A 114,314-nucleotide genomic window follows, 5' to 3' on the forward strand; every position below is an offset into this window, starting at 1 on the left:
CCTTCTGGAAATGGAAGTCACAGTAGAAACGCTTTCGTTAGGTTACTGTAAGCCCGGAAAGGGTCATACCTGAGGGTGCCTAGTACATAGTTAATCTAAGCTCAGTCAATCAAAGCTCAGTTAATCTGAGCTCGATCAGTCTAAGCTGAGTTAATCTAAGCTATAGGCTTCCCTGATGGCTCAATTGGTAAAGAACCTGCCTGCAGTGTAGGAGACCTGGGTTCGTTCCCTGGGTGGGGAAGATCCCCTGCAGAAGGAAATGGCAACCCACTCCAGTAATCTTGCCTGGGAAATCCCATGGACAGAGGAGCCCAGCGGGCTACAGTCCCCAGGGTCGCAAGAGTGGGACACAACTTAGCGACTAAACCACCACCAATCTAAGCTATGGTTGTTTTTATTTTCTGACAGAGTCCCTGACCTTGATGGGAAGTGGCTGGGCAATCAGGGACCCCATCTTAGGACTCCCCCAGAGGTTGCCTCACACAAACCACCACACATGTTTTGAACCCACAGTCCTGGAATTTATTGTCCCTGGAAATGACACCAAAAGACAAACTGTTCTTTCCAGCTTCAGTTTCCTCATTTGGGACTGAGAGGGTTAATCTGCCCTGGAGGCTCTTGTGGGATAAAGGAAAAGGTCAGAGGGGTCTGACTCCCATCTGTGGGGGGTTGAGCTGTGGGGAGGGAGGATTTACTGTTGAAAAAGTTGAAGAAATTCCAAAACAGGACCACAACAATATTACAGTACGTTTTTAAGCTTTTAATTGAACAGGTTAATGTTACTGTCACACACCCCAAAATATAAGGCAATGGACTTGTGCCAATAGCAAAAGAATTAGAAACTTTTTTAAGAAATGCTAACTTATTGTGTGATAATTGGTCTGGCTGGGAAACCATGCTTAATTAAATTTTCTGAAGTTTTTTTTTTTTTTTTTGGCTGCGCTCAGTCTTCATTGCCTCATCCAGACTTTCTCTGTGCGATGTGCGGGCTCAATAGTTGCAGAACACAGGCTTAGTTGCCCAGAGGCATGTGAGATCTTAGTTGCCCCACCAGGGATCCAACTGGTCTACCCTGCATCGGAAGGCAGATTCTTAACCACTGGACCACTGGGGAAGTCCCCTATTGAGTCTTTCTTCAATCCTGATGGGAAACTGTGCAAGGGGAAAGCCTCCTTGGGTCTAGATTAGAGATCCTTAGGCAATTTGAAGCAGCTTTCAAAGGGCCACTTCAAGCCCCATCTCGAGGTTCCCCAGCAGGACAAGTGTCTGACATCTCACATTTGGTTTCGTTTTGAAATTCTATGACTAATCAAGACTTTCATCTCCCAAGCAAGAGATTCTTTGTGGGGCTGGCAAGGGGCCAGGAAGGTGTCCATGTGAACTGAGGTCCCACATAAAAGGGGAGGAGAGGGGGTCTGGCTGCTGCAGAGGGGGTCTGTGCAGGGCCCACCACCAGCAGGAACAGTGATGCCTGCCTGTCCCGTGGCCATCTGGGAGACAGAAAAACCCAAAGGCTCTCCCAGAATCGACAGTCCAGGTAGAGGCTGGAGAGGTGTGTTTCTGCTGTTTGCTGAGCCCTCACGATGTGCTACGAACTCTATCATGAACATGACACAACCAGCCCATAAAGAAACTGAGGTTCAGAAGAGCTACCTAAGTAACTCACCCAAAGGCCCTATCCGAGAGATGGAGTGTGAATTTGAACCCACTCTGACTGTTGCAAACCTCACTCTCCTCCTCCCACTATATCGCTACTTACAAAACATGCACCATGATTTCCGCCATATCCACAGACCAGCTGAACCAGTATTCACTTAATATTGTTCTTTCAATCAATTCTGTTTATCTAACTATGTTTATTTTTAAAAAGGAAGCCCTATATCATATGGTAAACAGGAAACCAATGCCCAGCTACCAAAAATAGAAGACAAACTTGCAAATATAAACACTACCCAGAGAAAACAGTGTTAGTACCTCTAACCAGATACTGTTGCCCAAAAGAATCTATGAGCCTGAGGTTTAGGATCTGTTAAAAAGGGAGATCAGCAAGTGTCAGACAGGCGGTAGAGTCAAGCTAGCTCAGGAGACTTTGTCTTGTCATCAGAACTACCGCAAGATCATTGGCAAAGGGGATACGTTCTCACTCCGTGACTCAAAGCTGGACAATGCCGCCTCCTCCTGTCACCAAAAAACACCTCCTGTTTGCCTGCCCGCGGGGCATGCCCACGCAGGGAAGAACCTGGCCAGACACCAAGATGCTTCTCTAGGACCAGAGAAAGGAATGATGGGCTGCATCTCTAACTTGTTTCCAAACCTTCTCCAGAGCCCCATCTGCCTGAGCAATTTACGTGCTGCTTGCACCTCTTAGTTTTTTCTGTCTTTAAATATACACCTGGGGACTTCCCTGGCAGTCCAGTGGTTAAGAATCCACCTTCCAACACGGGGCACGCCGGTTGGATCCCCGGTTGGGGAATTAAGATCCCATGTGCCGTGAGGCAACTCAGCCTGCACACCACAACTAGAGAATAGAGAAGCCCACGCTCCGCAACAAAGAGCCCGCAGGCTGCAACGAAGACCCAGCACCACCAAAATGATATGAAAAAGTAAATATTAAATAAACACACACCTGTCTCTCCAGGAAAAGCGGAGGCCAAAACCTACGTTATACCCACTGTATCTCCATTCCTGGTGTTTCAGTAGTAAGTCTGAAACTTCAGCATGGTGTGTGGGGGGGAGTAAGAGTGTGTTTGATTGGGTTCTGGGTCCCATTGCTTCACCCTACTATGGAGCAGTGTATCCACACTGCAGCTGTAATCTCCTGACTAGAAGAGCGTTCTAACTCCCTTGGCCTTGAGTTAAGCCACGTGACCGGCCCTGGCCACTGAGATATTAGCAGACCCAACACAGGCAAAGGCTGGGAACGTGTTTGAGCGGTAGGGCTTGCCCTCCTGTGCTTTTGCCATTTGCTTGAGCAGAATAAACCTCCAGTAGTCCATTGGCCTCAGAAAAATGTACATGGGAGCAGAGGCTCCCCACGTGACCTGCAGAACTTCCATGTGGGATGCAGAAGTGCTCCAGCCAAGCTGCGGACGTGTGAATGAGAAATGATGTCTGTTCTTGCACGTCACTGGGGCATCACGGTTGTCAGTTTCCCAGCTGTAGCCGGCTGATAAAAAGATCATCTCATGTTGGGAGAGAGAAATGTAAGGAAGGTATCTGAAGGCATGAAAGAACATGGAGAAGGCTGGGGTGTTGGTTCAGGGCTGGAGATAGAAAGTAGTTGAAAACTTAGTGACCTCTTGCGTGTCTTTTCTGGCTCGAGTGTTTTCAGGTTCTGCTACCCATTTTTTAAATATTGATTTATTTATTTTTATTTATTTGGCGGTGCTGGGTCTTAGTTGCAGCATGCAGGATCTTTAGTTGCAGCATGCAAACTCTTTAGTTGTAGCATGTGGGATCTAGTTCCCTGACCAGGGATCGAACCTGCGTTCCCTGCATTGGGAGCATGGAGTGTTACCCACTGAACCACCAATGATGTGCAAAGTATTGATATATCTTGGTCATAATATATGTCTGTTCTGGATTGATTTTGACTCTGAATCCATATCATCTTTACTTCCAGAGGCAGGCGGATGGAACAGCCTCTGTATGGACCGTTGCTGGTCTCAGGGAATTGGGAAGAAAAGATGATGAACCACTCACTGGCTATTAAAAGCTTCTACATGCTCACATTTCATTGGCAAAGCAAGTCATGAAGCCAAACAGCAAAAACATCTCCCACTAACTGTGTTGTCTTGGCAAGTCATTCACCCCTCAGGGTCCAACTCTATCTTTGCATTCGGCTTACAGTGCTAAATGCTTCTCAGTGTAGGAATATAACAAGCACATCCAAAGGCCTAGCAAGCAACATTTTCTCTTGGCTCCTCTTCCAGATATGGAGTAGGATCCTGCAAACCAAATCCTGCCATCAGCACTTCTAGACAGGGCTTGGTTGCCTGCCCTTCTTGCCACAGAGAGACATCTGGGAAAAGCCCTTTCATGCCTGCTGTCTAGAGATTCAGGAAGTCTGAATTCCCAGAGTATGCAGCTGAGAAATACACTCTCTGGAGACCATTTCCTCCCTGTCGCCCACCTCCACAGACAGGGTCGTGGGCAGGATGGAGACAATGGTTTCCTGCAGAGAAACAAGCTCTCATGTCCTCCCACTTAAACCGTGGAGCTCTGGGTCCCACCCCTTCTCTTTATCATCAAATTTCCTGCCAGCGCAAGAATTCACAAGACAAATACTGTCCGTTTGACTGATAGCTGATCACCAAAGACAAGAGCCATAGAATCTCCAAACCCCTGGAAATGTTACCCATGCCATGATGTTGGGCTTCCCAGGTGGCTCAGTGGTAAAGAATCTGCCTGCCAATGCCGGAGGCACAGGTTCGATCCCTGGGTAGGGAAGATCTCCTGGAGCAGGAAATGGCCTCACACTCCAGTATTCTTGCCTGGAAAATTCCATGGATGGAGGAGCCTGGCGGGCTACAGTCCATTTGGTCTCAAAGGGTCGGATACAACTTAGCGACTGAGCACACCCATGCCGTTTGGGACTTGCACATCTTTCTTTTTTCCACCATGTAATGAACACAGATGTACTGTAAGCAGAACCTGAGGGCTGAGTCTGAGTTTACCCCATTATAGAAATGTTTGGCACCGAGACCCAAAAACATCTGGCTGCTTGACCGCACTTCTAAGTTTGCACCAGGAGTCTTGGCACCACAGGGAGAGAGCTTCAGACTGCTCCCAGGTTTGAATTTGCCTGAAATACAGTCAGAGAGAGTAACAGGAAGTGTGAGAGTTTGCTCCCACCACCCATGCCTTCACCACCCAAGCGTCTGGAGTCCAGGATGGCCCAGGGGATGATGTTCTGGGCAAATTCGAAAGCAAGTCCCCATGTGTCTCCCAACACACAAAGCGCGTAGAGGCCAGTTCTCTTGGCCCATCTTCTGGAAAGGCAGAGTACAGTTGGGCACCGAGAAGGAAAAGGAGAAGAAAAAAGTTCCTGTTGTTAATCGTGTTCCAGGGTGTGCTCTTGTTTTCCTGGGATCTTAAGTACAATCATAAATATTATTCCTGCAGTCTATGAGAGCATCCTTTGTACTTTTCTAAATATTTTTAATTTAAAAAAAAAAAATCCTTTCCTTCCTTTCTGCCAAGCAATTGCTCAGGAAAACAATATTTTTCCAATCATTTGCTTAAAGTGTACTGACTGTGACTCTTCAGTATGGCAGGCACCGGGAAGACAGCAGGGAACAAGCTGGTCAAAAAACCTTTCTTTGCTCCCTGAAACTTACGAACCAGCCCTAGTCAGCTGCACTCACTATCATGCTTGACATTGATAGGAGTTCTTTTTGCTTTGCTTTCTAAGATTCCTGGGTATGTTTGTGTATGTGGGTTGTCTCTTAGGCTGTAAAACCATGGATGCATTCCCCTCAGCTGAGTGACTGTCAACCCAGCCAGGCAACTCCAGCCTCAGGACTGAAGCTGGGCTTACAAGTCCTTAGGAATCTTCGGGTATAGATAAATCGGGATGTCTTCTATTTCCAACGGAAGGTACACCCCCACTCGTACATAGGCATACACTTGCACACCACACTCACGGTCCAGCAGTTCAAAATTCAAAGAGTGACAGGACAGGAGGAGACCCAAAAATTCTTGTCCATTCAATACTTCCGGGCAGGAAGGTATTTAAACCATTCTGGGCACTTCTTGATCGTCAAGTTCTTATACCTGAATAGTCTGGAATTCCCTCCTTACCTGGGATAGGAATCCTTTTGGACACAGCCCATTTCTGCTTGCTCCCCTGCATGACCGCCCCCGAGAGGTTGTAGCCCTGGATGAGGCAGCCTGGTGTCCAGCCTCTGCCTCCTGTAACCAGCACAGAGGAGCTGCTCAGAGACAGGACTTTTCTCCCCTCACGCTGTTTATAATCTGTAATTGTATTTGTTAATTTTTTATTCATGTGCTTTCTCACTCATTGTCTTCACTCCCCGATAGAACACGAGGTCCCCAAGAGCAGAGGCCACCTCTTGTCTTGCCCGTGGCTTTTTCATTCATGTCTGACACGCCGCAGATGATCAGTCAGGGTCTCTGCTAGTCTTTACAGCACGTTTATGAAAATCAGAAAAAGGTCCCCTTCCAACCTGATGATTTAGAAAAAAGGCATCCTTTTGGCACATACAGTTTGGTATAAAGAGGGCCATAGTGTATATGTTAATTGCTCAGTTGGTACCGACTTTGCAACCCCATGGATTCTAGCCCACCAGGCTCCTCTGTTCATGGAGTTAGGCAAGAATACTGGAGTGGGTAGCCATTCCCTTCTCCAGGGGATCTTCCGGGTCTGGGGATCAAACCCAAATCTCCCGCTTTGCAGGTAGATTCTTTGCTGTCTGAGCTACCACAGAAGCCCATAAAGAGGTCACCTTTATACAAAGGGGAAAAAAATGCTCCTGCCTCCAAGGAGACACAACTCCAAGCCAGGCATGTGGCTTAGCGAACAGTCTAGATTTCACCTCTTACCTTTCAGCTAGGAACTCTTGTGCCCAAACTACTGACAAGAGGCAGGAGCACCGGAATCAATAAATATTTGATAAATGAATTAGTGAATGAAATTCAAGTCTTTGGGGATATGTGGGGGTTTTAAGACTTGCCTGCAAATTTTTTAAAATACTCAGTCCATTGAGAGTTCAGCCTCATCTATTCAACCAACAGAACATGGTGGGAGTGATGCTATGTCACTATCAAGGGTAGGTCATCAATAGCCATGCAGGCTCGGCCTGGTTCTCTTGAGTGCAAGGATGAGCAGTGTCCTCATGGAGTTTACAGTCTGGTGGGGTGGGCTGTCATGGGGACAGCCATATAATTGATCATCTGAAGCAAGACACTTTTAAGAGTGAAAAAAAGAGTTAGTTGCTCAGTCATGTCCAACTCTTTGCAACCCCATGGACTGTGGCCAGACAGGCTCCTCTGTCCATGGGAATTCTCCAGGCAAGAATACTGGAGTGGGTTGCCATTTCCTTCTCCAGGGGATCTTCCCAACCCAGGGATCGAACCCAGGTCTCCTGCATTGCAGGCAGATTCTTTACCATTTGAGCCACCAGGGAAGACCCTTAAGAGTGAAAGGGATGCTATTTTTTAATTTTTAATTTTATGTTGGAGTATAGCCGATTAACAATGACTTGTGATAGTTTCAGATGAATAGCAAAGGGGCTCAACCATACATATACATGTATCCATTCTCCCTCAAACTCCCCTCCCATCCAGGTTGCCACATAACATTAAGCAGAGTTCCCTGTGTTATACAATAGGTCCTTGTTGGTTATCCATCTTAAATATGGTAGTGGTTACATGTCCATCCCAAACTCCCTAACTAGAAAGGGATGCTATTGATAATTCCAGTGGGACAATAGTCATAAAAAAGAACTTTCCTAGGGAAACTGGGGTGCACAAGCACCCTTACTACAGTGAATTAATGAATTAACTAATCACTCAAACAAATTCGATGTGTGCTATGAAGGACAAGGAAGATGGTGCTCTTTGAGCCTGCAGTAACGGGATTTGACCCAGACAGAAATATCAGGGAGGGCTTCCCCAAGGAGGTGGTGTTAAAGGGTAGTTAGGAGTTGGCTGGGCAAAAGGGGAGGGAGGAAGCAGCATAATCAAAGGCCCTGTGGGTGGGAATGTAGTAGGTAGGAGGGTCTGAAAGAAGCCAGTGTGGCTGGGAAGGGGGGATGTGAGGATGAGGTTGGAAAAGACAGTTGGTTTAAGGTAGTTTGAGGACTTCATTCTAGGAATGATAAGAATAGTTGGAGGTTTTAAGGCAGTAGTGACATGGTATGATTGTTTTTATTTTTTAAGGTTTGTTTATTTAATTAATTATTTGGCCATGGTGGGTCTTCATTGCTGCACGCAGGCTTTCTCTAGTTGCAGTGAACAGGGGCTGCTCTTTGTTGCAGCACAGGGGCTTCTTATTGTGGTGGCTTCTCTTGCAGAGGCTGTTGGGTGCACAGGCTTCAATAGTTGCATCACATGGACTCAGGAGTTGTGGCTCATGGGCTCTAAAGCACCGGCTCAGTCGTCACGGCACACAGACTTAGCTGCTCTGAGGCATGTGGGATCTTCCTGGACCAGGGATCAAACCGGTGTCCCTTGCATTGGCAGGCAGATTCTTTACCACTGAACCAGGAAAGCCCTGGTTGACTGTTGTGGGGAGAAGGTAGGGGGTTGGTGAGAGTGGGCTCACGCAGAGAAATTACAAGGTGAGAAATGATAGAACTTGTAACCCAAGATTCTACTCCTACTTTAGAATGATGCTGGGTCTGGGAGAAGAATAACCCAAACAAGACTCATAAGTCCCTTCAGGAAGCTGTAAAAGGTAACCTTACATAGAAGTCTGAGGGGTCTGGGGCTCACTTGTAACGTGTACTTCTCTTGAGCCAGTGTGAAGGGCTTGGCTTGGTCCATTGGCATGTCCAAGAGTGCAGATGTTTCCTGAAGAGCTGAAGATGATTCCTAAAGACACAGGGACCAGTTGGCTCAATTCAGGTATAAAGGAAGGCTCATTGGGCAGCTTCGGTGTGAGCTTCGCTTTGATGGTAGATTCACTGTCAAGAAGAGCATCAAAGGGGCAGGGCTGGTTCCCTGGGACACCTGGTCACATTTGAAGCCTTGTGTATTTACTCTACTATCTAACTTCTAAAGCGATTTAAGGCAGCTGATGATAAAAGACACAATAGAACTGACACAAAAGGAAATAAAAACTACACAGACTGAGAAGGAAGCAGATATATGAGCCCATTGAGTTTGAAAGGAGACAGTACAAATGAATCACCTGGGAGAATCTATGAACCATGAAAATTCCACACCCCCAACTCCCCCTTCTAGAAGTGCTGGAATAGTAGGTCAGATGGTGAAACCCCAAAATCTGCATATTTAACAAGGTCTTTTGTCAATCCCCAACTACAAAATGTTTCTGATGCTGGTGATGTGTGGACCACAGTTTGAGAAACTCTGTATTAGTCCTTTAACCAAATGTGGTCATAGTCACTGAGCGTCAAATTGAACTTTGGGTTTCCCAACACCCTAGTCATGTGTGAGTTGACATCCTTTTGAGAAAGGTTTTCTTGGCCAATGGAAGGTCACCTTACCTTCCCACAGAGGTGGGTCCCAGGAGAGCTGCCCATCTCTCTACTGCTAGAGAGCACTGTGTGTGAGTGATTTGGTGGGTGGGGGACAGATTGTCACCAAGGCAATGTGGAACACCCACCACTGAAATATCCAGGTCAGATGTGTCATCCTGCTAGGACGTACATGGTGAACTTAGCATTGAGAGTGGAGACAAGCTGGTGAGGCAAGGATTAGGCTTTTCAGCCCTGAAACAGCCTAGCTCCTTGCTGGGAGCGATCCTGGGACCATCCTTGTCCATCTCTCCCAGGTCTAGACAATCCAGGTCATGTAAGCTGCCAGCCTGGTGTGCTACGCTCAGCTAAGCTTCTGCACCATCATTAATCCTGAGCTCCTTGGAATTTCTCCTACTTCATTATTAATCCTCCCTGGGTTTCAGTAGCCCCTTTCTTGCTTCTGAGACCTCTCCTCGGGAACTGAGCAATGAGGAAAGGGAAGTGGATGGTGGGCTGGATGGCTGATGAGGACAGACTTTCGCTGGGTCGTTGCTACTTAGGGCATGGTCTACAGACCGGCAGCCTGAGCAGCCTCTGGGAACCTGCGAGAAGTGCAGGCTCTCGGGACTTCCCTGGTGGTCCAGTGGTTAAGAATCTGCCTGCCAATGCAGGGGACAGGGCTCAATCCCTGGTCCGAGAAGATCCCACATGCCTTGGGGCATCTAAGCCCCTGGGCCACAACTACTGAGCCTGTGATCTAGAGCCAGTGCTCTGCGACAAGAGAAGCCGCCACAATGAGAAGCCCACTCACTGCAACTACAGTAGCCTCCACTCACCACAACTAGCAAAAGCCCTCTTGCATCAACGAAGACACAGAGCAGTCAAAAAAAAAAAAAAAAAAAAAAAAATGCAGACTCTTAGGCCCCAACCAGACTGGTTGAATCAGAATCTGCATTTTAACAAAATCCCCAGATGAATCATATGTATGTTAAAGTTCAGAAGTGATGGTATCCTTATTTCTTCATCCAACAGCTATTTATCTAGGGCTTCTCAAGGGCCAGGCTCCATACAGTGCTGGGAGACGGACGATATGGATGGATGAAAATGACATGGTCCTCAACCCAGTAGAAGGTACAATTTGGTGGAGGAGCCATGAGATAAATAAATAAAGAAACAAACATGTAATTTCAAGGTGTGGCAATTGCTATGAAGGAAGTGAAAAAAAAATTAGTGATCACAGTATAAAAAAATTGTAAGACAGTCTAACAACAGACCAGGGGAAGGAGTTGTATCAGACAGAATAGTCATGGGGGTCTAAGAAAGGAAGGCCTCTCTGAAGAGGTGTCTTTTGATCCTGGAAAGTGGGTGATCCTTGAGGAAGGAGTTGGAAGATTCTGGAATGAATGCTCAAATCTTGTCTGGGATGAATTGAGTGTGGAGTGTCAGAACTCAGAGTGTAAGATTCTCAGAGAAGGAGAAGGCATTGAGCACTCATCAGTATTGGTTCATCCTCTCCCCACACAGCTATAGGGGCCTCCCCAGCTCACCTCAATTCTGCATCACTCGAAGAGCTTAAGCCAAGGCTCCCAGTCTTACTCTTGGCTTCAGGAGTATGAAAATCTACTAGACCCTGCTCCAATGGCTTAGAACCAGCCAACTCCAGGACCTCTTTCATGGCAGATCCCAGATTTGGGGGCCAGAAAACTTGCAAATGAGCCCTTTGGTAGATTAAGTAAGGAAATGTTTTGGTTTTTTCTGAAAATGATTTCTAAACTTTCCTACTCCCAGGAGGAGTAACCTTCTCTCCAACCACTGGCTTCTGGTGCGTGGAGGGGACCCACAGCATCTGTTGAAGTCTTCACATGAGCCCAGATCCTGAGTCACCCTCCCTCCCTGCCAACAGCATCAGCATCACCTGGGAGCTTGTCAGAGATGTGGCATCTCAGGACCCGCCCAGACCGAACTGAAGCAGGATCTCCAGAAGATGCACGTTAGACGGAGAAGCCTTGCCCCCTCCATGAGGGGCTGGTTCACGCGGTGGGATCCCAGAGAGAGACGGCTTTTGGTGGTCTAGTTCACACAGATCAGTAGAGCTAAGTGCTGGTCTGGAGAATCTGGAGATGCTCAGCTATCCTGCAAAAGCCTGAGAGAGCCGACCACTGGGGAACTGGGGCCTGGGGGTTGTCAGGGACCCAGGCTGGTCCTAACCGGTCCAGTTTATACTTCCCAAAGTGAGATCCATACACCCTGGCAGTCCTGGTGATGGTTTCTTTCATGAGATACATAGGAATGCAATTAGTAACACTAAATCATTCATTAAGAATGTTGTTCTCGGGGACTTTCCTGGTGGTCCAGTGGTTAAGAATCTGCCTCCCAAGGCAGGGTACGCGGGTTCAGCTCCTGGAAGGGAGACTAAGATCCCACATGCTATGGGGCAACCAAGCACATGTGCCATGGTTAGAGAGCTCCTGTGCCACAATTAGAGAAAGCCTGTACACTGAGATGAAGACCCAGTGTGCAGCCAAAATAAAATAAATAAGAATTTTTAAAAAGAAGAAGAATGGTGTTCTCTTTCTAAGTCCCATTCAGTCTCTCTGATGACCACAAGGAGAGAGGCTTTGTTGGGTGCTAGGATGCCTCCAGCACCTATGGAGAGAGCTTGGTGGTTACGACAGACACTCCAAGCTGCCTGGATCCACATCCAGGCGCTGCATCTCTGTGTCAGACTGTTTGGACTGAGGAACAAAGGAACACAGATGGGCGGCTCATGCAACAGAAACTGTCTCACAATTCTGGAGGCTGGAAGTCCCAAGATCAAGGTGTCAGCGGGGTGAGTCTCTTCTGAGGCTTTCTCCTTGGATTCTTGAGGGACATCTCCTTGTGTCATGTCACACATACGCAACTGTATATGTGTCCTAACCTCCTCTTCTTCTAGGAAAACCTAATGAGCTCATTTTTACTTTAATTACTCCTCTTAAGACCCAAGGTCCAACAGTCACATTCTGAGGGGTTAAGACTTCAATGAAACCTGGATGAATTTGGGGAGAATACAACTTAGCTAGCGGTGGAACGTTCACAATTTTTTCAACCTCTAGTTGTGGAACTTTCCCAAATTTCTCAGCTTCTCTGTACCTCAGTATGCCCATAAAAGGAGAAGACGGTATCCACATCATAGGCTGTAAAGGGAGCCGAACAAATTAGTTCATATGAGATGCTTAAAACAATAGTTGGCACCATGTAGGTCCCCCAAGGGCAACAGCCACTATCAGGCATGATACTGGGTTGGCCAAAACCGTTTGTTTGGGTTTTTCCATAAGATGTTATGGAACACATAGGAGATATTCAACAAGCATCTGTTGCATGTATGTGTCAGGGAGGAGGAAATTTTTCTCTATCCTTTTAGGTTCTTTTTGCTGGTCTAAGAATTAAACTGACATGAGACAGATTAACAGGAGAAAATCAAACAAAAGTAAAAAGTAAAAAAAAAAAATGTGTATTTGGGAGAGACCCAGGAAAACTGAGTTATTCCCCCAAATGGCCAAACCCTCACCTTTAATACCATCTTCATGGGTGTGCGTGCTTAGTTGCTCAGTCATGTCCAACTCTTTGCGACCCTATGGGCTATAGCCTGCCAGGCTCCTCTGTCCGTGGGATTCTCCAGGCAAGCATACTGGAGTGGGTTGCCATTGCCTCCTCCAAGGGGTCTTCCGTGGGACTGAACCTGCAGCGATGTCCTGGGATCTCCTGCGTCTCCCACATTGACAGGAGATTTCTTTAACACTGGGAAAGAAAGAGCCACCTGGGAAACCCAAGGTGACCAAAAGCCTCACCTAAATTCTTTGTTCAGCTAAAGACAAAAGCGGATGTTGAGGGTGGGAAAGTCATTTCTGGGAGGTGACCAGGAAATGCACAGTAAACAAAGGTAAGTTCGTTATGCAAATTCAAGCCCTTGCTTTCTCCCCAGCTAAGAGCTTCTAGAGGTTTGGTCAGCCTCCTGCTCCAGGTGCAGAGAGAGACACCCTTGCAAATGGAGATTCCCCTTCCTAACGTAAATGTTTCTGACAAAAGGGTAAACCCCTACTCGGTTTTCAGAGTTTTCCAGAAAATAACCAGCTTAAAATAATTAATATGTCAAAGAGACATATTTTAGGGCGGCAAATTCTTATTGTTGTTGTTTAGTCGATAAGTTCTGTCTGACTCTTTTGTGATCCCATGGACTGTAGCCCACCAGGCTCCTCTGTCCATGGGATTCTCCAGGCAAGAATACTGGAGTGGGTTGCCATTCCTTTCACCAGGGGATCTTCCCGACCCAGGGATCAAACTCAAGTCTCCTGCATTGGCAGGTGAGTTCTTTACCACTGAGCCACCAGGGAAACCCAGAAAATTCTACCCCCTACAAATGGCAGTATCGTCTGGGCCAGCAGCTTCCGGGATCCTGGGAAGATGCCAGGGAATCTCAGGGCTTCTTGAGTTAAGGGTCCTAAACCCAGAGTCAGCGCTGATGGGGCTGGAGACGAGCTGTCTTCCTACAGAGCCTGCCCATCTCTAGGGTGGGGGTGTCGCAGTTCACTGGCTGGCACCCTTGCCAGCCCACGCCCTATCCTCACCCAACCAGTCGGACCACACCACCCACATGCCAGCCGATGCGTTTGGACGGGCACGGGGCAGGACCCAGCCTGTCGGCCGCCTGTCTTCCCATCCTCCCGCTTCCCAGGTGCCTGCAGTCCAGGTGTTCAAAGTTCCTCGGGCCACACGTGTTTCTGGCAAAGAAGAGAAGCAAAGACTCAGTCCTGGAAGCTCAGGGAGAAGAGAAAGAGAGGCTTACAGATGGGGATTCCCTACCCTTGGGGAGACTGCTCACAATTGTGGGAAGTGACCCCAAAGCCCAAGCAAGGCTGTAAAACTCTGCTCCCCCAGGGAAGGAAGAGCAGGTTGAATGAGTCCTGAGGTGGTCACCTCTTCTCATGCTGGGCACCAGGTTTCCTGGTCAAAGATAGGACAAAGAATTCCCTCACCCTCTCACTCCTCGAAGTATTACTCCCTATGAGGATTCCCTGGGGTTAGACTTAATGCACTGTCCCATTCATTCAAATGTTATTTATTTGTAAACTTCTAAAATTTTAATTGGATTTTTGAAATTTATTTTTGATTTTTACAGTAGTGTGTTGGCTTCTGCTATATAACGACGTGAATCAGCCATAAGTATATATACATATGCCCCCTTCGTCTTGAACCACCCCACTACCCCTGACCCTATCCCACCCTTCTAAGTTGTCACGAGACACCGCTTTGAGTTGCCTGTGTTATACGGCAACTTCCCATTACGGTATACATACGGTAATGTATATGTCTCAATGCTACTCTCTCATTTCATCCCACCCTCTCCTTCCCCTGCAGCATCCAAAGTCTGCTTTCTACGTCTGCATCTCTATTCCTACCCTGTAAATAGGTTCATCATTTTTCCAGCTTCTGTATATATGCGGTAAGAGTGTTAGTCACTCAGTTGTGTCTGACTCTGCAACCCCATGGACTGTAGCTCTACAGGCTCCTCTGTCCATGAGATTCTCCAGGCAAGAACACTGGAATGGATTGCCATTTCCTTCTCTAGGGGATCTTCCTGACCCAGGGATGAAACCCAGGTCTCCTACATTGCAGGCAGATTCTTTGCCATCTGAGCCACCAGGAGAGCGTTAATATTTATTTATTGAGCACCAACCAAGTGCCCGGAGCCCTGTCAAGCCCGGGGAGGTGGTGGAAGTGAGATACTCAGAGAAGGGCTCTCAGGGCGCTGACATCAAATGAGGGGAAGCAGAGAGAAATAAGCCAACAAGTAAATCAGTGAAACAACCTGAGCTGTGATAATGGATGCATGAAGAAACACAATCAGAGGATGCAGTTGACACTGGCCAGCTGCGTGGGTCGGGGCTCAGCGGGAGATCTTGGCAGGCCTCTCTGAGGACACCTCTGATGGAGGCTGAAATGATGAGAAGAAGCCAGTCGTGCAAAGGAAGGTCTGGAACTGAAGGTTCCAAGTGGAGGGAACAGCAAGCCACAAATGTCCTGGGGTGGGAAGAAGCTTGCCTGGTGTGGGGAATAGAGAGGTGATGGTGTTGCAGGAAAGTGGCAAGTGATGGGGAAGTGGTAAGAAATGAGGTCAGGTGGGGAGGCAAAGATTCCTGAGGACAGTGAGTGTGGCGGGAGGCTCCCCAGCTAGGAGGATGCACACGCTTTGGGCAGAGCCTGGAAAGGGTATGCCTTCCCTCTTGCTCCCCCAAGCTGGGACTCCCCCAGTTTGGAGAGAGGATTCCATTGGCTTCAGTTGGGTCACACGCCCACCAGGCAGCCAGGGAGAGGCAGAGCACATTGTTGGACAGCCCCCTCCCCCACCCCACCAGGGTGGGCCTCCCAAAAGAGAATGGGTGCTCCCTGCAGAAGAAGGGGACCAGGACACCAGGCAAGCAGAAACCGCAGGTGTGCACGGCACTCCACCTCTGGGTTCTGACCTAGATCCTCAGGCCTAGCCCTGCTGCCTGCATCCCACTCACTGTCATCTCCACCCCCCTACCACCATCGTCTTTGCACTTTGGAAATGGGGAAGCTGAGTCTGGGGTGGCAGGAAACACAGGGGCTTCTGAGCCGCTGCACCCTAGGAGTCTGCTGCTTCTTTTAGGGGATCCATTATTCCCTTGCCTCCTGCTATCTGCAGCTTGATTACACCCATGTGGGAGTTTGCTCAGTAGCTAAGTTGTGCTGACTCTTTGCGACCCCATGGACTGCAGCACACGAGGTTTCCCTGCCCTTCAGTGAGAGTGGCCACATGCCACAAAATGGACTTTCTCTGTCTTGTGCAACCTATCTAAGCAATTTGCATCACACCTCATGTTTCCCCATAGATAAGACAGCATAGAGAGCTGGCTATGCCTGGGTTTGACAGCCATGTGACCTCGGGCATGTCACTTAATCTGTCTGTGCCTTCATTGTCTCATCTATAAAATGTGAATAATACTGCAACTGCCTACTTCATAGAGTTGTTGAAAGATTGGGTTCACACACCAAAGCATGTAGAACAACATACATCCTTGGCATGTATTCCATTTGGGATGGTGATGCATTCTTTCTAAACCCCTATGCACTGTGGAAATCTGCATTAATTTCTTTCATTCGTTCATTCAGCCAACACTTACTGAGTACTTGCCAGGCCCAGAAACTCAGAGTAAACAGGCCAGACAAGGTTCCTGTCCTGGAGGAACTTAACTTTCTGGGGGTAGAGATAGACCATGAAGGAAAAAACCAAATCAATAAAGAAGACTTATTTTAATAGTGATACATGTTGGAAAGAAATGAAACAGGGTGAGAGACACAGCGGTGCGAGGGATGTTTTAAGCAGGCTGATCTGGGAAGGCCTCTCTGAAGGGTGACAGGTGGAAGAGAAGAACCACGAGAATAAAGAGCAAGTGAAGAGGCCCTGGGGAGGAAAAGCAGAGGTGTTGGGACCGGAATGAGCAAGGGTGGGGATGGCGGGTGGAGAGATCAGAGAGCTGGGGACCGCAGTGAGCAGCTCTCACGGGTCGTGGTAGGAGTTTACTTGTTAATGGTGGTAATTTTGTCGCTAAGTCATGTCCAACTCTTGGGACCCTATGGACTGTAGCCCGCCAAGCTCCTCTGTCCATGGGATTTCCCAGGCAAGAAAACTGGAGTGGATTTGCCATTTCCTTCTCCAGGGGATCTTCCCAACCCAGGAATCAAACCCAGGTCTCCTGCATTGCAGGCAGATTCTTTACCGACTGAGTTGGGGCAACATGAAACCCATGAAAAGTTTCAGCAGGGGAATGATAGATCCCACCCATGTTTTCTGAAGACCACTGTAGCCCCCTGCCAGGAAAACAAAATGAAGGGGGCTTGGTTGGAAGAGGAGGCTTCCCAGGTGGCGCTAGTGGCAAAGAATCTGCCTGTCAGTGCAGGAGAGGTAAGAGATGCAGGTTCGATCCCTGGGTTGGGAAGATCCTCTGGAGGAAGGCATGGCAACCCTCTTCAGTATTCTTGCCTGGAGAACCCAGGGACAGAGGAGCCTGGCAGGCTACAGTCCATAGGGTCTCAAAGAGTCAGACAAAATTGAAGGGACTTAGTACGCACGCAAGGGTTGGAAGAGGAGAGAGTAGTTGTGGATCTTTTGATGAGGACCCATCCCCAGGTCCCTGCAGAGTGGTTAGATGGTTACCTGGGCAACCGCCATCCCAGAGCGCCGCTCACCAGCCAGCAGTCTGGTCCTTGTTTGCAAGACTGCGGTATTCCAAGACTGAAAGAGAACTTCCTGCGTCCTGGGTGCCCTGGGCAGACAGCGAGCACCACGGCAGCCCTGCCTGCATCTCCAGTCCAGGATCAGCCCAGGTCCGTCACTCCTGCCAGCGCCACATCCTCCGGTCCTTCCCACCTCCGGGGAGTGCCCCGGGCAGAAATCCGGCCCTGCCCACCCTGGACATGCTCTGATAACCTCCCCAAAGGGGAAGCTGTTTGTTTGGAAGGAAATGGTGCAGAAAGAGGCAGTGGCCACCTTTAAAATAGGGCTGGGGCCTGCTTCAGGGCCAAGCTGGAGCATGAGGGCTGAGATTCCAGTGGCTGAGGAATCGGGGGGTAGGGGGGCCTTCCTGGGGCCAAGGAGGTCTGGCGCAGCCAGGCACCTGCTCCTCTTTGCCCCAGCGAGCCCCCGAGAGTTTTTGTTATTGCCATTTTTGGAATAACTGAGTCCAGCAACCAGAGACATGATGGCTTTTTTAAAAAACTAATTTATTTTTTAATTGGAGGATAATTGCTTTACAATACTGTGTTGGTTTCCTGCCAAACGTCAACATGAATCAGCCACAGGCATACATATATCCCCTCCCTCCCACCTCCCACCCCACCCCACCCCACCCCTCTAGGTTGTCAGAGCCCCAGTTTGAGCTCCAAAAGTCATATAGCAAATTCCCACTGCCTATCTATTTTACAACTTTTTTGTTGTTATTCAGTAGCTAAAAAGTGTAAAGTGTTAGCTGCTCAGTCACGTCCGACTCTTGGTGATCCAGCAGACAAAGCCCACCAGGCTCCTCTTGCCAGGATTCTCCAGGCAAGAATACCGCAGAGGAGGTTGCCATGCCCTTCTCCAGGGGATCTTTCCCGACCCGGGGATGGAACCCCAGCCTCTTGGGTCTCCTGCACTGGCAGGCAGGTTCTTTACCACTAGCACCACCTGGGAAGGTATTCAGTAGCTAAGTTGTGTCCAGCTCTTTGTGACCCCATGAGCTGCAGCACACCAGGCTTCCCTGTCCCACGCTACCTCCCGGAGTTTGCTCAAACTCATGTGTTTTGAGTCAGTCATGCCATCGAACCATCTCATCCTCTGTCACATACGATCGTGTATGTTTCCATGCTACTGTCTCCATTTGTCCCGCTCTCTCCTTCTCCCTGTGTCCCCAAGTCTGTCGTCTATGTCTGCGTCTCCACTGATGCCCTGCAAATAGATTCATCGGTACCATCTTTCTAGATTCCATATACATGGTCAATGTATGATATTTGTTTTTCTCTTTCTGACTTACTTCACTCTATAATACACCCTAGGTTCATCCACCTCGTTAGAACTGACTCAAGTCATGACGGCTTTTTAATCCTCGATCCTGTGAAGGGGGTTCAGGAGGAAGGTCATGACCCCAGGGAGGGGAGGGGTCTTTGGGGCTGACCCAGAACTCAGGTTTCCCCCTCCCTCTCCCTGATTCCTCCTTCAATCTGACATTATCTCGTCTCTATCCCATCTGGTGGAAAAGGGGAAGAAGACAGGAAGTTGGAAATTAAAATCGCCTGCTTGCACTAGGCAACCCCTGACCTGGGGTGATTTTAAAAGATGCCACTGGTTGGATCCTGCTTCCAACCAATTCAGCTAAGGCCCCCCCTTTAAAAGCTAAAGGGGTCTTTTAGGGGAAAAAATAATATCCCCAGGGGATTCTAATGTGCTGCCATGGTTGAGAACCTCCATTTTAGTAAGTTTCTGATTCTGTGTTTCTCAGCACTGGCTAATCCTCTCAATCTCCTGGGCAAGTTTTCTAATAAACCTGTGTCTGGGTCCCAACCCAGACTCATTAAGTGAAGTTCAAGCAGGACAGGGAGCAGGCACTATATTTTTTTAAAAGCTTCTCCAGGGGACTTGAAAGGGCAGTGAGGGTGGAGAGCCTCTGATAGCCCAGTCTCCCTGGTGTACAGACAGGGGGACCAAGGACCAGAGAAAGATGACTGGTCCAAGGTCACACAGTCATGCTCAGTTGTTCAGTCGTGTCAGACTCTTTGTGACCCCATGGACTGTAACCCACCAGACTCCTCTGTCTATGGAATTTTCCAAGCAAGAATACTGGAATGGTCTGCCATGTCCTACTCCAAGGGATCTTCCCAACCAAAGGATCGAACCCACATCTCTTGCATCTCCTGCACTGGCGGGCGGATTCTTTACCACTAGCGCCATCAGGCAAAGGCAGAGCTCAAAATCAAGTCTGTGGTCCCCGGGCTAGCCTGGCATAACTGGGCACGGAAGTCTCAGATGAGTTCTACGTGGTACACCCGCAACTAGATGCTGGTGGAGGTAAGCAGAACTGAAAGAATAGCCCCCAGGGACCCTCGCCCTGGTATAATCCCCCCACTTTAGGTGTGTGGGAACCTGTGAATATCACGGTTCTGTTACCTTGTTTAGTTGCTAAGACATGTCCGACCCTTTTGCAACCCCATGGACTGTAGCCTGCCAGGCTCTTCTGTCCATGGGATTTCCCAGGCAAGAATACTCGAGTGGGTTGCCATTTCCTTCTCCAGATCTTCCCAACTCAGGAACTGAACCCGACTCTCCTGCATCAGCAGGTGGATTCTTTATTGCTGAGTCACCAGAGAAGCCCTCTTGTTGCTAAGTCACTTCAGTCGTGTCCGACTCTGTGCAACCCCATAGACAGCAGCCCACCAGGCTCTGCCGTCCCTGGGATTCTCCAGGCAAGAACACTGGAGTGGGTTGCCATTTCTTTCTCCAATGCATGAAAATGAAAAGTGAAAGTGAAGTCGCTCAGTCATGTCTGACTCTTTGAGACCCCATGGACTGCAGCCTACCATGCTCCTCCATCCATGGGGTTTTCCAGGCAAGAGTATTGGAGTGGGTTGCCATTGCCTTCTCCAAGAAGCCCTCTATTACCTTTCAAAAGGAATTTATCAGTGGACCTTGAGTTTCTCAAAAGGTTGATTACCCAGGTGGGATTAATCTCATCACACCAGCCCTTTAAAAGCTGGGAGTTTGGCCCGTGGCAGAGGAGGGAATCAAGATTCCAAAAGGACCCAGTATACTGTTGCTGGTTTTGAAAATGGGGTCACGTGAGCAGGAATGTGGGGGATGGGGGGTCTCTAGGAGCAGCATATGAGCCGTCCTGCTGACTGTCGAGCTTTCAGGCAACCATCACGAGGAACTGAATCTTGCCAACAACCAAAACAAGCTGGAGAGCAGTCTGCCCTAGGGCCTCCACTCAAAAGCTGACACCCCCGATTTCGGCCTCGCCGGCACCAGAGCAGGGAAGCCAGCCCCGCCCTGCCTGGATTTCTGACCTGCAGAACTGGGAGCTAAGACGTGCGTGGTTACTGCTTCAAAGTTTGTGGGAACGTGTCATGCCAAGGGAGAAGCCAATTCACTCGCTCCAGCTGAAGAAGGAGCTGTGGAGTCCTGACACTCACAACCAGGCTCCCCCAAAGGCCCTGTTAACTCTGAGAAGAGCGTGAGGAGGAGGTGGGAAGTCTGTGTCCCAAAACGCCAGGCAGACAGAGGGGCCAGGGCGACGGCGCCACAGGTGCGCAGGGAGTATGCGCAGTCCTGCCGCTGCCCCGCCCAGGCTCAGCGCATCCCAGAACTCACGGTGGCACGTGCTGGGAGACGACGCTCACAAACGCCTGATCTGCAGGTACGAGGGGCTGGCATGGGGGTTGGGACAGATCAGTGTTGTTGCATAGATCCCACCCCAGGCCTGCGCAAGACCTGGGGGCCCTGGGAATGTAACCCGTTCAGGTAAGATCTCGCCTCCTCTTGCACTTTGAAGGTGGGAGACGGTAGGAGGGGGATGCTCCTTAGCCCTGCCTGCAGTCCTCCGGACAGTGGAGGCTCGCCCCCCACCCCGGCTGTGCGCAAGCAGAGGCCAGGCTGACCTTGAACGGGGCAGGGCCAAGCCTCCAGCACTCAGCCCCTCCTTCCTCTCCTCCGCTCTGTCCTTCTCTTTTTCCTTGAGGGTTTCTAGGATGACTCCTTGTGCCTGTTTTAAGCTGTCTACAATCCTACTACCTGTGAGTGGCGTATTGGCTCTCATTTAATATACTGCACCCCCAAACTCGCCTCATTCGCTCCCTATCACCTCGTCCTGTTTTATTTCCACCTGAAATGGCCTGGTTCATCTACTGGTTGGTTCATTGTCAGTGGCGCCCACATCTCCTGCAGCTGTGAGGGCTGGAGGCATGTCCGTCTGGTCCCTAAAGCAGCACCTGGGGAAGACCTGTGGGACTGGTTGATGGTGTTATAGTGAGAGCCCCCGTGAAGCTCTAGAGGGAGGGGAAAGGGACACTGGTAAAGCGGAGACCCCACAGCTCACTGTCCTCCTGGCTGTGCCCTCTGCATCCCGCCCCTGGCCCCCAGAGCTCAGCCTGAGCCCTGCCTACTCCCCACCCGGCGGGGAAGCTCTGATGGTCCTGATGTTCTCAGGGGGCTGAGCTCAGACACAAAGGGAAGGAGCGCGAGGCTTGTGGTCCTGGGGCTCCCAGGGGAAGGTTTTCCTGCTCTGTTGTTCTGGCAGCCGGGTGTTTATCAAATTTGTGGCAAGGGACCAGTTTGATGGCTTGTTTTTGACTAGGGATTCATCATGGACCAATACTTTTATCTTGTTCAGTTGCTAAGTTCTGTCCAACTCTTTGCGACCCCATGACTTCAGCATGCCAGTCTTCTCTGTCCTCCACTGTCTCCCGGAGTTTGCTCAAATTCATGTGCATTGAGCCGCTGATGCTCTCTAACCATCTTTCTGCCACCCCCTTCTCCTTTTGCCTTCAATCTTTCGTTATCAGCATCAGGGGTTTTTCCAGTGAGTCGGCTTTTTGCATCAGGTAGCCAAAGCTTCAGCATTAGTCCTTCCAATGAATGTTCAGGGTTGGTTTCCTTTAGAATGGACTGCTTTGATCTCCTTGCAGTCCAAGGGATTCTCAAGAGTTTTCTCCAGCACCACAGTTCAAATGCATCAATTCTCAGGTGCTTGGCATTCTTTATGGTCCAACTCTCACATCGGTACCTGACCGCTAGAAAAACCACAGCTTTGACTATACTTTCGTAACGTGACAATAAGCTTCAGATGCCTGCAGGTCACAGCAGTGGCTGTAAAGATGTCTAAACCTTCACTCCCCAAGTTGGGCTCAGCTTTTCAAGGGCAGTGGGACACTTTTTGGACCCCACTCTGAGCTGTGTAGCTCTGGACACACCAAGGATGAGTGGGTAGCTGTTGGTTATTCTAAGGCCCCAGAGACTCACCCAGGGGCTGGGGCTTTGGATGATTGGGGTGCCAGTCAGGTATATACATATGCAATCTGTGTCCCTGGTATATACAGTCTGCGTCCCCGATAGAAGAGATCCTGGTTGGGAACCAGGAGGAAACCTTAGGAACAAGGAAGGGTGGGGGTGAGGAGGACTTCCCCAGGCCAGAATCTAACTCCTGGGCCCTGCCATAATTCAAGGGAAACCTCTTCAGGGTGGGGGAGGGGGATGGGGGAGAAAGCAGTTCTGCCCAGCTCTGCACTTGTCAGCACCTCACCACCTTGGCCTGGAGTCCTTCCACTTCTCTCAAGATGTTTGTTTTATATCTTCTGGCTCGGATTCCAGCCTGGGAGGAATGCACAGGGCTGAGGGACCGCTGGCCCCGCTGCCTGGCCTGCAGGGGTGGGGTGGGGGGAGATGTGGTCCAGACCTAGCCTCCTCCGGGATGGCAACTCTGAGGGCCCCGCCCTGCCCCTCCCTGATCTCTCTAGAAGCAGGAGAGGTAGATCGAAACTCCCCACTCCTCCAAGAGGAGGCTGACCCGCACCCAAGGGGCTGGCTGCCACAGTTTCTGGGCGGGGAACTCAGGAATGCGCCCCCGGCCCCCCCCCCCCCCCCACGTCTCACACACAGTAGGCACTTGGAGTATTTGCGGAGGTCACTGCAGCTGAGCTGGGGTGGAACCCTGCCCGACATCCCCTCCCTGCCCTCAGCCCCGGGTGACACATTGTTACGATTCCGCCAGGTCTGGAATGTCCCTGTTTACCATCAGTGTCAACCTGGCTCCAAGATCAGCCAGCTCTGAGAGGCCTGCCCTCCGGGTGGGGGAGGGATGGGAGACTATGGGGCTGAGTGATGGGAGCCAGCCACAAGGGGAGCCCCAGGCCCCCTATATGGTCCTCTGTGTTGGAGACCCCAACCCAGGCATGTGGTCACTCTGGACCCTGGAATCAAGTTACCTGAGAGACGTCAGGCAGTGGGAGTTCTGCGGGTCCTCGTTGCTGACATCCTAGGCTGCCAGCCCCTCTCTCATTGCCCTTTTCATCAGGATGTGAGGAATGATAGGTCTTTTTCCAAGAACCTGCCCCCTCCTCCTGTGCCTTTGATCACCCAAGTCTCTGCATCGGACGTGACCTCTCCCGCCTCCCACCTCCTCGTGTCCAAACCCTTTCTGTAGGTATGAGAGCTCAGCTCTGTAGCTGGATGGCTTGGATTTGAATCCGACCTCTACCATTTGTTAGCTGTGCTGCCTTGGGCGAGTCACTCGACCTCTCTGTGCCTCTGTTTTCTCATCTGTAAAGTGGAATATTATGGGTATTTCTCATATTCCTGGCTGCCCATGATCTTCCAGTCGTATTCTGTCTCTGGAGAAGTATCCCTGGTAATGAGCTGCACTCACTGATACACAAACAGAACTCAGTTTTGCAAACCAGACAGACAGAACCCGCCTCAGTCTCATGGCTCTGTGTATCTAGGACCCAAGCCCTGGATCACAAGCCCGACGCAGCCACGTAAGACCTCTGTGCAAATAAGGGATGGTCAACTCAGGCACGGTTTCATTTAGGTTTTCATAGTGGCAAGGACAGCTGGACCCCTGGGGATTCAATGGTAGGGCTCGTGTGTCTGCAGGAATTCTGGCATCAGGGTAGTTGCCTGTTTGTTAAAGTACCTGCCCCCATAGTATGTGTTATCTGTAACCATCTACCGCACAAATCCAGTTTTATTTCCCACCTTGAATACAGAGAGCAACCTAATGTTTCTTTCTTTTGTCAACACTTGGTTGATGTAACCATACAGATTCTGTACATTTTACTGAAGTAAAGTTGATTTACAATGTGTTACTTTTAGGTGTGGGCTTCCCTGCTGGCTCAGTGGTAAAGAATTCGTTTGCAATGCAGGAGATGTGGGTTCGATCCCTGGGTTGGAAAGATCCCCTGGAAAAGGAAATGGCTACCCACGCCAGTGTTCTTGCCTAGAAAATCCCATGGACAGAGGAGCCTGGTGGGCAGGCTGCAGTCAGCGGGGCCACAGAGAGTCAGACATGACTGAGCACACACATGTGCACTTGATTGCACATATGCACCTGTACTGTGATGAACAGTGACCCCCCCGCCCCGCTGCCCCGTTCAGATCTACTTGAAACCTCAGAGTGTAACCTTATTAGGAGATAGGGTCCTTGCAACTGTTACTAGTTAGTATTTAAGATGAGGTCACACCAAAGTAAGATGGGTCCCAGTCCAATGGCTGGTGTCCTTATAGGAAAAGGGAAAGTTTGGACACATGCACGGGGGTAGGAGGGGAGGCCATGTGGTGACGAAAGCAGATTGGAGCGATGCAGCTGCAACTTGAGGAATGGCAAGGATGCTGGCCACCCTCAGGGGCTAGGAACACAGCCTTGAAGAAACCACCCCTGCCGACACCTCCACTTCTGACTTCCAGAACTCCAGGAGTGTGGGAGAGTAAGTTGCTGTCACTGTAAGTCATCCAGATGGTGGTGACTTGTTACAGCAGTCCAAGAAGGCTAACAGGGTTCCTTTTCCATCTGTATGGTTATAAGCAGGAAGAGGGGACGAGAGAGAGTGCTAGGGGCGTTTTTCTGACTTGGGCTCTGTAGGCAGATGAAGAAGAGTCACCCATTTCTTCCTCCCATGGTGATTTGTAATTGAAAGGTGACTAGGATATAGTTAGGGAATTTTGATAAAAGATACAGGGGCCTTCTGAAAGGGAAATGATTGAGACACTGTCCAGTGAAAATAAAATGGGAGTCATATATATATAATTTTATTTTCTAGTAGCTGTATTTTTAAAGGAATGGAGAAACGAATGTAATCTTACCTCATTATTGACTAGGAGATTTTGCAGAAACTAACGCCTGTGGCTGGCGATTTCTTAGCTGATATTGATATATCTCTGGTCAATAACATTTGGGTAACAGAAGACATATTAATACATCTCAGGTCAATAATGTGTTAATAAGGTTTTCTTTAGCCTAGTATCTCAAATATTACCATTGCAGCACACGCTTAAGATAAAATAGATATTTTACATCCCACCCACCCCCCTTTTATTGTATTTTATCTTCAAACCCTGGCATGTATTTTACACTTAGAGCATCTCAGTTTGCACTGGCCACACTTCAGGTGTTCGGTGGCCACCTCTGGCCTGTGGCCCTGTTATTAGACAGGGCAGCTGCCATCCTATCTTGTTAAATTCAAAGCTGTTCAAACCTGCTGGGACATACTAGCTAGTTTGACCCATGCTGGGTGTCCAGGAAGCAACAGTTAGAACTGGACATGGAACAAGAGACTGGTTCCAAATAGGAAAAGGAGTACGTCGAGGCTGTATATTGTCACCCTGCTTGTTTAACATATGCAGAGTACATCATGAGAAATGCTGGGCTGGATGAAGCACAAGCTGGAATCAAGATTGCTGGGTGAAATATCAACAACCTCAGATATGCAGATGACACCACCGTTATGGCAGAAAGTGAAGAACTAAAGAGCCTCTTGATGAAAGTGAAAGAGGAGAGTGAAACAGTTGGCTTAAAGCTCAACATTCAGAAAACTAAGATCATGGCATCCGGTCCCATCACTTCATGGCAAATAGATGGAGAAACAGTGGAGACAGTGGCAGACTTTATTTTGGGGGGCTCCAAAATCACTGCAGATGGTGACTGCAGCCATGAAATTAAAAGACGCTTACTCCTTGGAAGGAAAGTTATGACCAACCTAGACAGCATATTAAAAAGCAGAGACATTACTTTGCCAAGAAAGGTCCATCTCATCAAGGCTATGGTATTTCCAGTAATCATGTATGGATGTGAGAGTTGGACTATAAAGAAAGTTGAGCACCAAAGAATTGATGCTTTTGAACTGTGGTGTTGGAGAAGACTCTTGAGAGTCCCTTGGACAGCAAGGAGATCCAACAGTCCATCCTAAAGGAGATCAGTCCTGGGTGTTCATTGGAAGGACTGATGCTGAAGCTGAAACTCAAATACTTTGGCCACCTGATGCGAAGAGTTAACTCATTTGAAAAGACCCTGATGCTAGGAAAGATTGACGGCAGGAGGAGAAGGGGACGACAGAGGATGAGATGGTTGGATGGCATCACCAACTCAATGGGCATGAGTTTGAGTAAGCTCTGGGAGTTGGTGATGGACAGGGAGGCCTAGCGTGCTGCAGTGCATGGAGTCACAAAGAGTCTGACATGACTGAGTGACTGAACTGAACTGGGTGTCCAGGAGGAGAATGAGTCCCAGTCCCTCTGAGACATAAGAGTCCTCATTCCTTTTATTAAAAACCCAGCACCACTGCCTGTGGGGCCTCTGATGAGCTCTGAGCCTCTGTTTCCTCATCATTAAATGGGGTAATTGCAGCATCTCAGGATGTTTACACAAGGATGAGAATTAGGTGAAATGTGGGTCCTAAATGCTAAAGAACAGAACAAATATAGTTTCTTTGTGGTGGGATTTATGCCTGATCATGCAGAGCAGCCAGAACAGGAGAAGCGTTATGGAGAGGTGGTCCTGTGAGGTCTTCATTCTCCCTCGCCGCTGGTGGCCAAACCACATCCCGGGGGCCGCAGCCCCTCATCCACAGAGGTTTCTCTTGGAGACAAACGATGGTCACATGCTGGCACCTTGATGCCGAGGGCTGATGTGGACCTTTGGGGAGCACATTGTATGTGAGAGCCCTGCCCCACCTCTTGGGGGGCTGGCAACATGGGATCCGTTGGCTCACACGCCCGCTTTGATTCCTTGTTAACGCAGTGTGTTCTGTCCGGGCGGGGGGGTGGGGTGCGGTGAATGGGACCATTCCCTGCCCATTGATTTTCTAGGCAATAACAAATGCCCCAGCTGCCAGGGGAGCGGGCTGCTAAGTGTGACTCCTTATCTGGAAGCCTTTGTATGTGATCACATACCGGTCCTTTGTGCCATGAGAGTTGCAGAGGGCTGTAGCCAGGCCCTCTCCTCTAAAAACCCATCCCAACTCAAAGCGTGTTTCAACCAAACCTGCACAACAAGCCGGGCAACCGTTTCCACGCAGACCTGGCACCTTCAGCTGTAGGTGGGAGGTGGGGCAGGTAGAGAGAGTGAAGATGGGGAGGGGCTAAAGAGTTCTTACCGCCCGAAAATGCAGGTGTGTGAGCCTGGACGCGGCGGCCCGGGAGGAGAAGCCCCAGGCATCGCCTTGGTGTGCAGAAGACGTTTTCATTGAGTAAGCTGAAGGCAGATTTGTCCTGGTTGCTCAGGATAAAACCTGAGCCTTTGGACTCCCAGTTGGTAGCATGTCATCTGGTATTGCTGAGTGCCCAAGGACTAAAGCAGCATTTCTCTAAATATGGTCCCGGGATCACCAGTGAGGGAATCCCCACTGTGTGTGGTGGTGGTTGTGGTGGGGATGCTTGTGAGAACGTCGATTCCTGGACCTGATCCCTGAGACTTACTGAATTCAGACTTACTGAATCAGAACCTGTGGGGAAGGGGCTGAGGAATCTGCATTGTGACTACTTCCCCAAGTGATATTGACAGATGATGACATCTTACATACGAAAATGTATAGATTCTGTTTTTGTTCGGTCTCTATTTGTAGATTCTAAGTAACCTTTTTTTAAATTTACTTACATTTGTTTTTAATTGAAGGATAATTGCTTTACAGTGTAGTGCTGGCTTCTACTTCACAACAACACGAGTCAGCTGTGTGTGTGTGTGTGTGTGTGTGTGTGTGTGTATCTCTTCCATCTTAAGCCTCCCTCCCACTCCCCTACCCCTCTATCCCATCCCTCTAGGTCATCACAGAGTACCTTTTATGTAACTTTTAAATGGAAGTATAGTTGATTTGCAATATTAATATTAGTTTCAGATGTACAATATAGTAATTCAATGTTTTTATAGAGTATACTGCATACAATGTTATTATAAAACACTGACTTTATTTCCTGTACTGTACATTACATTGTCACTTACTTTATGCCCAGGAGTTTCTGCCTCTTTTAATTCCCTTCTCCTCTGCCACACCTCTCCCCTCTGGTAACCACTAATGTGTTCTCTTTAGCCCTGAGTCCACAGGGTCGAAAAAGAGTTGCACGCAACGTGCAACTAAACAAGAACAAAAGCCTGAGTCTATTTCTGTTTTGTTACTTTCATTTGTTTTACCTTAGATTCCACATCCCTGGTGGCTCAGAGGGTAAAGCGTCTGACTGCAATGCAGGAGACCCAGGTTCAACCCCTGGGTTGGGAAGATCCCCTGGAGAAGGAAATGGCAACCCACTCCAGCACTCTTGCCTGGAAAATCCCATGGACTGAGGAGCCTGGTAGGCTACAGCCCATGGAGTCGCAAAGAGTCGGACACAACTGAGAGACTTCACTTTCACTTTCTTTAGATTATACATATTAGTAAAAACATAAACAGTATTTGTCTTTCTCTGTCTGAAATCTTTCACTAAGCATATACCCTACGTGGGAATGTGGGCCCAGGGTGCCGGCACTTCCGATTTTCCCAGAGGGAGCCAGGAGCCAGATATTTCAAGAAATTCCTCCACTGAAATAACTGCATCTCAATTTTAGAGCTTCTGGTAGAAAAAAAAACGGAGACACTAGTTTGCATCCTCTAATTTTTATGAAGCATTTGGCCCCAAATTGATGGTAGAACTTTTTCCAAGCTGTGGGGAGATTCCTTCATTGACACTCAGCAGGAGGCTCCCTTTCTCTTTTATTTGAGCCATTCACTTTGATTTTGGGCAAGTGATTTAGCCACTTTATGTCTCAGTCTCCTCATTTGTAAAACAGAGATAATAGTTCCTACCTCAAGGGTTGCTGTGAACATTAAATGAATTAATACTGTAAAGTGTGCATGAAGTAAGTGCTTGGGAAATTCTCTATTATTACTACTGTCATTGTTGTCATTAGCAGCTTTGAAGGGGGGGAACTTCTGTGTCACAGGATATAGCCAGTTTCGCCCACCCCAAGTCCCTGGGTTTTCCATCCTCCCTACCCCCGCCCCAGAGGTTCAGCCAGAGGAGACCCTTCTTCTTGACCCACCACCACCAGTTGCATGTGGAGGGAACTCAGAAAGGCACACAACATTCCTTGTAAAGACAGAGATGACCACCAGCTTTCAGTGTGGTTGGGAGACAGACTCTGTGCCAAAAACCATGTTTGGAAAGCGATTGCTCAATACTAATGATTGGGAAGCTGAACCATTCAGGGTGGTTCTAGCTGAACAACAGATGAGAAGGGACCCTGGGTTCCCGGAGGAAGGGAAGAGAGGACTGTGAGTGAGTGGGAGGCATGGCAGGGACCAGGGAGCGGGCAGAGATGAGGTGTGGCATGTGGCGGGCTGAGTGACAACTTGGTCTGGAGCCCACTCACCATTGTGATTGTTGTCATTGTTCAGTTGCTAAGTTGTGTGTGACTCTTTGTGACCCCCATGGACTGCAGCATGCCAGGCTTTCCTGTCCTTCACTATCTCCTAGAGTTTGCTCAAACTCATGTCCATTGAGGAGAAGGCAATGGCAACCCACTCCAGTACTCCTGCCTGGAAAATCCCATGGACGGAGGAGCCTGGTAGGCTACAGTCCATGGGGTCGCGAAGAGTCGGACACAACCGAGCAACTTTACTTTCACTTTTCTTTCATGGACTGGAGAAGAAAATGGCAGCCCACTCCAGTATTCTTGCCTGGAGAATCCCAGGGAAAGGAGCCTGATGGGCTGCCGTCTATGGGGTCGCACAGAGTTGGACACGACTGACATAACTTAGCAGCAGCCAGCAGCATGTCCTTTGAGTCGATGATGCAATTCAACCATCTCATCCTCTGTCACCTCCTTCTCCTCTTGCCCTCAATATTACCCAGCATCAAGGTCTTTTTCAATGAGTCGGCTCTTCACATCAGGTGGCCAAAGTAGTGGAACTTCAGCTTCAGCATCAGTCCTTCGAATGAATGTTCAGGGTCGATTTCCTTTAGGATTGACTGGTTTGATCTCCTTGCTGTCCAAGGGACTCTCAAGAATCTTTTCCAGCATCACAATTCAAAAGAATCAGTTCTTTGGTGCACAGCCTCCTTTATGATCCAACTCTCATATCCATACTGGAATGTGGATGGAAACCCCTTGAACAGTATGAAAAGGCGAAAAGATATGACACCATTGTGATGAATATAGTAAAATCACCCTCCACTCCCTTGCTTGACATCATTCAAGAACTCCTGGAGCGTGAGGTTGAGTCCACATTCCTTAGTGTTCAGAACCTTCCTGGAATTCCCTCTCCTTTTTCCTGCCACTTCTGTCCCCTGAATTTGAACTTGATGCTTAGAGCCCCCATCACAAGACACTCCATCTGAGGCACACCAGCTTGCCCCCTGCCATTTTCTCTTCTTGGAAAGCTCTTCTCCAACTTCTATCTCCTTACCGTGCCTCCTCCAGGAAGTCTTCCTGACCCTCCCAGTGGGGTCAGCACCCTTCTGTGATCAGGAGGCAATTTCTGTCCCTTGGCCATTTGAGCCATCTAGGCCATCAGCACTCCAGGGGGTGCTGTCAGGGTAGACCTTGGGGGCATCCTCTGCTCCCCAGTCATCCCCTCTCCCCATCTCCCACCCAACCCTCTACCAAAGGTTATCTGAGGTTCTCTGTTGTGAGCCAGGCCCATGAGGATTACAAGAGAAAGGCCTGTGTCTCACTGGGGAAGGGTCCACCCAGTACCCCAGAGTGGGCTTGTCTGATGCAAGCCAGGCAACCCAGAACCAGTGTGAATTTTGCTTAATAATTTATGCCAATTCTTCTTGCCTTTTTAAGGAATGTTACAAGCTGAATTGTGCCCCCCCCCCCAATTCATATGTTGAAATCCTAAGCCCCAGTACCTCAAGGCATGACTGTATTTGGAGGCGGGGGTCTTGGAAGGGGTGATTAAGTTACAATGAGGTCATATGGGTGGACCCTAATTCCAATATGACTAGTGTCCTTATGAGAAGAAGAGTGAGGATACAGATACTACAGAGGGAAGGCCATGTGAAGACATACAGAGAAGGTGGCCACCTGCAAGCCAAGGAGAGAGGCCTCAGAAGAAATCAGCCCTGCCGACACCTCAATCTTGGACTTCCAGTCTCCAGAACTGTAGATAAATTTCTCTGTTTAAGCCAGTCAGTCTGTGATATTGAATACTTTGTTATGGCAGACTAACACAGGGGGCTCATAGTTCTGTTTCTGCCTTCATAATGGAGATAACAGTGGTCCCTAACTCATAATGTTGTTGGGAGGATTGAGTGATTTAAATACATGTAAAGCAGAAATTGACAAATGCTGTGAAAGTGTTAGTTGCTCACTTGTTTCCTTGTGAGCCCATGGACTGTAGCCCACCAGGCTCTTCTGTCCATAGGATTCTCCAGGCAAGAATACTGGAGTAGGTAGCCATGCCCTTCTCCAGGAGATCTTCCCAACCTAGGGATCGACCCAGGTCTCCCACATTGCAGGCAGATTCTTTATGTTTTGAATTAGTTGCTATTTACTGTTGCTTATTATCATTGTCATCCAGCTGGGACAGACAGGGCTTAGCAGTGAGAAATAAGAGGATGCCACAGCCAGGAGGAATCAAAGGATCCCTGAATTTAAAAAAACTGGAAAGGCCACTTGGTGTCCCCATCCTTGTTTGATGAATAAGGAAATCCAAAGATGGCAAGGGACTTTGGTCTCATGGTAATGGGAGAGCCTCAGGGCTGAAACAGAACCTCCAGGCTATGCCATCCTGCTGGCTGTGGGTTTTAAAATTATTAAGCAAAATTCATGCAAGTTCTTGGTTGCCTGGCTTGCATCAGGCAACCCCACACTGGGGTACTGGATTGACCCTTCCTTGATGAGATGCAGGCCCTTGAGGAGGAAGCTGTCTGGCCACTGGGGTGAAGGAAGCACCTGCTCCCAGCTTCACATACACTAAGATACTTACTCCAAGGCCTCTTCAGGCATCCAGGCAGCCAAGCGCTCCCCTCCCGTGGGAGCTTTGCCCAAGATCTGGGGCTGAGCTGAGAGCATGAGGGCCCCTCCCCCTAGACAGTGTCTGGGAGCTGGGAGAAAAGGGGACATCATGGGGTGACTTTGAGCTGGTCCAAGCCACAAGGATGCAGAAGGCAGGCGGGGCCCAGTCCTTCCTCCATCCAGTCGCTGCCCTCCTGAGCCAACCGTGTGCCACGCTGGCTTCCTGTTTGGATGAGCGGAGTCCTGAAGTGCAGGAGTGAGGGCTGCTTTCTAAGCCACCTCCAGACAGACATCTACGGCCTGCCAGCCAGGCGCTGAGTGGCAGCACCAGAAACCCCTCCGTGACTAGGAGACTCAGGCCGAAGGAACCCTCAAGTCCTCAGCTCTGAAGTCATCGTGTACCGCCCCTACTTCTCCATGACCCATCCTCAGCTTGAGACACTCTCAGGACGGGGAACTCACTACTCGACCAAGCATTGTATCCCACTGTTGCAGAGTTCTCAACCAGTGCTGTTCCACAGAAATATAATGAGAGAACATTCATGTCATTTTAAAAAGCAATAATAATAATAGTAATGATACATGTCCTTTAACCCAATACATCCAAATGTGATATCAGCATGTAATCAACAGTAAACAATTTAGCGAGATGTTTTATATTTTATTTTTTTTGCACTAAGTCCTGGAGATCCAGTGTATATTTTACATTTCAGCATTTCTTGGTTGGACTAGCTACCTCTGTGCTCCAAGGCCACATGAGGCTGGCAGCTGTAGGACTGAACAGTGTTAGCTCTGACCCTGGAGTTTTTTCTTAGGCTGAATTCAAATCCAACACCCTACCAGTTTTACATGTTGGTTTTTTGTTTTGTCCACTGTGTTTACAGTCTTATCAGCTATTGGGTAATAAGTAGTAACTTCATATCAACAACTTTGTTATGCTCTCAATTCTGGGCAGGTGGCACTAGTGGTAAAGAACCCACCTGCCAATCAATGCAGGAGACATAAGAGATGCATTCGATTCCTAGGTTGGGAAGATCCCCTTGAGCAGGGCATGGCAGCCCACTCCAGTCTTCTTGCCTGGAGAATCCCGTGGACAGAGGAGCCTGGTGGACTTCAGTCCGTGGGGTTGCAAAGAGTTGGACACGACTGAAGTGGCTTAGCCTACGTGCATGCAACTCTGTGCCAGCCAGTGAGCTGAATACCTTACATGGATTCTATTTAAAACCTACACAGCGGGGTCGGATGGAGTGGGAGACTGTATGGCACTGGGAACTCGACTCAGCGCTCTGTGGTGAACTCATGGGAAGGAAATCCAAAAAAAGAAGGGGTTTATGTATGTAAGTGTGGCTGGATTCGTTTTGCTCTGCAGCAGAAACTAAACACAACATTGTAAAGCATTTATATTCCAATAAAAAATAAGAAAATAAGTATTTTAAAAAAAAGAAAATAAAGGTGATAGGATTTCATGTTAAATAAAACCCTCACAGGGGAACTGCCTGGTGGTCCAGTGGTTAGGACTCCGAACTCTCACTACTGAGGGCACAGGTTCAATCCCTGGTCAGGAAACTAAGATCCCACAGGCCACAAGGGTGAGGCCAGAAAAAAATGAACAAATAAATGACGCCCCACACAGCTCTATAGTGTTATTTTTCAAATGAAGACAGGAAATCAGAAAGGTCACACAGCAAGTGAGAAAACCTGGGGCTCATTCTCTCAGCCTCTAACCCTGTGATTGATGCCAACCATTTGTGACGATTGAACACATGAAATGTGGCTGTCCTGAATGGAGGTGCACTGTACAAGCAACCCTCAGAGATGTTAGATGGTGCAGGTTCAGTTTCAGACCATCACAATAAAGCAAATATCACAATAAAGCAAATATTGCAGTAAAGCAAATATCCCAGTAAAGCAAGTCACATGAATTTTTGATTTCCCAGTGCACATAAAAGTCATACTTACAGTAAACTGTGGTCTGTAGAGTGTGCAATGCCATATGCCTAAATGTACATACCTTAATTTAAAAATACTTTATTGCTTAAAAAATGTCAAGCATCATCTGGAGCCTTCAGTGACCTGTAGGAGTAACATCCCAGGTTACCCATCACAGATCACCATAATAAATATCAGTGAAAGGAAAAAGCAATGTGAGACATACCAAAATGTGACCCAGACGCATGAAATGAGCAAACTGTTGGAAAAAATGTCACCAAATTTGCTTACCAGACGGTTGCCACAAACCGTCACTCTGAAAAGAAATAAAACCAACAACCAAAAAAGCAATAACTGCAAAGCACAATAAAAGGAAGCCCAATAAAACAAGGTATGCCTGTAAGTGTGAAATATACACCAGATTTCCAAGATAAAAGTCGAAACAAAAACCAATAAATAATTTTTATCTTGATCATGTGTTGAAATGATACTTTTGGTTAAGTTACAATACATGACAAGTAATTTCACCTGGTTTTGCTTTTTTAAACTCGGCTGTTGAAAGTTTTAAATGTCATGTGCGGCTGGCATTATGTTTTATTGGACCGTGCTGCTCTCGCCCATTTCCTTCTGGGCTAAATAGTCTCCCTGCCTTCAACCATTCACACATGACGTCATTTCTAATCCCTTCCCGGAGGTGCTGCTAGAAGCGAACTTCAGGGCTTCTAGAAGCAAACAATGTCCGGCTGACTGTTCCTCTGTGATTTGCTTGTTCACATCCTTCAGCCAGTTTGAGTTTGAGTGGTTTTTTCCTTTTGTTCCATTGAGGGACCTCTTTGTAACTAGAGGTCATTTGTTGCAAATGACCTACTTGTTGCAGAGTTGCAAATATTTTTTCCTGGTCATTATCAGTCTTTCGACTTTTTCTGTGGCATCCTTGACCATCCAGGTTGTTTTTATGCAGCCAATCTGCAAATTTCCTTTAGGGGTTTCTGGGTTTTGTGTCACATGAAGGAGGAGCTTGCCCACTGCCAAGTATCTGAAAAAGTATTATCTTGCATTTTCTTCTGCTACATTAATTTCTTTCTTTTTTTTGGCCACAGCATGGCAGGTGGGATCCTAGTGCTCCAATCAGGGACCGAATCTACATTCCCTACATCAGAAGCATGGAATCCCAACCATGGGACCACTAAAGAAGGCCCTACATTCACTTTTTAATCCTTTTTTCTTTCATCTAACTGGAATCTACTTCTGTAAGGGATATGATTTAATTTTCCCCAAATGTGTAGCCAACTGTCCCACTTAGTGAATAATTCATTCTTTCCCCACCACTTTGAAATACTATTAAAAAAAAATCATCTTTAGACTCTGTTTTCGCTCTGTTGGCTGGCAAGTCAGCCACCAGCATGTACAAATTTATATCTTACCAGCTCCAGAAGCTCAGTACTCAGAGGTCTCCCCTCTTCCAGCTATCCCAGCAAAACCCCAAGGTGGACTCAGCGGACTGCTTGAACCAGCATGGTGGCAGGGAGTATGCTAACTGGCCAAGGCTGACCCATCTGGCTCCTTCTGGAGCAGAGGGGCGTGGTCACTTGAGAAAGTGGGGAGGGTGGTTCCTCAAAGGGAAATTGGAATGCTGGTCAGAGAAATCGATGTCTCCCATGGTGTGTACCCTCCAAGCCTGTCCCTGGGTCCCCCAAAGCCACAGTCCCTTCAAAAGGCCAGCTAGGTTTATGTCCGCCCCAGGAATTCAGATCTGACTCTAGGTGCCCTTGCAAGGGGATTCCCACTGGCCTGGAAAATTAGCCCAGGGAGGTTAGGGAGGACCGTCCTGCCTACTGCTGCCCCAGGACCCTTGGCCAGATTTCGTCCCCTGCCAAAAGAGGCAGAGCTTTGGGGCTGGGGGGAGAGGAGGAAGGAAGGATGCCCGCAGGGCGTAGCTGCTGTTTACAAACAGAAACTGCTCCTTCCTGCCTGCCCTTGAGAATGGGGCTGTCTGGGCTGGCTGGAGCAATAGAGCTCCTACAGGGAGGGCCCCCAGAATGCCTCGTCTGGCCTCCCTCCAAAGGCCATCAGGGGACAGCCTGGGAATCCAGAGGTCAGGCTCTTCCGTGAAGAGGTTTTGCAACACAATCCAGCACACTGACCTCGGGGAGCTGATGCCCGTATTTCTACAAGAGGTGCCCCAGCCCTCACACCGCAAGGCGGCACTGCAAGCCCCACCCTCTCACTCTAAGCCTACGGGGGAGGGAGTGTGACTTGGGGTGGAGTCAACAAGTGAAGCAAGGCAGGAGACCCTGGTTCCACTCCTGGGTCTGGAAGATCCGCTGGAGAAGGGACAGGCTACCCACTCCAGTATTCTTGGGCTTCCCTGGTGGTTCAGCAGGTAAAGAATCTGCCTGCAATGCAGGAGACCTGGGTTCAATCCCTGGGTTGGGGAAGATCCCCTGGAGAAGGGAAAAGCTACCCATTCCAGTATTCTGGCCTGGAGAATTCCCTGGACTATATAGCCCATGGGGTTGCAAAGGCCCGGACACAACTGAGCAACTTTCACTTTCAACAAGTGAGGCTGGAACCCCAGTTCCCTTTCGGTGGCTCCCCCTCTCAATCAGCCCTTCCAGAGCACCCCACCCCCACCCCACAGCCTCCATAATAATAATACACTAGAACAAGAGTAAATGCAAACACCACAGCAAATAAGAACAAATGTCTCTTTAAAAAACTTGGCTCCATTGACACAGAATAGAACAACTAAGGGAAAGCAGGCTGCTTGCCACACAGAACAAGAAATGGCTGGGTTCAAAGCTCAGTTCTGCCACTCGCTGTGATCTGGGGAACCGTACACATTTTGTGCCTTTGTCAACACCTCTGTAAAATGTGGCTGAGGACGGTCCCCACCACACTTCATAAAATTGTTATGAGGATTCAAGAAACAACGGCAATAAATGCCCAGTAACAGTAGCAACATGTTAGGTGATGGTAGCAAGTGGATCTGGGAAAAGAGTGGCAGTCACATTGCAAGTGAGGGGAGGGAGAAATTGGGAAAACTCTCCGAAGTAGCATAGTGCTATTTGAAAGAAGACAGATTAGTTGTGATGGATATTGTAAAAGCTCGAGGGTGACCACTAAAAAAATTTTTTCGTATATTTGATAGGCTAAGAGAGGAGAAAAAAATGCAGTCATAAAATATTTAAAAACAGATGGCATAAAAAGAGGGGAAGAGTAAAAAAAAGAATTAAGTGCACTGAATACATTTACAAACATGGTAGATATCAATCCATCTGTTATTATATTAAATGTGAATGGTGTAAATATACCAATTAAAAAACAGAGGCTGTCAGAAAGACAAGACTCAACCACATGTATACAAGAAACCGACTTTAAATCTGAATGAATGTGAGTTCTAGCAGAAGGTAAAGGGCTTTGGAGTCTAACTGCCCAGGTTTGATTGATTGCTGCTTCTTTAACTTTGCTGAGACTCAGTTTTCTCTTCTGTAAAATGGGATCATAATAGTTATGAATGTGTAGAGATGTTTTAAGCATTCAATGAGCTAATTCATATAAAGCATTTAGAGCAGTGACTGATGGGGCTTCCCTGGCAGTCCAGTAGTTGAAACTCTGTGCTTCCACTTGGGGAGCATGGGTTTGATCCCTGGTCAGGGAACTAGAATCCCACGTCACTTGGTATGGTCAAATGTTAAAATAAAAAGGATAGTGACTGGCACACAGTTCTGTTAAGAGCATGGTGGTTTTGCTGCTGCTGCTATTGTGTTATTATTATCGAGTGTAGCTTCAGGACAAGTTGCTCAGCTCTTACTTCCAGGCAGCTTTTCACTTCCAAGCTTCCCCTAAATAGAAACTCTACAACCATCATTTTTACCTTGAGTTTCAGGTCAAGATCACCTGCATAATTTTCAGGGTTTAGTGCAAAATAAAAGTGCAGGACACCCTACTCAAAATATTTAAGAATCCCATGTTGGTCCTGGCAGGGCATTAAATCCAGTGCAGGGTCCTTTTGTGTGACGGCCCGGGTCTCACGCCTATGAAGCTGGCTCTGCTGAGGATCCACAGACCGAGAGGGCGAGGTCAGAATCCAGGAGGCCAGCCACGCCGCTCCTCCCCGTCCCTGCCCCAACCTGCTCCACCTGACGGGTAAGAAACTCTGGGGACCTCCTGCCTGTGGGCACACCTCACTCCTCCGACCCGATCCATGGAACCTTGGCCCAGATGTGTGCCTTGCCAAAGAAATGCCTTGCTGCCTGCTTCCTTTTGAAATCCTGAACCCAGGATTCCAAGGGGGACTACTTTCTGTGAACCCACTGGAGCAGAACTGGGGGCCAGATTTGGGAAGGAGAATATACTGGGGGTAGTTAACGTTGATTCAGCTTTGCTCCGGGGTGGGCTGAGTGTTCCCGGTTTCAAGGGGACGCCTGCTCCTAGGAGCCCCGGGCAGAAACAAGTCCCAGCCTGTCCATGCACTCCCCAACTTCCAGTCACCCAGTTGGCCATGTACATGCACCCCCCCCCCCATCCCCCAGGGGAGGAGGGAGGCTGGCAGAGACTTCAGGGCTTTTTGCCTCTCAAGGGCTCTGTTTACCAGCCCTGGCGAAGTCCAGGGGCTCCAGGTCTCTCTGGGCCCTCTCTCCCCTGTCCTAAAGGTCACCACTCACAGGCCCATGCCCTCTGGGGCCCTCGGAGCTGCTCCCAGAGAGGCAGGGGTGCAGGCAGGGCAGGGGAGCAGGGGGCCTGGCCGGCTGGCACAGGCAGTAGCGTAAGTGACAGCTCGAGGGTGCCCAGCCGCCCGGGCGATTCCTGGTAAGCGTGGGCAGCCAGCAAACAAGCCTTCAGTGTCCATGCAGCCCACCCGGCTCTGAAACACGTCCTCTCTGTTTTCTGGGGGGTGGGGCCTGATCGTAACCCCTCAGGGCCCAGTGACTGCGGGATACCCGCCATCTCCCACCCCTATTTTATATCCCCATCCATCCTCTCCTTCATCAAGAGGGAGGGACTCCCCGCAGACCTGGGTGCAAGCCAGCTGTTTTTTTTTTTTTTTTTAATCTCAAAGATCTTGTCCATCCCAGCCTGGGCAGGGCCCGGGAAAAGCCTCTGGCTCCATCCGCCCTCTCTTTCCATTCCCTGCCCCCTCAGAAATGAACGTCGCAGGCGTTCTGCCAAGCTCAAAATCCTGAAATGCAAGCCACCGCCTCGTGGGTGCCTGTGAAGAGTCAGGGTGGGGCTGGCTCCCTCGGTAGCACCCAATCCCTCCTCCCCTTACACTCTCCACTCTGGCATCAGACATAGGGCCCCCCCGAGACACACACCTCCACTCTAGGGCGTGCATGTGTGCTAGGTCACTTCAGTTGTGTCCGACTGTTTGCGACCCCATGGACTGTAGCCCACCAGGCTCCTCTGTCCATGGGATTCTCCAGGCAAGAATACTGGAGTGAGTTGCCATGCCTTCCTCCAACGGAGGTGGGGGGGGGGGGGGTCTTCCTGATCCAGGGATCAAACCTGCGTCTCTTGCATCTCCTGCCTTGCAAGCAGGTTCTTTATCATTAGCGCCATCTGGGAAGCCCACTCTAGGACAATGGGGAAGTTTTCAGAACCCCAAATTCAGAGAGTGGTATGAGAGGCAGGTGTGCTTGCATGTAGGGATGGGGTGGGGTGGGGGGACAGACTGTTTGAAATCCAGGCCCCCCAGGCGGGGTGGAGGTAAGGATGAAGGATCTCTTTCAATTCAGAGCTTAACACTTGGTGGGAGTTGAGGGGGAGGAAAGGGAGGGGAAGAGGGTGCAGGGCAGGAAATCAAGGTGCTATCTCTGCCCAAACAGCTACCAGATTGCATGAGCTAACTTGTGGAATCTCAGAACAGGGATGCCAAAACTGCGTATCTTAATTGTGTTTGTTATTATTGCTGCTGTCCCTGTTGTTACCCTGTCTTCTTTCTGGGGCCTCAGTTCCCCACAGGGGTGCATAGTGTCTCTGTCTCCAGCTGTGTTGGGGAGGGGAAGTTGTCTTCCCAGAGAAAAGAGTGAGTTTAGCTGCCCCAGGATGGTCCCCAGGACACTTTTGTCCTCTGCTCTGAGCTCACAGCCCAGGCAGGGTCCCCAGCTTGGGTTTGTTCGTATCTTATTCACTCTCTCAGCTCAGGGACACATCAGTCTGTTTTGTGATTCTCCTAGTGTTCCGCTCTTGTGTAGGCAGGGTAATAAATACACTTGGAATTGAATCAAAGTTAGTCACTGGAACTAATTCTATTCATTCTATCATCATCCATCCATTTAACAAATATTTCTTGAGGCCCGTCATGTGCCAGAGGCTGTGCTGGAGGTAGGGTTGCAAAAATAAAGAGGATGGTGCCCACCTTTGGGGACTCAGAACTGAGTGGGGGTAGGTACACACCTATCAGCCTCCCACCCACAGTAATGGAAAGGATCCCCCAAGGGGCTCCTTACATAGCACCCAGAACCCTTTGCTGGGCTTTCTGACTCTAAGGCTGAGAAGGGCCCAGGAATCTGCATTTTACAAGGGACTTCCCTGGTGATCCAGTGGCTTAGACTTCACATTCCCAATGCAGGGGGCCCAGGTTCAATCCCTGGTCAGGGAACTAGATCCTACATGCCACAACTAAGAGTTCATATGCCACAACTAAGACCTGGTGTAGCCAAATAAATAAATAAGAACTTCAGAAGGGAGTTTGGAAAGGCTGGCCTAAGGAATAGTATTTATACTCAGAGCTGAGAAGGAAAGGAAGCTACAAGGACCCATCAGAGAGATCCAGCTAGCCCTTCCTGGGGAACTGACAGAGAGCTGTGAACAAGGCCATTCACTGGGTGGAGAAGGGACTCATGTTCCTGGAGCCAGAACAGCACGTGCAAAGGTCCTGTGGTGGGAAAGTGAAAGACCAGGGTGGATGGAGCACAGGAGGAAGGGGGCCTGGAGAGGCTGCTCAGAGTTAAAGTTGGGGTGGGGGATACCCTAGGAGCCTGAGGAGCCCTGGAAGGGTTTTGTGCAAGAGGGGCTGACATGACTGATGCTTTGAAAAAATTTTCATTTTTCAGATGAACTTATGGTTGCCAGAGGAAGGGATAGTTAGGGAGTTTGGGATGGACAGGTACGCACTGCTACCTTGAAAATGGATAACCAACAAGGACCTACGCTGTAGCACAGGGAACTCTGCTCAATGTTCTGTGCCAGCCTGGATGGGAGGAGAGTCTGGGGGAAAATGGATACATGCATATGTATGGCTGAGTCCCTTCACTGTCCACTTGAAACTATCACAACATTGCTAACTAGCTATACCCCAATCCAAGGTCTTCCCCGGTGGAGCTAGTCGTAAAGAACCCGCCTGCCACTGCAGAAGACATAAGAGACATGGGTTTGATCCCCTGGGTCGGGAAGATCCCTTGGAGGAGAACATGGGAACCCACTCCAGTATTTTTCGCTGGAAAATTCCATGGACAGAGAAGCCTGGTGGGTTACAGTCCAGAGGGTTGCAAAGAGCCCCACACGACTGAAGGGACTTAGCATGCACCCCAATACAATATAAGAAGTTCAAAAAACCCCAAGCTTTTTCATTCCCCAGATACACACACGGAGCCTTGCAGGTCCATCCAGCTACTGGCAGGATCAGGCTTCTCTCCCAGCTGCCACCTCCGTGGGGCCCTGCAGACGGAGGAGCATGCAACACACGTGGTCTGCAGGCCCACCTTGCCAGTCTGGAGGCTCCGGACTCGGTGTCTGCTCTCATGGGCTGTGCCCACCTCTGTGTCCCCCGGGGGTGGCTCAGCAGCTCCAGAGGGAGAGGGAAGATGTTTTCCAGTCCCGCTGCCAAGACCCGCCTCTGGTTCCCCTGCCGCGCCCTCAGACAGCAGTGCCAGCACCTATTCTCCCCTCGCCGCCATTCCACCCACCTCCTCTGCCTCTGGAGTCACCTGCCAAGGTGCTAACAGATGGGGAGGAAGGGGCAAGCCAGTGCCGCAGAGCAGACATGCACGCCCTCAGGAGACTCTCCTCCGAACCCCAGACCTGAGCGAGCCCCTTCTCCCACCACCCACACGCCCTGAAGTCTGGCTGGCCAACGGGGAAAGGGGGCGTCCTCAGCCCCTCCTCAGACCCTCAGGGCTTGCTGGGTAGGAGGCTGGAAGGAAGGTGGCCAGTGCCCACAGGGGTTGGGCCGCCAAGCACGATTGGCACGGAGTTGGCGGGATGCCCGGACATCCACTCAGGGGCGTGGGGGGGCAGGGCACGGCTCAGGGGGCGGGGCTACACACGGGGCCTCATTTGCATACAACCCTGAGGGGCGGGGCCAGGCCACTGGCGTCATTCTTGACGCCATCCCTCCCACCTCCACTGCGCCCAGGCCCACTGACCCCGTTACCCCCGGAGGAGGCTCTTACCCACTCACATAGTGTCTTTATCTCCTCTTTTGCGTAGATTTAAAGCTCCGGGACCAGTTCCTGGAATCCAGGGAGGGTGAACGGGAGGGGAGGAAAGAAGTCCATCCTCCAAGCTGATGAAAAAGGCTCCTGAGAAGATTTCCGGGAAAAGTTGAAGCCACTGGGGTTTATGAGGAACCAGGATGGGGGCGGGGGGTTCCCAAGTGGCGCTAGTGATAAAGAACTCGCCTGCCAATGCAGGAGACGTAAGAGAGGAGAGTTCCATCCCTGGGTTGGGAAGATGCCCTAGAGAAAGGAATGGCAACCCACTCCAGTATTCTTGCCTGGAGCATCCCATGGACAGAGGAGTCTGGCGGGCTATGGTCCATAGGATCACAAAGAGTCAGACACGACTGAAACAACTGAACACGCACGCAGGGTGGGGAGGTGGGGTGGGACTGTACAGGCTTTTTCTGCACCGTCCTTTCCACGGGTGATGCACACATCCCGGGGCCTCAAAACCTCTCCTCCTTTTGTTCTGGGTCAGCTTCAGGACCCCAGTCGCCAAGCTCACAACATGATTTGCTAAGTCAGTGTGTGGATCAGCGAGTCCTGGCCTGGCCAGGCCTCTGAAGAGCCCCCCCCTGGCCTGCAATTCTCTGTCTGGTGGGGGTCCTTAACAGATACTGAGAAAGCAGGAGCCCCCCTAACTAACCCCACCAGCAAGGCACCCCTGCTATGCACCAGTCTCTGTGGCCAGCGTTTCATAGACATTACTCCGGACAACTGGCTAAGCCCCCACGAATAGAAATTATTATTGTTACTCCCATTTTACAGATGAGGAAACTGAGGCTTGGGGCAGTTACATGAGTTGTCCATAATTACACAGAGAGCGAACTGCAGTGCCTGAATATATTTAAAGCTCCTGGACCAGCTCTTGGTCTGCTGTGGTTCCCTGTCAGGATGGTCCTGTTTTGGAACAGGAGACTGCACACCCATTGGAAAGGTCAGTTCTCTGACTCACATCCTCCCCTGATGGGTCTCACTCATCTGAGACCACCAACAGCTGGCGTTGAGCTGTGAGCCCTGCAGAGACCTTCCAACACACACACACATACTCACACTCTGCCAGGCTCAAACCCACTGGGCTTGTTGCAGGGGAGGGGCTGCTCCAGGAGCCCCTTGGCCACCCCCACCAGGCTGTCCTGGGCTCTGCCCCCCATGGGTGCCCACACCCTGGCCTGCCCGTGGAGGAGTGCCAGGAATCCCAAGCAGCATAGTTGGGTGGGGAGGAGGGAAGGACCAGCCATCCCTGGGACACAGAAAATTCCTCCTGGGAGCCCGTCTGTAGTTACAAGGGACCCAAGAAGGTGCAGCCAGAGGCTCAAAGCCCAGCCCAATATAGAGACCAAGAATTTTCTGTGTGTTTTCAAGGGAGGAATTGAAGGACTCCACACAGTTCCTTAGGAATTTTAATCATGTGCCTTGAAACTGCTTCCTTTCCTGCCCCGCCCTGCTCAGCCTATGTGAGGTGACACTTGCAAAGGGTGCCCCAGGAACCACAGGAGCAAACAGCCAGGACTTTCTGTGATGGTGACGCACTGGCATTTCTGGTCAAGGCAAAAAATGCAGCCGCCTCCCTCCCAGCACCTAGCAGCCTGACGCTGGCTGGGGAAGGGTGAAGGGTGAAGGGTGGGGAGCACCCTGGGGGCCAGTGCCAACTCATCATAACTGTACTGCTGTGGGCACCCCATAACGTGTGTTTGGAAGCCTGGACTCGGCCTGATTGCTAGGTGTGGATCCTGGCTCCACCATCTCTGTAAATTTGGATGACTTCCTAAACTGCCCTGTGCCTCGGTTTCATTATCTGTAAAATGGGGACAGGCACGACAGTGACTTCAAAGGATGAATGTGGGATTACCTGAGATGAGAGGGTAGCACTTGGCATCTCACAAGCATTCAAGATGTTATCTCCAATTATTATTATTGCTATTTGTTAGCTGAGAATGGATAAATGCTGTCCCCACCCCCCTAGGTCAACTGCTTGGTGACCAGGGCTCTGGGGTCCTCTGTCCATTAGAGTACCCTGTGGCAGTCGCCAATGGCCTTGCCAGACCCCTCTTGGACTCCAGGTCCACTTTAAACAGTAACTTTTCTTTTATTTGGGGTCATTGGTTCAGACCCTAAAGTCACATACCTGAACTTATGTCCTGTCTCAGCCGTTTATTCACTGTGTGACTCTGGGTGAGATTCTTAACCTCTCTGGGCCTTGATTTCCACTTCCATAAAATGACATGGTAAATAGAACCCACGTTCCAGGGCTTAGTTCCCTGACCAGAGGTTGAACCCACACCCCCTACAGTGGAAGTGCAGAGTCTTAACCACTGAACCACCGGGGAGGTTCCTGAAGCTCACTTTCAAAAACCTCATTTGACTCTTCAATGAAACAGAATTGTTTTCCCTGGGTTGTTTGACTGAGGACTGTGGCTTCAAGTTCTGTGAAGGCAGGTGGAGTCCCTGCTAGAGCCACAATGCCCAGCACAGGTGTGGACACATGCCAAGTGTTCAGTGAATATTTCAAATGAAGACGTGAATGAATGAATGAAAGTTTACATGGAGTAACACAGCGTCCAAGGGTAGCCATTCTATGTGTATTACTAATCCATAGCCACCTTTAGTACCAGACCAGATGGCATAACTCTCGGCCCTTCAGAGTCATCAAGCAAAGACAGGCTCAGCATGCCCTCTCAGCTCTCCTTAACCTGGGGGAAAAAGTGGGTTCTGCAACAGGCCTGGGAGTTCTGAAGAGAACAGAGTACCGGCTCCACCTCTAACTGGCTGTGTGATTATGAGCAAGTCACTGTGCCTCTCTGGGCTTTCTCGTCTGAAAAATGAGGGCTTGAAAGTATCACCTCCTAAGGCCCTCGAGAGCCCCATCTATCCCATCATCCATTCACTCAAGAGACATCTGGTGATTCTAAAGGTTAAAACCAAAACAGAGGGCCTCTGAATCACTCTTGTTAACCAGAAAATGAAAAAAAACCCCAGGACCTTTGCATTCCTAGAGCATTGCTTTTGAGATTTTACTGTACTTTTCCCGGCCTCGGTTTTGCTGAATTTGTGAAATGAAATTGGGAAAGAGAATACAACAGCATTCAAGTTAGTGAGTATCCTGGCCCCCAACAGCTCTAGCCTTGATATCTCAGACCCTATGTCCCTTCTTTTATTTTTTTTTTATTTAACTTTTGTATTTTGTTTTTTACCCCTTCTCTTGAAGCACCCGCATTGGGAAGTAGATAGATAGCAAGGTCAGAGAGTGACTTCTGGTGTCAAACATGATTATAAATTCTGAACAATTCACCCAGGGAGAAACCTGGGGGCATAGGAAATCAACCAGACAGAAGTCAAGCAACCTGGTCCCCACTGCATATCTGCCTTGTCTGTATCATGCGACCCCACTTGAAGTGTGACCCCCTTCTTCTGTCCAGCCCCTGGGCCTCAATTTTCTGGATCAGAGGATCTTTCAGGAGCCTCAGCAAAGCAAAACACCAAAATCAGCTGCCTAAAGGGTCAGCAAGCGACCTATGTGAGTGAAGCAGGGCTGGTGTGTTACAATAGGGAATGGTGGGGACTGTGGTAAAATGAATGCTGGAAGCTCAGTATATCAGCTTCAGGGAGAGTGTGCAAACAGGGTAACCAGATAATACCATCTTTAATAGAAGCCAAATGTGTGTTTTCATGTGTGTGTGTGTGTGTGTGTGGAAAGTATTATTTAGTCATTGGCAGTTAATTCAACAATTCAATACATTTTTGAAAGCTTCCTGCTAATTGAGACTCAGGTCCATGCCCATCAGCCTTCCATCTTCAACTCTGTCTCTCTTCTTTGGCTTTTCACTTTGTCCCCGAAGCCTGCTGGATCTCTACCTCAGGTCTGGTCTCAGAAATGCTAAAGTGCTGGGTAAGACTGTGGAGACAGGGAGACTACAAGTGTGAGCACACACACATACACACACATGCACTGCTTAGGGAGTGGCCTGTTCCCTGGAGCCAGCTGGACAGCATCCTCCTGAACCCACTGGAAAGCAAGTCAACTGGAAGATCCTCCAGCTTCTCCCAGTTTGCTCCCGGCCTGGCAGGGAGCCAGCTCTTGGTCGTGTCTCTAGGGTTTCCTGCCTGGGCTGCAGCAGGGAAGACATCAGTGAGGCTATGGTCACCACACCAGCCTCTGAGAGCCACAGTGGGAATAACCTCACGGGTCCCTAAGCTGTAAAAGCAGATAGGAGACTTACCTTCCCACAGGAAAATGCAACTACACCCTTTTTCTTCTAAAACTCAGAAGTCAATCCCTTCTGTCCAAGATAAATGTACATGCATTTGTATGTACTTGTTTGGTTATTTACAATTCACCCAATCAAGTATTGCATGCATGTGTGTGCTCAGTCATGGCTGACCCTGTGCGACCCAGGGATCGCTTGTGTCTCCTGCATTGGTAGCCAGATTTTTCACCACTGTGTAAAAGAATCTACCTGCCCGGGTGGCACAGTGGTAAAGAATCTGCCTGCCAATGCAGGAGATGCAAAAGGCATGAGTTCAAACCCTGGATCAGAAAGATCTGCTGGAATAGGAAATGGCTATCCACTCCAGTATTCTTGCCTGGGAAATTCTGTGAACGGAGGAGCCTGGTGGGCTACAGTCCATGTGGTCGCAGAGAATCAGACATGACTGAGTATGCAAGTACAATAAAGTATTTATGGAATACCCACTTTTACAGGGACTGGGGTGTGGAGTTGACCAAAAGCTCAGGGCATCCCCAGTTCTCTCCACTTTGCTTTCTGACCCCATCACTGCCAAAACACCTCTTCTCACAATTCATCCAAAGACTCCTGGGCACTAAAGCTAATAATCTTTTTATTTTCTTTTTAAAAAAAATTCCTAATGATGACCACATCCAGTATCCTTAGGAAAATGCAAATCAAACAAATCTCACAGATACCACCTCACACCCATTAGGATGGCTAATATATAAAAAAAAAAAAAAAAACAGAAAATAAGTTTTAACAAGGATAGTCCCACCAGCCCTTGTTAGTGGGACTAGTATGGTGGCTCCTCAAAAAATTAAAAATAGAACTGTGTTATCTAACAATTCCTATTCTGAGTATATACTCAAAATAATTGAAAGTAGGATTTCAAAGAGATATTTGTATATCTGTGTTCATTGAAGCATTATTCATAATAGCTAAAACTGGAAGCAAACCAAGTGTCCATTGACAAGTGAATGGATAAGCAAAATTAAGTACAAGGGAATATTGTTTAGATTTAAAAATGGAAGAAGTTTTGCAATATACTACAACCTGGGTGAACCTTGAGGACATTATGCTAAGTGAAATAAGCCAGTCACAAAAAGACAAATACTGTATGGTTCCACTTATATATGAGGTACTTAGAGTAGTCAAAATCATAGAGACAGAAAGTAGAATGGGTTGGCAAGGGGGAATGGGGGGAATTACTATTCAATGGATACAGACTTTTAGTTTCATAAGATGAAAAGAATTATGGAGATGGATGGTGGTGATGGCTCAGTTCAGTTCAGTTCATTCACTCAGTCTTGTCCAACTCTTTTTGACCCCATGGACTGCAGCACGCCAGGCCTCCCTGTCCATCACCAACTCCTGGACTTTACTCAAACTCACGTCCATTGAGTCAGTGATGCCATCCAACCATCTCATCTTCTGTCGTCCCCTTCTCCTCCTACCTTCAACCTTTCCCAGCATCAGGGTCTTTTCCAATGAGTCAGCTCTTCGCATCAGGTGGCCAAAGTATTGGAGTTTCAGCTTCAGCATCAGTCCTTCTAATGAGTATTCAGGACTGGTTTCCTTTAGGATGGACTGGCTGGATCTCCTTGCAGTCTAAGGGACTCTCAAAGAGTCTTCTCCAACACCACAGTTCAAAAGCATCAATTCTTCAGCACTCAGCTTTCTTTATAGTCCAACTCTCACATCCGTACATGACTACTGGAAAAACCATAGTTTTGACTAGATGGACCTTTGTTGGCAAAGTAATGACTCTGCTTTTTAATATGCTGTCTAGGTTGGTCATAACTTTTCTTCCAAGGAGCAAGAGTCTTTTAATTTCATGACTGCAGTCACCATCTGCGGTGATTTTGAAACCCAAAAAAATAGTCTGTCACTGTTTCCATTGTTTCCCCATCTATTTGCCATGAAGTGATGGAACCAGATGTCATGATTTTAGTTTTCTAAATGTTGAGTTTTAAGTCAACTTTTTCACTCTCCTCTTTCATCAAGAGGCTCTTTAGTTCTTCTTCACTTTCTGCCATAAGGGTGGTGTCATCTGCATATCTGAGGTTACTGATATTTCTCCTGGCAATCTTGATTCCAGCTTGTGCTTCATCCAGTCCAGCGTTTCTCATGATGTACTCTGCATGAAAGTTAACTAAGCAGGGTGACAATATACAGCCTTGACGTACTCCTTTCCCTATTTGGAACCAGTCTGTTGTTCCATGTGTAGATCTAACTGTTGCTTCTTGACCTATGTACAGATTTCTCAGGAGGCAGGTCAGGTGGTCTGGTATTCCCATCTCTTTAAGAATTTTCCACACAGTATTATGAATGTTGTTTGTTACCAATGAATTGTACACCTAAAAATGGCTAAGATAAATTTTACATCACATGGATCTTATCACAGCAAGAAAAATTGAAAAAAAAAAAATCCTAATAGTAAGCACACTGAGCACCCAGACTTTGGGTCTCTAAATACCATTCTCCCTTAACCACGTGACCAGTTTACGCTCTATCGGGATGTCACACAGATGTCATGAATGCCTTCACAGGAAGGAATGAGAAAGACACTGCATCCCTGGTCTTCCCTGTGAAACCTGTAACCCCAGACTAGTCCCGAGACAAGCATCAGACAAAGCCAAGTTCAGGGACATTTAGCAAATACCTTCAAATACCAGCAAATAGAAGAACTCTTCAAAACTGTCAAGATCATAAGATGGAGGAATGGCCATCCACAGAGGGGAGCTGGTAGGGAGGTGCAGTGTGACATACCCGGAATTGGATCTTAGAACAGATAAAGGTAAACAGGAAAAACAAATTCTGGAGTTTAGTTCGTAGTAATGCACTAATGTTACTTCTTAGTTTTAACAAATGAACCATAACAAACAGTTCCAACAGTTATTAGGGGGCGATGGGTGAAGGGTACGTGGAAATTCTCCATGTTGTCTTTGCGACTTTTCTAAGAACCTAAACATATTGCACAATTTAAAAGTCTATTTAAAAAAGCATTTCCTCCTGATTAAAGAGGAACACATGTTCACTGTAGATGATTAATAATATAAACAAATAAGAAACCAGCAGTTACTTACTGCTGACTTTGTTAACATTCAAGTGTATTTCAATGCCATCTTTTTTCCTGTGCAGTTTTGTATTCTGCACTTTTTTTTTTTTTTTTGACTTGAAGTATAGTTAGTAGGCTCAGTGGTAAAGAATCTGCCTGTCAAGCAGGAGACCCAGGTTCGATCCCTGGAGAAGGAAATGACAACCCATTCCAGTAATCTTACCTGGGTAGTCCCATGGACAGGGAAGCCTGGTGGGCTACAGTCCATGGGGTCTCAAAGAGTCAGACACAACTTAGTGACTTTGTGACTCCATGGACTGTAGCCCATCTTCTTCTGTCCAGGGAATTCTCCAGGCAAGAATACTGGAGTGGGTTGCCATTCCCTTCTCCAGGGGATCTTCCTGACCCAGGGCTTGAACCTGGGTCTCCTGCACTGTAGGCAGATTCTTTACCATCTGAGCCACCAGGGAAGCCCCAAACAACAATACTATATTACAATAATGTAATAGATTGTAGATAGTTGTATTGTAACAATACTCTATTACAAAATTAAATAAATAAGTAAAATTGTCTATTAAGGGCAGGATTCAAACCCAGGACTTCTGGCTCCAGTTCCTAATTCTTTCACACCGCCCCACATGGCTGACAGTCACCTCCACCTTGGACCAACCTTGTCTGATAGAAACAAGCTCAGTCTGGGAACTTGTACAAGGCCCCTTGGCCCCTAAGTCACAGCTGGTCTCGGGACTCCTGGCTCTGATGTCCAGTCTTTGGACATCATGGTTTACGCTATGCTCCTTAACAAACAGGTTTTTAAAAACGCGGCCTCTTCCGTTCCTGGGGAGGCTGACAACCTTGCAACATTCGGTCCTCAAGGGGTCACAGCCTGTCTCCACCCTGGGCTCCATCGTAAGGCCGGTTCTGCAGCAAGGAACGAGCTCCCAGTTCTCTGGTTTGGGCACATTTATTTTGGCTCTTTATATATATGTATATACACATATTATTTTTTTCCATGATAGGAGGAAAGGGAAAAAAATGACACTTTCTTTTATTTTTGTTTTTCTGCCTTTGCGCATTCTGTGCTATGTAAGGCGTGTGCGTGGAGCAGGGCGGGGTGGGGGTGCGGGGAGGGGGCAGGCTCAAGGGCAGATGCCCATGCATGGGGTGCTGGGGAAGGTCTTCCTCATCGCCATGCACTTCTCCTTGTCGATGCATAGGGTGTTGGCCTTGATGGCCAGCTCGTGCTCCAGCCGGCACTTGGTCATGACCAACAGCTGCAGTGTATCCCGGGTCTCCCGCAGCCTCAGCTTGAGGGTCTGCAGGGTGTCGTCGATGGTGAACACCTCATTCACTAGCCTGGGGACAGAGCAGAGGGGAAGGCGGGTTCGGCCAGCTGGAGGGCACAGGTGCCTCTCCCATGTGCCAGGCGCTGGGAGACTCAGAAAGCCAGGTGGGCAGGGCTCAGCCAGCAGGGAAGACAGGGGCGGGGCAGGCAGGCAGGTGAATACGCTGCAGAGCTGCTGAGGATGGGGAGCACAAAGGGAGACACAGACGGGATGTTCAGAAAACAAGCCGGCAGTTCCTCAGTTAAGCGCAGACTCAAGACAGGACCCACAAGAACTAAAAGTGAAGTGAAGTGAAAGCTGCTCAGTTGTGTCCGACTCTTTGCGACCCCATGGACTATCCAGTCCATGGAGTTCTCCAGGCCAGTATACTGGAGTGGGTAGCCTTTCCCTTCTCCAGGGGATCTTCCCAACCCAGGAATCAAACCCAGGTCTCCCACATTGCAGGTGGATTCTTCACCAGCTGAACCACCAGGGAAGCCCATGAATACTGGAGTGGGTAGCCTATCCCTTCTCCAGCGGATCTCCCTGACCCAGGAATCGAACCAGGGTCTCCTGAATTGCAGGCAGGTTCTTTACCAGCTAAGCTACCAGGGAAGTATAAACAGAAACTCAAATCCTTGCACAAATACTCGTGTGGCACTAATGAAAAGTGAGTGAAAGTGTTAGTTGCTCAGTTGTGTTTGACTCTTGCAACTGCAAGAGACTTCCCCAGTGGCTCAGATGGTAAAGCGTCTGTCTACAATGCGGGAGACCTGGGTTCGATCCCTGGGTCGGGAAGATTCCCTGGAGAAGGAAATGGCAACCCACTCCAGTACTCTTGCCTAGAAAATCCCATGGACGGAGGAGCTTGGTGCAGGCTACTGTCCATGGGGTCACAAAGAGTCGGGCATGACTGAGCGACTTCACTTGCAACTGCATGGACTATAGCCAGCCAGGTTCCTCTGTCCATGGAATTCTCCAGGCAAGAATACTGGTGTGGGTAGCTATTCCCTTCTTCGGGGGATCTTCCCTACCCAGGGATTGAATCCAGGTCTCCTGCATTGCAGGCAAATCCTTTAACGTCTGAGCCATCAGGGAAGCCCACGGCGCTAACAACAAGAGTCAAAAGGTGGAAACAACCCAAAATGTCCATCGACAGATGAATGGATGCACAAAATATGCTTTGTCCCCACATGGGGATATTATTCAGATGTAATGAAAAGAATGCAAAGAACTGACTTATTGGAAAAGACTCTGATGCTGGGAAGATTGAGGGCAGGAGGAGAAGGGGACAACAGAGGAGGAGATGGTTGGATGGCATCACTGACTCAATGGACATGAGTCTGAGCAAGCTCCGGGAGTTGGTGATGGACAGGGAAGCCTGATGTGGTGCAGTTCATGGGGTCGCAAAGAGCTGGGCATGATTGAGCGACTGAACCGAACCGAACTGAACTGAATGAAAAGGAATGAAGTGCTGATATGTACTACAACATGGATGGAGACATGATGCTGAGTGAAAGATACCAGACACCACGTCTGAACCCCAGTACCTATGAATGTGATGCTTTTTGGAAGTAGGATATTTGTTGATGGAATTCAGTTAAGGATCCTGAGATGAAATTACCCTCCATTAAGTGTGCTGTGTTCAGTCGCTCAGTCCTGTCTGACTCTGTGCGACCCCATGGACTGCACCACACCAGGCTCCTCTGTCCGTGGGATGTTCCAGGCCAGAATACTGGAATGGGTTGCCTTGCCCTCCTCCAGGGGATCTTCCTGACCCAGGGATCAAACCCGGATCTCTTGTGTTGCAGGCACATTATTTACTGTCTCAGTCACCAGGGATATGGACCCTAAATCCAATGACTGATCTCCTTATAGGAGAAAGCAGGGGAAGATCTGAGACACAGAGATACACAGGGAAGAAGACCATGTGAAGAAGGAGGCAGATGCAATGATGCAGCTACAAGCCAAGGGCTGCCAGCCACCACCAGGAGCCAGGAGAGGGGCTGGGAGAAGATGCTCTCTCAGAACCCCCAGAGAGAATCAACCCTGCTGATACTCTAATTTCAGAGGTTTGGCCTTTGCAAGTTTCAGAGGAGAAATTCTGTTGTTTTAAACTAGCCAGCTTGTTGGTCATTTGTCACAGCAGCCCTGGGTCACGTACACCTGGTGAGCTGTGATGGTGGGTTGGTTGTGGGGCTGGGACCCACCTGGAGGTGGGGGGAGAGACAGTGCTCAGAACTAGAGGACATGCTGCTAGGAGACCCTGGGCTGATATCAGGGTGAGCTTCCCTGTGACAAGCCTGAGCTAGAGAGAGGTGACATCAGCAGCCTGGAGACCCTTCTTTCCTTGAGGCTCTCTCAGCCAGCGCTGTCCAGCAGAATTTTCGGCAGCGATGGAGATATTCTGTTCTATGCCTCCAGCCACACATAGCTCCTGACCACTTGATATGCAGTTTGTGCAAATAAGAACCTGAATTTTATTCCCAGGCAGTGACCAAGGCTGTAGAAACTCAGCTCATGGCACCACTCAGCATTTTCTCTCTGAATATTTTTCTTCCTCCTCTTTACTCCTCCAGCTCTCTTTGCCCCATCATCTCAGCTCAGAAGGAAGACAAGCCACTGAGTTGTGGGGGTGCCTGTCACGCGGCCACAGAGAGTGAAGACAGTGTCCTGAGCTTGGAGGGAACAGAGCAGTCAAGCGACCAGCCCCAAGTCACACAGCAGGGTCACAGGAAAATACTCCCCAAGTCCAATGGCCATTTCCTTCCTTGCCTGATCATCCTGCCGTCCCAAACCCCCACCCCTAGACTCACAAACCCTGTTTCTGGGCCTGCAGCGAGCCTTGTGCCCCTTTCCCCTCAAGAGAAGCAGCTCCTTAGCTAAGTGGGACGGGCAGGCTTGGGCTATTCGGAGGGCTCGCAGGTGAGAATTTCACAGAAAGGGCGCTGGGGGATGGGTGAGGTGTGGGCTGGGCGCCTCTTTCACCGGAGCCTAGATGGAGGTGGGGGGGCGGGGGTGGAGCGATCAAAGGGCAAGGACCACACCTCCGGGCTGGGCGGCGCCGTCTCATTGGCTTGGAGAGTTCCCGGCAGCACAGACCTACAAAACCATCCTCACTTGGCTGAGAAGGCGGCAGCGCAGAGGAGTGGCCTCCGTGGGTGGGGAGGCTACCAAGGGCGTCCTCAGAGCCCCAGGCCCCCACCCAGTGCCCTGTGGAGTCGTAGACCCGGGTCTCCTGATGGGTGGAGGGCCATTTCCAGACCCAGCTCTCCCCTGCCCCTCCCCTGCCGGCCCCCGGCCCCACCCCGCGGCTCACTTGAACTGGGCGGTGTCCCTGCACAGCTCCACGTTGGGGCGCCGGGTGCGGCACTCCAGCCTCGTCTGCGCCACCTTCAGCGGGCACTCCTTGGCCATGATGGACCTTTCCAGTAGCATGATGGTGTTCTCCGTCTGGAAGATCTCCTGCAGCGTCTGCGGGGAACGTTTGCGGTATCGGAAGGAACCTGAAGTCGCACTCGTGTGCTTAGCCGCTCGGCCGTGTCTGACTCTTTGCCACCCCGCAGACCGCAACCCACCAGGCTCCTCTGTCCACGCGGATTCTCCAGGCAAGAACACTGGAGGGGGTTGCCATGCCCTCCTCCAGGGGAATCTTCCCAACCCAGGGATCGAACCCTGGTCTCCCGCATTGCAGGCAGATTCTTCACCCTCTGAGCCACCAGGGAAGAACTTGCATTTAACCAACCATAAGCACCCCCCAGAACTGAGTGTACTGAAGTTATGACACGTCATTGTGTATAAACCTTCCGTTCTCTTCCCTGTCATCCCCGGCAGCTCTAGATCTGTGAGCAGTTCTAGTTTTCATGGTGCCCTTCACCTGCAAGGAGGTTCTTTAGAGGTGGACTGCGCTGACACCCCTCCCAGACTTGGCAGGGCCCAGTGGGGAGGTAGTGACAGCCCACTCCAGTATTCTTGCCTGGGAACTCCCCTGGACAGAGGAGCCTCGCGGGCTACAGTCCCTGGTGTCGCAAAGGAGTTGGACACGACTCAGCGACTCAACAACAACAAATAGCGAGGTGACGTGCGCTCTGTTCTGGACAAGCCTGGAATGGTACCCTGCCACAGTGTCCCTCAACATCCTTCCTTCAATTAATCTATGGGCTTTTCTGTCTCCCTCACCAGCATGTGAGCTCCAAGAGGTCAGGGGGCTTTGCTTTATCCATTGCTACATCCTCCCCACCCATCGCCAGGAGCAGAGCTCGGTGCAGAGTGAGGGCTGTCAGATAAAATACAGCATGCCCAGTTAAATGTGAATTTCAGACTGACAACAAAGCATTTTTAGTACAGTAAGTCCAATTCGTTCCTAAGTCCAACAAGGTTAGCCTAGATACCAATTAACACAATTGGCGATACAGTACTGTACTCTAATAGGTTTTATAATACTTTTCACACAAATAATAGATAAACAAACAAAAATTAAAACATTTTTACTCTTATAGTACAGTACCTTGAAACTACAATACTACAGAACAACACCTGGCATACAGGGGCTGGCATCGAGTGAACAGGCAAGAAGAATTACTGACTCGAGGAAGTAGAAGAGGTGGGAGATGGCAGAGCTGAAGGATCGTCAGCAATGGGAGATGGAGTGTGTATGCATAGTCACTTAGTCGTGTCTGATTCTTTTCGACCCTGTGGACTGTAGCCCACCAGACTTCTCTGTCCGTGGGATTTTTCAGGCAAGAATGCTGGAGTGGGTTGCCATTTCCTCCTCCAGGGGATCTTCCCGACCCAGGAGAGCAAGCTGCAATTTCACTCACTCCTGATGTTAATGGAATGCACATTGACATCTTTGAAAGTTCACAACTTGAAGGTTCATATATGTAGGGGATATACTGTTGTATCTCAACTATTGCATAAGACATACTTACACTAGAAAGTTGTTTGCTGTTGCTCTGAAATTCAAGTTTAAGTGGACATCCTGAATTCTTATTTGCTAAATATGGCAACTCTACTCATAGTAGGAGCTCAATAAACATCCACTGAATGAACGAATGAATCACAGTGGGACCTTGAAGTCTAGATTTTTAGTTAGTTTCCCAAGGGTACTTATGCACACTGAAGTTTTGGACCAGTGTACCCTGAAATTTATATGGTCCTGTCACAGATTTTAATATGCAGAGAACTGTTACATGTGAGTATACCAGTGCTCCTGAATGGGCTGGGGACTGCATGTCTAAGACCCTGTCTCACTTTTAGGGACTTTATAGTCATACTGTTTTTCTCTTTGACATGAACACTAAAGAATTAATGCTTTTAAACTGTGGTGTTGGAGAACACTCTTGAGAGTCCCTTGGACTGCAAGGAGATCAAACCAGTCAATCCTAAAGGAAATCAGTCCTGAATATTCATTGGAAGGACTGATGCTGAAGCTGAAACTCCAATCCTTTGGCCACCTGATGCAGAGAACTGATTCACTGGAAGAGACCCTGATGCTGGGAAAGACTGAAGGCAGGAGGAGAAGGGGACGACAGGATGAGATGGTTGGATGGCATCACCAACTCTTTGAACATGAATTTGAGCAAGTTCCCGGAGTTAGTGATGGACAGGGAAGCCTGGCATGCTGCAGTTCATGGGCTCGAAAAGAGTCGTACATGACTGAGTGACTGAACTGAACTGATGAAATACTCACAAATCATAACATGACTATTTTAGCTGGATTGATCCCATGTTCTATGGGCAACAAGAAATTGCTTAAAAGAGATTTTTTTCCCCAAAGAAGTAAAGTCTTCACTTCCCTATTACCTTAACACGTTATTGACTACAGACATATTAATATATCTTTTGTCACCCAAACATTATTGACTGGAGATGTATCAATATGTTTTTAGACAGTGATACAATTAACACCACTGTGTAAAGCTGTTAGAACTTAAAGTTGATCAAAGATTCATTATCCAACTTCTGACTGTCATTATCATTCATATTTTGCTCCCTTAGGGGTTTTTGTTCCAACCTTATGTATATTATAAATGCAAATTTATTACCGAAAATTTTCAAAAGTGATGCATTGCAAAATGTTAAGTAAAGAAGTATTTTTCATTGAATTTTATGCAGATACTTTTTCTGATTTTCTGAACAACACATATACCAGTATCTTAGAAGATGACAGTCCTTCAGAGTATAATTCTGATTCAGATGATGTGAATATTAGAATATTAGACCAAAAAAAAAGACAAAAAAATCTTAGTGATGGATTCTGAAATGGAAAGTGAAAATGAAACTCTTGGTGCCGGAGAAGACTTTACAGGTGTGGCTTCTCAGGTGGCACAGTGATAAAGAATCCACCTGCCAATGCAGGAGACAGAAAGGACGCAGATTCAACCCTTGGGTCGATAAGGTCCCCTGGAGGAGCTCAGGGCAGCCCACTCCAGTATTCTTGCCTGGGAAATCCCATGGACGGAGGAGCCTGGTGGGCTACATTCCATAGGGTTGTAAAGAGTCGGACATGACTGAAGCGACTTAGCGTACACACACACAGGTGAAACTACTGAATATAATAACCCACAAAGTGTTAGTGAAATAACAGGAATTAATTTTGGCCAGCCAAAATAAAAATCGCTGGCCAGAGGCATTAGTCTCTGGAAAAATCACCCCGCATGCCCTGGTCAATGATGAATTTGCATGCGTGCTTAGTCACTCAGTTGTGTCCAACTCTCTGTCACCCTGTGGGCAGTAGCCCGCCAGGCTGCTCTGTCCATGGGATTCTCCAGGCAAGGATACTCGAGTGGGTTGCCATGCTCTCCTCCAGGGGATTTTTCCCGACCCAGGGATCAAACCCGAGTTTCCTGTCTCCTGTAATGGCAGGTGGGTTCTTTACCATTGAGACAGCTGGGAAGCCCTACCCTAAGGGGAAAAAAAAAAAAAAAAAAAAAAGCCTACAAAGAGAACACGTCTCTGTTTCAAGAAAACAAAGGGATGCTCTTTTCCTCCTGGGGCTGAGACAGAGGCAGAGTTATCTGAGGGTGGGGTGGGAAGGGGTGCTGAGCTGCCTCTTTCAAATTCCACCAGAGAGGGAGACTGGCCCCTCACCTGTTCCTCACCCAGACCAGAGCAATGCCAACCAGAGGCTGATAAATGCTATCCCGTAAGAATGTTCCGTGCCCAGCACGTGGGAAGGTAAACGCTCCACCGAGTGGGGAACACTAGCTCCTTAGCAGCCCAGGGGATTTTTCTCAGAAACTTGCCCTTTGGATAGGAAGGTATGCAAACCTCAGAGAGCATGCCCAATACACTGAAGAAGAAAACTGGGCCTTCCAACCCAGGTGGCTCATTGGTAAAGCATCCACCTGCCAAGCAGGAGGATTGGGGGCAGGCAGGTTCTTTACCACTGAGCCACCTGGGAAGCCCCATTATGCTTCATTACAAGACATTGAGCACAGTTCCCTGTGCCATGCAGGAGATCCTTGTTTATTTTATGTATAGAAGTGTGTGGACCCTCAACTCACACCACGCAAGTGAGGCTGTTAGTCGCTCCGTGGTGTCCAACTCTTTGCGACCCCATGGACTGTTAGCCCACCAGGCTCCTCTGTCCATGGGATTCTCCAGGCAAGAATACTGGAGTGGGAAGTCATCCCCTCCTCCAGGGGAATCTTCCTGACCCAGAGATCAAACCTGACCTCCTGCATTGCAGGCAGATTTTTTGCCGTCTGAGCCACCAGGGAAGCGTGTGTCTGCTCATCCCAAACTCCTCATGTATCCCCCCACCCCTTTCCCCCTTTGGTAACCATAAATTTGTTTTCTGTGTCTGTGAGTCAGTTTTGCAAATACGTTGATTTGTATCATAGTTTGGATTCCATGTATAAGGGGCATCATATGGCATTTGTCTTTGTCTGTCTGATTTACTTCACTTAGTCTGATAATCTCTAGGCCCACCCATGCTGCTGCAAATGGCATTGTTTCATTGTGTTTTATGAATGAGTAGCGTTCCATTACATACCACATGTTCTTTATCCATTCATCTATCCATGGACCTTTAGGTCATTGCCATGTCTTGGCTATTGTGAATAGTGCCACTATGGACACTGGAGTGCATGCATCTTTTTGAATTAGAGTTTTCTCCAGGAATGGGATTGTTGGATCATATGGTAACTCTAGTTTTTGGAAAAACCTCCATACTGTTTTTCCACCGTGGCTGCACCAATTTACGTTCCCACCAACAGTGTAGGAGGGCCCCCTTTTATCCACACCCTCTCCAGCATTTATTTTCTGTAGATTTTCTTTGATGATGAAAAGGCCTCTCTCTTGACTCTAGCGAAAGGGCTGACATTCATTCACATGCTCAATCATTTCTTCATTCACTCGCTGACTTATGGATTTATTGATTCGCTCATTGACTTAACTGTGGATGAGTCACCTATTGGGTGCTAAGCATTGTTGTAGGTAGTGGACACAGCAGTGCCCAGAACAGGTAGAAAACACCATCTTCAAGGAGTTACATTCTAGTATAGAGGTCCCCAACCTCCTTGGCACCAGAGACAAGTTTCATGGGAGATGGGCTTTCCATGGACCAATGAGGCAGGGTATGGTTTCAGGATGATTCAAGAGCATTACATTTATTGTGCAATTTATTTCTATTATTATTACATCAGTTCTACCTCAGATCATCAAGCATTAGATCCCAGAGGTTGGGGACCCCTGTTCTAGTGGATTATTTGCCCACTTCTTTAGGCAGGATTTGTTAAGCGCCTGGGCTTCCCAGATGGTGCTAGTGGTAAGGAACCTGCCTGCCAATGCAGGAGACATGGATTCAGTCCCTGGGTCAGGAAGATGCCCTGGAGGAGGGCATGGCAACCCACTCCAGTATTCTTGCCTGGAGAATCCCATGGACAGAGGAGTCTCATGGGCCACAGTCCATGGGGTTACGAAGAGTTGGACACAATTGAAGTGACTAAGTATATCCGCACATTAAGCACCCATCAGCCCTTACCACAACTACGACCATCTTTGTGCTGTGCCGTGCTAAATTGCTTCAGTCCTCTCTGACTCTTTGCAACCCTATGGACTGTAGCCCGCCAGGCTCCTCTGTCCATGGGATTCTCCAGGCAAGAGTACTGGAGTGGGTTGCCATGCCCTCCTCCAGGGGATCTTCCTGATCCAGAGATCAAACCCATGTCTCTTACGTTTCCTTCATTGGCAGCTGGATTCTTTACCACTAGTAGGACCACCTGGGAAGTGACCATCTTTACCATCACAGAAGTTCAAGTTCCTTTTTCCCTGTTAACAACACATATTTGAATGCCTTTAGTGGGCAGGATATTGGTGGGAAAATGCCATCACAAGAGGCATCCAATACATTTCAGTTTTCCGGGAACTCTCATGTGAGCACAGCAGTAGGGCAGGAAGACAGCAGCTCCCAGGGAACTAAAGCTCACTAATTATTTTTCAAACCTGAGGACCACTTCCAGGAGCGTGAGGCCAGCCTGTCCTGGCACAGCCTCCCAACACTTGCTCATCTCCCTTGATTGGCACAGAGCAGCTGGGGGATCCAGAGACTTCTGCAGGCACCAGGCTCCAGTTACAGGCTAATAAGCCTGCTCTGCTTTCGTTATATGTATCTTTCCACCATGTGTGCGTGTGTTAAGTCGCTTCAGTAATGTAGGACTCTTTGTGACCCTATGGGCTGTAGCCTGCGAGGCTCTGTCTATGGCATTCTCCAGGCAAGAATACTGGAGTGGGGTGCCATTCCCTCTTCCAGGGGAATCTTCCCGACCAAGGGATCAAAACCCATGTCTCTTATGTCTCCTGCATTGAAAGGCAGGTTCTTCACCACTTGCGCCACCTGGGAAACCCAGCTACTCTACTCCTGGCAAATGCTGTTGATTTTCCATCCATAGAATAATATAATTACATTTTACGACTTGAATGAAACATGTAAAGTGAGTAACAGCCCAGGTGACGGGGCAGTGGGGGGAGGGGGGCAGGTAAAATCAGGAAGGGTGACGGTGAAGGAGGGTGCTGAGGGGCACCTATGAAGCCCCTTGCCCCTCGTCTCCTCCTCGGGGCTGGCTTTTGGCGGCGTGGTGGGGCAGCTGGAACCGACTCTTGCTTTTTCTCCATGCCACCGCCCCTTCCCACCCCCCCACCCCGGCATTTCTTGAACAGGCCTGCCTGTGAATTTTCCAGAACAGAAGGGGTTTTCCAGAATTGGCTGTTCTAGAACCCGCTGATGACTCACACCCAAAGCAAATCTGCCCAGGCGGGTCTAAACTCTGCCGAGAAATGATGCTCCAAACCTCCTGTCCAGCCTCCGTCACTCACAGCCAGGGTCCTCTTCACTGGAAGCAAAGAAAAATACACACACACACACACACATACACACACTCTGTCTTGGGGGCAGCCCCGGATGCCTGCGCACCTCCAAGAGCCCCTGGGGGCAGTGACTCAGCTTCCAGAAGTTTGAGGAATGTGACCCCCAAGGGGCAGGAGACAGAGACCATGTGGGCTGACCAGAGGCAGGGGCTGGAGACAGAATGGCCTTGGCCTTCAGGCTCAGCAGGAAGCTAGGGTGCCAAGACTGAGCTCTGAGCTCCGGGACAGCCTGGTCCCTAGACCCCAAATTCCATGACGTCCCCCAAGGAGAAGAGCTCAGAGTCTGAGAGGGTAATCCACGTATCCCAGCATATCCACTCCTGGTCTATACTATATACACTGAAGGAGCCCAAGAACACTCTGAAACATACGTGTCAAGGAGGTTCAGTGAGCCGGCAGCACCCAGCTGCCTGTGACCACAGAGACGGACATGTAAAAAATGGTAAATGAGCAGGTGGAGGATTTGGGCAGCCCAGAGAAGGGGGGGATTAACCTCACATCCATAAGAACGATGCAAGGTGAGGAAACTGGGAAACAGAATGAGCTATTTGATACAATCCCTTTGGAGAAAAGTAAAGATCCATATACATGCAACGGCAATCCACGTTTTGTAAGAATACATTTAAACGGGTGGCAGAGGAGGAGTGGTTAGATTGCATCACTGACTCAATGGACATGAATTTGAGCAAATTTCAGGAGATAGTGAAGGACAGAGGAGCCTGGTGTGCTGCAGTCCATGGGGCTGCAAAGTCAAATACGGCTGAGTGACTGAACAACATTTAAATCAATAGGTCAACATTCTTTAAAGAGGTCATATTCATTCATTCATTCAAGTAGTCCCCGAGGGCAAGGTCATCTATGGGAGAATAGGAGTTACCCTGAAGTTTAGGGATTAAGGGGGTAAACAAGGAAATGAGGGGCTTTGTACAAACATATGTGCTAGGAGCCAAGACGTATGATAAACTTACCTCTCTCCCCCAGGATCAAAAGAGGAGGAAAAATCCCCACAATCTTATCAGATCTAAGGTTTCCTTTTAAAATAACTTTTTTAAGGGAGAAATTCTATTAAAGACAAAATGCTATCTAATTGTAATGGGTGTTAATTCTTGCATTTGTTTGCCCATTAGCATTATCTGGACAGTTTTTAAAACTGCAGCTGTCTGCCCCCCTCCACCAGAGATTCAGATTTCATTGGCCCAGGGTACAGTGGGTGTCAGAAGGTTTTAGGAACTCCCTAAAGGTGCAGCCAGAGTCAGGAAACACTGATGCAGGTGATAGAGATGTGCAAACGCTAAAGAGTCCCAAGGGGAAAGAGATGGATTGAGGACTCCGGTTAGGGACTTGGAGGGGCAACTCAAGACTGTTCATCTCGGCAGGAAAACCCCAAGTGGAGTCACGGGAGTAATTTCATCCCTTGAAGGTATTTTTGGAGACGTGCATGTGTGTGATCTGTGCGCCATGGGCTTGGGTTTCCAGCAAGGGACCTGGGGGAAAAGTGGCTGCCTCATCACAGGGTTTTCAAGTTTCTGGGGGAAATCTGACATCAGCAATTGGAAATCATGGTGCTCCGACCCCCAGCCCAGAGCTGTGCCCTTGTCCCGCACCGTGGTCACCTAGATCATCCAGACCTTGGCCCAGGCAGGCAGGAAGCTCAGAGCACAGGCAGCCTTGCCGGGTGAGAAGACCTGGGCAGGTCTGTACATGCTCTGCAGCTCAGAATCACTCAGACCCAAGGCACCTGTTATGTGCATGTGTGCATGCGCGCGCGCACACACATACACACACACACACGGAATGAATGTCTCAAACACCTTTACCACCCTCTGCAGGGGGAAGAAGATAGAGGTGTTTGAGACATTCATTCACCCACTCACCCACCTACCTGCCCATGGAGCTGGTGTATCTCACAATCCACATCTAACCCAGCATGCTCCCACCACAGGGCCTTTGCACGAACTGTTCCCTCTGCCAGGGACGCTCCTTCCCCAGATCTCCACATGGCTCATTCCCTCATGCCCTTCTGGTTATGGCTAAAATGCCCAGAAGACCTTTCTCTGATCATTTCCTTTAAACTTACAACCCCCAAACCAGCTAGCACTCCCAATTGTTCAAATTCTGCTTTCTTTTCTCTATAGTCCTTATACCTTCTGACATACTGTGCTTTATTCATTAAAGAGCCTCTTGATGAAGGTAAAAGAGGAGAGTGAAAGAGCTGGCTTAAAAGTCAACATTCAAAAAACAAAGATCATGACATCCTGTCCCATCACTTCATGGCAAATAGATGGGGAAACAATGGAAACAGTCTTTATTTTATTAGCCCAAGACTTTATTTTCTTGGGCTCCAAAATCACTGTGGATGGTGACTGCAGCCATGAAATTAAAAGACGCTTGCTCCTGGGAAGAAAAGCTATGACAAACCTAAACAGCATATTAAAAAGCAGAGAACACGTTGCTGACAAAGGTCCATATAGTCAAAGCTATGGTTTTCCCAGTAGTCACGTACAGATTTAGACCATGAGTCATGTGAGAGTTGGACCATAAAGAAGGCTGAGAGCTGAAGAACTGATGCTTTTGGACTGTGGTGTTGGAGAAGACTCTTGAGAATCCCTTGGACAGCGAGGAGATCAAACCAGTCAATCCTAAAGGAAATCAACCCTGAATGTTTATTGGAAGGACTGATAATGAAGCTGTAGCTTCAGTTCTTTGGCCACCTGATGCAAAGAGCCAACTCACTGGAAAAGACCCTAATGCTGGGAAAGATTGAAGGTGGGAGGAAAGGGGGTGACAGAGGATGAGATGGTTGGATGGCATCACCGATTCAATGGACATGAGTTTGAGCAAACTCTGGGAGATAGTGAAGGACAGGGAAGCCTGGCATGCTGCAGTCCACGGGGTCGCAAAGAGTTGGACACGATTGAGCTACTGAACAACAACAACTCATTAATGTTGTCCCTCATCCTCTACCAGGGAGTAAGCTCCATGTGGGGAGGGATTTTTGTTTTGCTCTCTGCTGAATCCCCACTGCCTAAACCAATCAGTGCCCGGGACATAGTAATAATATCATCTAACACTTAAAATAGTGCCGACAGTGTGCCAGGCATTTTGCTAAAAGCTGTACATAGCGACCAATTGCTCAGTCATTCAGTGGTATCCAACTATTTGTGATCCTGTGGGCTGCAGCCTGCCAGGCTCCTCTGCCCATGGAATTTTCCAGGTAAGAATACTGGAGTGGGTTGCCATTTCCTACTCCAGGGGATCTCAGGGATAGAACCCAAGTATCCTGCCTCAGGGATAGAACCCGAGTCTCCTGCATTGGTAGGCAGATTTTTTACCATTGCACCACCTGGGAAGCCCACTAATTAGTAGATGCTTAATGAATGCTTCCTCCCTAGATGGAGCGAGGCACACCATGAGGTATCTGCTTAAGAAGAAAGCAAAGACATTGGCACCAGATGACCTGACTCTCTCCAAATCCCAGCCCCAGCACATCCAAGCTGGGTGACCTCAGGCAAGTGTCCTAGGCTCTCTGAGCCTTTCTAGTAAAATGGGGATCACAGCTACTCCACAGAGTGGACGTGAGGCCACTGTGCCAGGCTTCAGAGAAGGAGCTCTTGGAAAGTGTATAAAGCGTATAGCTAGTGTATAAAGCCCTTCACTGCTGGCACACGAAGCTAGCGACACTCCTTTGCGGTAACTTAAAAAGCATTGGTACCAGGTCTTACTCTTCCCAAAGCAAGCCCGTGCCTGTGCGTGCATGTTCCTCCCACAAACACACCCTGGAAAAAGCCATCGTGCCCCTCCTTCCATCTTCCCTTGGCCAGCTAGAGAGCTCTCACCCTCCTTCCCCGTCTACCTTTCTCCCCAGTCCCTGAGCTGGGGAGGCATCCTGGGCAGGGTGAAGGGCTGCCTGCTGTGGGATTGGCCCAGGGGCTCACCCCACGGGAGGAGTCTCCGCAGCCTTGGCCCAAAGCTGGAACTCAGTTGGGAAGGATAGTCCCCAGGCCCTAGACTGAGAAAGGGGTAGTTCTAAGCCTCCCATGTGCCAGGCATAGGGGGCAAGGGAGGCAGGTCCCTTCAGCTCACTGAGTCTCTCTGCAGTCACACAGATCTAGGTTCAAACACCAGCTCCGGCTCTTTCCCACTGTGTGCCCTTCAACAAGTCGCTTACCCTCTCTGTGCCGTATGTATTCGTCTATTCAGTATCCACTGAGCCTCTTCACTAAGTAGCCCCGTCTATGGGGCCAGACATTGTCCGGGGCACTTGTTCTATTTTTGTTGTTGCTTAGTTGCTAAGTCGTGTCCGACCCTTTGCGACCCCATGGACTATAGTGGACTGTAGCCTGCCGGGCTCCTCTGTCCATAGGATTTCCCAGGCAAGAATACTGTGAATGTGAAGCGAAAGTGAAAGTCACTCAGTCGTGTCTGACTCTTTGTGACCCCATGGACTGTATAGTCCATGGAATTCTCCAGGCCAGAAAGCTGGAGTGGGTAGCCAGTCCCCTTCTCCAGGGGATCTTCCCAACCCAGGGATTGAACCCAGGTCTCCCACATTGCAGGTGGATTCTTTACCAATTGAGCCACCAGGGAAGGCCAGAATACTGTATTGGGTTGTCATTTCCTTCTCCAGGGGATCTTCCCAACCCAGGGATAGAACCCCACATCTTCTGCTTGGCAGGCAGATTCTTTACCATGGAGTCACCTGGGAAACCCATGCTTTTATTATCATGCTATAAAGTTAGCATAAAAATAATAACAAATAACCCACCAGGTTACCGTGCAGATTAAATGAGATACTGTATATAAAATGCTTAGTCCAGTGCAGGCACGTGCCATGAGGCTGTCCTTCCTGCCCACCCTACACCCAGCTCCCATCCTGCAGTGTTCAGTCCCTTAAAAGATTTTTCCTTGGGGATAATTGTTGTGTTGTTTAATGTCAGACAATAGGAAACTCAGAGTTTGTCTCTGCAGGCAACTTCAGTCCCCTCAGACCTCCAGTCCAGGGCTCAAATTCCATCAACTCACTTATTAGGGTGTAAGGGATCAAGGCAGGGGTTGCCTGCGCAGTGGGGGAGGAGTGTCCTCTTTCTCAGCTTCTATAAAGTGGCTCCGGGAGGGTCGGCTCCGAGTAGAAGGTGGGTCAATCCCCCAACCCCCAAACCCCCAGCCCCACCTGAGGAACCAAAGAGCTTTTTGTTAACAACACCCCTCTACCTTCCCAACGCCCCCCTCTCCTCCCCACCCCCCGCCCCGGCTCCAGACAGATTCCCAGCCACAGGGGCCTCCTTGCAGGGTAAGAGTCCTGGGCAGGAAGTCAGGAGACTGGGGTTCCATCCAAGCCCTAACACAAACCAGCTGTGGAACTCACACCTCACTCAGAGCCCTGGGCTGTGGGGGCCCCCATTTCCTTATCCAGCAAATGGGGGCTCAAGACCTGTCTCCCTCACTGCTTAGGGCATTCCAAGTGCTCCTGGACCACGTTCAAGCTCTAATCCATCACCCATCACCTCCGCGCGCCTGGAGCCACGTCCTCTGAGAGCCAGTCTGAGAGCTGTTGCTAATAGCTGCAGGTGTGGCTGTGTGTGTGCACATAAGTGTATGTGTGGGTGTGAGTCTGTGATTTTGTTTTTAAGTTTTCAAGTCAACCACCCTCGGGTGGCTGGGAGTCCCAGTACATAGCCTTCTGGAGCACCTTGAAGATGCTGTAGACAGGGGACACATTTTTCTCTAAAGCGCTGGGTGGTAGATATTTTAGATTTTAGGAGACACATAGTTTCTGTCACCACAGCTCAACTCAGCCAAAGCAGTGCACAACTAACCCTGGACAATATAGAAATGTATGGGATCTGTGTTCCAATAAAACTTTATTTACAAAAACAGTCATGGGAGGGGCAGATTTGGCCCCAGGGCTGCTAGTTTGATGGGCTTCCCAGGTGGCTCAGTGGGTAAAGAATCCGCCTGTCAATGCAGGAGATGCAGGATTGATCCTTGGGTTGGGAAGATCCCCTGGAGAAGCAACCCGCTCCAGTATTCTTGCCTGGAGAAGCCCATGAACAAGGAGCCTGGTGGGCTACAGTCCATGGGGTCTCAAAGAGTCAGACATGACTGAGTATGCACGTAGGCTGTAGCTCATCACAGAGGAAGCCCTGATCTCTCTGTGTGTGTCACACACAAGGCTGCTGCTCTTTCAAGGTTTCCCACGTTCAGAGAGTAATTTCTCTAACAGCTTTGCTACTCAAGGGGTGGTCTGTGGACCAGCACGGCTGAACTTGGAGCACTTGTCATAAATGCAGCGTCTCAGACCCCACCCCAGACCTCCCAAGGTGCCACGCATTTTAACAAAATGCTGAGGTGATCACATGCACAGTAAAGTTTTAAAGCAGAAGAACATGGTCGGGTTTGTTTGAGGCAAATCTCTCCGGGTGCCGTTAGGAGGGTGGGCAGAGAGGACAAAGCTGGGAAGATGATGGCCAGTGAGGAACTGATGGCCAGTGAGAAGCAGGAGGGTCCACACCGAGTCCAGGTGGAGAGACGCAGAGGGAACAAGGTCACAAGAGGATACGAAGGGCAAGATGTGGCGCGCCGTAATGGTCAGGGTGTGCCGAGGGAGGAAGCACCAGCCCTAAAATCAGAAGGCTGCTGTTCAAAGGCCAGCACCACAGCACCGAGCACATGGCCTTGGCAAATGGCCAAACCTCTCTGGGCCTCAGTTTCCCCATCTGTATAATGGAGACAATAACAATATCTACCTCAGAGGGTGACTGCGAGGATTAATTTAGGTACCCTTTGCCAAGCACAATGGCTGCCACCTAACAAGCACTCCATAGACCTCAGCACTTTCTATCCCTCCACTCATCCATTCATATATCCATCTATGTACCCATCCATCCATCCATCCATATATCCACCTACGTACCCATCTATCCAGCCATCCATGTGTCCATCCATGTCTACCTATCTTCTACCTTTTATCCTTTCTTTTAAAAAATATTTATTTATTTGGCCGTGCCAGGTCTTATTTGTGGCATGCGGCATGTGGGATCTAGTTCCCTCACCAGGGATCAAACCCGGCCCCCTGCACTGGGAGCGCAGAGTCTTAGCCACTGACCACGAGGGAATTTCCCTCCTTTCTTTTTTTTTAAAAGTCAAACCTTAATGCCAGGAGACCAAGGCTTCTCAGTCTTGGCGCTATTGACCTTTGGGGCAGGGTTATTCTGTTTTTCTGTGCTGCTTCCCTCTTCACTGTAGGGTGTTTAACTGCATCCCTGGTCTCCACCCACTGGGTGCCAATAGCAGCCCCTCCCAAGTCATAACGACCAAAAATGTCTCCAAAGATTGTCAGATGTTCCCTGGTATAAAACTGTCCCATTGGAGAGCACTGATCTAGATATTATTATTGTTGTTGTTGTTGTTGTTAGGCTGTGTTGGTGGGAGCAGGGAAGATGCTCACACTGACTTAAAGAATAAACTCTGGAGCAGAACACCTAGATTCAAATCCTGACTGCCATTTACTAGCTGCAGTGGGTAAGGGCTTTAGGAAAACATTTGTCCTCAGTTTCCTCATCTGTAAAATGGGGCTAAAAGTAATCCCTTCTTCACAGGGTTGTTGGCAACCCACTCCAGTATTCTTGTCTGGGAAATTTCATGGACAAGGGAGCCAGGTGGGCTCTAGTCCATGGGGTTGCAAAGAGCCAGATATGACTGAGCTTACGCGTGCACGCGTGCGCGCACACACACACACACACACACACACACACACACACACGGGGTTGTAAGAGGGAAAATGAGTTAACGTTAGAAAAGCACGTTAGCTGCACGGAGTGAGGTTAATATGCATCTTGTGATGGTGAGTTTTTTCTTTCACCTTCTACTTGCAACAGGATGACAAACTAGATGATGATCATCCACATTCAGACCTTGTGAGGGACCAGCTGACGGCTAGCCCCAGTCCTAGGCTTGGGGAAACGATGAAGTCCTGGCTGGAAATGGTCTCTGGCCCCAAATGGCAAGGTATGTCCTCGCTAGGCGTGCCTAGGACGAAACCAACCTCAGCTCAGTGGAAAAGTGCTCTGATGTTCCTGGCTGGAACAGAAATCCACCCAAGGGCTTTGAAAGGGGGGACGCTTTTGGCAGTGGTGTTGGTCATTTCAAAATATCTGCCTGCATCTTGTGTCAGCAGACAAAGCCTCCAGGGCCGGGAAATTATTTTTGATGTGAAGGGGAAAAAAGGCAGATTGAGCAGTTCCAGCCGGCTTTGGGCTTCTGCATGCTTTGTGCAACCTTGCAAATTTATTGTTTTCCAAATTGCATGCAGCCAAGGGGTTTCCAAGGAGATGCCTGACTCAGTGCAGCTTCAGAAGGCAGAAAGCAGCTTCGAATCCCGTTTCTGGTCAAATGGTGGAAGACTTTCAACTGCAGCTGAGCCCAGGGGCAAGAGCTAGTGGAGGAGGGCTCCAGAGGGACTTGGCCAGAAATGCAAGTCATGAAAGAGCCAGAGCGGCGAGTCTCAAATTCGGCCCACTTGATGTTTGGGGCCACAACTTCTTTGCTGGGAGGGTGGACTGTCTTATGCATCAACACGTTTATCGGCATCCCTGGATTCTACCCACTATTTGTGTCTGTTAGTAGCATCCTGCCCCCTTCCCCCTCCACATGGCAGGTTGTAACAACCAAAATGTCTCCAGACGTTGGCAAATGCCACTGGGGAGTAAATTCAGCCAGGGTGAGAATTACTACTCTGAGGAGAGATGTTGAGTCAACCCTACTCACAGTTGTTTCTGTCCAGAGGCGGCCAGCTGCCTTCAGACAATGCCAGGCCAGTACACGTACCAGCTGCTCAGAGGTCATCTGGGGTCAGGTGTCCTGAAAGTCCTGGAGGGGCGGGGGCTCCTTGCTAGAGAGGACACTTGTATGATTCTGTGAAAATTCGTGGGCATCCAGTGTCTCAGGCCCTCGAGCATCTTCTTGATGCTTATCACAATTTTCATTAATGATGTTTTTACTATTTTTAAAAATATTTATTTATTTGGCTTCACTGGGTCTTAGTCGCAGTACTCAAATTCTTAGTCTTGGCTTGTGGGATCTAGTTCCCAGACTGAACCCAGGCCCCCTGCATTGGGAACCCGGAGTCTTAGCCACTGGACCACCATGAAAGTTCCTACTTATTTTTTTAAAAATTGGTCTCTCCCACTGGAACATAAGGCTTCGCTGGTGGTGCAGTGGTAAAGAATCCACTTGCCAATGCAGGAAATGCAGGAGACATGGGTTCAATCCCTAGGTCTGGAAGATCCCCTGGAGAAGGAAATGACAACTTATACCAGTATTCTTGCCTGGGAAATTCCATGGATGGAGGAGCCCGGCAGGCTACAATTTCTGGGGTAGCAAAAGAGTCGGACACGACTTAGTGACTAAACAACAACAAACTAGAACATAAGCTCCGCCGAAGGCAGGGCCCATTGGACCCCATGCTCCTAACTCAGAGTCTAGCACACCGGATGTGCTTTTAGTAAATACTGGGTTAGCCAAAAAGTTCATCCGGGATTTTCTGCAAGATGCTAATGAACTTTTTAGCTAAACCAATACCTCTCAGGGAGAGAGGGTTGGATTAGCAAACACTTATTGCACATTTGCACCTGGCAGGCACACTTGAGAGGACTGGTGAAAACTTGAATGTCTGGACCCCAGTGTTTCTGAGTCAGAATGTCCAGGGTGGGACCCAAGGATGTGCACTTCCTTCTAACAAGTTCCCAGATGATACTGATGCAGTTGGTTCAGGACCACACCTTGAGAACCACTGGTCTGAATGCTGATTCTTTCATTCTCAACCTTGGCTGGGGAGATTAAAAGGTTGGATGCCCAGGCCTCATCCCAACCAATCATGTCACAATCCCTAGAGATGCGGGTGATTCCAATGTGCGAGTGTTGAGAATTGCTCAGCTGTATCTTTTCTTGGGCAAACTCGGGGAGACAGTTAGGGACTGGGAGGCCTGGCATGCTGCAGTCCATGGGGTCACAAAGAGCTGGACATGACTTAGCAACTAAACAACAACAATCTTTTTTCATCCTCGAAGGATTATTCCTCTCTCAGAGATTAGGCAGCTGAGACTCAGAAGAGTTAGTTACTTTACCAGATGCAACCCCGGTCTTTTGATCCCAGAGGCCATATCCTTTCAGTGTGCTTGTCCCTCCCTGATCAGCACAGGTTATAGATCAGTCTACAGGTTTGTTTGTTTTGCCGTTTTTACAGTTAATAGTCACTGAGCACTTATGAAGTGACCAGTGTGGATGTTCTTATACTCAGAGCAAACATTTGCCAACCATTATTGCTCCCATTTGACTGAGACGCAGAGAGGTAGGCCACATAGTCAGGAAGTGCTGGAGCCAGAAGTGAACCCAACCATCTTCACAGCACTGTGGGGGCTCACGTGTGGGAGAAGCATGTGGAGATGGAAGGGGAGTCGGGACCGGGAGGAGGCAAGCCCATGTGAAAGCCAGGAGTGGAGGTGAGGCTGGGCAGCGGGTCCCAAGAAGGCAAGGAGCTGAGGACCCAAAGAGGGAGAAGTCACAACTTGGAAGAAACTCAGAGAATGCTGGGACACACCCATACCCAGGAGGTGCCCAGGTAGCCCTCTGCCTCCTCTGGGCTGCATCTTACTGTCTCCTTGTCTCATCAGTAACCAATCCCAGGGATTGCCCTGCCCACGGCTTCCAGTCAAAGCATATGATTGGCTAATACCAACTGCAAAGTGCAGTGGTAGCTTCCCTGAGCATCATTGGTTCGCAAAGTGAGCTCAAAGCAACCTCATTAGTACCATCCCCAGCTCCAGCCCTGGCCGTGCTGACCTTGCTCATTTCCCCCCACTCTCCTGTCTGGTCCCTCCAGCTTTCTGCATTGTTGGCTACCTTCCCAGCTCTGGACCTTGGCTCTGTTTTCCTGATTCCAGCAGCATCTCTCTCTCAGTGGCACAGTGTCACCGTGAACAGATAACCAGTGGACATGGCACCCCCTCCATCACCTCACCATTTGGCACAGCCTTCAGAACCACCTATATCTGAGCTCTCATTGACCCCTTCCTGCTGGGTGCCCCCAGGCATACCCCCCACCCCACAAAAAAAACAGTGATGAGACCTGAGCCCACATGACACCAGGGAACCATTGATTCCTGCTGGTACTAAGGCAAGCATCATGCAGAGACCTGCTGCACATGGGGCTTTTCCTGACAGCTGCCTCACCATATCTACATACGCACAAGGGCTCAAAGGCTCGCTAGTGTCCAACTCTGTGCCACCCCGTGGACTGGAGCCCACCAGGCTCCTCTCTCCAGGGGATTCTCCAGGCAAGAATAATGGAGTGGGTTGCCATTCCCTCCTCCAGGGGATCTTCCCCACCCAAGGATCCAACCTGCATCTCTTGTGTCTCTTGCATTGGCAGGTGAATTTTTTACCACTGCACCACCTGGAAAGCCCCTAATTATTTAATCTATTTCTTCAAATCAATGCCCTTTTCAGCCTTGAACACATGTATTTGAAATGGCATCTTTATAGTATTGCCATATGTAGAAAGGGATTCCTTGGTAACTCAGCTGGTAAAGAATACTCCTACAATGCAGGAGACCCTAGTTCGATCCCTGGGTCAGGAAGATTCGCTGGAGAAGGGATAGGCTACCCACTCCAGTATTCTTGGGCTTCCCTGGTGGCTCAGCTGGTAAAGAATCCGCCTGCAATAAGGGAGACCTGGATTTGATCCCTGGGTTGGGAAGATTCCATGGAGAATACAATGGCTACCCACTCCAGTATTCTGGCCTGGAGAATTCCATGGACTCTATAGTCCACGGGGTCACAAAGAGTCAGACACAACTGAGCGATTTTCACATATGTAGAAAATGAGTATCTCCTACCATAGATAGTGGGTCCCATCGTGGTAGAGAAGATGGGAAAAGACCTTAATTTCAAAGGGTCAGTGCAGCCTGAGACTTGAGGTTTGCCTGGAAAGGGAGATTCCCAAAAAAAAGAGAGATGGCAAAGACAGACGAGGGTCACATCAAGCCCCATTGCCCGACACTGTTGGAAGGACCGATGGAGGGAACTTGAAACAAGAACGCTCTCAGTAGACGCGATGGTCTTTAAGGCCTGGCCCGTTCACTCCTCACCAGCCTGTCCACCGAGGCACGGGGGCAAGCAGGCCAGCTCCCCAGGACTTGTGCTTGGTCAGTTTTGGAAACGAGCTGTCAGGAGCTTGGCTGCCGGCTCTGGTGCTGGAAGGGATCCGACTGCTTGAGAAGCACAAAAGCGTTTCCCACTCCGCCATGGGGTACAAGCCTCGCTTTTTTTTTTTTTTCGGTCCACAAACAGAGGGGCTGGCGGCAGGCACTGGGGCCCTCAGATGGCGACTGCAGGCCCTCACCCCTGTAGACAGCGCACACCCTACTGCCCCCCACCCTCCCGGGGGAGGAGAGGGTCTGCTGGTGTTAATGACCTCTTGGAAGTCAAAACCCCAGAGAAACTTCAGAGTGAAAGCAGAAACCTTTCAAGGTGAAAACTCAGAGCCCCTGTGTTCTCTACAGTCCTTTCCAGGCCTGGCTGCTTTCTTGCATTTCCTCCGATGTACAGAGCAGATGTGGAAAAAGATGGGAAAAATGGAAAGAGTTTCAGATTTTATTTTCTTGGGCTCCAAAATCACTTCACACAGTGACTGCAGCCATGAAATTAAAAGACACTTGCTACTTGGAAGAAAAGTTATGACAAACCTAGACGGCATATTAAAAAGCAGAGACATCACTTTGCCAACAAAGGTCTGTATAGTCAAAGCTACGGTTTTTCTCGTAGTCATGTATGGTTGTGAGAATTGGACCATAAGAAAGGCTGAGCACCAAAGAATTAATGCTTTGGAAGTGTGATGTTGGAGAAGATTCTTGACAGTCCCTTGGACAGCAAGGAGATCAAACCAATCAATCCTAAAGGAAATCAACCCTGAATATTCATTTGAAAGACTGACGCTGAAGCTGCAGCTCCAGTACTTTGGCCACAAGATGCGAAGAGCCTACTCAGTGGAAAAGACCCTGATGCTGGGGAAGACTGAGGGTAAGAGGAGAAGAGAGCTGTTGATGAATATTAGGGTTGTTGTGGTGTATCGATATGATACATACCAGGGGTAATACCTATCAATACAATACAGTATCCATTCAAGACATATAAGATTCAGGAATAAGAAGGAACAAACTAGGGATCTCAACTATGCTGAATGGAAAAACCTAATGAAAAAGAGTGGATAGGATATGGTGCCCTTTATGTAATTATTCTGGAAAAAGCAAACTAGTTTGTAGTGACAGAAAGCAGGTCAGTGGTTGTGTTGGGAATGGGGGGTGAGGGGTCAGGAGGGAGAGATGACAAGGGGCACAAGGAAATCTTTTTGTATGTTCACTACCTTGCTTGAGGTGGCAGCTTCATGACATATATGTATCAAAGCGTCTTATATGCTACACTTGAAATATATTCAGTTAATTACATGTCAAGTAAAAATAGAGCTGTTAAAAGAAAAATGTGAGGGTCCAAATAATATGTGGGCCAAGTTTAACCCCTAGACTACAAGTATTTATCCTCTGATTTAAAATCCCCTCCAGGGACTTCTCTGGTGGTCCAGTGGTTAAGATTTCACTTTCTCGTGCAGGGAGCATGAAGGTTCGATCCTTGGTCAGGGAGCTAAGATTCCACATGCCTCATGGTCAAAAAATCAAAACGTAAAACAGAAGCAATATTGTGACACATTCAGTGAAGACTTTAAAAATGGTCTACATTAAAAAAAAAAAAAATCTTAAAAAAAAAAAGAAAAACCACTCCATCTGCATTTACTTAGACTTCATCAGGCACCATGCATTTTGGGAGGCACTGCGATTGCAAAGATGTGGTGAGAAATTCCCATGATGGTAGTGGTGCAGAGGGGCCTGGCCAAGGTGCAGATGGTGACCCAGGGACACTGGCAGAGACAGCGGGTCACCTGTATTCTTGAGTTAAACTGTCAAGGTTTCCTGAAGAATCTAAAGCAGTTGAACTTTTTCTCTCTGTAAATCTAGTCAGCCTATTGAAGGATTGAATGCCTTCTCAACAAGCTGCCAGCCCATCAGTTGGCAACATCAAAAGCAAGCAGAGCACTTAGGAGGCCACAGGATGGTCCAGGCAAGAGATGATGGAGGCTCAGGTCAGAGCAGAAGCAGAGGAAGAGGGGGGAGTGATGAGCTTCTGAAATTTGAACCAACAGGATTTACTGATGGAGAGGATGGGGGCGTGGGAAAGAAAGAGAGGCATCCAGGTGGACTCCGAGATTCGGGATTGAGCCCTGGAAGCTTCTAGAAGCATCTGAAAGTGAGAGCTACCAACTGAGATGGGGGAAGGGGCTCCAGGTGGAGGAGAGAACAGGAAAGTTCCCAGCTGGAAAGCTGGCCCCTCCTGTTTGCTACAGGAAAGCCTCCATCCAAGGGAGTGGGGGGAGGTGGGTGCAGTGAGGGTAGGGGGAAGGGAGGTAGAGGGGGGAGGCTCTTGAGCAGAAGCAGAGAAATCTGATTTATCTCTCTGACAGCCACTCAAGGCTAAGCTTCTGCCTTATCCTGACTCCCCAGCTCCTAATACCATTTGCTCCCACCACATTAGTAATCAAGATGGAAAATGATATTTTAATTCAAGGGCATGCATCTCGGAGGGGTGGCAGAAGCCCCAGAGGGACATATACATCTGCAAAAACCCAGGAAGATCTGTGTGGGGCTGAGCCGGCCTGAACCGGCTGGATCCCTCCAGGGAGGAACGGCTGGGCTTGGCTCGGAAGCTTGGAAGTAAAATGCAATTAGAGAAAATCTGATTAGAACAGGATGACTGCGCCTTGCCTCTTGGAAGGATTTGGTTCCCCAATATTTTTGAGTCTGTAAGAGAGAGGGAGGAGGGAGGAGTGAGACAAGAGAAGCAGACAGCTCAGAGTTGTCAAGGTCAAATTGCTCTACAACCTACACTCTTGCCTGCTTCTCACCAGCAGCACTGAGGACCCTGGAGGTTGCTCACAATGCAGATTCTCAGGCTCGACTCCAGACCTTCTTGTTCAGGATCTGCACTTCGATGCAATCCCTAAGTAACATGGGTGATTACAGCACAGAAAATAATAGTTGAGACACAAGTCTATTTTGCTCTCCTCCAAGAGTCAGGGGCTTCACCTGTAGCACTAGTGGTAAAGAACCCGCTTGTCAATACAGGAGACATAAGAGACACGGGTTCAATCCTTGGGTTGGGAAGATCCCCTGGAGGAGGGCAACGCAACCCACTCCAGTATTCTTGCCTGGAAAACCCCATGGACAGAGGAGCCTGGTGGGCTACGGTCTATGAGGTTGCAAAGAGTTGGGCATGAACAAAGGGACTTATCACACACGCAAGAGTCAGGCTTTCACCCACCATCTTTACCACTATCGGCATATCCCCTCACATCATTTGTAACATGGTTAACAATCTTTTAAAGTAAATTGTCTTTGTAAAACAATTTTTTAAATGTATTTGTTTAAAAATAAAACGTTACATCACTATTATCGGTGGAAAATCGGCATCATTTGCCGTAACAGAAATGACCATAAAAATGCAAGAACAAGATGAGAGCAGAAGCGTGTAATTTAAACTCTGGGTACAGCTTCCCGCCCAAAGGACTCAGCCTGAGGTCCACTCCCTCTGCTTCAAAGGGAGATCAGTTGGAGTTAAAGAGCTGAGGAAGGCATTCTAGCATCCAATCAAGGCTTTCCTCTTGAGAGCGTCACAAGGATTAAAGGGGACTTCCCTGATGGCCCAGTGGTTAGGAATCTGCCTTCCAATGGAGGGGACAGGGGTTCCATCCCTGGCCTGGGAACTAAGATCCCACATGCCGAGACAGCAATGAAGCCCGTGCCGCAACTAGAGAAGCCTGTGCACCTCAGTGAAGAGCCCACACGCTGCAGGGGAGGCCCAGCACAGACAAAATGTTAAGGAGGAAACCCTTTCTCACTATGTGACTGAGCGATACTAATGCTGTGCCCTTGCAAACACACCCTCTGTCATTTCCCCTGCTGGGACATCACGCCCACAACTGCAGAACAAGACATCACGCCCACAACTGCGGAACAAGAGCTGCAGAACAAGAAGCAGCACTTCTGCGCCCATGCCTCCCTGCCCCCAGGTCCCTGTATCTTTCCCCCAACGTTGAGTCTCCCTCTAAAGGGCACCTTGGATTGGGTAATCTGGAGACAAGCCCCTCCTATGACCACGCCCCTTCCCTGGCCACGCCCCCCGAGCCTGGTTCTCAGGAGCCGTCAGTTAGTCCTCAAAAGCAGCAGCAACTCACTCTGTGACCATCAACTGCTTCAGCTCAAAGAGGTCACCCGCCGTTCTTTAAGCAGTGGTCAGTATGACTGGATAACACCTCAAGGCCCCAAAGTGTGAGGACCCAGGACAAGGCCTGGGGTGTGGCCTTGGGGATAGACCCCCATGATCATGTAGACATGTAGATCATGTAGACAGCTAAGGCTGTCTACACAGCCCTAAGCACTGGGACATTCAAAATCTGCTTAGGGAACTGGGTATGTCTGGTTTTTCAAAGTGAATTCCTATGACCACCTGGTCAATAATCGCTTTGCAGCACAGAAAAAGATAGTGTGTGCTTAGTCAGTCAGTCGTGTCCAAGACTCTTTGCAGCCCCATGGACTGTGGCCCACCAGGCTCCTCTGTCCAGGGGATTCTCCAGGCAAGAATACTGGAGTGGGTTGCCATTCCCTTCTCCAGGGGATCTTTCCGACCCAGGGATTGAACCCTCCTACAATTGCAAGTGGGTTCTTTACCATCTGAGCCACCAGGGAAGCTCCATAAGGATGGGGGGTAGAATTTTCTGGAAATGCCTCTTGCCAAGGGGATTCAAGCCAAGCTCAACAATTAACAGCTAAAATTTTACGGAGAATGTTTCAAATCCTCCAGCTAAAGCAAACTGTTTGAAATAATAAATATATTTATGTTTATTATTAAATATATATTTATGCAATATATTTATCTGTATTACATCAACTTTTTCCTTTATTATCTTAGAAACACACTATGTGAGATGGTCACTAACCAGAAGACAAGTCAAATGTTGTGTCACGTTAGGGTCTGGTGTATTTCAAATTAAAACAAAAAAAAAAATAGTGAAAGTGTTAGTCACCCAGTCGTGTCTGACTCTGTATGACCCCATGGACTGTAGCTGGCCAGGCTCCTCTGTCCATGGGATTTTACAGGCGAGAATGAGTACTGACTTGTTTGCAAAGCAACTGGTGATTAAATAATGATGATTAATAAAAATCCACTTGGTAGCAAAAACTAATCAGCAGTGATGAGGCTGTTAGTAATCATTGAAAACTTCCCTGGAGATATGTGGAAAGGGAAAATGTTTGCTCCCTACCCTCACCCAAAAGATCCCTTTTTCTTTATCAATAATAGTATCGATTTTATTAATTAAATAGATTAATAAACACTTCTATTGAGTGTTTACTGTGTGCCAAGCGCGTTCTAAGGGCTCCATAAAGATCAACTCACTAATCCTCACACTGTCGGCATCAGACAGGAATCCTTACCCCCAGTTTCACAGATGAGAAACCAGTTGCCATGACCCAACTTAATCCCAAGTCACCTTCAGGCCTCAGACTCATGTGGTAAAACATGACAATGAACTGTATTTGATCCACTACAGGAAATGCCAAATTAAAGAAATCGCTTGCACAACAGCCCCAAAGTAGAAGCCATCCAAGCATCCATCAAGCAATGAATGGATACACGGTATATACATCCATGCAATATCATTCAGCTTCACAAAGGATATTCTGATACAGTCTACAACACAGATGAACCTTAAAGACATTGTGCTAAGTGAAATAAGCCAGACACAAAAGGACAAATATCGTATGATTCTACTTACCTAAAGTACCTGGTCAATTCATAGATACAGAAAGTGGAATTGGTGATCGCCAGGGGAAAGGGAAGGGGATGGGGGGGGGGGGGGGTCATTGTTTAATGGACACAGAGTTTAAACACAGGGTTCTTTATACTTTGGGAAGATGACAAATGTTCTAGAGATGGATAGTGGTGATGTTTGCATCATGTGAAGATACGTAACATGATGGAAAGCGTTAGTTGCTCAGTCGTGTCTGACTGCAACCCTCTGGACTGTAGCCCACCAGGCTCCTCTGTCCATGGGGATTCTCCAGGCAAGAATACTAGAGTGGGTTGTCATGCCCTCCTCCAGGGAATCTTCCTGACCCAGGGATTGAACCCGGGTCTCCTGCATGGCAGGCAGATTCTTTACCATCTGAGCCACCAGGGAAGCCCAACATGACAGAACTATACGCTTAATAGTGGTTGCTCTGAACCGAATGTCTGTGTCCCCCCAGATTCAGATGTTGACACCTAACCCCCATTGTGACAGTATAAGTGGAGTAGTCTGTGGGAAGTGATTAGGGCAGCAGTAGCCTCATAATGGGAGTAGGGCCCTTCTGAAAGAGGTCAGGCAGCTCCACACCTCTCTGCCATGTGAGGACACAGGGAGGGGACAGTATCCAAGAACCAAGAAGCGAGTTCCCACCAGACACCACACCTTCCAGGGCCTCGATCCCAGACTTCTCAGTCCTCAGAAGGCTGAGAAATAAATTTCTGTTGTTTATAAGTCACCCAGGCTATGGTATTTTTGTTATAGCAGTGCAAAGGGACTAAGACAATGGCAAATGCTTTGTTGTATATATTTTATCGCAATAATAGACTGACTTTTCAAGGAAGGAAGGAAGAAGGAAGAAAGAAAAGGGAAGGAAGAAAGGAAGGAAAGAATGAATCCGCATGACCTCCTGTGTCTTCCCCTCCCTCTGACCTCATCCCACCTGCATCATCTTGGGAACACTTGCCCCCACCCCAGTCCTTCAGTTGCCTAACTCCCTATCCATCTGTTCTTGATGTAACTGCGACAACTGCCTGTCTGATCTACCTGAAGTAAGGACCCCAGGAGATCTCTGGCGAATCCCCTTGCTTCTTCTCTCATTAACACTTATTACAACCTTGCAATTATTTTAGAGAATCTTCTGTTTTATGGGCTTCCCTGGTGGCTCAAATGGTAAAGAATCTGCCTCCAATACCAGAGACCTGGGTTCGATCCCTGGGTTGGGAAGATCCCCTCGAGAAGGGAATGGCTACCCACTCCAGTATTCTTGTCTGGAGAATCCCATGGATAGAAGAGCCTGGCAGGCTGCAGTCCATGGGGTCACAAAGAGTCAGACACGACTGAGCAACTAACACTGGGCCTTTCTGGTAGTTCAGCTGGTAAAGACTCTCCCCGTAAGGCAGGAGAGTCTGGTTCGATTCCTGGGCCGGGAAGATCCCCTGGAGAAGGAATAGACTATCCAGTCCAGAATGCTTGGGCTTTCCCTGGTGGCTCAGACAGTAAAGAATCCACTTGCAATTCAGGAGACCTGGATTTGATCCCCTGGAGGAGGGCATGACAACCCACTCCGGTATTCTTGCCTCGAGAGTTCCATGGACGGAGGAGCTTGGCAGGCTACAGTCCACAGGGTTACAAGGAGTCAGACATGACTTAGTGACTAAGCATAGCACTCCATACCCCACCCAAAGGGTGGCCTATTTGGGTGGGCTTAGAGTGCCCCCATAATATCCATTAAACCCCGCCTGCAGATCACTAAACCTCACCAAGCATATATACAATAAAAAGGGGTACTGTTTGCAAGTTCAGGTTCACGGCTAGTCCCCTGCCTCCCCGCCCCCCGCCCCCAACCAGACTGTCATCGCTAAGCCCTTACTGTGTATAAATTTGGCGGCCAGCACTGCTCCCCATTGCAGCTACATAAGCCCCTGAAGATGGGCGCCAGGGGACTGTTCGTGTGGCTCCTCTTCTCATTCCAGTCCCTAGCACAGCATCCGGTACCCAGTAGGTGCTCTAAATTGAGCAGAGAGGATAGATTCCATGCAGCAGAGCTTCCCCCAGGGCTGGGAAACAGCATGGTGGTTCAGATGCAGGAGAGGGAAGGGGGCATGTCCGTGAGGGAACAGCAGAGGATTGAGGCAGGAGTAGGCTATCCTTGTGTCTCCTCCAAATCAAAAAGCACCCCACCCCTCCACCAGGGTGCCCTTGAAGCCTTTGAAGGTCAAGAGGTTACATTTCTTAAGATGTTGATGTGGTTACATTTCTTAAGATGTTGATGTGACATTTCTTAAGATCTTAAGATCGGCTCAGACCCGTTTCCTGGGGGTCCGGCATTGACAACCATTCTCACTGGTCACGCTCAGCCACGTGGCCCTCAGATAGACTGAAGGACCCTGGGGGCCATCAACAACCTCTTTGGGTGCTGCTATGACAGCCAGGCCAAGCTCCATCATCTAGTAAGCAAGGAAGATTTACCCACAGGATGCTGGCGTCTCCCCAGGAAGCTCACAGCCTCCGCCCCCTTTTGGGTGAACAGGCTCATAAACCGTGGACCACTGCAGCAGCAACCAGAAGCCGCTGAGACCCAGGAGCGGGGGAGGGGACGCACGTGGTGAGGTCCTGGCAGCGTGGACAACGATCCTCCCGGGCATCTCGCTTACCTTAGCCAACTGCGTCTGCAGCTTGTTTTTCACCTCTGTCTCCTCGGCGATGCGAGCGTTGAAGGCCAGGTTGGTGTTGATGAACTGCCTCCACAGCTGGTCTGCCAACACATCGAAGAGGTTCTGTGCCTCCTCCCGCAGCCGGATGGAGTTGGCCCGCATGTTCTGCGAGTGCCGGATGTTGTCGTTACTGAATTTGGCCCACGTCTCAGGTACAGAAATCCTAGGAGAGGCAGGAGAGAGAATTTACCAGGCGAGGAGGATGGTGGGGCGGGGGGAGGTCTGCAGCAGGCTTGGAGATCGCTGCATCCGGGGTTTCTCAGCCTTGGTGTTCTGACATTTGGGTCAGGATAATTCTCTGTTGGGGCTTCCCTGGTGGCCTAGTGGTAAAGAACCCACCTGCCCGTGCAGGTAGACGTAAGAGACTCGGGTTCAATCCCTGGGTTGGGAAGATCCCCTGGAGGAGGGCATGGCAACCCACTCCAGTATCCTTGCCTGGAGAATCCCACGGACAGAGGAGCCTGGCAGGCTACAGTCCATAGGGTCATACAGAGTTGGACACAGCGACTTAGCACACACTCATGCAATTCTTTGTTGGGGTGGGGAGGATGGGCTGTCTTCTGCCCTGTAGGGGGTTTAATAGCATCCCTGGCCTCTAACCACTAGGTAGATGCAGGGAGTAATGCTTCTCTCCTTGTGACAGTCAAAAAATGTCTGTAGACGTTACCAAATATTCCTTGGAGGAGGGGGAACAGTGAGCCCTAGCTGAGCCCCTGAGCTGATCCAAACCCCTCATTTACAGATAAGGTGACTACAGGCTGGCTGGTTTCCCGAAAAGGCACTTGGTGAATTGCAGGAGTGGAGAGATCCCCTGGACGGGCTCTTTTCTTTAACCTTCCCTCTTTCTCCACCAAAAACACAGATTCAGGCCAAGAAGGGGACATCAGGCATGTTGCTGGCTGAAGGGTCCCTTCCGTTCACGGATGAGCCTGTGGCCACGCTACTTGTACTGACTTATTCACTCAGCAAATGTTCTCCGAACACCTATCACATGCCAAGACTTTTCCTAGTCACTTGGGATAGAGCGGGTGACATCCTCATCCTCATGGTGATGAATTTCCAGGGGAGAGAGACAGACAATAAATTCAGAAGATGTTTACACCTGGTGTTACATTCTGTGAAGGAATTTAGAAGCAGAATGAGGAAGAGAGACAAGTGGAGTGGGTCATTATGTGTCAGTCAAGGTCATAAAAGGAAATAGATGGAATTTATACTCAGAGAACACTGAGAGACTCATAGATTAGCGAGTGCACAAAGTTGTCACCACCCCAGCTGTGAAAGGAGAAGGGAGGGAGCCATGGAGAATAAATCCCCAACATCCTTCTTCTTCATCTCCTGCTGGTGACCCTCTTATTGGCTGAACCCCGCTGGGAACCAGATGGCAAAGACCCGGGAAAGGCAGTTTGTAGAGGGCAAACTCCTCTATTGGACTCACACCAGGGCAGCTAGAGAATGGATCTGGAAGGACGAATAGAGCTCAGGCGACATTAGAAAGGGCAGGCTGGGAAGGCTTCTTGGAGGCGGTGACGTATAAGGGATTCAGTTTAGGGAGGAGAAAGTTCTTCCTGGTTGAGTATGTAAATCCATGCAGTAAGTTTTCTCCTCTGGGAAGCCTTTGAGAAATAGACACACATACACATGTTCCTTTAAGCTGACTTCAGTCCCCGGGTAAACCAGATTAGATACATTTTTGAGGTCTTTTCTAGCCGGGAAGTCTCCAGTTCTTAAAATAAAGCAGATTTTTATTCTCAGACAGCAGGAAAAAAGAGATTCAATCATCTGAAATAGAAGGATCTTTCAGGACATTTTAAAGCACACTTAGACTAGATGGTGACTAGAAATATTTCTAAAAGCATACAACATGTGCTTGTTTTGTCTGGCTTTTGCAGGAGTTAAAATCAAACTTCTGGAGAGGTCTCAGCTTCTAGAGATGCAAGAGGGCACTGAGTCTGATCCAGAGCTTTCATCCAACAAAGACTGGAGTCTCAGAGAGGTGAAGTGTCTTCCCCAAGGTCACAGAGCTACTCACCATCAATCAAGGAAGCACCTGCCGCTGCCCAGTGGGAGGCTATCAAAGTCAAGGGCAGCAGCCACCAAGCCCCACTCCCCCGGAGCAGACAGCTGAGCTCCGAAGGGAAAATAGCCCACTTACTCACACTCTTCCGGGGGAGTTTGCCGAGGCAGCCTGTCTCCTCACAGGTGGCATGCTTCAGGAGTGGGGGGCGGGATGCTTTCTGGAGCGTGTGTCCTCTAAAAACAGGAGGACACAGCAGGCTTTGCTGGGAAGGCAGGAAGGCACGGTGGTAAAACAGGGTCCCAGTGTCCCACGTGGACTCAGACTGAGGCTCTGCCACTTGCTGTGTGAGCTTGGACCAGTCACTACCCCTCTCTGAGTCTCAGGCTCCTCATTGTGAAATGGGGATGAAAATGGTGCCTTCCCTGGAGGTTGCTGACTGACTAAACGTGAGCCCCTATCATGGCACCTGACAACGGAAAGCGCTTGATAAATGTTTATTATTCACGAGATGCTCTGGAGGGGCTCAGCACAGTGCCCAGCCTATAGCAAACACTGGGGGAAAGGCAACGGCTAGCATCTTCATCACGTCATCCCAGGTGATGAGAAATTCCATGAACAGAGTTACTGCAGTGCAAACTCCAAACGTGCCGCGACCTACCCAGACATGGCCTCGCCTTAAGAAACCCCACAGGGACTTCCCTGGTGGTCCAGTGGTTAAGACTCCGTGCTACCAATGCAAGGGGCCTGGGTTCGATCCCTGGTCGGGGAACTAGGATCCTACATGCAGCCAGATGTGGCCCCCCCTCCAAAAAAAAAACCCCACATACAAAGCCTCAGGCTAGCACATCTAGGGAGCAGTTAGTCACCCCAAATGGCAACTCTGGCTTTCCAGCTGGAGTCACTGGAATAGCAGACTCCTTGAAATACCAGACCCCTCGTGGGCAAGGAAATCGGTCTCCACCAACCAGCCTGGCCGCCCAGCTTCCAGGAAGGCACCTGTTTGGGAAGGGAACCTTCCAGATTCCCTGTCCAGATGGCAGCTGTGGCTTAGGGAACTGCCCCCAGCCCCGCCCCCCCGCCAAGGCCTTGTTCACCTTGCCACCGCCTTGGGGAAGTCAAATTTGTCCAGACAAGGAGAAGGGCCCCTGGGAGTTGTCACTGTAGGAAACCCCAAAGCGTTCTTTCAATAGCCGCGTGCTTAATACAGTCCAGAAAATAACCCCAGCATGAGCCAAGGAGACCGTCCCTTCCTTCTCTCCTCTCCCTCCCACCTCCCTTTCATTTATTTTCTCAGTCCACAGACATTTATTGCACACCTACTAGGTGAAAAGCACAATTCTATGTGCTAGAGGGTTTTTTTCTTGAAGGGGACCCAAGAGAGACCCCACCCTCTGCATGTACCCAGAGCATCGCTCTCCAGCAGTCATTACTCCAGACCTCGAACTACCAATGGGGAAAGCTCACTTTCATTTTCAAGCAATTCCGTGATGCTGGGACATGCCCACAGCAGTGCCAGGCAGACAGGAGAGGCACCTATTTTATGGTTGTTGTGACAAGAAAATGGGGTCACACAGCAAGCACTCAATAAAGGTTACCCATCATCATTCCCGACGCGAGTATCTGTGCTCAGCACCTCAGACGCCCACCTTTCCACCCTCACAGCAACTCTGGGTGGTGGATGTTATTTTTATTCCAGTGGTAGAGGCGGGGAAATGGAGCCCAGAGAGATTAAGTTCTTTGTCCTGAGGGTTAATTGAAGCCTGGATCTGAAACCAGGCAACATGGCTCCCGAATCCACTCCTTTTTTTTTTAAGCTTTTTATATTCTTTTTGGCTACACAGTGAGGCATGTGGGATCTTAGTTCCCCATCCAGGGATTGAACTCACACTCGCTGCATTGAAAGCATGGAGTTTTAGCCCCTGGAAGTCCCAGAACCCACACTTAACCAGAGTGGGCAGGGATCAGTTGACTCTCCCAACCAAGCTTTTGTTCCTCCTCCTCCTGGTTAAAGTCATCTTGTCTTGTAATTTGTTCGGTGTGCCTGCCAATCCAGGTGCCCCAAGAGCAGCGGCTGTGGGACCCTCACAAGCCAATCACCTGTGCTCTCTTCCTGGAACTTGGATCTTGGTGAAGTGGGCAAGAGAGTAGTACTCCAATATCAAAGCTGATTAGCTCGTTCAGGCTGCCAGAACCTCCCCCTCCAGCCTTCCCCTGGAGCCTCAGTCTCCCCAACAGCCTTCCAGTAAATTCCATCATAGCTTAGCCAGAATCGGATTCTGTGGCATGCAACTGAATTCAACCCACAACCCATTCAACCCACGGCTCCACACTTTTCTGGGGCCTGATGCCCCTCTCCCGTTCCTTGGCAGGAGTGGACCCCGAGCCCCCCTCGCGGCTCCCCTCAGGCACAGCCAGGAGGGGACCAAGAGCCCGGTACTCACGTGCCATCAATTTTCTCCACCCCGTGGAAGAAGCTGATGCAGTCTGACGTGTTCCGTAGGTTAAGGCACTTCTCATCAATGAACTCGGCTGAGTTTTTGTCCTCGAGGTCCCTCTCCAGGGCATGCTGAGCATCTCGGTTATCACTAGGAGGCAAGGATGTGTCCCAAGATTGTGCTCTCACCCGGGGTCCCTCACCCAGGGTCACAGGGGAGGTCACTGCTGGAAACCAAGTCTCTGGACCCCAGGAGGATGTTCTGTCCACCCCCAGTAGCTTCCAGCCCTCTTCCCACCGTGAGGCCCCCACCACACACCCAGGGTCTCCCCCTACTCCCCCTCCCATCCCCCCGGTCCAAACAGACCTATTGTCACTTAGAACAGGAGAGAGCGAACATTTATTGTAAAGGGTCAAATGCTATATATTTTAGGTTTTGCGGGTCATGTGGTCTCTGTTGCAACTAACTGCTCAACTACGTAGGAAAACAGTCATAGATAATCCGTAAATGAATGGTCATGGCCATGGTCCAATAAAACTTTATTTACAAAAATAGACGGTGGGCCAGTTCTGGCCCTCTGACTGTAGTTTGCTAACCTAATATAAAAGATACAAATTCGCACTTTGGACAAAGCCAGATTTCAATCGATTCACAAATCATTGTGTCTGACCCTATGCCAGGCATAGCCGGGAAAGACATGAGTACGACCCAGGCATTACCTTCAAGTTGCTCACAGATGTGTGTAAATAAGTACAGAAAAAATAAATAAAGAATAAGGGCAACAGTGCAGGTTTGAAAAGGATACACAGTAACAGAGGAGGAAGCCATTAACCCAGGGTGAGGGCTGGTCAGGGTAAAGGGATCTCACATCTCACATGGATCCATCTCTTCCCCCTCCTGCATCTTCTCATTTTCTCCCTTTCTCTCCCTTCCTTCCTCTATCTCTGTCTTTCTCATCTTTATCTCTTTCTGCCCCATCTTGCTTGGGTGTGTCTCTCTCCACCTCTCCCTGCCTGTCTCTATCTTTCTGCCACGTTCTTTTTCTGCTATAAATACTGAAAGCTGGTGAAAGGCTTCAAAAACAGGTCAGGAGCAAAGAAATTAAATCCTTATGCTGGGACTGCACCCATCAGGATGCACAGAGGGTCATGTTGGGGCAGGAAGAGCCCTACTGGGGCCCTTGGGGCCATTGGAATTGGCAAAGCCATGGAGAAATGGGGCCCCACACTACACTATGAACCAGAAGACAGACCAGAATGAGATACTTCTTTGGTGGTCCAGTGGTTAAAACCCACACTTGCACTGCAGAGGGCATGGGTTTGATCCCCAGTCTGGGAAATAAGATCCTTGTGCACCTTTGTGACCCCATGGACTATAGCACACCAGGCTCCTCTGTCCATGGAATTCGCCAGGCAAGAATACTGGAGTTGGTACCATTCCCTTCTCCAGGGGATCTTCCCGACCCAGGGATCGAACCTGGGTCTCCTGCATTGTGGGCAGATTCTTTACCATCTGAGTCTCGAGAGAAGCCCCTTTCACTTTCATGCCACATGGCAAGGCCAAAAGATTAAAAAAACAAAAACAAGAACAGAATGTAGGAGACACACATACCAGAGCATCAGAGGAAGACCTAGGGCCTCAGAATCATGGGTTAGTCGGTCCAGCTCCTGGCCCTGGCTAATGAGGCCCAGGGAAGGAGGGGGCAGCCCGTCCCCCAAGATGGGGATTCTGGCCAGTGCCAAAGCTCATCCTGCTGTTGGCCCACCAGGAAAAGCCTGAACTTGGCTCCTGCCCAGTCAGAAAATCCTTTTCTGCTTTGCTGGGGCATCTGGCGAGGTGAGGACTCGACCCCACCCAGATGCAGGCCCCAGGCCTCACTTAGAAAACCACGAGTCCACAGCCCAGCACCTGCTTGGGGCCAGGGTGGCCCCCTGGTGGGTCAGCGATCGAGCCTCCCCACGGGGTCAGGGCGCACTGAGTTCTGACCTTCTGATGAGGCTCTGGCCAGTCCTCGGGTAACTGGGCTGCCCTGGCAGCTCGAGCCACCTGCCCCCGAGATGACAGGCATCCTCTGACACGCGGGCCACTGCCCAAGGTCAAAGGGCCTCTCTCCAGAGTGAGTGGACCTCTGATCCTGGCAAAGAGCAGAGTCCCGTCCACGCACTCTCATCTCCCCCCGACTTGCGCTGCCTCGACGGCTTCCCTCCCCGCCTCTCCTGTTCTCCTTTCCTCTTTCTCTGTGTCTGTCTTTTCCACCTCTCTCACTCTGGGTTTCTGTGTTTGTCTGGCACATCTATGTCCCTCTCTGGCCCTATGTCTCTCTGCTCCTCATCTCTGTCTGTTTACAGCTTCGTGTCTTTCTCTTTCTGTCTCTCTCTCCCTCTGACACCAGCGCTCGCTCTGAGCTTCTCATTCTGTGTCTCCCAGTCGAGGAGACCACCCTGGTCTTTCTAGTTTTCCTGCACAAGCAGCCCTCCGCTCACTCCAGTTTCAAGATTTCTCTTCCAGGGTCCAGTTCCCCAATTTTAAGTCTGGGATTTTGTTCACTCTTTCGACTCAAACTGTCCCATTTCCCAAACTAGAGGCCTCCTGTCCCTCCGACACAGAATTTTGTCACAGCCGCAAGACAACCACAAATGGAAAACCATGCTCATTTGCTAAAAAAAAAAAAAAAGTGATCATAAACATAAGGGCGGGGCTTCCCTGCCTGCCAATGCAAGAGATGTAAGAGACTCGAGTTTGATCACTGGGTCAGGAAGATCCCCTGGAGAAGAAAATGGCAACCCACTCCAATATTCTTACCTGGGAAATCCCGTGGACAGAGGAGCCTGGTGGGCTGCAGTCCATGGGTTGGCAAAAGATACAATGTAGTGACTCAACAACAACAACAACCACCATAAAGGTAAGAAAAATGCAATAAAGGCATATGCCTGCCCAAAGCATTCTCTCTGTTAAAACTTTCCTGTTCTAAATACAAGTATTGAAGGCTTTATAAAAAGTTAATTTATAGACAAATATTAGGCAAGTTTAGTCCAAGCAGAAGGTGAACTGCCACAAATCAGGACAGAATATGGAATTCAACTCTCCTTTCGTCCATTCAGCTGCCGCCTCGGTCACCGCTGTATTTGCATCTCATTTTGATGTTTCTCCACCTCTGAGGTCTCCCTGAGTCTTCCCAACTCCTCTGCCCCTGACTGCACCCTTAGATCTGCAGGTAGCTTTTCAACATTGCCCTGGGTGACGTTTTATCCTGGATAATTCTCTCCAACCCTGCCCCCCTGTTTTACAGCCTCAGTGGGGTCAGAGAGCTGCTGTGTGTATCAGGTGGGGGTGACTGCTGTTTCTGGGGATACAGCAAACCAGGGCACCGAGCCCCCAGAGCCTAAGTGCAGGCTCCCAGACACCTTAGCATCCCACGCAAGCTGCCCGCTTGCCCTACACAGCCGGAAGGGGCAGCCCTGGCAAGGTTGCCAACCCATCTAAAAGAAGAATGGAGAAACCAGTAGAACAGCCTGCCCTGCAAGGGCCCAGCTCAAGAGCCAGGCTGCTACCTCCGGGCCATCTGAGTGCCAAGGGCTCAGCTATGAGTCTCAAGTCCTGTAAGACTCAAGCCTCCCCTTCAATTATGGGGGGATGGTGGTGGTGGTGGTTCCTGGCTTGCCATGATACCAGGTACATAATCTCCCAAGAACAAAAAGTTGATTCCTTTGAAGACTCGAAGGAATGATGGCTCAAGGCGTCCACCAGCCCCCTTCTGGAGATTCCCAGGCCCCTCACCTTGATGCCCAATGCCACCCACTCTCAGATGTATCCCAAAGTTCATGATTCACACGGGGAAGCCACAGGGTAAGAGGCCCTTGAGGGAGCCTAATTTCTTTTGCCAAGGCACTCACTGCAAACAAGAACCACCAGTGATGTGCTGACTCATGAAAATCAATCAGTAGCATCCTATAGGTAGACTGAGATCAGCGGTGGTGGTAGTATTTACATCCCTGAAATTGACAAGCATGACAAATCAGGATTTCTTTCTTTCCCTGGGGAAAGCTAGTTGTTACACTCTTACCAGCACACCACTGATCAAAAGAACCCACCTGGAGGTGGGGGCCCCATCCATCTTGCCCCCTAGAAACCTGGGACACCCAAAACAAACTCCAAGAGGAGGAAGAGAAAACAGCTCTTACCGCATCTGGATATCAATCCTTTGAGCTAGTTTTCTCATCTGTTCTTGGCAACATTTTATCATATCTACCTCCTGCAATGAAAGAAGTCAGAAAGAGCTCAGAAACTCAGCATCCTGTCTCCCAGGCCAGCGCCCCACCCCTCACCTGTCACTGCCCACCCTCCATCCCATGAGGTGAAATGTCAGGGTGGGGGTCCATTTCCAGCCTCAACCCGCATGATCCCCTGGCCAGGCAACGGACAGTTGATTGTGGAAGCTGTACATTCTGTGTCCCTCCTGTCCTTTCTTTTATATCCTCCAGAGTAAAAGAAAATGCAGCACCTACTATGTGCCACGGGCTCATGCATAGAACTTCTTATCATTGAATTAAATAATGCATAGGAAGTGATATGTGACCGTGTGTGACATGTAATAGGTGCTCATTAACACTGGCTGTTACTGCCGCTGTTTATTGGTATTACTCTCATGATAGGTGGCGCTAGTGGCAAAGAACCCACCTGCTAGTGCAGGAGATGCAAGAGACTCAGGTTTGATCCCTGGGTCGGGAAGATCCCCTGGAGGAGGGCATGGCAACCCTCTCCAGTATTCTTGCCTGGAGAATTCCATGGACAGAGGAGCCTGGCGGGCTACCGGGTCCCAAAGAGTTGGACACAACTGAAGTGACACCACGGCACACACTATTATAATGCCCATTGTGGAGATGAGAAGACTGGGGGTCAAATGACCTCATCTCTCACTATTTCTAAATTGCAACTTAACCCCCACCACACTTTCTGAGTCCTAACTTCGCATGGCATGCGGGGGGAGGGGGGGGGGAGGGGGAGACATATGTGGCTTCTACTCTTGACAGGCAGCTCAGAAACCTCTCTGACCAGTTGATCTTCCACTTCCCTTAGGGGGCTGGCCAGACCCAGGGGGCACCTTACCTGGATAAGATTTTTCTCCACGTTGTCATGGACCAAATCAATCCCGATCCTTTTCTCTCGCTGGTACAGACACTCCAGGGCCACCTGTAGGGAGTGATGAGAAATCGTGTGTTCTCACTGCAGCTGTTTGTAGACCCTGAGCCGAAGTGACTCGCTTATTCCTTTGCCATGATCTGTTTCATTCCTGGGAAGCCTGGGTGTTTCGTGGAGCCCCATTACTGTGTGTTTGGCTGGGCTTCTGCCTCCCCTTCTCCATCAGTGGGGGCTGCCAGATGCTGAGGGAGAAGGGGGCTGGGGGATACAGAAGGAGGCGGGCTGTGGGATGCTGAGATGGTACACGGGTGCAAAATTAGTGCACACCTCAAGTAGGTCATGATCGTTAAGTCAGCTCAACAAGTATAAAGCACTTAAAATACTGTCCATAAGTATCACCTATGAGTATGTATATGTGAAAACCCCTCTTTGGAGATCTCTGAATGGGGGGAGAGCTTTGGAAAGTGGCTGAGGCCAAGTGAGACCCAGGCAGCCCTGCCACATGGCCCTTACGACCGTCATGGGGACATGAGCAGAATGGAATAGAAGTCAGGGAGCAGATGCTCAGCAGATGCTGCTGCAGCAGACTGAGAAAGAATGGTCACGGGCCATGGGCTTGTAACGTCACAAAGAGCACGGGAGGGAGAAGGGGGCAGGGAGCACGGCAGGACATCTGGCACCAGGATGCAAAAGCATCCTTGATTCCAGGATAAGTGACTGCCCCCTCCTCTCTGTGTCACAATCCACCAAGGTACTGGGGACACTGCAGTGAACTAAACAGACAGCCTTTGCTCATGTGGAGTTTGAACAGAAGAGCAAGAGCACAAACACACGTGAACACAGAAAGGAACTCAGTCGTTTCTGTGATGTGGGCTGGGATGAAAATAAGGGACTGTGAGTGGCTGGGGAAGGACCGGCCGGGTGGTCAGGGAAGACTTCTCTAAGGAGGTGGCAGACCATGACCTGAACCATGAGAAGCAGCAGAAATGAATGGGGATACTGCGCCCGGAAGCAGGAACGGCTAGTGCAAAGGCCCTGGGGTAGGAGGCGCAGCAGACAGGAATCACTGGGGCTGTGACAAGAAACTCAGATGTTAACCCCTAGGGTGCATTAGGAAACCATCTGAGGGGATTTTAGCAGGCAGGTACAGAAATCTAGTTTAATGTTTAAAACCATCCCTCTGGCTACTGTCTGGAAAATGGGTTGAAGGGAGCAGAAGTCAGGAGGCCAAGAAGGAGGCTGTCATCACGGTCCACTGAGAGGCACCTGGACCAAGGTGGTCAGCTTGGAGTGCAAACAAGTGCATAAAAGTGAGATGTCTCTGGTCCCTGTGCCCCCGTATGGCTATCACAGGGGGCCGTACATGATAAGGCAGGGCTGGGCTTTCCAAACAGGCTCGGCGAGTGAGGTGGGTTGGAGGCAGTGGGCGGAGCACTGGATTTTGGATGCTGCCCTGTATCTCTGAGCAGTGGTCCTTGCTCACTGTCCTTCCAGGTGGGCAACCTGGGGGTGTAGGGAAACAGCTGGGACCCCCAACACCCCATAGTGGTCAGAACCTGTTCCATCTCCAAGGGATCTGGAGGCAGGGCCCCCCTTACAGGTGTCCCCATGCCTGACACAGAGCAGACGCAGATGCAGGAGGTCGGCAGGCAGGATGTCTGCGCCCCCACATGCTCCAGGAGGCAGCAGGACACTGTCTTGTGTGGTCACGATAATCTTCCACAGCCCAAGGCAGATAATGCCAGTCCCTCCACCCAATGTCCAGGCCGGGACCCAGTGACAAATTCTCAGTTACCTAGACTCCTCTGCAGCCAGGGAGCCTATAGAGTTCTAGCAAATGGGCTAAACTCCAGGAGATGGTGAAGGACAGGGAAGCCTGGCGTGCTGCAGTCCATGGGGTTGCAAAGAGTGGGACATAACACTTTCATTTCACTTTTCATAGACATACTGTCCCCTCGCAGCTAAACAGCAGTCCTTGCTGAAAAAGCAGACAGAAATCCCTGCCCTCGAGGAGCCTGGATTCTAGTGCACGAAGCAAAACAGTAAATAAGTGAAAACGTAAGCTGTCTAGTAGGTTAGCAGGGTCTTAAGGGGTACGGAGAAAAATAAAACAGTTAATTGAAACACATCTTCTAAAAACCATCACGTACATATACGCACATGTGTGCTTGTGATGTCTTTATGAAGCACCTGTGATTCTGATGCAACCTCAGGAGAAAGGAAATTCCATTCAGTCTGAGGAACCCTGATTGCACTGGGATTATTGTCAACTGACTAAGTTATATATAACTTATATGTATATAATATGCATATATGTACATAATATATGTATGCATACATAATATATATACACAACTATATATTGTGTATATATGTGTATGTATAAACGGACTTCCCCCAAAGCTTAGTGGTAAAGAATCCGCCTGCAATGCAGGAGACCCCGGTTCAATTCCTGGGTCAGAAAGATTCCCTGGAGAAGGGATTGCCTTCCCGCTCCAGTATTCATGGCTTCCCTCGTGGCTCAGACAGTAAAGAATCCCCCTGCAGTGTGGGAGACCTGGGTTCGATCCCTGGGTTGGGAAGATCCCCTGGAGATGGGAATGGCTACCAACTCCAGTATTCTTGCCTAGAGAATCCCATGGGCAGAGGAGCCTGGCGGGCTACAGTCCATGGCGTCACAAAGAGTTGGACATGACTGAGTGACTAAGCAGGAGCACACACACACACATATATAAACATATATATAAATATTTATCTTAAAGCTGACTGTAGACAATGATAGGAGTCAGAGGACTAAAACCAGCGAACTAAAACGGACTGGAATGGGTGAATTTAACTCAGATGACCATTAATCCCTTAGAAGGAATGGAGTAGCTATCATAGTCAACAAAAGAGTCTGAAATGCAGTACTTGGGTGCCATCTCAAAAATGACAGAATGATCTCTGTTTGTTTCCAAGGCAAACCATTCAATATCAGAGTAATCCAAGTCTATGCCCCAACCAGTAATGCTGAAGAAGCTGAAGTTGAATGGATCTAGGAAGACCTACAAGACCTTCTAGAACTAACATCCCCCAAAAATGTCCTTTTCATTATAGGGGACTGGAATGCAAAAATAGGAAGTCAAAAAATACCTGAAATAATAGGCAAATTTGGCCTTGGAGTACGGAATGAAGCAGGACAAAGGCAATAGAGTTTTGCCAAGAGAATGCACTGGTCATAGCAAACACCCTCTTCTAACAACACAAGAGAAGACTCTACACATGGACATCACCGGATGATCAGTACCAAAATCATATTTATTAAATTCTTTGCAGCCAAAGATGGAGAAGCTCTATACAGTCAGCAAAAACAAGACCAGGAGCTGACTGTGGCTCAGATCATGAACTCCTTCTTGCCAAATTCAGACTTAAATTGAAGAAAGTAGGGAAAACCACTAGACCATTCAAGTGTGACCTAAATCAAATCACTTATGGTTATACAGTGAAAGTGAGAAATAGATTCAAGGGATTAGATCTGATAGAGTGCCTGATGAACTATGGACGGAGGTTCGTGACATTGTACAGGAGGCAGGGATCAAGACCATCCCCAAGAAAAAGAAATGCAAAAAGGCAAAATGGCTGTCTGAGGAGGCCTTACAAATAGCTGTGAAAAGAAGAGAAGCAAAAAGCAAAGGAGAAAATGGAAGATACTCATTTGAATGCAGAGTTCCAAAGAATAGCAAGGAAAGATAAGAAAGCCTTCCTCAGCGATCAATGCAAAGAAATAGAGGAAAACAATAGAATGGGAAAGACTAGAGATCTCTTCAAGAAAATTAGAGATACCAGGGGAACATTTCATGCAAAGATGGGCACAATAAAGGACAGAAATTGTATGGACCTAACAGAAGCAGAAGATATTAAGAACAGGTGGCAAGAATACACAGAAGAACCATACAAAAAAGATCTTCATGACCCAGATAATCACGATGGTATGATCACTCACCTAGAGCCAGACATCCTGGAATGCAAAGTCAAGTGGGCCTTAGGAAACATCACTACGAACAAAGCTAGTAGAGGTGATGGAATTCCAGTTGAGCTATTTCAAATCCTAAAAGATGATGCTGTGAAAGTGCAGTACTCAATATGTCAGCAAATTTGGAAACTTCAGCAGTGGCCACAGGACTGGAAAAGGTCAGTTTTCATTCTAATCCCAAAGAAAGGCAATGCCAAAGAATGCTCAAACTACCGCACAATTGCACTCATCTCACATGCTAGTAAAGTAATGCTCAAAATTCTCCAAGCCAGGCTTCAACAGTATGTGAACTGTGAACTTCCAGATGTTCAAACTGGATTTAGAAAAGGCTGTATTTAGAAGAGGAACCAGAGATCAAATTGCCAACATCCACTGGATCATCAAAAAAGCAAGAGAGTTCCAGAAAAACATCTATTTCTGCTTTATTGACTATGCCAAAGCCTTTGACTGTGTGGATCACAACAAACTGTGGAAAACTCTTCAAGATATGGGAATACCAGACCACCTGACCTGCCTCCTGAGAAATCTGTATGCAGGTCAGGAAGCGACAGTTAGAACTAAACATGGAACAACAGACTAGTTCCAAATCGGGAAGGGAGTGCTTCAAAGCTGTATATTGTCACCCTCCTTATTTAACTTATATGCAGAGTACATCATGAGAAACGCTGGGCTGGACGAAGCACAAACTGGAATCAAGATTGCCTGGAGAAATATCAATAACCTCAGATATGCAGATGACACCACACTTATGACAGAAAGCGAAGAACTGAAGAGCCTCTTGATGAAAGTGAAAGAGGAGAATGAAAAAGTTGGCTTAAAACTCAGCATTTGGAAAACTAAGATCATGGCATCTGGTCCCATCACTTCATGGCAAATAGATGGGGAAACAGTGAGAGACTTTATTTTCTTGGGCTCCAAAATCACTGCAGATGGTGACTGCAGCCATGAAATTAAACACTTGTATCCTTGGAAGAAAAGCTATGACCAACTTAGACAGCTTATTAAAAAGCAGAGACATTACTTTGCCAACAAAGGTCTGTCTAATCAAAGCTATGGTTTTTCCAGTGGTCATGATGGATGTGAGAGTTGGACTATAAAGAAAGCTGAGCACCGAAGAATTGACGCATTTGAACTGTGGTGTTGGAGAAGACTCTTGAGAGTCCCTTGGACAGCGAAGAGATCCAACCAGTGCATCCTAAGGGAAATCAGTCCTGAATGTTCCTTGAAAGGACTGATACTGAAGCTGAAACTACCATATTTTGGCCACCTGATGTGAAGGGCTGACTTATCTGAAAAGACCCTGATGCTGGGAAAAATTGAGGGCAGGAGGAGAAGGGGATGACAGTGGATGAGATGGTTGGATGGCATCACCGACTCAATGGACATGAGTTTGAGTAAACTCTGGGAGTTGGTGATGGACAGGGAGGCCTGGCGTGCTGCAGTCCATGGGGTCACAAAGAGTCGGACACGACTGAGCGACTGAACTGAACTGATGGCTGATGATGCAGCTCAAACTGAGCTGCAAGATGCCTGTCACCTTGACCTTCACTCAAGGCGGGGGTGTGGGACTGTACTGCCAGGCTGACATCCCGGGCACCCCCAGGACCCCCTCCCTGCCCCACGCTCACCTGCAATGGACATCTCAGCTCCTCGGCTGCGCATTCCAGCCGCCTCTTAATGGCATCCAAGCTGTGGTTCTCATTCAGAAGCCTCTCCAACTCGTAGTTCAGCTCCGACTTCCAGAAGCCAATGTCCGACAGCCTCTGGCCCAGGTTCCGGCAGGTCCCCTCCTGCATCTGGCGTGTCAGCTGATCCTTGTCTTGCATGAGCCGCATGGAGTCGCCCGTCATCCGGCCGGCCCAGAGCCGTGAGGCCTCGGCCCCACGTAACTGCAGCCGGTTAGACTGGTCCCAGTCCTGAGGGCTGTAGCGGCAGAAGAGGGCGGAGCGGACGGCTGGCAGGATGGTGGGCGGTCGCACGGCGCTGCGGCAGGTGGCCCCCTCGTCCAGGCAGGTCTGGGCGTTGGCCACCTTGTAGAAGAGGCTGGGTCTCCAAGAGTTGAGGTAGCGATACCCTGGCAGGTAATAGGGCTGGTAGCACTCCTGGACTGTCGGGCCGGACGCCACCGTGGGCAGCGTGCTCATGCCACAGGGTTTCTTAGGACCACAGTAAGTGGCGGTCTGAGTTGTTCCAAGAAACTCCATCTTCCCCCTTCAGCCCTGCAAGGGCAAAAGTCTGCCCTGGGGAGGCCAGGGCACCATGGGAAGGGGAAGGGGCTTCTCTTTGGGATGGGCAGGGCCTCTATGACTCGGTGCTGTTGTCATAAAGCCTGGGGGAGTGGTGCCCTCATGGGCACCCACCCCCGGCCACTCACTTTCCCCCTGCTGGGGCCATAGCATCCCAGTCGAAACACAGACAAAACAGCCAACAACATGAATGAGTTTTTCAATCGACAAGAGTTGGAGGTGCAAGAAATGTCATTTATGTATTTTCAATAAAGAATCAAATCTGCCTTTCCACACTTAACTCTGTCTATGTGAGAATGCGGTCCACTCCAGTACATCCAATCAGCTCAGGGTCAAGGTGGTCAAGGCTAGTTGTTTCCCTTCTCTCTTTGTCCCCAGGATGGTACCAGAGTGGTCCATGCACATCATGGGATACCACTCAGGGGTAAAACAGAATGAACTCTTGGCACGCAAAAGAGCAGGAATGAATCTCAGATGGATTAAGCTCAGTGGAAGCAGCTAGACTCACATCCTATATGATTCCATCTACATGACATTCTGGAAAAGGTAGATCCATATGGACAGAAGACAGATCGATGGGGCTGGTGGTGAGAGGGAGATTGCCCAGAAGGAGAAGGAGAAAATTTGGGAATGATGACACCGTTCTGTATCTTGATGGTGGTAGGGGTTATGCAACTATCTGTCAAAACCCACAGAACCATCCACTAAAAAGGGTCGAGCTCCAGTACTTTGGCCACCTGATGCGAAAAACTGACTCAATGGAAAAAGACCCTGATGCTGGGAAGGATTGAAGGCAGGAGGAGAAGGGGACAACAGAAGACGAGATGGTCGGATGGTATCACATTCAATGGACATGAGTTTGAGCAGACTCTGGGAGACAGTGAAGGACAGCCTGGGCTCGCTGTAGTTCATGGGGTCACAAAGAGTCAGACACAACTGAGCAACAAGAAAAGGCTGATTTTTACTGTACGTAAATTATACTTCAACAAACCTGATCTTACTAAGGAAGGTGGCAGAGGGGTTGTGAGCTCCTTGGCAGGGCTCTGCCATGTCTATTTGGCGTCACTGTTAACTCCCAGCGCCTGAGGCAGGACTCAATGGGTGAATGGGAGTCTAGACTGAGGGTTTCATTATCCAGAAAAAGTATTCAACCTTCTATTCTATACCAATACTTTTATTCCATCAAGAAACTTCCTCCCCTCCTTGGTTGGTGGGAGTGGCAATAAAGTCTCGAGGTATTCAATAAGAGGGGTGCTTGATTTGTGGGGTCCCTTCTCCCTTCGAGGTCTTCCCAGGTGGTGCTGGTGGTAAAGAACCCGCCTGCCAATGCAGGAGATGTAAGGGATGCGGGTTCAATCCCCAGGTCGGGAAGATACCTTGGAGGAGGGCATGGCGACCCTCTCCAGTATTCTTGCTTGGGAAATCCCATGGACAGAGGAGCCTGGCAGGCTGCAGTCCATGGGGTTGCAGAAAGTCGGACATGACTGAAGCGACTTAGCACGCACACACGTAACCCTATTTTACTGATTCTATTCTTCTCTCTTTTGAAATGAGAAAGACAATACGATCAACCCTCAAATGGTCCTTGTTAAGGGTGAAACAGACCACCAGCCCAGGTTGGATGCATGAGACAAGTGCTCAGGGCTGGTGCACTGGGAAGACCCAGAGGAATCGGGATGGGGAACACATGTAAATCCATGGCTGATTCATGTCAATGTATGGCAAAACCACTACAATATTGTAAAGTAATTGGCCTCCAACTAATAAAAATAAATGAAAACAAAACAAAAAAATGGTCCTTGTTAGTGGAGTGTAATGGTTAATGTGAATTTTCTCCCCAGTCACCTAAAACCTGGACTGAAAAATGTAGTGGGTACTAGATGACTAAGGCAGAGAGAAATGTATTAAGCACTTCTGTATACATAGGGCTTTACATAAACTCATTTATTTCATTTCCACAGCGAGCCTGTAAGAAAGCTTGAGATTCCCATCTTATAGTGTGGGCTTTGGGGCCCCTCTGGACCTAGAGTATTTACCTTGCAGGATCATTAGAGATGGGACATCCTACCCAGGAAGTGTTTGTACATCAAAGAACTCCAAGAAGTAGTCCAGAAAGACTCAGGGTATTTATAAAGCACTAAATGTTAACGGCAATAATATTAATGTGATCACGTATCTAAATATATATATATATATACATTATACATATATATAATGGAGTATTACTCAGCCATTAAAAAGAATGAAATAATACCATTTGCAGCAACATGGCTAGACCTAGAGATGATCATACCAAGTGAAGTGAGTCAGAGAAAGACAAATATTATATGATATCACTTATATATAGAATCTAAAATATGACACAAATGAAATTATCTACAAAATAGACTCACAGACATAGAAAACAAACTTATAGCTATCAAAGGGGAAAGAAGGTGGAGGGAAAGATAAATTAGGCATTTGGCATTGACAGATATACACTACTATAAATAAAATATATAAACAACAAGGTCCTACTGTATAGCACAGGGAACTATATTCAGTATGTTGTAATAACCCATAATGGGAAAAAACCTAAAAATGGAAAAGAATCTCAAAAAAGAATTTATATGGGCTTCCCTGGTGGCTCAGACGGTACAAAATCTGCCTGCAATTTGGGAAACCCAGGTTCAAACCCTAGTTGGGAAGATCCCCTGGAGAAGGGAATGGTTACCCACTCTAGTATTCTTGCTAGAGAATTTCATGGATGAGGAGCCTGGCGAGCTACAGTCCATGTGGTCTCAGAGAGTCGGACAAGACCGAAAGATTAACGCTTTCATATGTATATATATATATGCCCAAAATGGAATCACTTTGCCGTACACCTGAAACCAACATGACATTGCAAGTCAACTATACTTCAATAAAAATAAATAAATAAAAATTAATGTGAGCAACATCTAAGAGTGTAAAGTTTAGATTTTCTCACTGCTCAGCTATTTTCAGTTTTTTCAGATAAACTCCAGTTATAAGATCTTTGCATTTTTCTAGAGCTATCCTATGCACATACAAGTTTATATCAATCTGTATCTTTTTTACATAGATGATAAACACCATACCTACCATATTCCACATAAATGTAACTCTTGGAGATCTTCTCATTTCAGTCCATAAACCTCTCTTTATACTGTTTAGTAGCTGCGCATCCCTCCATTATACGGAGGTGCTATGATTTATTTGATCATTCTCTACAATGGGGCATTTAAAGGTATTTCCTCTAAACATTGCTGCAATCGATGTCTTGCCTCTTGCATTTCTTTTTTTTTTTTTAAGAAAACCTTTTTACTTTTTATTGGAGTATAGCCAGTTGACTATGTTGTGATAGCTTCAGGAGGACAGTGAAGGGACTCAGCCCTATATACACACATATCCACTCTCCCCCAGACTCCTGTCACATCCAGGCTGCCACATCACATGGAGCAGAGCTCCCTATGCCGTTCAGCAGGTCCTTGTTGGTTATCCATTTAGAATATAGCAGTGCCATTCGCGTGTCTTTAAGTCAGGTTTGCGGAGGTACCATTTCCGCACAGTGGGATTCACCGGGCGCAGTCCTCTGCAGGCTATTGGAGGTATGTAGGCTCCCGGTCACCACCGGGACGAAGCTGTCCCCACCGCCCAGGAAGACTGTTGTGCTCTTCCTTCTGCTCCTAACTCGACAACCACTGATGTGTCCTCTATCCCCACAGTGCGTGTGTGAATACGCGCTCAGTCTTGTCTGACCCTCTGCAACCCCATAGCCAGCCAGGCTCCTCTGTCCATATTTCCCAGGCAAGAAAACTGCAGTGGGTTGTCATTTCCTTCTCCAGGGGATCTTCCAGACCCGGGGGTCAAACCCCCATCTCCTGCATTGCAGGCTGTTTGTTGACCTCTGAGCCACCTGGCTAGCCCCACAGAATGCCATCTAAACAGAATCTTGTAGAATTAAACAGTCCTTTAAGCTTGGCCTCTTTTCCTTAGTAGTTCTTTCCTTTTTAAAAAATTTATTTCTTTGGCTGCACTGAGTCTTTAGTTGCAGCATATGGGATCTAGTTCCCTGAATAGGGGTCAAACCCAAGCTCCCTGCATTGGGAGCACAGATTCCCAGCCACAGGGCCACCAGGGACGTCCCTCCTTAGTAGTTCTGCCTAAAAGCAATAAGCATCCTTCCACATACATTTCTGGGCAAGTCTGAGCATAACTTCCAGAAGAAGTTACAGGATAGAAAAGCATGCTTTTTTTTTTAAAGTGAATATGTATTATCTTGAAGGCTTTCTGCCTTTGGGCCTCTGCGTATAAACTTTCTTTATATTATTTATATGCCTGTTTATTGTCCTGAAGATTTTCCCACCCGTGGGGCTCTGGAGCAATGGCTTCTAATTTAGACACTGAGAGGCATCAGTCAGAGGTGGCAGTTCCTGCCTGTTCCCCTTGGCCAGGAGCCTGGTGCTGTCCATGTGGGGGACCAGGCATGAACACCACAGCCTCCTACCTGGCCCCAGTTACAGGACTGCTGGGGAAGACGGGGGCAGGGACTTAGAGAAAACCAGAGAGGCTAGACAGCTCGCCACAGGCTGGGATCTATTTGGAGTCCTGCTCACCTGGGTTCCAGGTTGCTGGCTTGAAAGCTCTGGGGAGATGTTCCAGGACAAACCCCACGAAAATCCACAAAGTCAAACTGTCACCAGAGAAATTGACCCGCCTGCCTTTCAGCCATGTCGGGGTCTGGCATGATTTTCCCAGGCAAGGTGGGGCTCCCTGAAGAGAAGAATTCAGCTCAAAATCCTGACATAGAACTTCGTCAGTAATATACACAGTATCTATAGGACCCAAGTGCATTTTTTCTCTGCTGTAAAGAGAAGAATCTATGCAAGGGTGTAACCGGCCAGGACTTCTCCATCTCCTCGGCCTTAGCTCCTCTCAGATGCAAGTTTCTAAAAACCCTCCCTCCCTCCAACAAAAGGAAGATGTTAAGTATGTGATGACCAGATGCATGCAGCCCCAGGCCTCCTGGAGTCTATGTTAACCCACGTGACACCTCACCATCAGCCAATCAGAAACCCGTGCACCAGCTGATCACATACCCTGTGAGCTCCTCCGTCACCTGACTTTTTAAAAACTCTTTGCCAAAAGCCAAGCTGGCAGTGTTTTGGGCCCTAAGCCAACTGTCTTTTTCTTTGCCTGGCCCTGCAATCAACCCTTCTCTGCTCCAGACTGCAGCGTTTCGGTTTGTTTGGCCGCCCTGTGCATCGGGCACACGAACTTGCGCTTGCAGGGGTGGAGAGTAGGGGAGACGTTGATCTCAATGAATCGTGTTTTCGGACCCACAGATCACTGTCCTGGCCTCCACTCCAACCTGCTTACAAACCGTCGGTTGCTGAGTCAGTGAGAACGGTTGAGGGGCCGCGTGGCCAGGAAACTTTCACGCAGGGGAATACGTTCAGTGCTGTCCTGATTGAGGAGGCCTTTCTGTCGAGTGGAATCCCAGCCCCCTCTCCCAGCCTGGAGAAATGCCAGGAATCATGCCTTGTGGTTGGAAGTTGTGAGAACCAAGTAAAGGCCTAGCGAGGTACTCAGCAGGGTGGGTGATCAACAGTTGATGTTACTGTTATTATTAAACAACACTTCGCCACATCATTGCGTCAATCCTTTTGATCATGGCATTATTCCTGCCCTCATTTTACAGAGGGGCAGACTGAGAGTTGCCTTTATTTACCCAAAGGCACACAGCTAGTCTTCAGAAATGGCTCAGGTAACGTCCTCTGTTTCCCTCAAGGGGGCAGGGACGAGAGCCAGCTAAAAATCCTATATGTGCCTACAGTGGGGCTGAGAGGGAGCTCAGAGAACATCTCAACAAAATTGGGTTTCTATTTCTCCCCCATTTTATTATAAATGATTTTTTTTGGAGGGGGGCATGCTACATGGTTTGTGAGATCTCAGTTCCCCGACCAGGGATTGAAGCCTCACCCTTGGCAGTGAAAGCACGGAATCCTAAGCACCAGATTGCCAGGGAATTCCCTATTATAAACAATTTTTTAAATGCAGCGGTTTTAACAAGGACCTACTGTATCGCACATCGAACTCTGCTAAATGTCATGTGACAGCCTGGATGGGAGGGGAGTTGGGGGAGAGTGGATACATGTGTATGTGTAGCTGAGTTGCTCTGCCACCCACCCGAAACTGTCACATGGTTAATTGGCTATGCGTGCATGCTAAGTCACTTCAGTCGTGTCTGACTCTTTGCCACACTGTGGACTGTAACTCGCCAGGCTCCTCTGTCCATGGGATTCTCCAGATGAGAATACTGGAGTGGGTTGCCGTGCCCTCCTCCAGGGGATCTTCCCGACCCAGGGATCAAACCTGTGTCTCTTATGTCTCCTGCATTGGCAGGTGAGTTCTTTACGCTAGCGCCACCTGGGAAATTCTTAATTGGCTATACCCCAGTACAAAATTAAAAATTCAAAAGAATACATAAACGCAGTGGTTTTAAAACACATTGTCTAAAATGGAAGGTTATCTTCAAACAAACTCTCTCACAGAAGCCGGGCTCAGGACACAGGGCCCTGAGATGCTCTGGCTGGAGGGAGCGGGAGCTGGGGGCCCTTCATGTGAGTTCCTAGAGCTCCACGGAGCAGGGTGAGAAGCCCATGGTTTAGCCCACCCCCCACCCCTTTCACAAACAAGGTTTGAAGTTCACCAGGAAGTGGAAAAACCAAACTCCTTGTCCATGTTCTCTGAAGTCGCACTGATTATCTAGAGGAATGGTAAGGTAGTTATGATCATCAAAGGCATTGTGTTAAATTTGGAATCATGTGGATGGTAACCAGATGTTGTGACCACTTTGCAGTGTAGACAAACATCAAATTAATAGGTGTCACACCTGAAGCTAATACAGTGTTAAGTACCAATTTTTTTCTCAAAAAAAAAAAATTGTATTTGTGCCATGGGTGAGAGTCATGTTCATTTCATACGGCTGCTGTCACAAATCATCACAAATTTAGTGACCTGACAGAACACAAAATGAGTTTGTCTACACTACCAAGTCATCACAATGTCTAGTTAACAATCCACGTGATTCCAAATGCGACAGAATGCCTGCTGATTATCATGACAATCCTACCGTTTCTCTAGACAATCAGTGTGACGTCAGAAAATATGGATGGGGAGTCTGGTTTTTCCACTTCCTGGTTAGGTGACCTTCAAGCCTCTTTGTGAAATGGGGAGGGAGGTAGGCTAAACTATGAATAGCTCTGGAGGTCAGAATTCCAAAATCTGGAGGTCAGATTTGAGCTCAAGGGGCTCAAATCAAGGTGTGAGGAGGGCTGGTTTCTTCTGGAAGCTCCAGGGAGAATCAGATTCCTCGACGTTTCCAGCTTCCAGAGTCTGCCTGCATACTTTGGCTTGTGGCCCCACCTCATCCCCATCTTGGGTGGCCTTATCCTGCAGCCGCTTGAAGCGGGGCTTGCCTGGGATTGAGTTCTGGCCGTGGTGGTGAGAGCACCAAATCCTACCCACTAAACCCCGTGTCAGTGACAAGGCCCTGACCCTTAGGCTTTGCAGAAAAGAACTCCCACAAAGTTGGAAAGTGGTAAAACAAGTGTTTTTAGGAGGAAAAAGCATACAGCATGTGTGTATAGACACACGAGTGGGCTGAAAGAGTTGTGCCCTCGTGGTAGTTGGAATCACGTTTATGGGGCATTTCTTCCGGCTGTCCTTTGGGCAATCATTTTGATTTGCTTGTCCTGAGTCCATCTTTGGTATATCTCAGAGTCCTCCCAGGTATGCACAAGCATCTCTCAGCTAAGATGGATTCTACCAAAGAGGCCTATGGGTAGTTAGCATCGCATAGCATCACTCCCCTTTTGACCTCCATGGAACTTTTCTGAACAAGTGTGGTGGAAGAGATCTCCTGACTTTGAGAACGAGAAATACGTAATTTCTTATCTTCTATCTGGGCAGGGCCTAGCCTCCTCCCTCAATTGTCCTGTTATTTTCTTCTTGGAGTATCAGTCCACAGAGAATAAACTCCATCTGTTTGCTGGGGGAGGGTGGGGGGCCTTTATCTCTTGCCTCGGGTGGGCAGATGGATAAATGGATGAAGTGACAGCATTTCAAATGCCATTAAATGAGAAAGGTAAATTCAAGAAGTTGGGCATGGTTCAACTAAAACTCAGCAAAAAGGAAGAGTAAAATGTGATAACTCAGTCTGAAAGGCCCAAGGAATCAACTTTTAAAAATTTAGAAAGAAAAAAAATACTCAAATATATTGTGTGTGACTGTTGGGGGAACTTCTAAACAGCGCCTGCCTCCTAAAGGATGGGCTGCTGCTGCTGCTGCTAAGTCACTTCAGTTGTGTCTGACTCTGTGCAACCCCATAGACGTCAGCCCACCAGGCTCCGCCGTCCCTGGGATTCTCCAGGCAAGAACATGGGAGTGGGTTGCCATTGCCTTCTCCAATGCATGAAAGTGAAAAGTTAAAGTGAAGTCGCTCAGTCGTGTCCGACTCTTCTCGACCCCACGGACTGCAGCTCACCAGGCTCCTCCATCCATGGGATTTTCCAGGCAAGAGTACTGGAGTGGGGTGCCATTGTCTTCTCTGAAAGGATGGGCAGTTAGGGTTAATCCCCAATGTAGCAGGTGTCAGTACTTTATTCCTTTTTGTGGCGGAATGTTATCTCATCGAATGGCTAGATCACGTTTTGTTTACCATTCATCCATTGATGAACATTTGGGCTGCTTCTGCTTTTTGGCTGGTATGAATAATGTTGCTCTGAACATTTCTATATAAGTTTTTTGTGGATGTAAGTTTTCAATTTTCTTGAATAGATACCTAAAAGTGGAATTACTGGGTCATATGGTAATTCTGTTTTGGTTACTGTTGAGTTTTAATAAAAGATCTGTATAGTCAAAGCTGTGGTTTTTCCAGTAGCCATGTACAGATATGAGAATTGGACCATAAAAGAAGCCTGAGCACTGAAGAATTGATGTTTTCAAACTGTGGTGCTGGAGAAGACTCTTGAGAGTCCCTTGGACTGCAAGGAGATCAAACTAGTCAATCCTAAAGGAAATCAACCCTGAATATTCATTGGAAGGACTGATGCTGAAGCTGAAGCTCCAATCCTTTGGTCACCTGATGCAAAGAACTGACTCATTGGAAAAGATGCTGATGCTGGGAAAGATTGAAGGCAAAAGGAGAAGAGGACGACAGAGGATGAGATGGTTAGATGGCATCACCAACTCAGTGGACATGAATGTGAGCAAACTCTGGGAGATGGGGAACCTGGTGTGCTGCAGTCAATGGGGTCGCAAAGAGCCAGACACAACAGAGCAACTGAACAACAACAACAAATTGCAAACAAGCACTTTTTATTACTTAGTTTTTAATAAACATTATGTTATCCATAGAAGTTAACTCAGGAAACTTCTGGCAACACAGTCAGCCCCCTCACACTCAGGCTAGGTCACACGTGTTGCTTTAGACAGTAAGTTCCTGACGCCTGGGAATTGTCATCTTTCTCTCTCTGGGCTCAGTTCGTGTCTGCAAACCCTTGGGGTGTTTTGCCCCCTGCATCCAAACAGTAGACTCAGCACACACAAGGTGAGCCGTGATGGGAAAACCAAGAAACCAGAACAGAGGCTGCTTCCATCTGTCATCCTATGTGACCACTGGGAGTTCTTACTTGTGTCTAGAATTCAAAACTGTGAAGCAGAGTGTGACCCTCCAGGTAAGATATTTTTGTTTGGAACGTGGACATCTTAGTTCATGCACAAAGTCTTTTACTGGACTGAGTATCTCCCTGCTGGTCCAGTGATTAAACACTTTGCCTTCCACACATGGGGTTCATTCAAGTTCATTCCCTGACCAGGAAACTAATATCCCACATGCCCCGCAGCCAAAAAAAAATTGAAATGTAATCTTTATATCTTTCAACTCTAGCAAAACCAAGACGTTAACCAGGAATATAATTATTATTGGGAATACAGTTGTGTAGAGGAGAAAGATGTTAAAAATCACTGTCTACTCTGGGTGTCAAATACATTAGATAAACCACTGCTTAGAGATCCCTTCTGCATGCATGCTAAGCCACTTCAGTGTTGTCCAACTCTTTGCAACCCCATGGACTGCAGCCTGCCAGACTCCTCTGTCCATGGGGCTCTCCAGGCAACAGTACTGGAGTGGGTGGCCACGCCCTCCTCCAGGGGATCTTCCCAACACAGGGATCGAACCCGAGTCTCTTACATCTACCTGCACTGACAGGCAGGTTCTTTACCACTAGATTTCTTTACCCAGAGATTTCACACCCACCACTAAAACTTTTTTTTTCCCAATCTCTTTCAGGCTGATGGAAAGCTCACTCACTTTCTGAATCATCTGGGGGAGGTGAACTAGGAGAGGCTGGAGTATGCAGGACTGGAGACCTGCCTCACTGCCTGAGCGGTGTGCCCTAGCCTCCACCGCATCAGGAACCTCCCTCCCGGCCAGCCTCCCACTGACTCTGTTTTATCTCCATCTCTCGCTGCAGCTACCACATTGAGATGCCTGCCTGACTCCCACAGGCAGTGAAGGGACAGCGCCGCCTCTGTGAAATTAACGTGAAACCCATCTGCCTACAGAAGGCCTGGAGATTGTCTTAGGTGATGGCTGGAGGAGTACTGTCCGGCCATAGAACTTTCGGCAGAGAGCGAATCAACGCAGCAAGTCAGCAAGCGTTCCTTGGGCGCCCCCTGCAGGTAGGTAGAATCTGCCACTCGTCCTTCCCTGAAGCCAAAATCTCCCAGGCGGTGGCTCCAAGCAGTGCTTAGAAAACCTGCATAATGAGGGCAAACACAGGAAAGAGAGAAAAAGAAATCCAGGAAGAAGCTGCTTTCAGTTCAGCATCTTTGTCAGTTTGTATCGTTCAAAAATGAGATTTATATTTTACAATGTAGTCTTTTTGGTTTTTTGTTTTTTTTTTTCACTTTGAATTTCAGAAGGTATCTTTTCGGTGCTTAGCGCACTGGTCCTGGCTGATGTCCAACGACCTGGCAGTCTTTCTGGAAATCTCCCTGCAGACACACACATACATGTGTGCTAAAACATATGCCTATATGCACTCACTGCCACATTAATTGTAACAGGGAAAAAAAAACAAATGGCCTTTGGTACAGGATGGCTGAATGAAATATAAAACACCTATTTTATGGAGAACTCGGCAGCATTAAAAAAAAGAAAAAGAAAGAAAGGTGAGGCTTGTATTTGCTGATAGGAAAAAATTTTTAAGATATAAGTGAAGAAAGCAAGATATAGAACAGTGCATACAATAGGGTACCACTTAAGCAGATATATGGGTTTCCCAGGTGGCTCAGTGGGTAACGAACCCGCCTGCAATGCAGGGGACGCAGGAGCCATGGGTTCGATACCTGAGTCAGGAAGGTCCCCTGGAGGAGGGCACGGCAAGCCACACCAGTGTTCTTTGCCTGGAGAGTCCCATGGACAGAGGAACCTGGCCAGCTATAGTCCATGGGGACACAGAGTCAGACATGACTGAGCAGGCACACACAAGCAGATGTTTAGATACTTGTATAATGACAAATATTTCTGGAAAGATACACAGGAGTCAGAATGATTATCTTGGGCAGGGACGGGACTGGAATGAACACACATGGGGAGAATTTCGGGGTTTTTTGATTAAACCTTCCAAACTGGTATACATACAGGGTCGACCCTGGAACAGTGTAGGGGGGTTAGGGGTGCCAGCTCTCAACACACCTGAAAACCCAAGTATAATTTATAGTCAGCCTTCATTATCCACCATTCCATATCCTTGGATTTAACCAACTATAGATTGCATAGTGCTGTAATATTTAGTATTGAAAGCCAATCCAGATATAACTGGACAAGTGCAGTTAAACCTATGCTGTTCAAGGATCATTGTAATTTTATTTTAGTATCTATATAATATATACATTCTCCAGGCAAGAATACTGGAGTGGGTAGCCATTCCCTTCTCCAGGGGGATCTTCCCCATCCAGGAATCAAACCTGGGTCTCCTGCATGGCAGGTGGATTCTCTACCATATGAGCCAACTAGGGAAGCCCCCAATACATAAATAGTATAATATATTAGTATATGTGACCTAATAGGGCATCAACTTCTGGCTAAGATTGGATAATGGAGATTGACTGTACCGTCCCATCTACTCAAAAAACACCCAGAATATATGGAACAATGATTTTCAAGACACCGGACATCAAGCATGAAGGACAGTCCTCTCTGATGGGAAACGAATGAGGTGAGTCCCCCGACCATCGAAGCTCACCTCGGGGATGGGGAGTTTCCCAGGCCCTGGTGCAGGGATGGAGAATGTCTCTAGTTAAGGGAGCAGGGAGGTGGGATGCCAGGGTGTGTGGAGTCTGAAGGGCAGAGCTCCGAAGAGGAGGACGCTGCCCAGAAAGACAGTCCCCAGGTCTCCAGGTGAGCAAGATCAGTGCACACCTGTGAGGAAATGACCCCGTGCTGGGGAAGGACCACCCAAGAGCATCAGAGGGAGTCATGCCCAGAGCCCCACCCCCCTCGACCCAGGGTGGGAATCGTTCCCCATCACACCACACTCAGCAGATTTCATCATCTGTGTTACATCAGGTCAAATAGCCAGAGGGTTTTGCCTCAGGATTAGGGCAAAATTAGCCTCAGACTCACCTTGCCGAAAAAGGTCCAGATAGTCCAAGCTATAGTTTTTCCAGTAGTCATGTGTGGATGTGAGAGTTGAACCACAAAGAAGGCTGAGTTCCGAAGAATTGTTGCTTTTGAACTATGGCATTGCCGAAGACTCTCGAATATCCCTAGGACAGCAAGGAGATCAAACCAGTCAATCCTAAAGGAAATAAACCCTGAATATTCATTGGAAGGACTGATATTGCAGCTGAAGCTCCAATACTTTGGCCACCTGATGCAAAGAGCCAGCTCACTGGAAAAGACCCTGATGCTGGGAAAGATTGGGGGCAGGAGGAGAAGGGGACGACAGAGGGTGAGATGGTTGGATGGCATCACCGACTTGATGGACATGTGCTTAGTTGCTCAGTCATATCTGACTCTTTGTGACCCCATAGACTATAGCCCACCAGGCTCCTCTGTCCATGGGATTCTCCAGGCAAGAATACTGGAGTGGGTTGTCATGCTCTCCTCCAGGGGATCTTCCCAACCCAGGGATCAAACCCAGGTCTCCCGCATTGCAGGTGGATTCTTTACCATCTGAAGCACCAGGGAAGCCCAGTGAGTTTGAGCAAACTCCAGGAGATAGTGAAGGACAGGGAAGCCTGGCATGCTGCAGTCCACGGGGTCACAAAGAGTCAGGCACAACTTAACCACCAAAAAACAAGCCCCAGACTCAATACCACTCTGGTCCTGCCTAACAAAGTTTAAAAGCAGGACCCCAGAGATTAAAATGTTTCTAGTCCATTCCCTGTGCAGAAAAAAAAAAGATGAAGAACGTATGTAAAATACAAGAAATTTTCAGCACAAAATAAGGTAAAACTCACAATATCTAATAAAACAGGGGTTCCCAACCTCCAGGATCTCATGCCTGATGATCTAAGATGGAGCTGATGTAACAATAATAGAAATAAAATGTACAATAAATGCAATGTGCTTGAATCATCCTGAAACCTTCCTCACCCCCACTCCAGTCCATGGGAAAAACATCTTCCACAAAACCCTGGTCCCAGAAAGGTTGGAGGCTGCTGCAATTTAAAAAAAAAAAAAAAACTACCAGGCATGAAAAGAGGTAGGGAACTAGGATCCACAAGGGGAGAGGGGAGAATCAATCAATTAAACCCAAACCAGAAATGACATGGATAACAGAATTAGTAGACAAGGACATTTTCAAAGCTATTATAACTGCATTCTATGTGTTCAAGAAGCCAGAGAAAATGTTGGCACATTAAGTGGAGACATGGAAGATATTTAAAAAACAAAAACAAAAACCTGAATTGAACTTCTAGAGATGAAAACTACAATGTCTGTGCTGAAAAACGCACAGGATGAGATTTAAAGGTATGTTTCAGTCAATAGGCTTCCCTGCTGGCTCAGATGGTAAAGAATCTGCCTGCAATTCGGGAGACCCAGGTTCGATCCCAGGGTTGGGAAGATTCCCCTGGAGAAGGAAATGGCAACCCACTCCAGTATTCTTGTCTGGAGAATCCCATGGACAGAGGAACCTGGTGGGCTACAGTCCATGGGGTCACAAAGAGTCCGACACGACTAACACTTTTCACTTTCACTTGGTCAACAGAGGCTGCCGTACAGAATACCACAGAGCGACACACGATGCTATAAACACCAGAAATGTATTTCTCATGGTTCAGGAAGTCTGAGATCAGGGCACCAGCACGGTCCGGTTCTGGCGTCATTTCTCTAACTGACTTACAGGCAGCCGCCTTCTCACTCACTGTGTCCCCACAAGGCCTTTCCTGTGTGGAGAGGTAGCAAGCTAAGTGTCTCCTCTCAAAAAGATTAATCCTGTCATGAGGCGACCCCCCCCCCCAACCATGACCTTATCAAAATTAACAACAGCTCGTCAGAAGACATTCATGAGAGAATTTCCATTCTCAAGCCACAGACTGGAGAAAACTTAGCCAAACCTATAACTGATAAGGAACACGAATCCAGAATATATACAGTGTTCTCAAAACTCAATACTTGAGCAGCCGAAAAAAATTTTTAATGAGCTTAAAATCTGAACATTTTGGCAGAGAAGATAATGCTGACGGCAAGAGAACACCAGAAAAGATGGTAACATAATTTCTCACTAGGGAAATGCCAATTAAAACAACAGTAAACAACTAAACCTAAACCCTGATGCTGGGAAAGATTGATGGCAGAAGGAGAAGAGGATGACAGAGGATGAGATGGTTGGATGGCATCACCGACTCAATGGACATGAACTTGGGAAAACTCCGAGAAACGGTGAGGGACAGGGAGGCCTGGCATGCCGCAGTCCATGGGGTCCCAAGGAGTTGGACAGGACTAAGCGACTGAAAAGGCAACTAAAAAACAACAAAGATACCACCACGCACCTATTAGAATGTCAAAACCTGAAAGGCTGGTTATCCTCATTGTGGGCAAGAATATGAGGCAACTATAACTCTCAGACACTGCAGGTAGGGATGGACAATGTTTCTGAAGACCACTTTGGCAGTTTCCTCCCATCCCACTCCTGGGTGTTTAGCCCAGAGAAACGGAGGTGTGCCGCACCATGGAGACTCATACAACAGACTCACAGCAGCTTCATCTGTTACATCCCCCAGCTGGAAGCAACCCGCATGTCCATCCACAGGTACGTGGATTAACCGTGCTGTAAGCACCCAATGCCAGCCAGAAGAAATGAACTTCACCCACTCAACAACCTGAATGAACCCAAAAGAAACACGGTGAAAGAAGTCACGGACTTCCCTGGTGGTTCAGGGGTTAAGAATCCACCTGCCAATGCAGGGCACACGGGTTCGATCCCCGGTCCGGGAAGATCCCACACACCTCGGGCAACTGACTGACTATCAGAAGGGGGCCCAGAGGCCAGCTGCTCTAACTGGCCTCGGAAGTCCCTCAGCGTTTATATACTTTAGAGCAACCAGAGGCGTTCTGTTACTTTGGATGTACATTCATTTCAAAAATTATTTGGAAGGTATTCTAGAAAGTAACACTGCTCACACCTAGGTGTTTTTAAGGGTATAATTGAGCTGACTATCCAAGGTGGGCATCTGGTTAAGCTTAACATT

At 48.7% G+C, this 114,314-nt stretch overlaps 1 protein-coding gene across 1 annotated transcript; it reads right to left on the reverse strand.

The window, feature by feature from the left end:
- Positions 1 to 51,476: 51,476 nt before the first annotated feature.
- On the reverse strand, positions 51,477 to 98,504 carry TEKT5 (tektin 5). The gene is made up of 7 exons (XM_061153959.1): positions 97,929 to 98,504; positions 92,256 to 92,339; positions 91,331 to 91,401; positions 87,156 to 87,299; positions 82,638 to 82,860; positions 54,982 to 55,136; positions 51,477 to 51,693 (listed from the first exon to the last, which is right to left on the reverse strand). Exons 1-7 carry the CDS (start codon positions 98,502 to 98,504, stop codon positions 51,477 to 51,479), a joined length of 1,470 nt encoding a protein of 489 aa, XP_061009942.1.
- Between the last annotated feature and the right edge of the window lie 15,810 nt (positions 98,505 to 114,314).

Source organism: Dama dama, chromosome 10 (assembly GCF_033118175.1).
Source record: "Dama dama isolate Ldn47 chromosome 10, ASM3311817v1, whole genome shotgun sequence".
In the NCBI taxonomy this organism is placed as follows: domain Eukaryota; kingdom Metazoa; phylum Chordata; class Mammalia; order Artiodactyla; family Cervidae; genus Dama; species Dama dama.

Bases quoted from the DNA above. Each gene is read 5' to 3' on its own strand.
- TEKT5 (XM_061153959.1), bottom strand. From the start codon at position 98,504: ATGGAGTTTCTTGGAACAACTCAGACCGCCACTTACTGTGGTCCTAAG. The intron at 82,861-87,155 runs GTGAGTACCGGG...TGCCTCTCCTAG, and splicing joins GTGGAGAAAATTGATGGCAC to GATTTCTGTACCTGAGACGT. The intron at 51,694-54,981 runs GTGAGCCGCGGG...CTCTGTCCCCAG, and splicing joins AGGGACACCGCCCAGTTCAA to GCTAGTGAATGAGGTGTTCA.